The sequence below is a fragment of the Bos indicus genome, chromosome 13 (genome assembly GCF_029378745.1).
Source record: "Bos indicus isolate NIAB-ARS_2022 breed Sahiwal x Tharparkar chromosome 13, NIAB-ARS_B.indTharparkar_mat_pri_1.0, whole genome shotgun sequence".
NCBI classification, from domain to species: Eukaryota; Metazoa; Chordata; class Mammalia; order Artiodactyla; family Bovidae; genus Bos; species Bos indicus.
Genome location: NC_091772.1, coordinates 57,946,303 through 58,090,065, shown reverse-complemented (window position 1 = coordinate 58,090,065; position 143,763 = coordinate 57,946,303). Strand labels below are relative to the sequence as shown.

The 143,763-nt window shown below is 44.3% G+C and overlaps 2 protein-coding genes across 4 annotated transcripts; both read left to right on the top strand.

Annotated features, from left to right (window-relative positions):
* The first annotated feature begins 7,297 nt into the window (after positions 1-7,297).
* On the top strand, positions 7,298-60,793 carry RAB22A (RAB22A, member RAS oncogene family). Of its 2 annotated transcripts, XR_011570151.1 has the most exons (8): positions 7,298-7,618; positions 8,613-8,692; positions 39,943-40,024; positions 48,620-48,691; positions 48,784-48,890; positions 49,439-49,548; positions 50,004-50,235; positions 53,724-60,793. XR_011570151.1 is itself a non-coding variant. In XM_019972132.2 (7 exons), exons 1-7 carry the CDS (start codon positions 7,583-7,585, stop codon positions 53,819-53,821), a joined length of 585 nt encoding a protein of 194 aa, XP_019827691.1. In that variant the 5' UTR covers positions 7,302-7,582; the 3' UTR covers positions 53,822-60,793. The 2 variants fall into 2 exon arrangements, 1 of the variants encoding a protein (XP_019827691.1); XM_019972132.2 differs by lacking the exon at positions 50,004-50,235 and having other exon boundaries at positions 7,302-7,618.
* A 20,797-nt stretch (positions 60,794-81,590) lies between these two features.
* Positions 81,591-134,513, top strand: VAPB (VAMP associated protein B and C). 2 transcript variants are annotated; one of them, XM_019972131.2, is made up of 6 exons: positions 81,591-81,852; positions 106,257-106,409; positions 119,292-119,395; positions 123,173-123,253; positions 125,079-125,255; positions 127,584-134,513. In XM_019972131.2, the coding sequence occupies exons 1-6, from the start codon at positions 81,795-81,797 to the stop codon at positions 127,740-127,742; spliced, it is 732 nt and encodes a 243-aa protein (XP_019827690.1). In that variant the 5' UTR covers positions 81,591-81,794; the 3' UTR covers positions 127,743-134,513. The 2 variants fall into 2 exon arrangements, with proteins under 2 accessions (XP_019827690.1, XP_019827689.1); XM_019972130.2 differs by lacking the exon at positions 81,591-81,852 and adding an exon at positions 103,562-103,915.
* The last annotated feature ends 9,250 nt before the right edge of the window (positions 134,514-143,763 follow it).

The following is a 143,763-nucleotide window of genomic DNA, read 5'->3' as shown; positions in this document are numbered from 1 at the left end:
TCAAGTCAGTCGTGTCCGACTCTGTGAGATCCTATAGACAGAAGCCCACCAGGCTCCTCTATCCCCGGGATTCTCCAGGCAAGAACAGAGGAGTGGGTTGCCATTTCCTTCTCCAATGCATGAATGTGAGAAGTGAAAGTGAAGTCACTCAGTCGTATCCGACTTTTAGAGGCCCCATGGACTGTAGCCTACCAGGCTCCTCCAACCATGGGATTTCCCAGGCAAGAGTACTGGAGTGGGGTGCCATTGCCTTCTCTGCCCCAAAGCAGTGACCATTCCTCAAAATGCCCAAAGGCCAGCCAGCATCTGGAATACAGTGGGTGCTCAATGCAGGACCACTGAGCTACAGGACTGCAGGCAACACTGCCTCAACCCCTGCAGCCTTCCCAACTCATTCTGGCCTGGCTTCTGCTCCTTGGCTTCATAGGAGAAGTTCTCACTGAGGTCATTCGCCCATGGCCGTCCTGGGCTTGAGCCAAATCAACCGGCACCTCCCATCTGCGCCATTGCTACTCTCGCCTGTCCTCTAGGTGGGAGCAGCTCTGGGATGGGGCCCAGGGATTCTTCATCCCTCTTCCCCCAGCACCTCCCGCAGGCTGGTGCCTGGGAGGCACCGGAAGAACATCTATTACCCAGATGATTTTCCAAACAGGGAAAGTGAGCACCTGCCCTCATCTCTAATTTTTTTTTTCTCCAATCAGGTTAAGGCTAAGTGATGTTCTGAAGCTCAGAATTGCTTCCTCTTTCATTAGCTAGACTTTGTTGCAGAAATTTCTGCTTAAAAAAAAAAATCTTAATTTGTGGTGTAGAAAGCCATATAAAACTCTTTTTAAACAGAGACAATTCCAGGGAATCTCTGGTGTTCACCTGTTTCTCTCACAGGAAATGGAAAATACAGAACAACTAGAGTAAAACGCATTACGATTATCAGACAGGAAGCAAGGCTGACTCGGCTCCCACCACACTGACTCTTCTGTTCCTTGCCACCCTCATCCTGTTGGAAGGAGATAGGTACATGCTTCTAATCCCCAAACACCAACAGGAAAAGTGAGACGTGAAGTCTGAGCGGCTTTTTGAGGGCTACCCAACAGGGCAGGGCTTGTGCCAGCAGAAGTCAGCTCTTCGGACTGAGCCCCTTGGGAAAGGCAGCCTCTGGGCTGGCTCAGCTAATCGATGGACTTCGGGGCTCTGATGGGACAAAATCAAGTTTCAGAGAAAGACAAATATCATGTGATATAGCTTACAGATGGAATCTTTAAAAAATGACACAAACGAACTTATTTACAAAACAGACTCACGGACTAGAAAACAAACTTATGGTTATCAAAGGGGAAGTGGGGAAAGATAAATTAGGAGCTTGGGATTAACATATACACACTACTATATATAAAATAGGTAACCAACCAACAAGGATCTATTGTATAGCACAGAGAACTATACTCAATATCTTGCAATAGCCTATAATGGGAAAGAATCTGAAAAAGAATATACATAAAATAAATATATAATTTAAAAGATTTATATATATACATAATACATATATAACTGAATCACTTTGCTGTACACATGAACCTAACACAATGTTGTAAATTACACTTCAAATAAACCACCCCCTCAAAAAAGGGGGGTAAAAATAGAATCAAGTTTGATTTAGAACAGAAGGCCAAATCCAGCCCACTGCCTGTGTTTGTAAATAAAACTTTATTAGCAAACAACTATGTCCATTCATTTATGTATATTTGTGAGTGCTACTTGGAGAAGGAAATAGCAACCCACTCCAGTATTCTTGCCTAGAGAATCCCATGGACAGAGGATCCTGGTGGGCTGCTGTCCATAGGGTCGCACAGAGTCAGACACGTCTGAAGCAACTTAGCATGCATACATGGATTGGAGAAGGAAATGCCAACCCACTCCTGTATTCTTGCCTGGAGAATCCCAGGGACAGAGGAGCCTGGTGGGCTGCCGTCTATGGGGTCACACACAGTCAGACACGACTGAAGCAACTTAGCTGCTACAGCAGCAGCAGCAGCGAGTGCTACTAGACTACAATGGCAGACTTGACTGCTTGCATTAGGACTTCGGGCCAGCAAAGTCTAAAATGTTTACTGTCTGATCCTTTATGGGGAAAAAAAAAATTGCCCATCTCTGATTTAGAGAACAATCTAATGGCTGGATTTCATTCTATTTCCCAACTGTTAATATACTCAAGTTCCTGTTCAAACTAGTTCACTCAACAAGGAGGTTTTTACTTAATTTTTTTGACAATCTTTGATTCAAGTTTATGTAATAGTTCAGAGAAAAATTTCAGTGGTTTGGTTTAGGGATCAAATTAATATAGTTTCTCCGCTTGGTTGTGGTCCTTGAGCAGAACATTGTTACAAACCTGACCAAAGTGGGCAGGTGAAACAGAATGCTTCCTGCTCTGGAGGGTGTCTTTTATTCAAGCTTGAACATACTCCACTCCTTCTATTCTAAGAGTCTATCTGTAGTCCTCAAACTTAGCTAATCCTATTTCTAACAAAGAAACACACATCATTTGATGGCACCTAGTTTTCTTCATCAATAGGAGTATACCTTTTTCCAACTTCTTTCATAGCTACCTCTTGAAACCTGAACATTTGGAAAGAAATACACTGTCCCGCAAATACTAATACATTTTCCAAGTCTGTGTTTTGAAGCTAAATATATCTTACAATAACATGGCAGCTGAATTCAGAACTGAAATCCAGCATTAAACCCTTCATATAGACGTTTGATCATATATGAAACTTTCATCTCATTTTTAAAAACTTTTTATTAAGGAAATTTTCAAACATATGCAAAAACATAATACTATAATAAACCCCCACACCCTTAACCAGCCAGTTTCAACAAATAGTCTGCCAACTTTTCCCACTCATCTTTCTTTCCAACTTGTTGATTATTTACTGTTTGCTGCAGTATTTTAAAAGCAGACCTCACAGATCATATTGTTTCACCCACAAATGCCTATTTGCTTCTGTTAAATAAGGTCCTTCGCCTTCAAACAAAACTGTGACACCACTATCACATCTGACAAGATTAATAATAATTCTTCATATAACCTAATACCTGGGTCAAGTTTAATTTTCCCCACTGTCTCAATAATGTCTTTTTATAGCTCATTTGTTCAACTAAGGATCCACATATGACCATATATTATACTTTGTTGATAGGTCTCTTTATATCTGCAACAGAGTCCCCTCACTTTTTTCCACCCACCACTAGTACACATTTAAATTCTAATTGGTCAAGCAAGCCTTACCAGGAGTGACACCTCTTAGCCCCCACAAGCTTTAATCAACCCAGCCGCTGACAGGCCTATAAGCCCTTGAGGCAGAGATGCACCCAGCTCCACCTTCCGCGTGCCGTCTACCACCAGGACCACTGTGTCTGGCCATCTCACACTCTTTTTGCTCTCAAGAGAAGGAATTTAGGTTGCTTCAGCAGGCTAATTCACTAAAATTGTCTTTTTTGTGCTCCGATGGCCCAGAGACTGAATGATTTTGAAAAAACACGGCAACCTGTCCTGATGGCTTCTTTTTGAAGTGAGCCAATTTAATGAAGAAATCACAAAGTAAATCAGACAAGCCTCGTAATCCATCTTGGTTACCAGTAACGACATTAACTGAACACCTAGATCATGGAGGGAGGACACTAGGTTATAAAAAGGATGACCAGTGTCCCTGGCCAAGGAGACTTAGAGCCTAGATGAAATGGCTATCCCGTCATTTAGACCAAAAAAAAGTCCAAGGAAGACAACAGATGCAGAACCCACCCAAACCAACAAACTGTGCCCTCCCATTAGCTTAAGAATATTTGTGAGATTGATCTATGTGATGGAATAAAAAGAGGAAGAGTCAGAACTAGTCAAAGTAGTCTGATTGCTAGTTTTGCTAGTTCTATCATTTATGACCTATGCCGTACTGAATAAGTCACTTAACCTCTCTGATTCTGTTTCATCATTTATAAAACAGGAACAATCCCGCCTACCACACAGTAGCAACCCTTAACACAGGAACAGAAAATCTTACATGAATGCCTAGTAGTAATGATGACAGCTAAAATAATAACAGTAATAATCAATGAATGGAATAGTCTATGCCAGGCACTGGGCTAAGACGTCTTTTTTTAAATACTTTATTAATTAATTATTTATTTGCTGGGTCTTAGTTGCAGCTTTTGGGATCTTCAATCTTTGATGAGGCATGTGTGATTTTTTTAGGTGCAGCATTCAAACTCTTGGTTGGATAATGTGAGATCTAGTTCCCTGACCAAGGATCGAACCCAGGCCCCCTACTTTGGGAGTGTAAGTCTTAGCCACTGGACCACCAAGAAGTCCCTAAAACATTTTGTGTCTTCTGTTTCATCTAATCCTTGTATCAGTCCTATGAAGCATCTCCAGTTGTCAGGTCTTCCAGATGAAGAAAGTGAACAAAGGTGAGTGATCGGCTCATGCTGACTCAACTAAAGACAGGAAGTGGGTCACCGGACCTCAGGGTTTTTGCCATAATCACAGTGTAATAATGCCTCCTAAATACTACCACAGTAAAGTGTAAAGGTGGGACCCAGGGCAGCATAAGTACTGGGGGGGAAAGGCCCTCTTATTATGGCTATTAATTAGACCAATTATATTGTAATTTCATAGATACAGCATCCTGAAGACTCCACATCTGTGCAATAAGGAAGCCTTGGGAGGCTCCCCGAGTGGCCCTACCCATGGCCTGGGTGTGTTCAGAGCCATGATGCTGGTTTCCTTCCTTACCGGGACAAGTCTTCAGCAGTCTCCTAAACAGTAAGTGTCACCTAAGATATGTACAAATAGAGCCAAAATCAGAATTATTTTCCTATATAATCTCTTAATTCCTTTCTGTATACATATACAGAAAAGACAAAAGGAAGTTACCTGCCAGAAGAGATCCAATTGCCTGCCACCACCACCCTTTGAAAGTCCAAGCTAGCCAAGGGGAAGAAGCAACTGTGGAACTGAGGCCCTGATCTACAGTTCCAGCAGATTTCCTTGCCAACAGCCAGGTGAGGAAAGCCATTTTGAACCCTCCCATCTCCCCAGAGTTCCAGAGAACACATGAGGCTTCTGTATCACCCAGTCAATGCACAGAATTGTTATGCTGTTGATTTAAACCACTAAGTGTTCAGGTAGTTTGTTAGATAACTGAAAAATAGCCAAAAAACAGCTTTTCCAGACAGGCCAAATACTAAATCTATGAATGAGAGGTGCCTTAACAGCAGCTTACTGTTGCTTATCAAGAGCAATGCTACATTCCTTCCATTCAAAGACACCCATTGACTGAAACATTTTGTAAACCCACGGCCCACATTGTACCTTGCTCCACAGTATTCAATAATTATGAATAATGATCACATCAATAATAATGGCAGGTAATATTTACTGTTTCTTATGTACAAGACTTCATGCTAAACCTTTTATTTTTTATATATTTATTTGGCTGTGCCAGATCTTAGCTGCAGCACACAGGATCTCTGATCGTCATCAAGGCATGCAGGACCTTCTAACTGCAGTATGTAGGATCTTGAGTTACGGCATGCAAACTCTCAGTTATGGCATGTGAGATCTAGTTCCCCCACCAGGGATTGAACCTGGGCCCCCTGCATTAGAAGCACAGAGTCTTAGCCTCTGGACCAAAGAAGTTCCTAAACCTTTTATTAGTTAACCTCTACTAAAGCCCTCTGAGGTGGACCATTATTATGCCCATTCTACAGATGAAGCCAATGAAGCTCAGAGAGGTACAGTGACTTGGCCAGGATCACACAGCCAGTAAAGAGTGGCTCAGGACTTCACCCTCTGGCCATCTGACTCCAGAACCCACAACCACTGGCCCCTTCAAGGGTCATTTTACTTTAATAAAGTTGCCGCCTTCTGAAAGAAATAGTGTATAAATTACACATGTTTTTGAAAGAATATGTGTATTCAGCAAGAATATGTGTATTCTTTCAGAAATATGTCTATAAATAAATGTGCCTGACCTATGGTATTTTCAGTAAACCCTAGTTCTGGTTAGTAGGAAACTTGTAGATGCAGAAGGAAAGAACACAGTAAGCCCCATTGATGTTGGTTACTGTGATGGTTTGTACAGGCTTCCTTCATCAGCAAGCACCCAGGGTTTGGTAATTATCTGTTTACAAGTTGGCTCTCTTCCAGGCCTGTGAGAGCCGTCACAGTCTCAGGTTCATCTTTGTAGGTTCTGGGATCGGCACATGGCCTGGCCCAGAAACAGGAGGTCCTCAAGAAAAGTTTGCTGAATGGAAAAGAAATGCTTCATTCACCACCAGTGCGAACTTGCCTAAACAGGTACATCTTCTCCACCCATCAGTCTTTAAAGTGATTCTAAAGGAGAGGGCAGGAAGGTACAGGAGGGAGACCCATCGGAGAAAGGCAGGTACCAGTGGGCTCCTCAATGGGCTTGTGGCCAAGACACTGGAGAAGTCTGTGCGAGTCTGTGGCCGGCCACACGTAGAGCCGGACCTCCCAAACTCCCCGGCATTCTGAAAAGTCCTGGGGGACAACTGGAGACCCTGGTTGGAAGACCCCGGACCCCGGAGGGGGCCACGCCTCCTCCCGCCGGGAATCGCCAGGATGAACGAAGCACTAGCTCTCCCGGGCCACCGCAGGAGGAGGAGGAAGAGAAAGAAAGTAAGAGAAAGTCAGAAGTTTTCCAACAAAAATCCTCCCCACTGCGGGGAGGGCTCCCCGTCCTCTACCGCCCCCGCCCAGTGAGGAGGGACCGCCACAAGTGATCAAGGCAATTGGGGGTCCCCCTATTCTGGTTCCAACACGAAGAGCCCAGCCTGTAGATCCCACATCCGCCTTCTGTGCACCCCTAATTCTGCGAGAAGTTCCCAGGGAGGGGCGGGATGCCCCAACTGTTACTTACAATCGTCCAAGTCATCCTGCAAGTCCACAAAGTACAGGGACATCTCTGAAAACCAAGAGACACACAAGGAGTTACGAGGGGGCTGCGGCAGGTGGGCTCAGGGATTGTTGTGGGGGTCCTCGGGCCTCGGGGGTTGTTCCGGCTGAAGGGGAGGGGGCGCCCCAGGAGCTGGACCCCATTCACCCGCCATCTTGGGATGACCTGGAGGCGGGGCCGGCGCCTGAGGGGCGGGGCCTGAGTGATAGGGGCGGGGCATATGGCTTAGTGTTCCGCCCCCTCACTGCCAGCCCCGCCCTCGAGCCCGGGCCTCTCCGCAAGCCTCGCTGCGCCGGCCGGCCCCGCCCTCTCGGCGAAGGTGGCTGCCGAAGTGGGCGGGGAGGTCAGGTGACCCGGCCGGCGTCTCAAGATGGCGGCTGCGGTGGCCCCCGGGAACCCGCGGCACCGTCCGGGCTGCTGAGACGGACCCCGCGCGGCTGGCGACGGACGGGCCGGGCCGAGGGCCAGCGAACGGGCGGCCGCCGCCTCTGCGCGCCCCGCGGCCGGGGCTAGGCCGTGCGGCGGCGGCGGCGCCGGGGGATGCTTGTGCTGGGCCGGGCCTCTCCCTTCTTAACTTAGGGCGGCGGCGGGCCCGCGCCCCTGGCTCCCGGGCCATGGCGCTGAGGGAGCTCAAAGTGTGTCTGCTGGGGGTGAGTGGCGGCGAGCCGACCGGGAGGGCCGCGGGAGGCCGGGCGGGCCGCAGACCAGGGCGTGCCCACGTCCCCTCCGCCCCTTGCCCCAGACTGGGTGCGGGACACCGCCTACCTGTCCGGAGCCTCGCTTCTGCCCCCTGGGCCATCCCGCCCACCTGGCCGCACCCTCCTGAAGGATTTTGCTGTCGGTAGGGTTCACCCTTGCCCCTCCCTGGTGCCCAGGGACTCTTCCTGCCCCCCAAAGGGTAAAGAGTCCTCCCTGCCCTTCCATTGCTTCTGGGTTAAGAGCAGTCTTAAATAGTTTTCCTAGGTACTAGTTAGGAGTTGGCCAAGGCTTGCAAAGTAAGACTAGTAACAGGTCTTTTGTTTTACAAGCAGCATTAGTCTGCTTTCCTGTCTGCTTGGTGTTTTTGAACTTGTGGAATATCCCTGATACTTAACGCAGATTTACCTTCCTGGGGTGGGAGTGGGACATTCAAATCAAAAAGCCCCCAAAACTGGTTTGAAGCTTCAGCTGCCTAACTTGTCAAGGCAACTTTGCGATTTCAGAGCATACTTTCTGAAGTTGATGCTCTCTTACCAGAGTTGCCGCTTTAAAGACTGAGAAAGATTTCAATAACTTAGTCTTACCCCTTCCCATATTGGGTGGGGCTGGGATGTATCAGGAATTACTCAGAAGTAGTTCAAGAGTTCATTCTTAACGTAGACTTGTTAGAGATCAATTGAGTTTGTCACTTTGCACACTACGCAGAAACTTGGGGTCTTTCAGAAGATCCTCACATCTTTTGTAAACTCAGATATCCTCTCCTACAATACATTTCGAAATCTTATCATTACTCCGCTGAATTTTTATGAAAACCTCCTTTGCGTTTCTTTAAAATTCACCTATCCAGGATGATTTTTCCAAAATCCTGAACTTGGGGCACAAGGCAGTTTTTGGTATGTGCCAGCAAGTAACTTCTTCTTCTTCACCTCTCTCGTTGTATTTCAGGATACAGGTGTGGGTAAATCAAGCATTGTGTGGCGGTTCGTGGAAGACAGTTTTGATCCGAACATCAACCCAACAATAGGGTAAGAGGTTATGTTTACTGAAAATGCATCTAAAGGTGTACTGATAAGTCCTTTCAAACAAAGGTGTGTTACAAGGGTAGGCATCCCCGTTCTAAAAGCTAGTGAATTTGGAGACAGTGATTACCATCATCTCGAGAAGAACTTGAAACAGTAGAGCAAGGATTGATGTGTTTTAGGAAAATCATCTTTTAACTTGTGAGGAGTGAGAACTTGAGAGTGAAAGTATGGAATTAAAGTTTTACTTACTAGAATATACATAGAGCCTTCAATCTGTGAATAGGAACAGCAGATTTCACCTTGAAATAAGGCAGAAGAAATAGATCTTAATGCTTTTTTCCTCTGGCATGTCAACTAAAAGATACTTTAGATGGCTTTAGCTCTTCCTGAAAAATAGTTTGAAGTCTGAACCCTTCTTACACATTTCAGCACTATGGCTGCACATTCCAGTAGCTGTGATGAATTAACAGAGTAATATCAAAATGTAAGCCTTTTGGAGGTACCTGGTTCGTAGGAAAAGTGAAACTGACTGGCTATAGGTTTTTGACTCTAAATTTTTCAGGCTGTTTAAACTTCGTACTGTTAATACTTCCTCTGTAAGAAGTTGTGTTTTGTGTCTTTTAATACTCTTGTTAAGCTTATAAAACTAGGTAGCTGCTATGCAAAGCCTCACCCAATTGGTTGTTTCCACTTAAAGAAAAATTCTGTTCTGCCTAATGGGGACATAATTCACAGCGTGCACGTCCACATTTGAAGGCGTTAAGATGAAACCACCACTGACTCTCTGAAGTTCGAGTGACTTTGAATGTTCTTCAGGAAAGGACTGGGCGTGTCTGCAAGTTTGATGTGTGAACTCATCTTCCTCTAGGCCTGCCTGTCACTACCTGCGTGGGAAAGTGAAGGGACAGGAAGTGCCAGTAGGCCCTGCTGCTGCCTCAGGGAGCGACACTCCTCACACTAGTCAGCGCCTCAAGCCCCACCGCCAGCTCGGTTAGAGGTGCCGCCTCGCCAGGGAAGAGGGGGGCTGACAAGGAGGTCTGTGGCCCTGTCCTGGGCGGCCAGGCCTCCCTGTTTGGCCGCACACCCAGTCCCTAAGCCCAGCTGTCTTCCGCATTTAGTCTGGGTGAATGTCTCACAGAAAGAGCGATTTGAGGCTTTCCCGTCATCTCCTCCACCCTCCCGTTTCTCTATCCTTGGCACATGTGTTCCTCCTTCACAATCAGCCCCACACACGCCTGAGCTCGGGAGCAACCCCCGACTCCTTCCCCAGCCCTGCTCCCCTTAGACAGGGCCATTCCCCAGGCCTGCTGGGCAAACTGGGGGCTCTGGAACAAGAGCTTACTGCTTCTTCAGCCTTCTGCCAACCATCCCACCCCCCTGCTCTGCTGAAATCACCTTCCCTCAGGACCTGCTTCCGTCTCACTGACAAAGCCAAGGGCTGTTTCCTTTCATTATTGCTCATCCAGTGCCGGCTGTATGCCAGATGCTAGCCTGGGTGCTGGTGATTCGGAGCAGGGCTCAGCAGACCATGGCCTTTTGGTCCACCTCTCAATTCAAAGATAAAGCCTTACCAAAACACAGCATACCTGTTCATTTATATGTGGTCTCCACTGCTTTCCGGCTCAAGGGCAGAGTTGTATAGCTGTGACTGAGACCCCATGGCCCACAAAGCCCAGAGTATTATTTAGAGCTTTTCAGGAAAAGTTGAAAAGCCCCTCCTGCCCTCAGGTACCTTCCAAGACGGAGAGAGACATACTGTGTAACCAAAGCACAGAAAATGAGTTCTTTGGCCATTTTCTGTGCTCCGAAGGAGGAATGTGGAGGCCTGGTGAGAGCATGTAGCCAGGGCCTGACCCTGGCCCAGGGCTCTGCCAGTTCCCAAGGTACCTCACGGTGAAAATATGAGGCACTTAGAAGCCCTGACATCTCAATATTGATAAATGAGTAGATTATATTTCAGAAGATAGTCTAGAGACAAAAGTTTTTGAAGAGTGAAAGGGAGCTATTGGCGATGTTTAGGGCAGTGAGTCGCATGGGGGACAGGGCGTGTTGGACGGGTGGCCCAGAGGCTGGACAGGCTGCGGGCCCAGGCCACGGGTGTTCTTTCTCTCCCTGTGTCTTTGCATGCTCTTCAGTCTTCTGCCTGTCCCTCCTCTGCTGAGTTCACACCCATAGGTCTTCCTCATGCATCCTGCCTGACTCCTCTGTGCCTTTCCCAAATATACTGGAGCTCCGCATATCTGTGACTAAGCTCAGGAGCTCCCTGTCAGAGGCCTGGCCCTCTGCTCCTCTTTCCATGGACCTTGTGGTAGAGAAAAGGACCAACATGTCCTCAGGTACTCAAGCCAGAATCCTGGGCATCCATTCCAGATCCCCCTCCTACTGTCCCTTCTCCCTGAAGCCACCATGAGTCACTTGCTTCTGTCCAGGACTCCTGAATATCCTTTCATCCCTGCTGCTTTGTTGACATCTAGACCTTCATCTTCCCTCGTGGTGGTCCAGACATGGACACTGCCACCTGCCAGCTGGTTAACTCTGAATCTGTTTCCCCATCAGCAAAATCGTAGTAATAACTGGCACCAACTCCATATGAGATACTCCTTTTCAAATGTTCAGCTAAGTGCCAGGGACACTGGGGCTCAATACATGATAGCGTTTTTAAAATATTTAGATCTTATTAAAACCTTTCAAAATTGCTTTTACCAAAGCAATGTGTGTGTGGTTTTTTTCTGTAATAGCTAAGTATTTTTTCTTAATAGTTAAGTATTAACAGTTCCCTGGTCCACTCTGACTCACTCCCTAGAGGTTTCTACTTTTGTGATGGTTTTAGCTGTTTTTTTCTGATCTGTCCTCCAGATTTTTTCGTTAACACGCATGTACTGCTAATTCTTGATCCCTTCTCTTCTCCCCCACCCCATCCCCCAATTTGAGGCATTATCTAGTGCTTGTTTTCTTGGGAGATGGGAACTTATTAATCCCGCTTCTCTTACCTCTCCCTGCTTCATTTGCCCTCCTCCTCTGTGTTTCCATTAAAGCTCTACCACTGAGCGGCAATGTAGCGTTTAGACTGCAAGGTCTCCAGCCAGTCTAGCTGCCTTCACATCCCAGGTCTAACACGTAGTTGCTCTGTGGCCTTGAGCAAAGTATTTAACCTCTTGTGACTAAATTTGCACATTTGGGATAATTAGTTGCCTCTAATTACAGAGTTGTGAAAATCAAGTTAAAATACGTAAAAAATTACTTAGAATGGTACTTTCATATGGTAAGCATATGTTATTTCTTAGCAACTGATATTTTTTGATAAACTTCTAACACTATAGTTTTTTTAAACTGTATTTAAATGGAATTGGTAGATATTGTTTTGTATCTGCTTATTCGATTCATACTTTGTGAGGTTCATCTATGTCATTTCATGTAATGATGGTTTATTCTTTTTCATCTCTGTACAATAAGTATCCCATTGGATAAGTACACCACAGTTTATTCTACTGTTGGAATTGTGGTTGTTTCTAGTCAGGGTTTGGGAATTGGCAGGGAAATTCCTGGCTCAGAAGGAATATGTATTTTAACTCTAGTAGATGTCTTCTGAAGTATTGTGTCAGTTAATGTTCCTGCCAGCAGTGTTTGGGAGTTCTGGTTGCTTCATATCCCCTACAACATTAGATGTCATCAGTCTCAAATTTTAGCTGTGTTGGAGGATTGGTGGTACTGCCTTATTCTGGTTTTAATTCCTGTTTCCCATATGACTACAGCTACTGAACACATTTTCATATCTTTATTGGTCATCTGGATACGTTGCCTGTTTGAGAATCTTGTTCATTTTTCTATTGAGTTGTTAGTCATATTCTCATTGACTTTCAGGTGTGATGTATGTATTCTGGATATTATAGATTCTGTAGTCATTTGTTGCATCTGACTATTGCAGATACTTTCTCGCACTCTGTGACTATCCTTTTCACTCTCTGGATCTTTTAATGAAGGGTTGTTACTTTTAATATATCCATTTGATCAGTCTTTCAATGAAAGATATTATGTTAGTGCTTTTTATGTCCTTTTAATAAACTTTGATTTACCAAAGTCATGAAAATACAGTCCTGTTATCCTATAGAAATTTTGTTTTGCTTCTCAGATTTAGATTTAATTTTTACCTAGAATTAATTTCTGTATGAAAAGTAAAATTAAGTTGTGGGGGATTGTCTTTTTTTTTTAACTCCAGCAGAGATTTACATCTCACTTTTTTTTTAAGATTATCCATAATTCACTGTTGTGTACTGAGAGCTGTGATTGTCAAAAATTGATCATCTGTATTTATAGTGCACTTTTTATGGATTTTTTTTATTGTATCCCATTGATCTGTGTTTTAGTTTTTTTATAATTTTATTTGTTTATTTGTTTTCATTTCTGACTGTGCTGGATCTTCGTTGCCGCCTGGGCATTTCTCTAGTTCCAGCAGGCAAGGACTACTCTTCCAGTTGCGATGCACAGGCTCTCGTTGCAGTGGCTTCTATTGTTGTGGAGCACAGGCTCTGGGGTGTGCGGGCTTCAGTAGTTGCAGAACCTGGGCTCATGAGTTGCGGTTCCCTGGCTGTAGAGCACAGGCTCAGTAGCTGTGGTACACGGGCTTAGTTGCTGGGTGGCATGTGGGCTCTTCCCTGACCAGGGATTGAACTCTTATCTCCTGCATTGGCTCTCAGAGTCTTAGCTGCTGAGCCACCAGGTAAGACCCGATCTGTGTTTTTAATTGACTCACTAAAGTATAGTTTACATACAATAAAATGCACCCATTTTTAGTGAACATTTTGATGAATTCTGACAAATTGGGGAAGGAAATGGCAACCCAGTCCAGTATTTTTGCCTGGAGAATCCCATGGACAGAGGAGCCTGGCTGGCTCCAGTCCATGGGGTCACAGAGTTGGACACGACTGAAGCAACTTAGCACGCAGCGCACGTGTACTTGTGTGTACACATCCGTGAGCTCATCACTACAGTCCAGATGTAGAGCGCTTCCATCACTCCAGCCTGTCCCCTTTTGCCCCAACCTGTATTTATCCCAATCCCTACCACAGGCTCCAGGCAACCACTGATAAGCTTTCTGTCTCTACAGATTATATGGAATTTAAAGTTTCAGTTGTTTGTTCTTCGCGTGCAAACATAAAGTTGACCTTGTGTCATGTGACTTGGCTAAATTCAATTAGTTCAGACATCTTTCTAATAGATTCCTTGAGATTTTCTTAGGTGTACCATCATGTCATCTGTAACAGGCAGTTTTCTTTCCTTCTTTCCAATCTACATGCCTTTTATTTCTTTTACTTGGCCTGTCACGTGAGCTAAGACCTCCAGTATTTAAGATAAGTGGTAACAGTCAAAATCCTTCCCTCATTCCTAGTCTTGCTGCTGGTAAGTCGCTTCTGTAGTGTCCGACTCTGTGCAACCCCATAGACGGCAGCCTACCAGGCTCCCCCGTCCCTGGGATTCTCCAGGCAAGAACACTGGAGTGGGTTGCCATTTCCTTCTCCAATGCATGAAAGTGAAAAGTGAAAATGAAGTCGCTCAGTCGTGTCCTACTCTTCGCAGCCCCATGGACTGCACCCACCAGGCTCCTCCGTCCATGGGATTTTCCAGGCAAGAGTACTGGAGTGGGGTGCCATTGCCTTCTCCATCCTAGTCTTGAGGGGAAAGTATTTGGTCGTTTCCATTAAGCTGGATGTCTAGGCTCTTAGGTTTTTTTATAGGTGCCCACTATCAGGTTGAGAATATTCTCTTCTATCCCTAAATACATGAGAATTTTTTTTTTATCAAGGATTGTGTGAATTTTGCCAGGTGGGTTTTTTATTTTTTGAACTGTTCTTAACACTATCATTTTCAGTCTTAAAATAGTGAATTATAACAATCAATACTAAAATAACAAAGTGCTGTTTCATTCCTCAGATAAATTTCACTTGGTTATTATGTATTTTTTTAATACACTACTGAATTGGATTTACTAACATTTTTGCTAAAAGTTTTTGCCTCCATGTTCATGACCGATATTGATCTGTAGTTTTCTGTAATAATACCTTTCTCTAGTTTTGGTATCAGGACCTCATAAAATAAGTTGGGAAGTATTTTTTCATCTTCTGTTTTTTGGAAGATTCCGTGTAAAATTGGTATTATTTCTTCCTTAAAGGTTTGGTTTAATTCACGAGTGAAGCCATCTGAGCAAGGAGTTGTGTCAGCAAAATTTAGCTACCATTTCAGTTCCTTTAATAGTTATACGCCTATTCATTTCTTCCTGAGTAAGCTTTGGTATGAATAGTTTGTGTATTGCAAAGAATTTGTCCATTGTTTTGGTCTTTTAATTTATTGGCATAAAGTTGTTCATAATATTCCTCTACTATCATTTTAATGTCATTAGAATCTGTCTAGCTATTTTAATGGTCTTCTCAAAGAACCAGTTTTTTATTTTATTAATGTTTCACTGTTTTTCCCCACTTTTCTTTTTCATTGATTTTTGCTTTTATCTTCATTTTTTTCCTTCCTTTTATTTGGACTTAATTTCTTCCTTTTTAGTTTTTTAAAGTGAAAGTTTAGAATATTGACTTTTAAGGCTTTTTTACATGTATGCAATTAGGACTATAAATTTGTAAGTACTGGTTTGGGTGAAATATCAGAGATTTTGATGATTGTATTTTCATTTTCATTTAGTTCAAAGTATTTCTTTCCCTTGTGAGTTATTAGTTGTTTGGAAGTATGTTTTCTAACTTCCAATTATTTGGGGATTTTCCACAAATTTTCAACTACTATGATTTGTGGTTTAAATCCATTGGATCAAAGGATATAACTCATTGAATATTTCAGACCTTTTTACATTTAATGCTTATTTTATGGCCTAGCATGTGGTCTTCATGAATGTTCCATGTTTAGCAGAAAAGAATATGTTCTGCTGCTGTAAATGTGTTCTATAAATGTTAAACAATCAGCTTGACTAATAGCACTGTTCCTTTCTTCTGTATACTTAACTGATTTTTTCCCCCTCATTTGCAGTGAAAAGAGTGTTTGAAATCCAACCCTGATTGAAGACTTGTCTAGTTCTGTTTTTAGTTTAATCAATTTTGGTTGATATGTTTTGAAGCTCTTACTATTGAACATATCTATTAATACATTTTATTGTTTTTATTCTTGATAGCGTGACCCTTTTGCTACCATGAAATGTCCCTCTTTTTCCCTGGTAACAGTCCTGATTCTGAATTTTTCTCGCTCTTATATGAATATGTGCTCTTCAGCTCCATGTTGATTAGTGTTTGCATATCTTTTCCCATCCACTTACATTTAACCTATTTCTATCTTTATATCTAAAGTGAGTTTTTGCAGACAGACAGCATTATGGGTCTCGTGTTTTAATTGGAGTAGTTGCACCAGCTGTCTAATACAGTTGTAGGTAGCTGCATGTGGCTATCTGAACTTAAGTTAAAATTTTAACTTGAGTTCCTTGGTCACATTAGCTACCATTCAAGTTCTCCTTGTAGAAGGCTCTGTTGTACAGGACTGGTTTAGACCATTTTTATTTTTTATAGCTATCAATATTGTTTGGCTTAAATCTACCGTCTTGCTGTATTTTTCTACTCACCCCTTATATTAATGGTTCCATTTTATCTCTGCTACTGGCTTTTTAGCTGTACCTATTCTGTTGTTTTAGTGGTTGTGCTTTGATTTACAATATACTTCTTTATCATTCTTTCTTCAAATAATAGACAGTTTTACATATAGTATAAGAACCTTACAGGAGTATGCTTTCATTTCTCCTTGCTTATCCGTAGTGTTATTATTGTCATATATTTTGCTTCTGCATCTTATAAAATCCATAGTACAGTTGTTTTTTTGTTTTTTGGGGTTTTTTTGCCTTAGTCAGTGATCTTTGAAAGAAACTATTAGTCCTTTTTTTTTGGCCCTGTGCCAGTGTCACAGTTTAATTCCTCTATCTGTGTAATAAGTCTCTCTGTCCAGTGGTATGAGTACTTCTGTGTTATTCTTCAATAACTTCTTGGCTATTCTTGGCCTGTTACATTTCCATGTGAACATTAGCGTTCTCTTTTTTCATACCAAGACACTAATTCCTGTTGTGTTTTTGATTGACGTTTCATTGAATTTATAGATTGGTTTGGAGAGAAATGACATCTATATGATATTGCATCTCTAATATGTGAATATAGAAATGTATTTTTCCATTTGTTAGGCTTTTTTTTTATTTTTCCTGAGCATTTTTTCTGCTTTTCTGTTTAGTGGACTGGTACATCTTTCGTCAGATTTTATCCAGCTGGTTTGATGTTTCAATGTAGTTTTCTGCTGTTCTTGTGCTAAATGGTATTGCTTTGAAATCTTTATTTCTAATCCTTAAACTTGTTGTATCTTTTATTGAGTTGAGTAGGATCTCTAGTTCAGTTTTGAATAGAAATGATCATGCTGGATATTCTAATCTTAGCAGGAAAGCTTTCGCTATTATGCCACTAAATATGTTTGCTGTAGGGTTTTTGTACACACACCTTAGCATATTACAGAGTGTCTTTTTTTATCATATGCTGGAGTTTTTTGTTTTTGTTTAAGTGTGAAGTGTGGATGGAGATTTTTATTCGATTGCCTTGGTTGTATATTCTTTTATGCTATTAATGTGGTAAATTGTTGAATTTTCATGGAATAAATCCACTTATATTGTGATATATTATTCTTTTTGCATATCACTGGCTTTAGTTTACTCTTTTTTAGAACTTCCATGTATGTTTATGAGTAAGATTGTCATGAAGTATCCCTTTCTGTAATGTACATGTCAGGTTTGGTATGAAAGTTTTGCTTCCCAGATGAAACTATTAATAGTGGAGAAGCTCTTTTATGGAAGAGTTTTTAAAAAAAAAAAAAAAGCTGCTATGACTTTTTTAAATGATTAGCAAAATGCATGTGGGCTTTGAGTTGTCCCTGTGTGATAGGGTTTAAGAAGTCAATTTCGTTCACAGTTATAAGATTGTTCATTTTCAGGTTTTCTATTTCTTGCATTGATTTTGATAGATTGTGGTTTGTTTGTTTAAGGATTTTGATTATTTTCATATACTTCCCTCAATTTATTGGCAAAAAGATGTTAACACTTTATTCTGTTCACATTTTACACATACCCCTTTTACATTTCTGATACTGGTTTTGCCTTTGATGAACTCTGCAATCTTTCTTCTTTATTTCATTAATCCATCCATGCGCCTATTTTTTAGAGTTTCTGTCCTGTTCAACATGCTAATTTTTTCTAACTTCTTGAGATAGATAGTTATATAATTGATTTTCACTCCTTATTTTCAGTTGTATTCCTTGTTTTAAAACTTTAGTCATGGCTTTTACCAGATCAAACTAGTTTTTATAAAATATAATTTCAATCATTCATTTCAGAATATTTTCAAGTTTCTATTATGATTTCATCTTTGATCCAAACATCATTTAGATGTGTTCGTTGAATTCCAAATATAGGGAAGTTTTCTAGTTAATATTTTTAGTGATTACTGCGTAATTACATTGAAATTAGCGAACATATTTAAATCCTTTATTACTGATATAATTTGCAATTTGCCTGGCATATGTTGATTTTGGTAAGTGTTTCATATGTGTTTGAAAAGATGGCATACTTTATCTGTTTTGCAGCTGCATTAAGTACGTAACAAATCTAGAATCCTACATCTTACTGCAATACAAACCTTCTGCCATCTGAACTGTCCTCTTTAGCTCTGGCAATGCACTTTGCCTTGAGGTCTAATTGTGGCTGTTAATATAACAGCAGTATTTCCTGTGGTCAGTATTTGCGTGGCGCATTTTGTCTCTTTTTGTTTTTTAACCTTTCTGTATCTTTTACTTAAGGTGGGTTTCTTGTAAGCAGCTTATGATTTGAATTTGATAATATTATATATATTCCATGTAACTACCCCTAATCAAGATCCAGACATTTCCATCATCTCAGAAGTTTGTTTCTGTGAGTCCCACTCCCCATAAGTGGCAACTGTGCTGACTTCAGTCACTGTGGATTAATTTGCCTGTTCTTGAATTTCACGTAAATGAAATAATACAGAAAGCACTCTTTGGTGTCCTATTTCTTCCCCATAAAACAATGTTTCAGAGATTCAGCCATATTGTTGTATATATCATAATCTTTTTTTTAATTGATGACTGATACTCTTCTATGTGAACAGGTAACTGTTTGTTTACCCATTCTCCTGGTTATGGACGTCCAGGTTGTTTCCAGTTTGGGGCTATTATGAATAAAGATACTGTGATCATTCTTCTACAACTCTCTTTATAGTCATAGGTTTTCATTTCCTTTGGGTAAATAACTGGGAATAGAATTTCTAGTTCATAGGAAAGGTGCATTTATATAACTTAGTATGAATATGCCAACTTGGTTGTATCATTTTACCCTCCCACCTGCAGTGTATAGAAGTCCAGTTGCCCTGCATCCGCACCAGTACTTGTCTTTTTAACTTCAGTTTTTCTGGTGGATATAAAGTGGTCTCTCATTGTACTTTAATCTGCATTTCCCAGATGACTAGTAATATTAAGCACCTTTGCATGTGTTTCTTTGTCATTCACTATGAAGTCACTACTCAAGTCTTTTGCCCATTTTTTCTTAGTTTTTGCCTTATTTCTTACAGACGTGTAAAAATTCTTTACATGTTACAAATAGAACTCTTGTCAGATATATTTATTGCGAATATTTTCTTGCATTCCATGGCTTGTCTTCATTTTCTTAATGATGTCTTCTAATGAGGAGTTTTAATTTTAACGAAGTCCATATTGTCAGTTGGTCTTCCTGGGTTCATGCTTTTTTTGGTCCTCTAAACCAGCACTGCTCGCCGTAAGTTCTCAAAGATGTTCTCCTGTTTCATCATAGTTTTAGCTTTACTTTCAGTTCTTTGATCCATCTCAGATTAATTTTTCTGTATTCTGTGAAGTAGAGGTAAGATTCATTATTTTCTGATGTAATTATCCAGTTGTCCCAGCATCATTTGTTGAAAGCCTTTCTATCCCCATTGAGTAGCCTTGGCATCTTAATAAATCATAATATTGAGTCTTCTGATCCATGAACATGGTGTCTTTCTCCATTTACTTAGGTCTCCTTTAGTTTGTCTCTGCATCATTTTGTATTCAATGCAGGAGTCTTAAAAAAAATGTTCTTGTTGAAAAATCTTGCCTCAGTATTAATGTTTTTTAAACTACTGTAAATGGAATTGTAGTATTTTTATCTGCAGTTTTTTGTAGAAACACCATTGAATTTCACATGTTTACCTAGTATACTTTAATACTGTTAAATTCACTTTTTTCTGGTAACTGTTTTGTAGAGTCCTTACAGTTTTTTACATCCATGATTATGTTGTCTGAGAATAAAGTCAGTTTGACTTCTTTTCCTTTTAATTTTTTCAATACCATGCTGCATTGTCTAGAACCTCCTACCATGTTCAGTAAAACTAGTGAGCAATATCCTTGCCTTTTCCCAGTCTTAGTGAGAAAGCATTTGACATTATACCCTTAAGTATGATGTCCACTGTAGGGTGCTCATTGTTAAGATAAGAAAACTTTCTTCTTTTTCTGGTTTGCTGAAAGTTTGTTTGTTTGTTTTTAAATCAAGAATGGGTCTTGAATTTTGTCTTAATACTTTTCTGCATCTTTTTAGATGATATTATGGCTTCTTACCACCATTTTTCTGTGAATGTGGTGGATAACTGTGCTCATTATCAATTGCTAAGTAACTAATTATCCCAGTACTTAGATTATCCCAATACTTAGCCACTTGAAACAACAAACTTTAATCCACATTTTCTGTGGATCAGGAATCAGAGTGGCTTATCTGGCATGGTTCTGACTCAGGGCCTTTTGTGGTGTTGCAGTCAAGATGTCGCAGTCAAATCAGAGCTTCAGTCATTTGAAAGCTTGGCCTGGGGTTCAGAATCTGCTTCCAAGATGGTGCACTCACATAGCTTGTTGGCTGGAGGCCTCAGTTTCTGAGATCTTCACCATGTGGGCCTCTCCAGTGGGCTGCATGAGTGTCTTCACAGCAGGGCAGCTAACTTTCCCCAGGCAAGTGACCCAGTAGAGAGCAAAGAAGAATCTGAGGTAGTTTTATGACCCCTTGGAAGGAAGTTACTAATAAGCCCATTCCAAACTCACAGGGTATGGAATTAAGCTCCAGTCTTGAAGGAGTATCAAAAGTAAAAAAATGAACATACTTTATTATAACACCAGAATCCTATTAATTGAATTTAATTTACATTAATTTAATCATTATTACTGTATAATCATATCATGTGTAAACATTAGACAAATTCAGATTGAGAAACTGTTCTCAGAATGACAGGTGTATAATCCTCAAAAGTCTCAAAGTTTAAAAAGTCAAGGAAAGACTGAAAAGCGGACCCAGACTGAAGGAGACTCAAGAGTCATGACAACTAAATACAGCATGTGTTTTGAACCACAAAGGATATTATTAAAACAGTTGATAAAACTCAAATGGGCTCTGAGGACTAGATGGTAGTAATGTGTTGGTGTTAATTTCACAGTTTTGATTATCTTATTCTGCTTATGTTTGTAGGAAAGATAATCTTGTTTATAGGAAATGTCCACTAATGTTCAGAGGTAATGAGGCAACTTACTCTCAAATGGCTCAGGATAAGTAAATTCTGTATTTGTAACTTTTCTCTAAATTAGAGACTGTTTCAGTGTTTTTTAATGATGGCTATTTTACTGTAAATAAAGGCATTAAGAGACAACCAACTGTTATCTCTCTAGTGTCATTAAAAGACAACTGATTGCTTGGTATAAAAGAGTGTAACATTGAGCTTTTGATGCCCTCATGCTGGCTCCATGAGGCTGGGCCAACCCACCCCTTGGCCACATGTACCTCCCTGCTTGGCCCACCTAACAGTGACTCTGAGATTGAGTAATTATTCAGGGTAGGGGAAAAAAGGAAGTGCAAAACTCATTTCATTTTATTGACATACATATTACCTGTTTCCATGTCCTTTCATTCCTTTCTAGAGTTGACTTTTCATCTGATGTCATTTCCCTTCTGCCTAAAGAACTGTTTCAGCATTTCATGTTATTCTCAGGGCTACTGGTAACAGATCCCTCAGTTTTTGTTGCTCTGAAAAGATCTGTATTGCATCCTCACTTTTAAAGGATATTTTTGCTAGGTAAAGATTTCTGGAATTTTCCCCCTTTTTGTATTTTGTTTTGTACAGCATAATGATTTGATATTGGAAGGTATTGTGAAGTAGTAACATAATAACTTTAGTTAACATCCAGTCACCACATATTGTTAGAAATTTTTTTTTCCTTGGGATGAGAACATTCAAGGTTTACTCAGCAACTTCCAAATGTACAGTATGGTATTATTAGCTGTAGTCACCATGATGTATATTACATGGGTGAAGTCAGTGAAGGTGTCAGACGTACCTACTTCCAGTTATACAATAAATAAGTCCTGGAGGTGTAATGTACAGGTTTTTTTCTTCTAGCATTTTGAAAATGGTATTCTGCTGTGTTATGGCCTCCATGGTTTGTGCTGAGTGGCTTGTCATCATCCTTAGCATTGTTCCTCTGTATGTAACACATCTTTTTATTACTTGGCTGCTTTAAGATCTCTATTTTTTTAAATTAATTTTTGGTGCAGTGTAGTTGATTTATAATGTTGTGTTATTTTCTGCTTTACAGCAAAGTGAATCAGTTATACCTATGCATAGATCCACTCTTTTAGGTTCTTTCCCCATGTAGGTCATAGGAGAGCACGGGACAGAGTCCTCTGTGCTCTCCAGAGGTCTTTGTATGCTCTGGGGTCTCACTGTCTTTTGTCTTCCCACTGTTCACTGTTGTGTACTAGGTGCTTGTTATCCTCTGGGGTGACTGAGTTGCTTGGATCAGAAATACGATGGCTTGGGACATTTTCAACCATCATTTCTTTAAATATTTTGTCTACCCCATTCTCTTGCTCTGCCTGTAGGATGCCAGTTATCTGTGTGTTAAACCGTTCAGTATTATTCAAACAGGTGACTGAGGCCTAGGTTTTGTTTCACTCTGTTTCTCCATCTTTTTCTCTCTATTCTTAGGATCACATTATTTCTGTTGATCTGTCTTTAAGTTCAGTTGATCCTTCTACTGCCTTTAAGCACATCCTGTATATTTTTTTCACTTCAGATACTGTCTTTAATTCTAGAATCTTTATTTGGTGTTTTTTTTCATATTTTGTAAGCTTATCTGTTCACTCAATATGACTCCTTTTCTTTAAATCCTTTATAACAGCTTTTAAAGCATATGTCTACTAGTGCCAACATCTGGATCAGCTCATGATCTATTGGTGTTTACTCTTTTTTTTTTCTCTTGACCTTGGATCACATTTCTTTGCAATTGTAGTAGTTTTTCTTTAATTATTGTTGTATACTGACTGCTGCAAAAGATATGCTGTTGTGGGGATTTTATATTATCTTTTGCTAAGGAGTGCTAAGTATCCCCTTGAACTTGTTCAGGTTTGGTTTTACACTCTGTTAGGATGGTTCCATTGGAGTATTTAGCCTCATGGCATATCCTTATTCTGGGGGCACGGTCTTTACTTCTGAAATGTGGCCTAAGGATCAAAACTCCCAACTCTTCCTGTCCTGCAGTTGGCAGCCGCTGAAATCTCTGCTTGGCTTTTACAGTATTCCACTCTTGCTGTCCTTGCAGCCCACCCCCTCCCCCCCCCCCTTCCACCGCCATGTGTGAGTGGTTGTAAAGCGACTCTGGATTTGAGCGGATTTGATGTGTGCATCTGAGGCTCCCTTTGGAGCATCTTCCTCCCAGGGCACCCCCTCTCCCTCTCCAGCACAGTGGTAGCCCCAGACCCCGTCGTCCAGCCAGCGGTTTTCTGCTTGATCAGTTGGGGAGGGTCCTCCCCATGCAGGTACCACCACCAACTCTGGACTCCAGAGCTCTCAACTTTGACTTTTAATTTGAATATTTAATTTTGCTTTTAAGATAATTACTGGTGTATCTGTGTTTAAATACAGCAGTTTTACACTTTGCTTCTTATTTACCTGGTCCTGTGTTCTTTGGATTGAATTTTGTTTTGGTTTTAATGCCATGTTTCTGAACTGTTAGTTATCTTGGTACTTACACATTCTTGTTCAGTCTCTCAGTCATGTCTGACTCTTTGCAACCACATGGACTGCAGCACACCAGACATCCCTATCCTTCATGGTCTCCCAGAGTTTTCTCAGACTCATGTCCATTGAGTCAGTGATGCTGTTAAATGGTGATGCCATTTAGTTGTTAAAGAACAACTAAATACATTCATTAGTTGTTCTTTAACTCTTTACTCTTGCCATCATCTTATGTATCCTCGCCTTATTCCAGTCTAATGTAAGTTACTTTCACCACATTCCAACAACGCAAGAATCTCAAGTCTAATTTCTCTATCTCCTGGGTTGTATGCTCTTACCTCGTTAATTCCAGACCTCACAGGATCTTTATTATTGCTACACAGGCACCATTCCTGTCCCTTTTTTCCACGTTACTTTTCCTGTTGCTTTACATTCCTGCCTGCATTTCTGGCCTTCCATCTGGGGTTATTTACTTCATTCTGAAGAAACACCATTTCATATCTCCTTTGCTGTACTCTTCTGGTGCTGGTTTTTTTGTTGTTGTTGTTTGAAAATGTCTTTATGTCATCTTTTTTAAATTGAGCTTTTATTTACATACAATAAAATATAATTTAGCTAGTCTTTATGTTGTGTTTAAGTGCCACCAAGCTATAGGACATTTCTCTTACCCCAGAAAGCTCCCTTCCTGCTGTATCCACCCTTGCCTCGCCAACCTAACTGCCATCTGACTTCTATCATGGTAGAGTAAATATATTTAAACTTTATATAAATGGAATCTTACTATATGTACTCATTTGTGCTGCCTTCTTTTGCTCACAATACTGTTTTTGAGATTCATCCATGTTTTTGCATGTATCGGGAGTTTGTTCCTTTTTATTGCTCAGTTGTATTGTATGAATATACCACAATTTGTTTATCCAGTCTCCTGTTGATGGACATTTAAATGGAGTCCAGTTTTAAGCTCTTATAAATAAAGATGCTTTGAATAATTGTATACATTTGTGTGTGTGTGGAGTAAACTCCTGGAGTTTACTCAAACTTGTGTCCTTTCTCCTCCTACCTTCAATCTTTCCCAGCATCAGAGTCTTTTCAAATGAGTCAGTTCTTCCCATCAGGTGGCCAGAGCATTGGAGTTTCCGCTTCAGCATCAGTCCTTCCAATGAATATTCAGGACTGATTTCTTTTAGGATGGACTGATTGGATCTCCTTGCAGTCCAAGGGACTCTCAAGAGTCTTCTCCAGCACCACAGTTCAAAAGTTATCAATTCTTCAGCAATCAGCTTTCTTCACAGTCCAACTCTCACATCCATACATGACCACTGGAAAAACCATAGCTTTGACTAGATAGACCTTTGTTGGCAAAGTAATGTCTCTGCTTTTTAATATGCTGTCTAGGTTGGTCATAACTTTTCTTCCAAGGAGAAAGCTTCTTTGAATTTCATGGCTGCAGTCACCATTTGCAGTGATTTTGGAGCCCCCCAAAATAAAGTCTGTCACTGTTTCCATCTATTTGCCATGAAGTGAAGGGACCCAGATGCCATGATCTTCATTTTCTGAATGTTGAGTTGTAAGCCAACTTTTTCACTCTCCTCTTTCACTTTCTTCAAGAGGCTCTGTAGTTCTTTTTTGCTTTCTGCCATAAGGATGGTGTCATCTGCATATCTGAGGTTATTGATATTTCTCCCAGCAATCTTGATTCCAGCTTGTGCTTCATCCAGCCCAACGCTGGGCTTATGTACTCTACATATAAGTTAAATAAGCAGGGTAACAATATACAGCCTTGACGTACTCCTTTTGCTATTTGGAACCAGTCTGTTGTTCCATGTCCAGTTCTAACTGTTGCTTCCTGACCTGCATACAGGTTTCTCAAGAGACAAGTCAGGTGGTCTGGTATTCCCATCTCTTGCAGAATTTTCCACAGTTTATTGTGATCCATATAGTCAAAGCCTTTGGCATAGTCAATAAAGCAGAAATAGATGTTTTTCTGGAACTCTCTTGCTTTTTCCATGATCCAGCAGATGTTGGCAATTTGATCTCTGGTTCCTCTGCCTTTTCTAAATCCAACTTGAACATCTGGAAGTTCACAGTTCACATATTGCTGAAGCCTGCCTTGGAGAATATTGAGCATTACTTTACTAGCATGTGAGATGAGTGCAATTGTGTGGTAGTTTGAACATTCTTTGGCATTGCCTTTCTTTGGGATTTGAATGCAAACTGACCTTTTCCAGTCCTGTGGCCACTGCTGAGTTTTCCAAATTTGCTGACATATTGAGTGCAGCACTTTCACAGCATCATCTTTCAGGATTTGAAATAGCTCAACTGGAATTCCAACACCTCCACTAGCTTTATTTGTAGTGATGCTTCCTACCCACTTGACTTTGCATTCCAGGATGTCTGGCTCTAGGTGAGTGATAACACCATTGTGATTATCTTGGTCATGAAGATCTTTTTTGTACAGTTCTTCTGTGTATTCTTGCCACCTCTTCTTAATATCTTCTGCTTCTGTTAGGTCCATACCATTTCTGTCCTTTATTATGCCCATCTTTGCATGAAATGTTCCCTTGGTATCTCTGATTTTCTTGAAGAGATCTCTAGTCTTTCCCATTCTGTTGTTTTCCTCTATTTCTTTGCATTGTACACATTACTTTTGAGCATATACCTGAAGAGCATATACTTTTGAGCATATTTCTTATCATTGTATAACAGATAACCCTAAGCTTAGCAGCTTAAAACAACAATGAATTTGTACTGTCTCACAGATTTTGAAGGTTAGAAATCAGGAGCAGCTTAGCTGGCTATTCTGACTCTTGCCATACTGACCCCTCCATAGGGCTGCCTGAGTGTCCTCCCAACACTGGAGCCCGAGGTGGAAGCCACAATGTCTGTGACCTCACCTTCATTTCCGTGATATCCTCCTGGTTACAGGGGACAGCTTCACTCGCTGTGGGCGGGGACACACAAGGACATCCGCACCACGGGTACCCGTAGGGCCGTCTTGAACGCTGGCACCGCAGTAGGTTTTAAGGCATGTTTATAAGAACTTGCTGTTTTCCATAGTGCTTACATACTCTTCTCCGTTCCTACCGGCACTACATGAAAAGTCCGTTGGCTCCACATTTTCATCAGTTGTTTTTAATTTTAGCTATTTTGGCAGATTACAATCATGTTTTGAGGCCTCTTTTCATTAGATACAGAATTCTCGGTTTTCAGTTATTGCCTCGCAGGCCTTTGAATATAATGTATCCCATTTTCATATGACTTCATCTGTTTTGATTGAAGTCAGGTGTTAGTCTTGTTGCTGTCTCAATATTAACGTGTCATTTTCTTCTTGGGAGCCTTTGAGATTTCCTTTTTGGCCTTAGGTTCCAGCAGTCTATCTTTGATATGCCTAGGTGAGATTTTTGTTTTATTCATTCTGCTTGGGTTCATAGGATGTCTTGAACCTGTGGTTTGATGCCTTTCAAGTTGGAAAATTCTCAACCATTATCTCTTCAATATTGTTCCATTTTCTCTCCTCACATTCTCAGACTGCTATTACATATAGTTTAGAATTTGTGTGTGTGCCTCTTCCATTCTTTTCTATATTTTCCTTTTTTTTCCCTCCATGCCTTAGACTAGGTATTTTCTCCTGGCCCTTCATCCAGTTTATTAATCACTTTTTCAACTAATTCTAATCTCATTTTAAACCTATCTATGAAGTTCTTCATTTCAGTTATTATTTTTCTAAAGTTCTAGAATACTGTTGATTTTTTGTCAGTGTACCTTTTGTTTGTTTGTTTGTTTTGCTGAAATTACCATACTAATCACTGTTATGATACAATGTTTTGTTATCTTCATAGTAAATATTGAAAACTATAGTCATTTTTCTATTTATTTACTTACTTGTTGTCTGACCCCACCACTCCATAGTTCTATGAGAAGGGGAACCTTATCCAAAATAACCACTGGTGTATCCTCAGTGCCTAGCCCTTAATTATTTGTGCAGTAAAAAAAAATTTTCTTTAATTATAAGATTTTTATAGTTGAATACAGTCATCATCTCTCTTTACCAATCTGATTCATTTCAGATCCTCCTCTTTATCATCTTCTGCCCTGTTATTTCACTGAAACCACTGTTTCTGAGTGTAACATCAACTCATGAATGGCCATTTTATTGTATTTGTCCTCTCTAGAAATATTTGGCGTACTTTTTTCACTGCAGAGCCTCTTGTTACCTGGCATACAGTTCTGATTCTCCTCCTTCCTACCTTATGGGATGGTCCTCTTTTTTCTGTTTCTTGGCCTTGGCATCCACTCCTGAAATGTGGAAGCAGGGAGGGTTTCTGCCATGGTCCTGGGTCTTCCCAGGTGACTTCATTCACACTCACAGCTTTAAGAAGATCCCCTTTCTCCAGTGACTGTGTATCCCTGCTGTGTCACTACAGACACACTCTGGACACCACGTGTCCGCCTCTGACCTCCTCTCCCGACCCTCTCGTCCCAGAGGCCTCAGCTGCCTTGTCAGTGAGTCCACCACTGAGTGGAAATTGGTACAAGCACTCCATGCTGCAAGTAATAGTGATAATGTGTACCATATTCCATTCTTCACATGTGGTCACTTAACTCTTAAAACAGCCCTGTGCACTCACAGTTCAGATATAAGAAGTCAGAAGATTCTCGTCCAAAAAATAAAACAAGCAAAATTAATTTTTAAAAGCACACTAGACATCTGAGCTCACAAAGAAACCTAAATGAATGCAACTTCAGACAGTGACAAGCCACTCATAAGAGAGAAGGGACCCCTGGCTGCTGTCCATCTCTGCAGAGACAGGAGTTGGGGGAGCTGCTGGAGACGGGCCCGTGGGCTCTCAGCTATGGAGACTTGAGGCCACAGGCGAGCCCAGAGAAACCTCTCTGAGGGAGTCCCCATCTTCGCTGGACATTGGGTGACTGTAACCAGGGCAAAGGGTCCAGGCGGGGAACTGGAAAGCCAAGATAACTCCTCAAAATTGTGATCACATTTACTGATCCTTCCTCCACTGCATCCAGTTAGCCACTGAGCTCATCTAATAAAATTTATATTTAAAGTCAGGTCAGGAGAGGACTTCCCTGGTGGTCCATTTATAGGAAACCAAAGGCCAATCAAAAATCATCTGTGAAGTAGAGGTCAAAAATGGTTTGCCTGAGGTAGGTATAAGACTTAGCTAGAAAAGGGCATAAGGAAACTTTCTGGGCTTAGGGAAATGTTCTGTATCTTGTTTTAGACAGTAGTTACACGAGAATGTGAAACATCAAACCCTATACTGCATGTTATTGTTCATTAATATTACTTGGGTAAAATTTAAAGCGTTTTAAATTCCTGTGTTTTAGGTACTGAAGTTATTCCTAGTTTTCAAATGAGAGAACTGAGGCAAAGAGAGGTTAATTGACTTGCCCAGTTGGTGGCAAAACTAATAAGCAGAGCGGGTAGTCTGTCTAAAAAGCCCGCATGCTTAGTGAGAATGCTCTTGTCTCATATCCTTGCCCAGAAATCCTACTTCTAGGACTTTATCCTTCAGATAAACTTACTCACGTAAGTTTCAGACAACAAGGGCAGTAACTGTCCAAGGTTAGTAATTGCAGCACTTGATTAGTAGGTATCTGATTATATAATTTATAGTATAATCACTCGATAGAATGTGATACAGGGGGAAAGGCCAGCTTGAGAAAACCTCTTGTACTTACACTGGATGACCTCCTAGATTGTAGCACAGGATGAAAGAATCAAAAGTGTGTTTTATGTTCTACCATCTGTGCTAATAAAGAAGGTTGCGGGGGAAACTGCATACACATATTCTGTGTAAACCATGGGCGTATCAGAAAGGCAACCTGAGAAGCAGATGAGATAGTTTCCAGGGCGAGGAGTTGAGTGGCTGGAGAGAAGGATGTGCAGGAGAGTTCAGTCCAGCGCACCCGCTGTATGCACTGTGGGTCATGAAGCCCGTGAGCATGTTGCCTGTTCTGAAAATCAAGGCGCAGACTACGGTTTGGAAATACCTGAATCACACATCACACACACCACTGCCTGAGCCAGAAGCCTGCCTCAAACTTCTTAGAACTGTCCCTCTCAGCAGCCCACACCTGTGGCTTTAGGGTGTCAGCCTCATGGTATCCCTTCACACCCATCAAGCCAACCCCATCTTTCTGCAGGACCCTCTCATGGCCTCAGAGCTCACCTCCATTTCTGTCCGTCTTGTTCGAGCACTCAGCGATGCTCAGTTTCCCTGGGTTTTGCCTAGAATTCCATCTCCACTTCTACCCCGTAAGGTCTTTAAAAATAGACATCCATCTCACTCACCCATGGATTATTAAGGGCTTGGTATCTGGCGGAAGGTATCTGTTGCGCACTTCCAGAATTCAGCTTTCAAACAGATCTGGTGACACCATCCCTTCCTCCCCTTGGGGCTCCTCGCACTCTCAGCTGTCTCTCCCAGAACATCACCCTTCAGATGACTCCACACAGTGCACAGGTGGAAGTTTTAAATTTATACTGTGAAGTATTTCATTGTGTGTTAGAAAATACAAAACTAGTCCCTGAATCCTGTGGGATTTTAATTTTACCAGTATTAATGCTCAGACAAGTTTAAGTTAAAAAAAAAAATAGAAGAATGAATTTTTTTACACCATTCAGCAGTAAGTAAGAGCGCTGGAGCACGAATATGGCAGAAATGGTGATGGTGACACCCTGGCCTTTGGGAGATCCTGATGAACAGGAAACAGGGCCTCACAGAGCCGAGGCTTATCAGTGTGAAGGTGCAGCATCTTGTAGACCTTCACCCCCCATCTGCCCCCACCCTACCCGGAGCCTTTCATGTGGTTACCACCCCAGCCCTGCCTCACCAGGCTCGCCCTGCAGAACCACTGGCATTCTTGCACATTTTCATCATTCTCTGCTTCTCTTCCTGCCTTTTCTCTTGTAGAATGTGTCCCCACCCCCTCTCGGGTCTTGTTGCTGGGCCTCTGCTGGGCAGACACCCCCCTTAAACTTCTGGGTTCAGCTCAAACTTCAGCCCTTCTCATGAAGTCCTCCCTGGTGTAGTAGTTTCTGTTTGCTGCTGTCACAAAATATAGCAAATTTATCATCTTACAGTTCTGGAAGTCCAAAATCAGTTTCGCTGGCTAAAGCCGGGGTCTTGACAGAGCTGGTTACCCTGAGGCTGTGAGGAGGGAACTGGCTTCCTTGACCTCCAGCTTCCAGGGGCGTCCTGTCGTCCAGCCTCTGTTGGCATGGACAATGTTTATTGTCAGGTGTTAAGAGTGCAGAATAGTAACAAACCAGAAGGCTGGGGGGAGAAGCAGGGCATGGCTCTCCTCCCCCAACACCAGGGCCCTGAAACCAGGCCAGGTGGTGGGCCCCTGGTCACTTCAGGCCCAGCACCCTCTGGAGAACAAGCTCCAGTGCAAGAGAGCTCCTCACAACACAGGGGAAGGGAGCAGCACCCCGGAAGATGCCCTTCACCCATCTTCAGGGCACACAGTCCTGCTCTCTCCTTCCATGTTCCATCACCATCTCTGGCTCCAACTTCTGGTCTCCTTCTAAGGACTGTTGTGATTATGTTGGACTGTCTCATTAATCCAGGATCCTTACCCCAACATGAGATTTTTAACCTAATTGTATCTGTAAGGTGCCCCTTTTGCAGTGGGAAGTAACATATTCACAGGTTCTAGGGTTGGAATGTGGCCATCCTCTAGGGTGGGAGTGGAGGGGTGGGGTGGTCATCCAGCCTCCCACACCTGGAGTCACTGCTCCCCTAGGGACTCAGGTGTGGCTTTACCTGTGAGCCTCCTGGGGACAGGGATGAGGCTGCACTCACTCTGCCTGCCTGGGGTTCCTGCTCGCATGTGTTTGAGGGAGTCACCCCCCAGGCACACTACGGTCCTGTGGTGCTATGGTTCCAAGACCAGGCTCGAGGTCTTGCCTGACGAGGGTCCTAGCTGTGCTGCTGTCCTTCTCCGTCCCCTCCACGGCTTGTCTACAAACTGGTGCTGACAAATCAGATCTGCCCCGGAGGCTCACACGAAGGACTCAGTGGGGCCACACGTATGGTGGACGAGAAGAGCACTCACCATTATGACCACTCAGTCGGGGCAGCTCATTCCTTCCCGTGACTGTTGATTTTACTGTATGTGATGCAAACGATTTTCCTGTTGGGTTAACTTATTCTTAACAAACTTAGGAAAAGAGATGCTGAACTCTTCATTGTTAAATTTAATTATTTTTAGGTTTAGAGTAGTGTCTTCATTGAGTTTAAATATTTTCACAAACAGTCTTAGAATGACAACAGTGTAAAAGGTCCTGGAGAATTTGCTCAGGGTGACCCGTGAATGAGCCTGTGGATTCAACCATCTCGTGTGCACCCACGGCTCTGGTGCAGGTGGGTGGAGCCTCCCAGGAGGGGGCCCTCTGCAGGGTGGTACGAAATGGCACGTCAGCCCTTAGACCTCATGAGTCTGAGAAATGGTAGATCTCGTGAGTCTGAGAAATGGTAGAGTTTAAAGGTACATGAGATTCTGGAACTTGCATACAGAGCTGAGGTTATGGACACTCATTAAAAGGCACCACATACCGTTATGAGGGGGTTTCCCTGGTGGCTTAGCTGGTAAAGAATCCACCTGCAATGCAGGAGACCTGGGTTCGATCCCTGGGTTGGGAGGATCCCCTAGAGAAGGGAACGGCTGCCCACTCCAGTATTCTGGCCTGGAGAATTCCATGGGCTGTAGAGTCCATAGAGTTGCAAAGAGTGGCACACGCCTGAGCACCTTTCACTTTCACCATCATGAGGATGACAGCATCTGTGTGTCATTCCAAGAAAAGGGCTCAGGGGTACTAGACTGTGAGCCAGGTCATACCTGTGTTTTGCAGAAGCCCAGCGAGTCCACTGCAGGTAAAGGAAAGGCGTTTTTAAAACCCCTTGTAGCAAGTACTTCGATTGGGAACTCCTGCTCCCACCAAAGATTGTGGTGATGTGGAATGTCTGGAAAAAATGGAGAAGTTTATGAAAGGCAATCTAGCTTTAGGAAATAATGCTAGTAGGGATTTTAGATTAAAGAGGTAATAAGATCTGCCTAGACAGAGTGAAGAGAGATGGGTTAGTAGTGAAAAATAAGGGTGTCAGACAGGTAAATGGCAGGCTGGAAAATAAAAATGTGTCATTTGGATGGCAGGAAGCCATTGCCTGTTTTTCAGAGAGCCAGATATGAACTTATCCTACTGTCCGTGTCATTTAACTTGAGCATTAAAGGAGTGATCCTGGGATGGAGTGACGCTGGGAGGGAGAAATTGTAGTGGTCCCGCTTGAAGATGAGGGTCCAATTTTGAATTTACCTCAGGGACTAAAGTTCAAGTGTAGATTAAATATAAAATGGAGAGCCAGACAGTTCTCTCAGAGTGGATGAAAGTAACAAAGAAGAGCTGCAGACCAATGTTTCTGTGGAAGGCCGACACCACGTTCTGATTGAGAACTCAGAACTGGAGACAGACTGCTGTGAGGGTGGAGTGAAATTAAGCCCCATCTTCACTGCCTTTAGTGTGGGGACAGGGATGAAGTGTCCCGACGGTGGAGCAGAGCTGCAGTCAGTCAGATTCAGGAGAGCATGTCCTCCGCAGATGAAACCCTGAAGCGTGGGCCATGCTGGAGGCCTTCTGCCTAGTGCGCCTCTCGCCCCATGCCTACCCCGAGCCCCAGCGTCATCACTCTAGATCAGTCCAGCCGAATCCAAGTGCCGACGGGGAAGAGGTGGTCCTTACTGGTGTGACAGGCCAAGCCCTCTGGTTCTCAGAAATCCACAGAGATGCCTGTTGCAGTGAGAGGCTTCGGGGGCGCGGGGAGGAGGGGTTTGGTTGTCCCATCACCACCACTTGCGCTGGGCCCCGTCCAGCATCGCTGCTGCTTCCTTAGCAGGGTTCCGAGAACCCATCTCCGGCAAGAGGCCTGGGAGCTGGCCTAATGGCTGAGCGGGAGCAGGTCGTGAGGATGTCCCTGGGCGTGGTCAGCCCTGCTGGTGGCACCCCACCCCACCCCCTAGAGGCCACACTCCTGGCTCAAGAGCCCCCCGAGTTGCCTCTAATCTCAGCTGTCTCTGCGCTTCAAAAGTACTTCTCATTGTGTGCTCCGGGGAGCGCTTGGCTGAGACTCCCTGAAACTGTGGACATCATGGAAGGCCAGGTGGCTTATAGCAACATAGTAGATGTTTTGTCAGAATTCCAGGGTAGCCAGCAGGGAGGTGAGGAAGATGCCCCTGTTACAGAAGAAGACCTGAACCGCAAGGTCCATACTTCCTGGCATTTAACAGATAAATTTAAAAATAGACAAATAAGCCAGACAGACATTGTACAGGCCTTGTGGCAGACACGCTGAGGACAAAATGGGATGGTGTGTGTTGCAGGGTGAAGTTGAGATGTGAAGCCACCTGGCTTGGGTGGACCACACACATTTCTGTGACTGTTGGCAGTTGAGCTAAGACCTAAAGCCTGAGGAGCGTTTGGCCAGAGGGGAAAGTATTCACAGAAAAGGAACCGTCAGCATGAAGTCAGAAGCAGGAACAATTAGAAGGATTCAAGTCTGGGGGAAGGAGACCGGCTTGATGTCTGCAGTGGCCTAGGCGGGTTGTGCTGGGCTCATGGTCAGGGCCGAGGTGATAGGTGAATAAAGACAAGCAGAATCAGAAAAGTGGGGGTTACAGCTGGTGTGAATGAAATGAGTTCATTGTCAAGTGGGAGGGTTGACTGGGGACTATGTTGCAGAGCTTGGGCTTATAACCTCTGTCTTCTCTGAGAAGGAAGAAACGAGCTGCTGGCCTGGGAACAAGGGGTGGCAGGCAGTGGCTGGGGGCTGGAAAACAGTCAGTCATAGGAGTGTGGGATTGTTGCTGGGTGGAAGAAGAGGCCTGGGGTGGGCCCAGCTGACATAGGATCGTCCCCACACCAGTCCTGGCTTGGGGACTTTTCGTCCAGCGGGACAGCCACTCCACCTGTGTGCAGAATAAGCAGGGAGAGAGGCTGTCCTGGGTGGTTGAGACAGGACAGATAAGACCCTAAAGAATTGGCAGTTTGGCCAGTGACACTGGCAATACAAGGACAAGAGACCAGTAGATGTGGAGGCATGACAAGGAGTTGTGAGGGAGTTGTGTTGAGAGCATCCACGGGAGAGAAGGGATGGGTGGTCTAAGGTCACAGACCGGAAGTTGGGTTTAATCCCATAAGATCCTTACATTCATAGTAGCTGCCACTTGTCTGAGTCATGAATCTATACTCTCAGTAAAAGGGAGATGGTTGGCAGGTAGTTTGGACCTCAGTGAATTCTGATCCCAGAAGCGAAACACTTCCTTTTAACGTTGTGTGTAACTCTCTCAGCTTTTGTCTCCGTGAAGCATATTTCTCCTCTTGCCCTCTGAGCAGCTAGTTTGGGCATGCTGCATGCTCTGGCTCCGTTTATAGGCCCGGTGCCTGTTGTACCTCTGACAGCACAGCCATAATTGATGGAGGACTGAGTTGCAAGCGCTTAGGACTAATATAGCAAAGTCTAAACTAAGACATTTCCTGGTGCTGCCTTTAATAATAATAACAATAATAATACCTTGTTTAGAGACAGTACTTTATAATTTGCAGAGCATTTTCACTATATCATATCATTTCATCTTCACAATAACTAAGGCTTTTTGAAGGCTTCAGTTCAGTTCAGTTGCTCAGTCGTGTCTGACTCTTTGCAACCCCATGAATCGCAGCACACCAGGCCTCCCTGTCCATCACCAGCTCTCGGAGTTTACTCAAACTCATGTCCATTGAGTCAGTGATGCCATCTAGCCATCTCATCCTCTGTCGTCCCCTTCTCCTCGTGCCCCCAATCCCTCCCAGCATCAGAGTCTTTTCCAATGAGTCAACTCTTTGCATGAGGTGGCCAGAGTATTGGAGTTTCAGCTTTAGCATCAGTCCTTCCAAAGTACACCCAGGACTGGTCTCCTTTAGAATGGACTGGTTGGATCTCTTTGCAGTCCAAGGGACTCTCAAGAGTCTTCTCCAACACCATAGTTCAAAAGCATCAATTCTTCGGTGTTCAGCTTTCTTCACAGTCCAACTCTCACATCCATACATGACTACTGGAAAAACCATAGCCTTGACTAGATGGACCTTTGTTGGCAAAGTAATGTCTCTGTTTTTTAATATGCTATCTGCTGCTGCTGCTAAGTCGCTTCAGTCGTGTCCGACTCTGTGCGACCCCATAGACGGCAGCCCACCAGGTTCCCCTGTCCCTGGGATTCTCCAGGCAAGAACACTGGAGTGGGTTACCGTTTCCTTCTCCAAATATGCTCTCTAGGTTGGTCATAACGTTCCTTCCAAGGAATAAGTGTCTTTTAATTTCATGGCAGCAGTCACCATCTGCAGTGATTTTGGTGCCCCAAAAAATAAAGTCTGACACTGTTTCCACATCTATTTCCCATGAAGTGATGGGACCAGATGCCGTGATCTTAGTTTTCTGAATGTTGAGCTTTAAGCCAACTTTTTCAGTCTCCTCTTTCACTTTCATCAAGAGACTTTTTTCTTCACTTTCTGCCATAAGGGTGGTGTCATCTGCGTATCTGAGGTTATTGATATTTCTCCTGGCAATCTTGATTCCAGCTTGTGTTTCTTCCAGCCCTGCATTTCTCATGATGTACTCTGCATATAAGTTAAATAAGCACAGTAACAATATACAGCCTTGACGTACTCCTTTTCCTATTTGGAACCAGTCTGTTGTTCCATGTCCAGTTCTAACTGTTGCTTCCTGACCTGCATACAGGTTTCTCAAGAGGCAGATCAGGTAGTCTGGTATTCCCATCTCTTTCAGAATTTTCCACAATTGATTGTGATCCATGCAGTCAAGGGCTTTGGCATAGTCAATAAAGCAGAAATAGATGTTTTTCTGGAACTCTCTTGCTTTTTCCATGATCCAGCGGATGTTGGCAATTTGATCTCTGGTTCCTCTGCCTTTTCTAAATCCAACTTGAACATCTGGAAGTTCATGGTTCACGTATTGCTGTAGCCTGCCTTGGAAAATTTTGAGCATTACTTTACTAGCGTGTGAGATGAGTGCAGTTGTGCGGTAGTTTGAACATTCTTTGGCATTGCCTTTCTTTGGGATTGGAATGCAAACTGACCTTTTCCAGTCCTGTGGCCACTGCTGAGTTTTCCAAATTTGCTGGCATATTGAGTGCAGCATTTTCACAGCATCATCTTTCAGGATTTGAAATAATGTTCGTAGTGATGCTTTCTAAGGCCCACTTGACTTCACATTCCAGGATGTCTGGCTCTAGGTGAGTGATCATACCATCGTGATTATCTTGGTCGTGAAGATCTTTTTTGTACAGTTCTTCTGTGTATTCTTGCCACCTCTTCTTAATATCTTCTACTTCTGTTAGGTCCATACCATTTTCTGTCCTTTATTGAGCCCATCTTTGCATAAAATGTTCCCTTGGTATCTCTAATTTTCTTGAAGAGATCTCTAGTGTTTTCCATTCTGTTGTTTTCCTCTTATTTCTTTGCATTGATCCCTGAGGAAGGCTTTCCTATCTCTCCTTGCTATTCTTTGGAACTCTGCATTCAGATGCTTATATCCTTTTCTCCTTTGCTTTTGACTTCTCTTGTTTTCACAGCTATTTGTAAGGCCTCCCCAGACAGCCATTTTGCTTTTTTGCATTTCTTTTCCATGGGGATGGTCTTGATTCTTGTCTCCTGTACAATGTCACAAGTTCATCAGGCACTCTATCTATCAGATCTAGTCCCTTACATCTATTTCTCACTTCCACTGTATAATCATAAGGGATTTGATTTAGGTCATACCTGAGTGGTCTAGTGGTTTTCCTACTTTCTTCAATTTAAGTCTGAATTTGGCAATAAGGAGTTCATGATCTGAGCCACAGTCAGCTCCCGGTTTTGTTTTTGCTGACTGTATAGAGCTTCTCCATCTTTGGCTGCAAAGAATATAATCAGTCTGATTTCAGTGTTGACCATCTAGTGATTTCCATGTGTAGAGTCTTCTCTTGTGTTGTTGGAAGTGGGTGTTTGCTATGAGCAGCGCATTCTCTTGACAAAACTCTATTAGCCTTTGCCCTGCTTCATTCTGTATTCCAAGGCCATATTTGCCTGTTACTCCAGGTGTTTCTTGACTTCCTACTTTTACATTCCAGTCCCCTATAATGAAAAGGACATCTTTTTTGCGTGTTCTAAAAGGTCTTATAGGTCTTCATAGAACCGTTCAACTTCAGCTTCTTCGCCGTTACTGGGTGGGGCATCGGCTTGGATTACTGTGATATTGAATGGTTTGCCTTGGAAATGAACAGAGATCAGTCTGTCATTTTTGAGATTGCATCCAGGTACTGCATTTCAGACTCGCTTGTTGACCATGATGGCCACTCCATTTCTTCTAAGGGATTCCTGCCCATAGTAGTAGATATAATGGTCATCTGAGTTAAATTAACCATTCCAGTGCATTTTAGTTCACTGATTCCTAGAATGTCGACTTTCACTCTTGCCATGTCTTGTTTGACCACTTCCAATTTGCCTTGATTCATGGACCTGACATTCCAGGTTCCTATGCAATATTGCTCTTTACAGCATCAGACCTTGCTTCTGTTACCAGTCACATCCACAACTGGGTATTGTTTTTGCTTTGGCTCCATCCCTTCATTCTTTCTGGAGTTATTTCTCCACTGATCTCCAGTAGCATATTGGGCACCTACTGACCTGGGGAGTTTCTCTTTCAGTATCCTATCATCTTGCCTTTTCATACTGTTCATGGGATTCTCAAGGCATGAATACTGAAGTGGTTTGCCATTCCCTTCTCCAGAGGACCACATTCTGTCAGACCTCTCCACCATGACCCACCTGTCTAGGGTGGCCCCACACAGCATGGCTTAGTTTCATTGAGTCAGACAAGGCTGTGTTCCGTGTGAAGGCTTAGATCTTCCTTAAAGTGAGAAGTCCTGGTACACATCCTGATTTAACCATGGCAAGTGTAAAAAGTTTTTTAACTAAGGATTCTGATACTTAACCTAAGCTCAGTAATGCTTCAGAAAGTCATTCTATTGATTTCAGCTTGCACTTTTTTGAAAATTATGTAACTGCTACTTGAATCTCTTCAAAGATATTTCAGATTCAGAATATGTGAAAACGTCTAGCCATTGAGTTCATTGTCCTGATTAGGATGATGAGGGTGTGATTCCAAGAGCACAGCTTGACCCTCAGCCCCATAAGGTTTATTCAGTGGGAAAGAAGACATAATCATCCCTGGGTTCTTCTGCCAGACTGGGATGCCCGGAGGAGGCTGGGAGACAAAGGACTTCCCAGCAGGGAGCTTTCTGGTGGGTTGGGAGAGTAGAAGGTAGCATTGGAGCTAGCGCTGGCCTGGGACAGGCCTCTAGAATCTTCATCCAGGAGCCTCCAGAGGGTCTAGGCACGTGTTCCACAGTTCCTCACAGGTTGTCCCAAAAGCACAAGCCCCTGGCCCTGCCTTCAGAGGCCCCTGCATGGAGCAGTCCCTCGCAGAGAGCAGGAAAACCTGTACAGGAGCATTCCTTCTCCACCCAGGACTGGGGTGGCCTAGCAGGACAACCAGTGGGGGGCCGATCTGTTACTGAAACACAGAGGTGGTGATTGGGAGTCTTTGTGCTTCTTGTTGGTATTTTAGTTTTATTAACCCTAGTCTAACACTAGCTCTTCACATGATCCTTTGGTTTAGGAATGGGCTGAGGACAAAGCCAAATGACCTACTGCTCATTACTAGTACACTCATTTCCTGGACACACAGGTTTTCACAAAAGTTTTCCCATGGTGCCATCTTTCTGAAGAACAGCTTGAGTATATTACAAGGGAGGCTAATGTCTGGATTATCAAATTATCTCATGGTTCTTTTGATGTGAAGTTTAGGCAGCCACAAGCCAAAGAACCCTTCCATCTTAGAGCATGCAGCCAGCATCTGAGTGTCTCATTCATACTCCAAAGAGGACCACAGTCAGAATGTAGTGTGGAGCAGGAGTGTGAGAACTGTGGGGTCTAAACGATGTTTCCAACTCGGGCTGGTGACGTGGTTTAAATACCTGTGTTCTGATCGTTTAGGTCTCTCTTTGTAGGGCATCTTTTATGACCAAGACTGTCCAGTACCAAAATGAACTACATAAATTCCTCATCTGGGACACAGCTGGACAAGAACGAGTAAGTCACCCTTTGCATCACTATGTGTTTTCCTGAGGCCCAGGTGAAAGCACCAGTGCAATGCTGGGTCCCGTCGCTTCACGTCACTCACTGCCCTTCTCTGCACCGGAGACACACACGTTCCCATTTGCGCGGCCAGCCCTTTCCTGCTCAACTAGAACCACGAAGTCCACAGATGGAGAAAGTGCTCGTGGGCACTGAGGGCATTTATATATATTTTAGTGTCTTCAAGTAAATCCTGACTAACAGGCCTGATGAAACCCCGCTCAGAGCATGGTGTGTAATTTTGGGGCTCCATCCTTGAGCAGAGATATAAAAGAATTAGTGGTAGGAAGGGAGAGTGAAGCACATCTCATTATAGCCGCCTTTTAAGAGCTAAAGAGGGAACTTTAACAGCATATAAAGTTTGAGACTTTAAGTGAAATGGATGAGCTAACACTGTGCCATGCAATAGTGCTTATTAAACGCCTGATGATAAAGTTGTCCTGGATGGCTGTCTGCCTTGGGAGGGCCTGGGCCAGAAGTGGGGCCAGGGCCATGGTACCTCGGTGCAGAAGAGGATTTGACAAAGCCCACCCAAATGGGACGGGACAGGAAAGTGGGGAAGGGTCTGGCTGCTGCTGCCGCCCCATTCTTCCCTGTGTTGAGTTCCCTGTTGAGGTGTGTCTGGCAGCTGCCCCATTATTCAGCTCCTGTTTAATTTTGTTTTCAAACAGTGTTATCAAAACAGAACATATGATGGATGCGCTGTGCTATCTTAAAGCTCTTAAAAGTATAGCGGAAGTAATCAGGAGAAATAGTCTGTCCCCACAGTCTTATCTGAGACAGCATAGATGCTTCGAATGGTGTAAAACCCGACAAGCATCATCACAGACAAATGGAGGAGAGCACAACAAGGCGTTCCTTTTGTCCTGGTGTAGACATTGCACATTCGTACAGATTTCACATCTCAAGTTCGTTCTGTTTGGTTTCTTCTGTTCTGTGTTATTTTTTTAAACCACTGGATGTCACACCTATGTCCACTTCCTCATCGAGATGTGTCTGCTTGGTCTCCAGTCCCCACGGCTCCTGCGTTGTCTGGGCCATGTGTGCTGAGGTGGGTGGGCCTTGGCCAAGCATCACTCGCCCATCCTTCAGAAGGGCCGCCTCCCACAGAGCCTCCCTGAGTATGTCCACAGACATAGCCCTGGCATCCAGCCTATTAGCCACAAACTCATGGCTCTTCATACCAGTAATATATGTACCCTTTCAGTGAATCCCACATCTCAGTTACCCCTCCCATATATTTGATGAGACAGCAAAGCCCTCATCATAAAGCATCCTACTATAATATAGATTCCATTATGCCTTGAATCAGAGCCTGTCTTCATAGACACAGTGATGTATAACATCTCTTTTTTTTTTCAGAACGTAAAAAAAGAATAACACGAGGGTTTATGCGTCTCTCTTGCTGTTGCCATGATAGCAGAATTCTGTTAAGTTTTGTAATTAGCTGGTCTGCCTGCCTCTTGTTTCCCCACCTCTAATTGATTCTGCACCAGGAGTCATTGCTCTGAGATGCAAATGTCCCTCACCCCTACCTGGAGCTCGATCACTGAGCCAGCCAAAGGCTAGCGCTGGGAATACAGATGAGGCAGCTGGGCCCAGGAGGCCTGCCCAGCAGAGCCCTGCGCCGTGGAGACTATCAGGAGAGGGACGCTGGCCGTGCACCCCCACTCCAGCTGGTCGTTGCCAAATCATAGGGTTTAAGAAGAGCTCAACATCAACAGCGAATCAGAAATGCTGTGAAAATCCTCCAGGGCGCCTCTGTGAGCCTTTCCTGCTTGTTTGTCCCAGACACAGCCTTTTGGGCCTGGATGGTGCCAGCCTCCGCCAGACTCTCCATTGTCACCTCCTCCCACCAGTTCATCCTCCAAGACCGACCAAACCTTTCAGATCTGCCGTCACCAGGCCAGTGCCTGCCTCACACCCATGTCCCGTCATTCCCTCTGCTTGGAACACCCTCCCTCCCAGCGTTAGCCTGGAGAATGCGTGTTCAGCCTTCAAAACTCTCATCCCATGTTGCTTTGAGGGGGCTTTCCCCACCACCCCTGCCTTCCTCAGTTTGCCACAGGCCCACCTCGTTGAGGTGTGAGTCTGGAGGTGCTCTCTCCCCTTTAGCTGTCCTGACAGCTGTAGCTTCTAAGTCTACTCACTTCTCCCTGTGTCCACTATCAGTGGCCTGCCACCTCTCACTCTCACCCAAGAGTTCCTCTCTCGGTCACTGGTCTCCCTGCCTTCCCTCCTCCCAGCCCCGTCACCCTGTGTCTGTTCTCCTCACAGGACCTAGGGTTCCCTTATGAAAACCTGAATCAGACTCTGTTAACCCTCCTGCTCAGCTCCTCAGGAACTGCCGGCTGCCCCTCTCCTGGGAGCCGCACCCTGTCCAGGGGTGTGCGGAGCCCTCATGGCCTGCACCGCCTGCTCTCCAGGGCCTCCTGTCCAGCCTCCCCTCACCTTCTGAGTTCCAGCCCAGGGGCCTCTGTTCATGTCCTCAGACACACCAGAGTCGGCCTTCACACATAGCACTCCTTGCACCAGAAGACTGTCCTTTGACGCAGGGCATGGCCATCTGGCTCCTTACCAGCCTTTCCGTCCCAGGTTCAGCATCACACCCTCCTGTTTCCCCTCATCCCTCTGCACCTCAGCACCACCCCAGCTCGTTGTACATCAGTTCAGTTCAGTCGCTCAGTCGTGTCCGACTCTTTGCGACCCCATGAATCACAGCACACCAGGCCTCCCTGTCCATCACCAACCCCCGGAGTTCGCTCAGACTCATGTGCTCTATTCATTTCCCTCAGGACCCTCATTCCAAGTTGTAAGTAGCTACCTGTCCACACACCTCTCCTGACAGGCTCTCCCCACAGACGAGAAACTGAGAACCAGGCCCACGGGGTTATGGTCCCAGGGCCTAGCACAGGGCCTGACCTGGTGCTCTGGTATCAGGTAGACCAATTAGCAGGTAGACTCTTCAGTGTATTTCTTTGTATTCTGAACCATCCTTGTGATTGCCCACAACCCCCAGGTTGTACCCCGTCTCCTTGCCTGTTTATCTTCTGTTAGCTCCTTGGGGGCAGGGGCTGTCCTCACATCTATGTGCTCAACCCCTGGTGCTCAGCACTGATACCGGTGGATTTATGTCATTTAATTGCGAGCCCTACTCTGGCACAGGGAAGCAGGCCCAGATCCTCCCCCTACTTTTGTCATGTGAGCAGTGCATGCCTCAAATGAGGCATTTCTAATATCTATGTATTTGTTATTCAGTTCTCTGTAATGAGATTTATCATGGAATCAGAAGTCATCCTAAGATGTAGCCATTCATGATGAACTGACCATTCGGACATCCTTCCCATTTGACCCTCACGTCTTCACAGATGGATTATCCTTGATGGTCCAGTCACAACTGATTGCAAAGTAATTTCATTAAGTCAGTGAAAGTGATTTGGAGAATTCCACAGATGTTATACGAAGCCATTGATGGTAGGGAGCTTCTTAAATTAAGTGAAGAGAAAGCTACTGATCAAAGTGATGACATAAGTGCCTCAGAAGATAATGATGTGTGTATCAAAAGGCCTAGGGAAAACCGATGGGAGTCCTCAGATATTTTGTAAAAGTTCCCTTCCTGTGACAGGACTAGGAAGGGCAAACACGAAATGAAAAATAGATACCATGTTGTGCCAGCATGTGGTTCACGGGAGCTTGGTGTGCTCCAGTTCACAGGGTTGCAAAGAGTCGGACGTGACTTAGTGACTGAACAAGAACAACATGATCCTATCAGAAGAATCATGGTCCATTTATCAATCAACTTTGACTCAGTGTTCATTCAAGAAACTGGCTGCAATAATAAGCCAAAGTTTTTTCTAATATCAGATAAAATAAAACTTGTTTTCATAATTTTTTTCTCAAGACAGAGCCTTTTCAGACCTTTTCATCCCTAAATGAATTAATTTAAAATGATCTTTCCCCACCAATCTTCCTTCACCAACAAGGAGTCCTCCAGAAGCATAGTGACAGACCTAGCTGTTGCGCAAACGTGTACCTCACATCCATGTCAGAAGTGCTCCGTAACTGTAGCAGCAGTATTTCAAATACTTGCCATCTGCGTGTGATCATGTAAAAAAAAAAGGTTCTTAACCGAAGTCTAATAGACACTGCATCCAGTCTTGAAGATTTATGTCCCTGAATCTTAATGTGGTTTCTCCTGACGACCATTTCTAGAGGTCAGAGTGCCAGGAAGACTTGGAGTCATTTGTTGTCACAGGAGTCACATAAGGGATATACTCAAGTTTGAAATCAGGAAAACGTGTACACATCGCTTAACATCTATGACCAGGGTCCACACTGTGGCTCTCAGGCCAGATCCAGCTTACTTCCTGTTTTTTCAGAGCACAGCTGTGTTTATTTGTTAACTTGCTGTCTGTGGCTGCTCTCTTGCTTCCATGGTAGAGTTGAGGAGTTGCGGCAGAGATCACGTGATCCACAAAGCCTAACGTGTTTACCACTGGCCTTTTCCAGAAAAAGCTGTCCATCCCCCGATTTAGGGCCTGATTGGGAGCAGAACTATGCTCACATCCTTTGAGTCTCTTTGTAAGCTGCTGCCTTCTTTTTTTATACCACAAGTACGGTATATAGAAAGAGTTTCAGTGTCAGTCATGGAGGAGTAGCTTGTAACAGGCTAATCCTCACACAGATAACAGTTATGTATAAACACTGGGCAAAGCATTAAAAAACAACTCCGAAGGTCCTTTGGAGCCGCCAGATACAGTCAGGGACTGAAAGGGGAATGACATCGAATGAGACTCAAGTTTTCATGGCTTTTCCCCCAGAAGGCACACCCACGACCATGCAGCACAGGGTAGCCAGAACTCAAGTGGGGGGCTGTCTTCATAGCTCACAGTATTTGAGGGCAGAGGTCAAGGTTGCTAGAGCAGCTGGGAAAAGAGGAGGCACATCCCAGAAAAGATGAATCCCACAAGGCAGGAAGCCCTGAAAATCAGCTTATAAATCCCTTTCCTGGCTTTGCTTAACCCTCAAATTGTGAAAGCACGGGAGTGACACTAAGGGCCTCAACAGAAGCCAGCAGCTGGAGAGGCCATGACGGGACTGAGCAGAGGTCCTGCTGCTGCTCGTGAGAATAAGCAGGGTTTAGAATCCGGTCCTGCCTGTTACGTAAGGCTGAATCAATACCCTAGGATCCCCCAGAAACTGCCAAAGGGCCATGTCTTAGGAGTAGAGACCCACATAGACTCACCCTAACCACGTGTAAAACCATCTAAGGGTGATAAGCCAGTATTCTAACACTTCAGAGAAGATAACGGAAACCAGATATTTTAAATATGTAACTACAGATGGGGAGTCTCACACAAAATGGCAACTGATAAATGAAAATGCTAAAACTGAAAACTGTAAGATCTAAAATGAAAAATCCACCAGATAAGTGACAAATTAACAAATCAGAAGAACAGAGAGTAGAAATACAGGAACATGGTACCTAGAGACAAATTCAAATGATCAAACGTATGTGTGACTGGAGACCCAGAAGTTGTTAAAAAGAAAAAAAAGCGGGGGGTGGGGGGCGGGCGGGGGCGGACAGAAAAGATGTTTCGAGAAACAGTGGCTGAAATTTTTCCATATTTTGGTGGAATTAACTCACAAATCCAAAAGTTTAGCAGACTCACAGATACTAAGAAATCTGTGTCTAAGTCTATCATGGTCAAATTGCTAAAAATCAAAGTTAAAGAGGAAAATCTTGAAAGCAGCCAGAGATAATACCATAGGCACATGCAGCTTCCATAGTCAGTGGAGGCCAGAAGACAATGGAGCCGTTTCAAAGAGTCAGAATTACCCACTTACCAAATTATCTTTCAGATATGAAGTCAAAGTCATGACATGTTTAGAAGAAGAAAAGCAGAGAGGATTTAGCAGCAGTGGTCTCAGAAAGGTTCTTAGGCTAGAGGGGATGACGCCAGATAGTATTTGAGATCCAAGGAAGAAACAAGAACCACTTGGAACAGTTAATATAAAAATCTGGGGATTTTTCTTTTTATTAAAAAAAAAATTATTGGCTATTTAATGTAAAAATTATAATATTGAATTATGTGCATTATCGTATAGATTTAAAATATTTGACAGCGGCACAGAGGACAGTGGGATAAGAAATCTTGCATGGTTCTGATCTTTCACATAAGGTGGTGCATTTTAAACTCTAAGTCAGCTATGAGAGACACACATTGTAGTTACGAGAGCAGCTACCTAAAAGAGTAATACAGGGAGGCATAACTAAAAAACCAATGGACTAATTACTACATTAAAAGTAAACAGTAAAAAACAGTTAATGCAAAAGAAGGGAGGAAGGGAAGAACAGGGTTTTATTTTGTTTTAATGTAACAAAATATAAAGCAAGTAGCAAAATGGTAGTCCTAATATCAGTAAACAAATATATCAGGAAGTATATTAAGTGCTAAAATTGAAACTCCAGTACTTTGGCCACCTCATGAGAAGAGTTGACTCATTGGAAAAGACTCTGATGCTGGGAGGGATTGGGGGCAAGAGGAGAAGGGGACGACAGAGGATGAGATGGCTGGATGGCATCACTGACTCGATGGGCGTGAGTCTCAGTGAACTCCGGGAGTTGGTGATGGATAGGGAGGCCTGGCGTGCTGCGATTCATGGGGTTGCAAAGAGGCGGACACGACTGAGCGACTGATCTGATCTGATCTTAGTGTAAAGGAACTAAATATTCCACTTAAAAGGCAAAGGTTTTCAGATTGGATCAAAAGTCAAAATCAAACAATATGCTGGTTATAGAAGGGATTACCTTACACAGAAACCTAGAGATCATGTGAAAATAAGAGAATGGAAGTGGATATTCTGTGCAGACCATAAGCAAGAGAAAACTAGTTTTTATATCTATAGCAGTAAATAGACTTGAAGAGAAGGGTTACCATCAAGAATAGAGAAGGGGCTTGAAAAGAATAGCATTGGGGAACTTTTCATGTTGATAAAGACATTTTCTATCTTGGGATGGGACAGGATGAATGTATATATACACATTTGTAATTTTATCAAAATTAAGACCTTTTATCAGCCTTAAAATCTTTGCATTTCTCTAAATGAATCTTACTTTACAAATTTAAATACCACACACACACAAAATCCAACAGCCTTGTAAAGGAAGTTGCTGGAATCATGCATCAAAAGTGAAAGCTAGTACCATAGTCTTTGTGCCATCTGATTGCTTCTCTGTCATCCCGGGGAGGGCAATTCAGAGTCTTTCCCACCTAATCATCTGGTTTCCTTAGTTTCTTACAAGTTTTTTTTCTCTCTAAAACTTAACATTTTATTGGAAGTTTTCCAACTTTGACCCCAGAGGCAGGGATCTTTCTCTCTGAGACTAGTAACGCTTAACCTGTATGGTATCACCAACTCGATGGACATGGGTTTGGGTAGATTCCAGGAGTTGGTGATGGACGGGGGGCCTGGCATACTGTGGTTCATGGGCTCGCAAAGAGTCGGGTACAACTGAGCAACTGAACTGAACCTGGATGGATGTTTGAGGCTGGCACTTATTTTGACATCACCCTGCACCTAAACAGTTCTTAGGTACTCACTTCTGATAACAGTGTCCTGTGTTTTGAAGGGGAGCCACAGAACAGAGAGCAGGAGGGGAGTCCCATAGTACTTCTCACATCGCGTGTAGGGGTCAGGTTTCAAAGTCAGGGGATACAACAGAGATCAATCAAGCACAAGTCAATGTCTTGTCTCATACACTGACCTCACATTCACTGAGCGGGAGGCTTGACCAACACACACATGCCCAGAAACCAGGGTTGACTGGGGTGGGCACATCCCATTTTCCATCTGACACCTTATCAAAACAAATGGCCCGCTAAATCAGTCTCACTATTTAGATTGTCCTTCCTTCTCTTCCCTGTTGTGTTGGGGGGAGGGGGAGAGCTGGAGGAGGATTGGTGGGAAGAAACCCTGTACACAGAGTTAAATGCATGTAAATGGAATGAGATATGTACCGCTTTGGGGAATTGCCATGTATGTGGACGATATCAAAAAAGCGAGTTACAAGCTCATCCAGGCCATGAATGTAAATGTCTACTCATTTCTGTAGCACAATCAGCATTTAGATTGCAGGTTATCTTTACGACACCCAAATGCAGGCACTTCTCTGGAGAACTATTTACAGCATTATTTTTATCTCCTTGTTTGGGGAGCGAAAGTTTAAAGGACTACTGAACAAATGAATTTGGAAATTATAACATTGAGTGCAATTAGCCTTTTCAACTGAAACAATTGTTTATAGCACGTATTTAATTCCCATAAAAGTGTATTCTAAAGTACCTTCTGAGCGGCATTTCAGTGTTAGATTTGAAGTTTTTGCCTTTGGTAATTACTGGTTCATTTGCTTTAAAGCATCATGTCATCTTTCTTGGCTTAAGAGAAAGATTACCTTCTGTGTGGGAATAATGGGCTTCAAAGTCTAGTAAGAAACATATTTAACCAGTTTTCCCGATTTTGTTGTTTATTTTTCCCTCTTCTCTGCAGTTTCGTGCCTTAGCGCCAATGTACTACCGAGGCTCGGCTGCAGCTATAATTGTTTACGACATCACGAAAGAAGTAAGGCCTGACATACCATCTTCTTGAGACTATTCTGAAAACTCTGTTTAGGTCGCTTCAGTCTCCAGTTGCTTTCCTCCTTTGTGTTACAGGAGACATTTTCAACATTAAAGAATTGGGTAAAAGAGCTTCGGCAGCACGGCCCACCCAATATTGTAGTTGCCATTGCAGGAAATAAGTGTGATCTTATCGATGTAAGGTAAGTTATTAGTGCAGGCGATACCAGTGCTGATTGTGTGTTCTTCTAACAGAGCAGTATCCAGTAGAAGAACCTAGCTTCTGTTTTCTCTCTGACATTGAAAACTTCCTTTTTGTTGTTTGGTTGGGGTCCTGAAGTTTCGAACTAAAATTGAGAGTTCAGACACTCGGACCTCATTAGACTATGTATCGAGACAGGTGTGTAATTTATTTAAACGTCAGTTGCAGCACACTTGAACGTGATCTGAGATTGGTGTAGCCTCAGCTCCCATGGCACAGGGTACTCGAATGGAGAAAGGACATTTGAAGGAAAGCATGTTGATTGGCAGTTTTTCTGGACCACTTCCATGATCCTCCAAGCAAGGGCTGTAGTGGGGGAGGGGGAGGGGAGAAACCATGGTGATTCTCTGACCATTCCATTAGATGCATTGCTAGTGGTTCCAGGTTCCGTTCTGATCATCATAAATCTGGTTAATTACTGGGTTAGATGGGGATCACATTAAGCTCCTGACAGATAGAGTTTGTGATCTACAGTTTATTGTTTTCCAGAGAGGTCATGGAGAGAGATGCCAAGGACTACGCCGACTCCATCCATGCAGTCTTTGTAGAGACAAGTGCAAAGAACGCGATAAACATAAATGAACTCTTTATAGAAATTAGTGAGTATTTGTACCTCATGCATTTCTTTTGTGCGGAGCAACTTAGTACAGCTTTATCTGGCCAGGGGGAACTTCCTCCCTACACAGAGCAGTCTAGACTGGTGGTGTTCTCAGTGGAATGAGATTTGAGAATTGAAGAGTGACAGTGGGTTTTCATATCGGGCTGTAATTGCTGGAGAGCTGCTGCCTGATGACTGGCCCTTCTTTCTAGGAGGAGTGTTGCTCCTGAATCAGTAATGTGCAAGGCCTTGGGGTCCTGGAAGCTGTCATTGTCCTCTGTCTCTTTAAATGTGTTTCAGTTAGTCATCCAAAGTCATCGAATGTGAATAAGATAAATAAAGGGACATGAAATGTGTGTGTAATTCCCCCATAAGAAAGTCCTCAGAAATTAATATGAGGCTCTTGCCAGTGAGAGGTTAAGACACTCTCCCCTCCCCTCCTCTTTCCCTTTCCAGAAGTGTTACAGTGATGACACTCAATGGGAGAGTCTGCTGCATACCTCTGGGACCGTCCATGGATCGTATCTGTTCATTCATTTCATTCCAATTCATCAGAATGTTCACTGAGACCTGTTCCAGACTCGGGGGAGACAGCAGCAAGCGTGACGGGGCAGCCTCTGCGGTCCACTGGGGGAGAGACAGCACACAGGGAAGCAAGACCCTTTCTGATGATGAGCAGGAATACAAAGTATATAAGATAGACTGAAAGGAAAGAGTTTGTGCAGGTGGTCAGGGAAGGCTTCTCTGAGGATGCACTATTAGAGCCAGACCCTGACAGAGCAGATGTGCAGAGCCCTGAGGTTCATGTTAACTGAACAAGCACAAGAAGGACAGGAGAAAGCCACACTGAGATCCACCCTTTGGGGAGATCTGAAAGTAGAAGGGTGCTTGGCCAGCACGTAGAGGAAGGGCCAGCAGGGCCAGGCTGGGACGGCCCCCAGGGAAGCAGACCTAGGGGCACACCAGGACCTGGGGGCTGCAGGAAGCCCTGGTGACCCTGACAACTGGCCAGGGCAGGCCCAGCTCCAGCAAGTGGACGACAGTGGCAGGTAGGCCCCTGGCCACCTGGCTACCCCATTACTGGGGTTACTTTTGGTTTTATTTTTAATTTTTGATGTTTTTAGTTTGTTCAGAGATCTGCATTTTATGTAACATGTCACACTTTTTAAATCTGGCCACTTCCTGAAATATTTTCAGAGTACCATGCAGGCCTGCTGGGCCCATCTGCTGCCTGGAACAGCTGGTGGACACTGGTGTGTGAGCCCTAGTCCAGCCCCTTCCTTCCAGCATTAAAAAGCAATAATATTTATCGTCTTCCTAGATTGTAAATAGCAGTTACTCAGATGCATTCCTAAAAGGCAGTGTGTAAAGGTAGTCGGGAATTTTTCACAGTTTAGTTCAAGCTAAAATATCTAGGTATGTGGTATCATAATTATCACTGTTTTTATAAAGTGTTCTATAGCAGTATTAAGAATAGGAAAGTAGTGAAGCCTACCAGCAGTGAAAATCCCTATATAAAAACTAGCCTGTACATACTGATTTTAACTGTGAAGAATAAAAAAAAATATGTTCCAAAAGATTAGAAAAACTTAGAGAGATGTAAATTGAGTTTATTATTTACTGGGCATTGTAAGATCGAGTTAGCATGGGGCCTGAGTTTGCTGGCTTTTTATTGAAGTCTAATATACATGCTGCAGAGTGCTCCCATCAGAAGTATAAAGCTCCAGGGGTGTTCACAGACTGAGTAGACTCCTGGATCAGCACCCATGTCAAGACCCTGAGGCCTTGACAAGAACCTCACCCCTCCCCCTCCCACAGGGAGCCCCCATCCTGATGACCAGCTCTTCTTGTTTTACCTGTTTTTAGACTTTATGCTTTTTAAAACAAACTGGATTTGCTCACGTGTGTCTGGTGTGTTTGACTCTACATCACATCTGGTAGATAGGTCCCCATGAGCACGTGACTCATTGTCATTGCCGTGGAGTGTGTGTCAGGGCGGGCCACCTCCACGGGGCAGTTACCGCCACATGGATAGGCATCTGGTGGTTGTCCCCAGTTTCGAGCTGTGACAAGTAGAACCTCTGTGAGCGTTCTGCTTCGTGTCCAGTGTGCACGACGTGTGCACGTTTTTGTTGGGGTCTGTTTATACCCAGGAGATGATTTGCCGTGTCATCAGGTATGCGCACATTGAGTACAGGTTTGCTGCCCAGCAGCCTTCAGGGTGGTCACACCCATCAACGCGGACACCAGTGGGATCTGAGAACCCCAGTCACTCCATGTTGGGCCGGCAGGGTCGTGACCCGCCACTTTGACAGTGAATGAAGTCAAGCACCTTGCCGGCATTTGTTTACATTTTTATAATATTTAGATAGCCTCTTCTGTGTAGTTTTGCCTGTTTTCCTGTTGGATTTATCTGCCTTTGTCTTAATGTTTATAGTTTATTTTGGCTATGAGTCCATTGTTGATTATGTCTGTTGGAAAGCTCTGCTCTGCACCTTGACTTTCATTTTTGGATCAACTCCTTCCGTGAACTGGAGCTTTAAATCTTAATGTATCCACTTTGTCCTTGCTTTCCCTTGCAGTTAGCTCCTGCTTAAGAAATCCTTCCCTATTCCCAGGTCACAAAGGTGTTCTCTGCTTTCTTCTAAAAGTATTTCAGAGATGGCTCTGTAATACCAGCTGTGTTTTCAGCATCCATTTATTGAGAAATAAATGATGACAAGAGTCAGTAGAACTTATAAGTAAATTTGTGTTGTGGTCATAACAGTGCATGCAGGCATTTGAAAATGCTTGTAGGACTTACTAGGGGTGCTTCCTTGCCTCGTAGGCACCATGCTGTGTACTGCCCTCCCCCCCACCCCGCCCCCCAGTTTGCCAAACATGTGGGTGTCAGTTCGTCCCATGGTTTCAAAGTATCTCAGCACCAGGTGGTGTGTTGAATGGACACTGGAAACATAAAGCTAGAGACATGCTGCTTTCCTCCAAGAGCTTGGGGCCCCATTCAAGGGAGAGAGGAGATCGCTGCCTGAACAAGCATGTAATAATGGGCTTCTGGCTCCTGACTAATGTGAGCGTCCAAGGTGCTAGACAGAGTTAGGAACTGCTCCTGGTACTGGGAGCAGCCCTGAAGTTATCAGGGAGGGTGGGTGACTGGGTGATTTAAGGCTTCTCTCAAAATTGACACTATGCTTCACAGAGCAGTAAAGTGAAACCCATTCATTCTCATGCACTGTTGGTAGGAGAATAAAGTGGTGCAGCCTCTTCAGAGAGCAATTTGGCAGCATCTGTCAAAATTTAAATTGCACATCGTTCCTGCGTTTGTGCTGGATAGACCCTGGGAGTACAGTGTCTGTATCAGACGAACACCCATGAGTGGAACTGCGTGACCCAGCTCTTCCCAGCTGGTCCATTTGTCCTACACCAAGATAGTCTTTGCATTGTTGTTAATGACATCAGAATACTGGAAACAAGCTAACTATCTGTGAATTGGGGATCAATGGCAGGACATCCACAGACGCAGCATCACAGAGCCTGTAGATGAACTCTGCTTGGGCAGTGCCCAGGATGCATGACGTGAGAGCAGTCTGTGCTTTTGCCTGGGTTTTAAGAACAGGGACGGGTGCGTGTGTGTTCTGTGCACGTCTGCGCACACCTCTCTCTGAAAGGTGGCCTCTGCTACAAGACAGAAGGATAGAGACGTTCTGATGCAGTTTTAACATGTTAAATCTTTTTCATTTAAAAAATGTGTACTAAATGCCAGGTGATACTCTTCTTTGGACCCTGGGACCAAAAAAAAAAAATGACAGGATATTAGTGGGAAAACTGATGGCAACCCAAAGTCTGGAGTTGGGTGAATAGTGATGTTCCAGTGTCAAGTTCTTCATTTTTGCCAAGTCCCACGGTCATCCCATGAAGTCCCCAAACCGGGGGAGGCTGGGTGAGGGGACCCAGCAGTGCTGCATGTTACCTTTGCAGCTCTTCTGTATGTCTCTTCTAAACGTCTTTGCAGCATGTTACCTTTGCAGCTCTTCTAAACGTCTCCCAAAGTTAGAAGTTTATTACCTTTTCTTAATTTTAGTGAGACCTGTCAAACTGCAGGTATAGAATGGTCATGTATGAGAATGAAGCCTGAGAAAGTGAATGCTCACTGCCCTCCCTCCTGTCCTCTCGGTTTAGGTCGAAGAATTCCATCCACTGACGCTAGCCCACCTTCTGGCGGAAAGGGCTTCAAACTCCGCAGACAGCCTTCGGAGCCAAAGCGGAGCTGCTGCTGACCGGGCCTCGGCCCCCCGGGCTTCCCGATGAAGTAGGTGGTCCTGACAGGTCTCGGGAGGGCTGGGCCCCGCCTCCGGGGGTCACCTGCCAGTCTTGGATCTTCTTCGGGCAACAAGGATTCACAGGAATTGACCGGTTTCGTCTCCTCTTTGGAGACTGCAGCAATAATACGTCAGTCTGTGGACTTCCGTCCTGTAAAGAATCTCTGTGTACACAGGGACTGCATCGTTGGCTCCTGATCTTGCTGAGAAGGAATGTACAGTTGTGTGGATGGTAGGATAAGATCATTGAGTAGCTTTGTAGTCAAGATTCTATGTCACATTTGTAAAGGGAAAATTAGCACTTTTGTGGTTCTTGAGGAAAAAAAAAACAGCCTTGTGGAGACATTCCTTCCCTTGGTTTCCCGTTGCCACTGTTAGAGGGAATGGTAGCATTTAGAATGTGTGCACTTACCACCGTGGAGAGATGGCAGTTACGATCGTCTGAAGCTGACGTGGGTTGTTTCTGGGGCTGATGGAGAAGCACCCGCCCCTGCCGTCTCTGACGCACTTTCAATTGGGCGCAGCAGCCCAGGACCCTGTCGCATGCGTGTCCCCAGGCACGTCACTCGCACCTTTTTAGGTAAGCTCTGATGATTGAGATGGTGGTGGTAGAGAGGCTGCCTGGAACATGTTGAATTGCAGATTCAGTTTAAACTGACTAGCCATGTTTTCCAAAAGAAGAGAGGAAGCCCAGAAAGTGGAGTAAATGCTGTCCGTTTTTTATTTAACCGAGCTGTCTTGGTGGGGGAAACAGTTATCTGCAGCTTGCTTAGCACATGTAAAGTTGTAGTCATATATTTATGAGACCACTGCTTACAGATTATAAATTATGTAAATACATTAATAAATTCTACGTTTTGTTTACCACTCCATTCACTCTTGCACCGGCCTGGCGCGCGCACCCCGTTTCTCAGTCCGTGCACGGAAGTTCTTTGAAGCACGTTTTACGTGGTGCAGAAGCATAGAGCATGTGGCTCTGGGTTGGCAAGGGTTTCTCTGCCTTCCCTCCCACCACACCTCCCCTACAGTCCCATCTGGAAGCCACCGTGCAGACAGATGCCACTTGGAGAAGCCTGACGAGTCCCTCCTAGCCTCGGGGTACAAGACCAAGCTCCTGAGCCCATGTCATTTACCTGGTCTTGGAAATAAGCTGCTTCTAGCTTTCACAGCAGCCTCAGACCAACTGTTTGAAGAGCGCTTCTCTTGTTAACAATTCCGCGTCTCTTTCCCTTATTTTCCCCTACCTCTCTTAGTGGTTAACACTCTTTTCCCTCAGGGAGCCTAATGAGCTTTTTAATATAATCTAAAAATAAAGCACTGAAGTGAAGTTGGTGAAAATTTGTTCCTGGTCTAATCTGGCACCCTTCCAACCTGAGTATTGTAAGGGAAGGAAATTTACAAGATTAAATAGGAAATGAAACAGCTTGAATTTCAAACCAAATTGTGTTTTCAGAGCTACCCTTAAACTGAACAGTCAAAACTTTTAAAAATAATGGTTATTTCTTCATGCCCCCCACTTGATATGGTTCGATTTTAATGGGAAAATTATAACTCAGATTAAGTGAAAAACAATTCCTTTCCCCATAGTGTATATCTTGAGCATTTGGAATTGTTTATTCTCTTATTGAAATCATATAGAAGGAATGTAGGTAGTGAACATTCTCATGTTGCTTTGTTTAAAGTGTGCATGGATGCTCTCCTCCCCTGGCATCAAGCTTTCCTCCCCAGTGAGATTAGCAGAATTTGGACAGCGTGCGTGATTCCAGGGCCAGGCACTTCACACTTCAGGGTGGGTAGGCTTCACTTCATATACATCCAAATGGACTGGCCATCAGGCCACTGCCCTGGTGGGTCCCTGACATTCCCCCCACTAGGCCTCTGTCTCCATGACAGCAAAATAAAAACACTCGACTTAACCAAGAGGTGAGGCGTGTGTGGCCCTTATTTCAGCAAAAGATGACACGGATCTGATCTCTGACCTTCACAGTTTTTCCACCACAGCTGTCCATCAGCATGGCTGGTTTCATGGTGTCTGGGTGCACAGGGAAGGGTGGGCAGAGCGCTTCCATGCCTCTCTGGTGGGTGAGGCCTCCCCTCCAAACACCTCTCACCCGATTGTGACGTGGGCTGCACAGAGCCCAGCACGATCCATCCTTCCGCCCCCGCAGCCGCCTTCTCCTGATCCTCGTGGTCCTCTCCACATGCTCCCCACACAGTTTGGGGGCCTCTCTTGCCCTCATTTTCCTCAGTCTGTCTCAGAAATTAACGTGGCTCTGTACCTCACATGATGTCTTCTTAATACTCAGCAGTAACAACTGCACCTTGCTCTCAGAATCCATAATCCATACTCGATGAGAACAGGGGAAAGGATGTTTTCCGGTACCTTGTTTGCTTCTGAAGCACAAGGATGGATATTAACATCAGAAGCAGTGTTTTATTTTGAGCCCACTTTGGATTATTCACCTGAGTAAACAGGGATTTAATACATGTTTCATACATCCTTTATTCCTCTTATCATGAGAAAAAGCTGTGAAGGAATTGAGACACAGCCCATCTATAAAAATCTGCTTTCGGTTCTCTTATGACGCAGGGCCATCTTTAAAAACTTGGGGGACTGAAAAGAGAAAAGCTGTTCATTAGCTCTGAGTGTCTGTTGATTCCTCTCAGAGAAATGAAAATCAGGTCTTTGCTGGCGTCCAGTCCTAGGAACCAGTGATCTCCAGAACTCTCCTTTCACACAAGTGTTTTTCTGATTCTGTGATAACTCATTAATTACCATTTGGTGATTAAAAGAACATAAAGGGGGAGTATGATTAAGTGTCCTTCATCTTAAACTCCTTTTAAGAAGTTATTAGGGAGAAGTACCTACTGCAAGTCCTTCTGGTTCTAAATGAAACCTCCATCACCTGCTCTTCAGCCACAGTCAGGCCCAAGTGCTACACGTTGCAACAGAAATGTTTGGTTCCTTCAAAATAACTCACTTCCTTGTCACCCATGTATGATATTGTGGGAAGTGCCTGCCCCCCATTATATACACACTTCCTGGGTGCCTCCTTGCATCTGAGAGGACTGGACCCTTTGTGCCAGAGGCTCCATCTCTTCAGTGGGCCGGTGTCCTTCTTGAGGCTATCAGCTTTTGTTATTTCTAAATGTGTAGAAAGGGAAAGAAAACCACATTTACTTCCAGAACTTCTCTTTATGTTTTTGTATTTATTTCTTTTCTGCTCTCAAGAAGGAACATAGGTCTGCAAGACCTTCTAAATTAAACCCTGACAGAGCAATGAAAACATCCTCAGATGACATTCCATGGCTTTCCTGGAGACGTCAGACTCCAGGAGACGTCAGACTCCTGGAGACGTCAGACTCCAAACTTTTACGGCATCACGTTAAAATGGGCAAGTTTAATTGAGACAGCAGTACGCTAATTGGCCTGTCAGCCTCAGAGCTTGAAAAGGCATTTGTTCACTGTTAAATGCATCCTTTATGGTCTGAGAGTACGTTTCAAAAGAGGTTATATAAATTCTTACAAGCATCTTTTCACTCTTTTTTTTTTTTCCAGAACACGCTGAGAACGTGATTCATGGCCCCTTAGTGTATAAGAAATAACGTGTGCAGCATGTTATATATGTGACAGACGAGACCCCCCATAACGTTCAGATGTCTCTGCAAGAACCTGTATAAGCAGTGAGGAGACTTTTCCCCGGGAAAAGTCACTGGAATTCCTTTCACTCTCATCTATACCAGGGACCCACTGTAGAACATCTTGGGGTAATGACAGCCCACAGATTCAGGCTGCCTTTCCTCTCTCAACTCATTAGGCTGCAAACGTTCTCCCCCATCTCCGTAATGAAAGTTAAACGACAGTGATAAGCTGGAGAGTGGAAACCTGTGAAAATCCTTCCTTATTTAAATTTGTTGTAAAGGGACCAGCAGCATGACTTGTTTGTTTGCAGGAGATCGTCTCCCTCTTTAAAGTTAGTATTTTTTAAAAGAAGAAACAGGATGTACCTTCAGGGGTCGGGCAGTGACTATAGACCTGCTCTCACTTACACATGGTCCATCAAAAATGTTTCAATGATTCAGAGTAATATTTAGGAGATGTGTTCTAACTCCTATGGTACTGTGATTAAAAAACAGTCCAAGCAACAGAATTATCCAGGAGATAAACATGATGCTGTATGGTTTTAGCAGAGGGAAGTGGGAGTAGAATTTGGCTGACCTTGAACTAAAAGAAATGACCTCTGCCCATTTCTCTTGACAGCAAGGTTACTTGTCTCAACTTCCAGTAATAGAAATCCAGGCAATGTGATCATCCGATTTGCAAGAAACATTAGTGAAATTCTGGGGCATTTGTCCTGTTTTATGTGCAAATGAAAGTTCAAAAAAAAAATTAGGAAGGTGTTACATTTTTCAGGAGCCTCCACTTTTTCAGTCCAAGAGAATGATAAGTGAGTGACCTGTTATGATGAAGTTTCATAGACATAATGAAGAAAGGGAATAAATAGAACCAAGAATCTCCTTATTTCTCAGTTTGTCCTTCAGGATTCTCATAGCATATAAGGAAAATGATTTACCCTCCAAATCTAGAAGGACTTCCAGTGTCATAGATCAACTTTAATTTTTGGTCTGTACCATCAGAAATAACTAATGTCTGTGTTCTTTCCTCTTAGAGCATAATCAATTCTAGATAGGTTAGAATACGTGTGGCTTCCAAACAAAAGGATTCAGAAGTTTAATAAAAAGAAAAATCTGGAATCTTCCATCTTTTCCTTTTATTACCTTCAACATTTTAGGTAGATAGCAAGATTAGAATTTTTCATCAATAGTAGAGTTAAAACCATGGAATCTTAACAAATTTAACCGAGTTGTTTTTTTTTTTTTAATTCATTGCCAGTTGATTTTCACATCAGTGTGGATGGTCCTGGCGTCCAGTGCCTCATCAAAATGCTTCATAATGGAAACAAATAAAATTCTGGGTAGCTTTCCATGAGCGGGAATTCAATTGCCAAGAATTCAGCTAATTAATGGAAAATCCTCAGATAGTACTGATGGCTTTTTGAAAGCGCCTTCTCTAAGTTGGCAGTTTTAAAGTGTAGACCTTAATCATCTAGTTAATCCTGCAAAAGAAACAAAACACACTGGTTTGATGCAACTTCTTGATTTGGGAACTTCTTGTTTCCGGAAGCGAATGGTTTAATGCAATACTAAAGAAGAAATCCATCTTTAAAACAGCATTTCACTCACAGAGCCAGTAATTTTCACTCAGAATTGAAATTGTTCAGGAAGTGCCCACCTTTCAGGTCACAGAGACAAGCCCACCACCCCTTCTTCCACAAGGCAAGGCCAGAGCCCACACTGAGCACCCAGCTGCCATGGGGCAGGTCAGGGCTGCAGGCAACACTCCCCCTCCTACTTCAGAAATAGTCAGCACCCAGCACCCATGATTTCACATTGGAGCTTAACACTTAATTAATTAATTTTTTCATGAAATTTATACTTGAATTGTCAGTTTGACACACACACACACACACCCCCACTGGAAAAACCTTGAAAGCAGGGCTTAAATTTGTATACCTCCGCTTACTTTGCCCATGAGGTTATTACACAGTTTAGGACACTTTTTCTTAATAATGGATTATGCGCGTAATGTCAGGTCAATCCAGCATGGGGAGAGCTACCAGCATCTGGTTGGTCAGAGCCACCGATGGGTGCCTCTGTTTTTAAACCATTTGTTGTGTCTTGTAGACAGAGTTTTATGGCCCTGGGAAAGATTTCTTTCTTTCACTCTCCTCCAGCAGCTCAGTCTCTCCATCATCCCACGTTACGAGTCACTCACACAATGGTCCATCACGCCTCTGACCTTCTTAAGAGTTGGCATCTTGACTTCCTTGTGATCGAGGCCGTGATTCTTGCCTTATTTCTCCTTCGCTTTTTGCTGCGGGCTCTCCCTTAAAGACGCAGGGCACCCACCACCACCTCAGTGTGTGCGACGTGCCCTCCTGTACTGCCTTAGTTGGTCACAGCAATGAGATTTGCCCACCTCATCCCACGGCGGGGGGGAAAAAGCAAGAGGCAATGGCAATCAGTGATGTCGGACAACACACAGACTAATTTAGGGGCAAAAGTCTAGTATTTCCAGAGAGGAGATGGGCGGTACTGGTTTACAGTGGCAATATGACCGCGTCACACAATGTTTTCGACCGCTGGCAACAAGGCAGGTTAAGTGTCAGAACTATCACTTAGTTTGTACTAGAACATTTGTTAAACTTTGGAAAACCCTAAGCCTAAAGTCTTGAAAAGAGATATGGAGATAGACGAGCCTAGACATTTTAAAAAATTAAGCTAAGCCGATGTACCAGCAATTCTTATTTCTTCTAAGAATGTCATGCCTTTTCAAGACCTGATGCAAGGAGTAAGATATTTGTGCCTTTTTCTAATAGTGTCTATTATGGGAAAAAAAAAAATCAAGTTGCTTACAGTTTAGACCGCCTTGTTGCACTATAAGCAGCCCAGATTCATAGCCATGGCTCCCCTGCATGATGCGTTGCTTGACTACCTGTGATGAAATATTGTAATGATGGTTTGCCAAGCTTGTATGAATGTTTGAAGACTTTATTTTTGCAGTCATAACCTTGGGCTGGACCTAAGTCTATATATAAACCACATGGTGTCTGTATTGTTTGTAGATGCTGACGAAAGAAAACTTGATCTTTTGATTTTTGTTGTAAGATTTTTCTTTTTATGTTTAGGCTGGTAGTAGATCATTTGCAAATGGTGGTTGATTTGGCATACTTCTAAACTGTATTGTTTCAGCTTGAATATTCTATACTAAACTTTTATAGAGTATAACATGCTAAGTCACTACAAAATTTGTTGTATTGTAAGGCGAGTGTAAACATTTTGTTAATAAAGTGCTATGTTTACAGATAACATATTTGCCCTTCAACTGGTTTCTCTTTGTGATAGTCTTCATCACACATTTTTCTTTTTCCTTTTTTTTTTTTTTTTTTTTGACTGTGTCTTGGGACATGTGTGATTTTAGTTCCCCAGCCAGGGATCTCACCCACTATGGAAGCACAGAGTCTTAACCACTGAACCACCAGGGAAGTCCTTCAGTTCAGTTCAGTTCAGTTCAGTTGCTCAGTCGTGTCCGACTCTTTGCGACCCCATGAATTGCAGCATGCCAGGCCTCCCTGTCCATCACCAACTCCCGGAGTTCACTCAGACTCACGTCCATTGAGTCGGTGATGCCATCCAGCCATCTCATCCTCTGTCGTCCCCTTCTCCTCCTGCCCCCAATCCCTCCCAGCATCAGAGTCTTTTCCAGTGAGTCAACTCTTTGCATAAGATGGCCAAAGTACTGGAGTTACAGCTTTTTAGCATCATTCCAGTCCTTCATCATGTGTTTTTCTTAACTAAATCTTCTGAAGTCATTTAAAAATGATTTTTGAAAACTGAAATACCAGAACTTTGGTAGCTGTGGTGTCTGGTGAGCAGCATGGTATTTGTATCCATCAACCCAGCTCCCAGCATCTCTCCGTTAGTCACCTCCTCCTTCCTGTCCATGTCCTTCCAGGGTTCAGATGGGGGAACCTTGCTGGAGGCAGGCCCGCACAGCCTCCAGCAAGCATTTTGAGGGAACACTGTTTTCTCACTAACTCAGGTTCATGAGCAAAAAGTTTTATACCATCTTCTGATATCCGGTTGGTTTCATCAAAGATGCCAGCACTGCCATTCACAGTGGACTTCAGCCTGGATGTCCTCAGTGCCATGCCGTGCCCACAGAAGCACAGCTTCACACACTGGTTTTCTCTCTGACCTCCCTCTGAGATAGAAGCAGAGTTGGCTTCATGCTGAGTTTGTGTTGACAGCAGATGTGTTCACCTGAGGGAACCTGAGAGAGCAGAGAAGCCTGCAGACGGACAGACTGGAGTTGGTGCCTCAACTTAGCCCTTCCTGGGCTATGTGGCCTTAGACAAAGTTCCTACCCTCTCTGAGTTTTGTGGCCTGCATCCGTAAAATGAGAAGGTGAAAGGGAGCCAAGCACACTTGACTGTTGGGGGGAGATGCTCGTATAACTGGCATTCAGCACAGTGTTAACAAAGAGTACGTCCTCGCATATAATTTGTTTGAAAATTCATCTCCCTGATCGTCTTCATCTATTTCAGTTAAAATAGCTGTTTGTCATTAGTTTGGGTTTTTTCATTTCTTCCAATTTTTTGAGACAGGAAGCTCCAGTTGCTCAGCATCCTTGCCAACACTTGGTATGTTCTTTTCCACTTTAGCCATTCTGGCAGGGGAGTAGTGGTATCTTACAGTGGAATTTGCATTTTCGCATTCAGTGTGTTCTTTAGTCCACATCCTCCAGCGCTGCAGGTGATACTACACCCACAGCTAGAGCTGCATGTGTGGGGAGCCCCAGACCCAGGCTCGACTCACAGGTCCTTAGTCTGTTCAGATACACCAGAACAGACAATAGATGGAGTTGAAAGGGGAACCAGAACCTGGTGGGGGAATGCTTGCTGCATATATGAGAGAATGAATTACTATCTGTAGTGAACGAAGAGCGTCCAGGATGCAGAAAGAACCACCCTCAAAAAGGGAAATGAAAGGACCCATAACATGAGAAAACAATTCACACAAAAATACAAGTAGCAAATTAACAAGTTACAGAGTATTAAACTACACTAATGCACATCCAAGCTGGTGAACTAGTGTTTGGCCTGTTGGTGAAAAGGAAACACAGTCCAGCCTCTTAGAGGAGAATGCCCCACCCCTCAGTCCTCATCTAAAGGCACCACCCCCTGGAGATACTGCGGAAGAATTCACACAAACAATAGAATAGTCTTTGCAGCCTTATACATAGTTTCTGGAAAAGGAGCAGAAAGGAATAAACTGTCACATACAAATTAACGTGGAAAGGTGTGTATTGCTGAGTGAAAAATAGCAGGATGTATAGCGTATGACTATATAAAACAAATTACACACATGTACACGTGTATACCCTATGGTCTGTAGCCCGCCAAGCTCCTTTGTCCATGGGATTTTCCAGGCAAGAATATTGGAATGGGTTGCCATTTCCTCCTCCAGGGGATCTTCCCAATCTAGGGATCAAACCCATGTCTCATGTCTCCTGCATTAGGAGGCAGGTTCTTTACCAGTAGCACAACCTGGAAGCCCGCATATTAGGCTGTTATACCTGTCAAAATAGTGCCCTTATGCAAGCCAGTCTCATTTATAGATGCAAGAAAGAGAAAACTCCGTGCCAAAGGGGAAGCAGCAAATGAGCACCCACCCGAAACAAGGATGTTTTGAACGCATGCACAAAGCAACTGTGCTTTATTTTTCCACAAGCAACTGGCTATTGCCTTAGAACGTATAGGAACTAAATCACAGACCCAGGTTTCTAAGCAATTTTAATGTTTATTGCAGATTTTTCTTTTCCCACTAAAACTTTAGAACTACATTTCCATTAAGATGGTAAATTATAAATCTAAAATGCAAAACCTTTAAAACTTTTCAGTTGTTTGGCTTATAGTAACACTAGCCAAAAACATGATTCTCCACTGAAAATGTCAGTGTTGGTTGAAAAGTAAAGCATCACCAGGCTTCTAGAATTTACCAGGAATATTAAACAACCACTCCTTTTTATACTGTTTCTGAGAGACCACTGCTGGAGCTTGAAAGGGAGTGAAGTGAAAGTCACTCAGTCATGTCCGATTCTTTGCAACCCCATGGACTATACAGTCCGTAGAATTCTCCAGGCCGGAATACTGGAGTGGGTAGCCTTTCCCTTCTCCAGGGGATCTTCCCAACCCAGGGATCGAACCCAGGTCTCCCGCATCGCGGGCGGATTCTTTACCAGCTGAGCCACAAGGGAAGCCCAAGAATACTGGAGTGGGTAGCCTATCCCTTCTCCAGCGGATCTTCCTGACCCAGGAATCCAACCGGGGTCTCCTGCATTGCAGGCAGATTCTTTACCAACTAAGCTACCAGGGAAGCCCTTGTAAGGGAGAAGGGGAAAAAAGAAAGACTTTACAGCCAACACCTTGTCAAAATGAATCACTGTGTTAATAATTTTAATCAGACCTCTGGTCACTCAGGTTTTTTATTTTCAGTATAACCTCTCAGCATCTTCCAGGAAACAGTGTAAGAATGCAGATCATCTTTTAAGATGTGTGCGTCATGCTGACCCAACCACAGGTATCACTGTTAAAGAGGTGGGAAACAGGACAGGAGGGTCAGAATTCTCTTTATTAAGACTCAGTGTAGAATATTATTACCTTCAGGCCTCTGTTAAATAAAATATATGGAAAACATAACGGGAAAGCTACCAAGGCTCCACTCCATTAGAGAAAGGTCACTTTTAAGAAGAAAATTGTAGGGTCATGAATGAAAATGTGAGGATAATGCTTGGTATTTGGGCACAAAATCTGTGCCCACGATATACCATCATCAACATTGGAATTTCAGTCACCCACTCCAGCAACCAGGTCAGGTCACCTCTTTCTTTGCATATAAATGAGAACACATCGTAATTTTTTGGAAAAATGGAAAAGGAAAAAATAAGCAGATGTGATAGCAATGACCTGGGTGCTGTTTACCAGCAAGGCAATAGAAGGCCTGCCTGAATTACCAGCTACGAATACCTGGAGCCATAAAATCATAAAAGATGCCACTAAGAAGACTCGAGAGCTCCTGAGACAGCAAGGAGATCAAACCAGTCAATCCTAAAGGAAATCCACACTGAATATTCACTGGAAGCACTGATGCTGAAGCTGAAGGTCCAGTACTTTGGCCACCTGATGCAAAGAGCTGACTCATTGGAAAAGACCCTGATGCTGGGAAAGACTGAGGGCAGAAGGAGAAGGGGGTGACAGAGGATGAGACGGTTGCATGGCATTGCTGATTCAGTGGACATGAACTTGGGCAAACTCCAGGAGATGGTGAAGGACAGGGAGGCCTGGAGTGCTACAGCCCATGGGGTTGCAAAGAGTCAGACATGACTTGGTGGCTGAACAATGAGGGTATTTGAATTTTTTTAATTTTATTTTTATGTTTGATATTTCCACTGTGATAGCCCCATATTAAAGAAGTAGAGTCTCTGTGGGTTTTCTTTTCCCTGGTCTTAAATTACTCCTCGCCAGACAAATCTGCTTCTGAATGTAACAGGAGATGGGAACGTGGGCAGCCAAGTGGCAGTTTTTATAGATGGCCTGTTAATGACCTCAAGGTGCTGAAAGGACAGCCTCTTATGGTACGAATACGAATACGGTGACGATTGTTGTGTGTATCACATTACCCGCCCCCCCCCCCAAAAAAAAAGAAACCTCAGGCCACCTTGAAGGAAAGACAACCTGGAAAGACTCTTTGGCATTAATTGGATTAAAATGATGTGCAGGCTTCGGGATCCAGTAATCTCAAAGAGAGCATTTCAAGACATGGAATAAGATTATGTTTCCTTGAGCTGTTCTCTGAGATGAATGACTCGGGGCTCGTTTTTCGAAGGGGGTTCCAAGGCCAACCCGAAGACATTTAGTATTTTGCCAACTCAGTGACTGCTTCAACTCTGGCTACCTCCTCTGCAAGGCAGCGGTGTGATTTTATTTGCTAAATGATAGTGATGCCAACTTCATGGGGCTACTGTGAATAGCTAATGATGGCAAGAACTCAAGCTCCATAAATCAATATTATTAATTGCATCAACAATAAACATACAAATTCTATTATTAGCTCTGGCATCTGATAGCCTGTTACAAAACCACACAGGGTCAGTGCCTGCTTTTTTTCCACCATGGTCCCTTTAGGGACTCTTTGCTTGTTTCTGTATTACAGCCTAAAAAAAGTTTGTCTTTGCTTTTCATAATGCTGTAGTTTAAATAAAAATACACACCCACACATGCCTCTGAGTACACAGGCTCACACAAAATGAAGCAAAGGCAACGACTTAAATGGCAAAGTAAAATGAAAAAAAAAGAAGCGGTCTTATAGCCCCAGTCTCCGGAGAACGGCACAGAATGAGAAGGGTTTGGACCAGAGAGCTTTGAGGCTGTGAGGAGGGAGCACAGAGGAGATGGAAGTGGACAAGAACAGCTGAAATGACAAAGTGGCTGTGCCCAAAGGCACTGATGCCCACGGCCACAGCAAGATAAATGCCACTCCCTGCCCTCCCAGGTACCAGCTTTCAGAGGTTGATCCATCATCATTTGTTACTAATACCGTCCAATGTTAAAACTTTCCTGCCACTGCAAAGCCCTACATCTTGGACAGGGAGGAATAAGTAGATGAAAAATCACAAGGTTTTATGACCCCTATCACACACCATGCGTTATCACAACACAAATACATGAGGACCCCATGAGGGAATTAATCTTCTAAGAGATAAAGCTGGTTCTTTCTGATACCTTTCCCATGGGAGGAAATAACAGAAGGCATTTACTACATGCCCCCTTTTCTAATTGTTGCAAATAAAGAATAGCTTGCTTGTGTTGAATAAAAGATGGGTGGATAGGGGATGTCTTCACCAAGTTACACACTGATTGTGAAGAGCCGGTTTTTCATGCTGTTTCCTGGATATGCTGTACTTGGAGTGAGACGTATTTGCTCATTTCCTTTACAAATTACCAAAAAACAAACCCGCCCTGAAATAACTAAAATCTCCAGGAACATCACTGCTCCCAACCCCACACAGCATACAAGCCTCCCAGATGTAACACAAGAGACCAGGGGAGCTCTTTGAAATGCCACCCTCGTGGTCATAGATATACTTCATTGAGGATTTACCATGTGCCCAGCAAAGGGCACTAAGGACTTTCCTGGCACTGATTCATTGCATCCTCCCCAAACCTTAGCAAGAGAAACTGACTGTACCCCACCTTACAGATTGGCTCAGATGGTAAAGAATCCACCTGCAAAGCAGAAGGCCCTGTGTTCAAATCAACGCAGATTTGATTCCTGTGTCAGGAAGATCCCCTGGAGAAGGGAATGGCAACCCACTCCAGAATTCTTGACTGAAGAATTCCATGAACAGAGGAGCCTGGCAGGCTCATAAGAGTCAGACACGCCTGAGCAACTGATCAACTGATCATGCACACACCTTACAGATGGGGCATGGACAGGGAAGGAAAAGCCACTCATGGTGGCCAGGAACTGGCCAGGCACTCACAGTGGGTCCTGATGCTCTCTCTCTTATTGAGCAGAATTCCACAGGACACCAGCATCACACAGGCCACTCCATGACCAGAGAGAGTCCAGACAATAACAAGAATCTACTCCAGTCATCATTCTAAGCCCAGACAAGAAAACTGTCTAACCCCACCCAAATTGACCTCTCGCAGCTAACCTGAGTGGTGGGCAGGCTGCTGCTTTGCCAGTTGCTCATACTTGGAGGCTGGCTCTGGTCTGCCCCCTCTGGATCCCCACCAGATCATGGAATCACCCCTTCCTGGAAGCATTTTTTTGTTGTTCAGTCACTCAGTCGCGTCTGACTCTGCAGCCCCATGGACTGTAGCATGCCAGGTGGCATCTAACCCCGAGCGAAACCCTACTTCCTCCAGTCCTTAAGGTGTTCTGCAAGCTCCCTCCTCCCTGCCACAGAGAGTAATAACCCCACCTCATTCCTCTACAGTGGCCACCCAGGTGCCTCAGCAGTAAAGAATCTACCTTTAATGCAGGAAACACAGGAGACACAGGTTCAATCTCTGGGTCAAGAACATTCCCTGCAGGAGGAAATGGCAAGCCACTCCAGTATTCTTGCCTGGAAAATTCAATGGACAGAGGAGCATGGTGGGCTTCAGTCCATGGAGTTACAAAGGGTCAGGCATGACTGAGCACTCATGCATGCATTCCTTTACAGCTGTGTTCTCGGAGCATTGGCTGGAGGGCATTGCCCACAGCTTAGGAACCTGCCAGAGGTCACACACCTAGCACCTCTCAGAGCTGCTCAACTGGGGTCTGGCCTAGGTAACAGGCTCCACTGCCCCACATAGGATCACACCTTTCCCAGCGTGAAAGGATGGTATTTATGGCAACCATTCAGATTTCCTGAGAACACTGCATTCGCTTTACATATTGTAATCACTTGTTTTGTTTTTTTCCCCCAGATAAAAACGCAGAGTCATGACAGTCACTTGAGAATCCATGGCCCTAAGGATTCCTGGGAGCTATCGCAGGAACAAGAAAATGGAGAAGCCAAATCTCAAACACCTCCACCCCATCACCTCTGCCTCCCTCGACCCTCCCCTTGGGGCCCCTGCTCCACTGGCTTTGCCACCACGTTCTGGGGTAGGGCGGGCAGTCAGGCTGCAGGAACTCATCCTCCTCTTCTGAGCCTGGTGTCCGGGGCTGCAGCACAGTTTCTGTTCTCAGAGGGCCCTGGGGAGTGGCCAATGGTTCAGCAAGACAGTAGAGGGGGGGGACTCGAAACTGCATTCAGAGAGCAAGCAGAGTTTTTCATCAGACCAATGAAAACTGTCAAGTTTTCTATTGATGCCTTCCTTCGCTAGTTGCTTTTTTTTTCTTAATGTACTAATGTTATTTATTTGGGGTGTCTTGGGGAGAGGCCCATAGAGATGATGAGAAAGGTCTAACACCCCCAGCCCCCTGCCACCCCCTGGCAAGGACTCCGGAGGGAAAGCTGCATACACAGTGAAAAATCACTGGGGCTTAGAGACTAGCAAGCTTTGCACATTTTAAGCGCACACACACACACAGATGAACACACACATACAAGTGAATGCACCGTCTTCCCCCCGCCACAGAACCCCAGACACACTGGAAATTGTCTGTGGGGCGGCTATTGCCTCTCCCCACAAGAAGACCAGGCTTACTCCTATCCTCATCAAACATTTATCAGGTAGCTCCGCTCCTCGCACGGCCCAGGGGGAGCAGCGAGGTAAATATGCCTTCCTAACCCCTAAGGAGCTTGGAATCTAATTATCTTCTAGAAATCCTTTGGGGATCTGTTAATAAATCAATACAAATGATTTGTAATTAGAATATCAATTATTTGTATGCAAATGTGGCCTTCTGGGTGCTTGGGGACATGGCCTAAGGATGGAAAAGACTTTCTCCCCCACCTCCCTTCAAATTTTTAATTACATTATTTTATTCATTCATCAAACATGTAACGAGCACCTTTTATGTGCCAGGCACAGAGATGGGGACCATGAATCCATCTCCTCTTTGATTGCTCCCAGTTAGGAATGAGAGACCAAGGGAGTTCAGGGTGGCGGGGCGAGTTTACTTATGGGGGCAAAGGGAGAAAAACATTGGTTTCCTTCCTCTGCACCTCCCAACAACCACCCCATTCCCTGAGCAGACAACCCCTCCTGAATCCTCCTGCCTAAGCCTGGAGGGTCCACTTCTTTGGATAAGGGTTAGGCCATACAACTGCACTCCTGTTTGCAAAGATGTGGGGCAACTCTGAGTATGACCCCTACCTCCATCCAGGCCAGTTTGGAGGTACATGAGTTTTAACAAGTCCTATGTATGAGCTGGGCTTCCCTGGTGGGTCAATGGTAAAGAACCCTCCTGCCAATGCAGGAGACATGGGTTCAATCCCTGGGTCTGGAAGATCCCCTGGAGAAGGAAATGACAACTTACTCTAGTATTCTTGCATGGGAAATCCCATGGACAGAGGAACCTGGTAGGCTACAGTCCATGGGTTGCAAAAGATTTGGACATGACTTAGCAACCAAACAACAACCCTGTATGAGCTAGTTTTGAAACTTCAATGCCTGGTGACCCAGGATCTTCCTCTCTCTCTCCCTTTCACCCTGCCTTCCTCCATTCCTTCCTTCTTTCCTCCACTCATCCCTCTACGGATTGCTTCAGGCCTTTGCTAGAAGCTCAAATCAGGGATGGATCATCCATGAAACTCGTGTCTTAGTGGGGAGACTGCTGCTAAGTCACTTCAGTCGTGTCTGACTCTGTGTGACCCCATAGACGGCAGCCCACCAGGCTCCCCCATCCCTGGGATTCTCCAGGCAAGAACACTGGAGTGGGTTGCCATTTCCTTCTCCAATGCATGAAAGTGAAAAGTGAAAGTGAAGTCGCTTAGTCGTGTCCGACTCTTTGCGACCCCATGGACTGCAGCCTACCAGGTTCCTCCGTCCATGGGATTTTCCAGGCAAGAGTACTGAAGTAGGTTGCCATTGCCTTCTCCAAGTGGGGAGACAGGCCACAGATAAATAAGTGATTGCATGTCGCCAAAGTGCTGGGAAGGAAAAGCCTGACTGACAAGCTGGCGTCCCAGAAGCCTCATGGAACAGCCTTCTAGCCATGTTTTCTTCATACCACCCCCCAGAGGTTCCTTTTCACCTGTATGCACCTGTCTCCACTTGTGCCCAGGACTTAGCAAGGTGCCCAACATACAGCAGGTGATCGGGAAGTGATCGGATGACAGTGGCGATGTCAGGTAGCCCTGGGAAGACCACTGCAGGAGCAGGAACAGCCACTGCAGGGGCCTGGGGAAGGGCCACTGGTATTCTGCGGTCACCCCCAACCCTCACCACGACCCCCACTTCTGAGATGCTCCCCTCCCCCACCCCATGGTCCCTTTCATCCAGGTCTTCATCCTCCATCTCCGATTTCTCACTCCTCTTGGGTGAGTGTCTGAACTTCCCTGTGCCTTGGTTTTCTCAGCGCAAGCCGGAGGAAGTGATGTCACCTGTCATCGTTGTGAGAGCATAGAGAAACTCACGTGCTTCTCAGGATGGTGCCAGGCACGTGGCACTTGGTTCTCAGAGGCTACGGTTGTTGTTGACATCAATCTGTCCCCCAGTCAGCTTCCAGGGCATCTCTGTGGAAAGCAAACTGATTAAATGCAATGTGGTATCCTGGACTGGATCCGGGAAAAGAAAAAGGACATTTGTGGAAACACTGGTGACATCCGAAAACAGTCTGGAGTTTACAGTGATAATGTTCCAATGTTGCCACCGCAGTTGTGTAAAATGATAACACGGGGAAAACTGGGTAAGAAGTAGAAGAAACCCTCCAGACTGCTTGTGTAACTCCTCTGTAAGTCTACAATGGTTGCAAGATTAAGAGTTTATTTTAAAATAATACATTTTATTTTTTGTTTTAAACATTTTGTTTATTTTTAAGGCTTTCTGACTATTGGAATAGTCAGAAAGATTGAAAGCAGGAGGAGATGAGATGGTTGGATGGCATCACCAACTCGATGGCCGTAAGTTTGAGCAAGTTCCAGGAGCTGGTGATGGATAGGGAGGCCTGGCGTGCTGCAGTCCATGGGATCACAAAGAGTCGGACATGACTGAGGGAGTGAACTGACTGAACTGATTATTGGAATGGTTTTGTTTATTTATTTTGTTTTTTATTGAACTATAGTAGACTTACAATGTTGTGTTACTTTCAGATGTAAAGAAAAGGGATTCAGTTATATATATATAGGTGTATATATATATGTGTGTGTGTGTGTGTGTGTGTGTGTATGCTGCTGCTGCTGCTGCTAAGTCGCATCAGTCGTGTCCGATTCTGTGCGACCCCATAGACGAAAGCCCACCAGGCTCCTCTGTCCCTGGGATTCTCCAGGCAAGAACACTGGAGTGGGTTGCCATTTCCTTCTCCAATGAATGAAAGTGAAAAGTGAAAGTGAAGTCGCTCAGTCGTGTTCAACTCTTAGCAACCCCATGGACTGTAGCCTACGAGGCTCCTCTGTCCATGGGATTTCCCAGGCAAGAGTACTGGAGTGGGTTGCCATTGCCTTCTCCGATATATATGTATGTATACATAAATATATTGGAGAAGGAAATGGCAACCCACTCCAGTGTTCTTGCCTGGAGAATCCCAGGGACGGGGGAGCCTGGTGGGCTGCCGTCTATGGGGTCGCACAGAGTCAGACACGACTGAAGAGATTTAGCAGCATACATAAATATATTCTTTTTCAGATTCTTTTCCCTCATAGGTTATTATTGAGTATAGTGCCCTGTGTTATACAGTAGGTCTTTATTAGTTATCTATTTTATGTATAGTAATCAATAACCTCAGATATGCAGACGACACTACCCTTATGGCAGAAAGAGAAGAATAACTAAAGAGTCTCTTGATGAAAGTGAAAGAGGAGTGTGAAAAAGTTGGCTTAAAGCTCAACATTCAGAAAACAAAGATCATGGCATCCAGCCCCATCACTTCATGGCAAATAGATGGAGAAACAGTGGAAACAGTGGCAGACTTTATTTTGGGGGGCTCCAAAATCACTGTAGATGGTGACTGCAGCCATGAAATTAAACGACGCTTACTCCTTGGAAAAAAAGTTATGACCAACCTAAACAGCATATTAAAAAGCAGAGACATTACTTTGCCTCAAAGGTCTGTCTAGTCAAGGCTATGGTTTTTCCAGTAGTCATGTATGGGTGTGAAAATTAGGCTGTAAAGAAAGCTGAGCACTGAAGAATTGATGCCTTTGAACTGTGGTGTTGGAGAAGACTCTTGAGAGTCCCTTGGACTGCAAGGAGATCCATCCTAAAGGAAATCAGTCCTGAATATTCATTGGAAGGACTGATGTTGAAGCTGAAACTCCAATACTTTGGCCACTGATGCAAAGAGCTGACTCATTGGAAAAGACCCTGACACTGGGAAAGATTGAAGGCGGGAGGAGAAGGGGATGACAGAGGATGAGATGGTTGGATGGGATCTCCGACTCAAGGGGCATGAGTTTGAGTAAACTCCAAGAGTTGGTGATGGACAGGGAGGCCTGGTGTACTGCAGTCCATGGGGTCGCAAAGAGGCAGACACGACTAAATGACTGAACGACTGAACCGAACTGAACGTCTACATGTTGGGGTTTCCCTGGTGACTCGGTGGTAAAGAATGTGCTTGCCAGTGCAGGAGATTCAGGTTCGATCCTTGAGTCAGGAAGATCCCCTGGGGAAGGAAATAGCAACCCACTCCAGTATTCTTGCCTGGGAAATCCAATGGACAGAGGAGCCTGGCAGGCTACAGTCCATGGGGTCAGCAAAAATTGGACACAATTTAGCAACTAAACAACAACAATGTGTATATGTTAATCCCAAACTCCTAATTTATCCCTCCCCCTTGCCCCCTTGGTAACCATAAATTTGTTTTCTATGTCTGTGGATCTATTTCTGAAAAACAGTACGTTCGATATGTATAACTGAATCACTACGCTGTACACCTGAAACATTGTAAATCAACTATCCTTCAATTTAAAAATAAGCAAACACAATACATTTAAAAAAACAAAAATTAAAAAATTTAACAACGCAAACTAACAGAACACACACACACACACACACACACACACAAAGAACCACTGCGTTTGGTGATGTTACTCATCTGAATAGAATGTCCTCTAGGACAACCAAGGGCATCCAACCATGACAGCTAGACTGTATAGCACAACAGAAGGCTCATCACCCCTGGGCCATCCTGGTACACTTCTCAGAGCCTTGGTCTCCTCATCTGTAAAGTGGGGATAAATGATCCTCTTGACATGGGAGGATTAAATTAGATAACATAAACAAAGCCCTTGGTGCAGTATCTGGCCCACAGTTATACACTTGATATGATGGAATTAGAGGTTCAAGTGAGATTAAGATCGAAGATGCTATATTGCCGGCTTTGTAGATGAAGGAAGGGGCATGGAGCCAAGGTCTCTGGCCAAGCTCCAGGAGCTAGAAAAGGCAAGGAGCCTGCAGACCACAGAACGCAGATGGATTTTAGCCTCGTAAGAGCCAATTTCAGGCTTTCAACCTCCAGAACTTTTGTGGGTCATTTGTTACAGAACCATAGCAAATGAAAACATATGCTAATCTACTGCCTGACACAGAACAGGAGCTAAATAAATGTGAGAAAATATTATAAGTTTTAAAATTTTTTACTTACTTATTTTTTGGCTGTGCTGTGTGATGTTGGATCTTAGCTTCCCAACCAGGGATCGAAACTGTGCTCCTTGCTTTGGAAGCATAGCGTCTTAACCACTGGATCTCCAGAGAGATCCCCTGAGAAAGTATTATTCCTCCTTGCCTTTCCTCCAGATCAGCCCCAGTAGGCATGTGCCCTGGGGCCTTTGCATTTGCTTTCCCTCCACTTGGAGAACTCTTCCTTCTCTTTTCTGTCTGGCAAGATCTTTCTATTTTTCCAAGATTATTCTCTAATACCATATGAGCTTTTAAGTTTTCTTCCAGCCCCCAGAGTAAAGTTCATTGTCTCTTGGTAGCTTTCTTTTTTAAATATTTATTTATTTGTTTGTCCAGAGAAGGCAATGGCACCCCACTCCAGTACTCTTGCCTGGAAAATCCCATGGACGGAGGAGCCTGGTAGGCTGCAGTCCATGGGGTCGCAAAGAGTTGGACACGACTGCACGACTTCACTTTCACTTTTCAGTTTCATGCATTGGAGAAGGAAATGGCAACCCACTCCAGTGTTCTTGCCTGGAGAATCCCAGGGACGGTGGAGCCTGGTGGGCTGCTGTCTATGGGGTCGCACAGAGTCGGATACGACTGAAGCGACTTAGCAGCAGCAGCAACAGCAGCAAGCTCTTAGTTGCTGCACGTAGGATCCTAGTTCCCTGATCAGAGATTGAACCAGGGCTCTCTGCATTGGGAGTGCAGAGTCTTAGCCATTAGACCATTGGGAAAGTCTCTCTTAGTAGCTTTCTTCTCATCTATTTTAGTGTTTATCACAGATTGTAACAATTTTGGTGGGTTTTGTTGTTGTTGTTGTTGTTTTTTAACTCCCCTCACCAGACAGTAAGGTCCTTGGACCCAGGGTTAAATCCATCCACTGTGGGATGCTGACGCAGCAGGTCCTTAGGAAATGCCACTTGGATGAGCGAATGAATGAGAGAGACAATGAATGAGTGAGTGAGTGATGCCAGGGAGGATGGGTGGGATTTGGACAACCAGGAGCATTTCTGAAGCGAGAAAAGGGGTGAGACACCAATTCCACAAAGCCACCCATTTTTTCTTTTCTTTTTTTAAAATTTTAATTGTTTAACAATTTATTTTAATTGGAGGCTACTTTACAATATTGTAGTGGTTTTTGCCATACATTGACATGAATCAGCCATGGGTGTACATGTGTTCCCCATCCTGACCCTCCCTCCCCCTCCCTCCCCATCCCACCCCTCAGGGTCATCCCAGTGCACCAGCCCTTAGCACCCTGTCTTATGCATTGAACCTGGACTGGCAATCTATTTCACATATGATAATATACATGTTTCAATGCTATTCTCTCAAATCATCCCACCCTTGCCTTCTCCTACAGAGTCCAAAAGTCTGTTGTTTACATCTATGTCTCTTTTGCTGTCTCACATATAGGGTCATCATTACCATCTTTCTCAATTCCATATATATATATGCGTTAATATACTGTATTGGTGTTTTTCTTTCTGACTTACTTAGCTCTGTATAATAGGCTCCAGTTTCATCCACCTTATTAGAACTGATTCAAATGCATTCTTTTTAATAGCTGAGTAATATTCCACTGTGTATATGTACCACAGCTTTCTTATCCATTCAATGTGGTTCAGCCCCCTGCCTGCATCCTGGTTATCACAGAATTTGAATGCCAGAGAGTAATAATAACTGATTGCACTGCAGAGAATGCCAATTCAGAAGGTTGAGAATCCAATAAAAATATTTGAAATAGACTTTTAAATTTAAAATAGATTTGGAGTTACAAAAAAGTTGCAAGGAAGAGGGTGGTGATCCTCTTCGAACACTGTCACACACTGACCTTGAAGAGTGATACATCCCAACTCCACAGGGAGAGGGTGATGGGAGCTCCGTGTTTAGAATCGTCTTTCCCGTGTGCTTCTTCCCTTGTCTGGTGTGAATCTGCATCCTTTGCCTGTAATAAACCAAAACCATGAGTATAGAAATTCCATGAGTTCTGTGAGACCTCTTATTGAATTGTCACACTGGAGGGTGGTTTTAGGAGCCCCTCTTCTTATCTGAGTTCCCTGATCAGAGATTGAACCAGGGCCGTCTGCATTGGGAGAGCAGAGTCTTAGCTGTTGATGTTGGAAATGAGGGTGCCCTCGGGGGCTGGGGGCACCTAAACTCCCTGCCCGGCTCTAGCCACTCTCCTCCTGTTGCCCCGCAAGAGCCCAGGCAACCCTGATGCCCTTGAGGGAGACCGACGATGTGAATTGTTGATGTCTGAAGCACTGGACTTTGGAGTGACTAGCTAGTGGTGATAGGTGATGGCAACACCAGGCCTCAAAGAATTCCCCTAAATAGGTTGATAGATCATAAAACACACAAGGAAACAGTGCGCCCTGAGCCAGCAGGAACTGTAATTCGAAATGGCACACACTTCAGCAACTGAGTAGGCTGGAAACAGAAGTGTGCCTTCAGTGTTTAAAGAAGTCACAGAGGGTGAGGGCATTAGGAATCCGTTTCCCCTGGTCTCTACATCAACCCTCTGCTGTCTGCCCTGAGGTGCGGGGGCTGCGGCTCCCTCTACTTCTTTCTCCTCAGGTACTTTCCTCAGTTTAGGCAACTGGGGGAGACCCGAGGACTAAGAAGGGGGTCTTGCTCCTCCCGTCTGCTTTCAGTGTCGTCTGAGTAGCCACCCTTCACCTTGGCAGCAGTCTGCAGCTTTTGGAGGGGTTAGCCCAGAGGCAGCCTCACTGCATCCCCTCAGGGGCCTGGGCACTGGCCAGTCTGCACCCCTTCCTCAGAAATCTGCTCCTATCTGGGACATCTGTGGCGGTCCAGTGGCTGAGACTCTGAACTCCCAGTGCAGGGGTGAGGCCTGGGTTCGATCCCTGGTCAGGCAACTAGATCCCACACGCAGCATTTAAGATTTCACGTGCTACAACTAAGACCCAGCATGGGCCAAATAAGTAAGTATTTAAAAAGAGGAAGAAGAATTCTGCTCCTACCTGAATGAAGCCCCTCTTCTGAGCTCCTGGGTCCTAATGACCCAATATCTTGCCTGTGTCTCTTGGCGCCCCCTGCTCCCCTACCCACAAGACACCTTGGTGTCTTCAACTTCTTGCTTTTACAGTTCCCCATCACCCCATTAACCATTTCTTCATGCTAAGTTATCTTTGTACAAATAACTGGTGTAAGTTCTGCTTTCCTGGCTGGACCTGGACTGGTAGTAGCAAGAGTGGTCCCAGGAGATGGACCCTCAAAGACAGGATGCAGTCTGACCAGTCCACATCCTCACGCCTGACTGAGGTGTCCACAGGGCGTGGAATAGAGGCAGGGGTGTGTGGGCTCAGACTAGCTTGCAGGAGCCAATGGTGCACTCCTCTTTTAATTCTGTGTTCAGCAATGACCTCCAGGTCACTTAAAATTACTCATGGGGTGAGTGTTCGCACCACAGAAATCTGCAAAAACTATAGCTCAGAGTTACTTTTACCCCAGAGAGTCAGTTTAGCATTGAGCACGGGTTACAAGTAATCTCCAAGTATATGCAGTGGCTCCTACTACTTGCCTTCGCATCTGCCTCTGAGGGTGACGTAGCACCCACAACCACAAGGACCCGGGAGAATCCTGTGGCCACTGCCCTGATGTCGCAATGATGATCCCGGGACTGTGGGGTAGTAGCTGTGTCTGAGTTCCCTGGAGCTATTATGGAAAGAAAATGACAAGCTCTCTAAACATTCAGTTAAGTCCCAGTGGGAAAGCCAGAGGGATTCCATGGAGCCCTAAAATAATCCTTTCTTTCGTGCAGCTATAGGTTTTTGACCTTGCTGAAAACCATACCCCAAATTGGTTCTTCCCAGGTGGCACAAGTGTTAAAGAACCTTCCTGCCAATGCAGGAGATATAAGAGGCTCATGTTTGATCCGTGGGTTGGGAAGATCCCGTGGAGGAAGGCATGGCAACCCACTCCAGTATTCTTGGCTGGAGAATCCCATGGACAGAGGAGCCTGGCGGGCTACAGTACATGGGGTCGCAAAGAGTTGAACACAATTGAAGTGACTTAGCATGCACACTTACCCCAAACTTAATTGGTCAGGTTGCAGAATTACAACATAAAGAGAATCCATTGATTTTCCAGAATCTCGAGACGTCCATTCAGATGATTATCTGGCTGAGAGATGACCAGAAGCACAGATGTACACTGACCCGTCGGTAGTGGGCGGCTAGGAACAGATACAGCAGAATTGAATTTCGTGAGAAGGAAGTGTGGGAAGGGTTATGGGGGTGCCCCCTGGGATGGGCACAATGTGAAGGTGTTCACAGTGTCCCTTGTGAATGCCCACCTAGGCATCAGTGACTCAGTAATAGTCCAGTGGACAGGGTGACTCATTCTGGGCCCCTCAGCCATTGCTTACATGCTGAGTTTATTTTAAAGTGCCCTTGGAGGCAGGTGTAGAAGCTCTGCATGGGCCCAATAACACAGACTTACCCCCATCAAGATGACCTGGCCACTGCCTAAAGTGACAGCAGTGGAGACCAACACCAAAACCCCTCAGTGGGGTGGGGCGTGGCTGGAGCCAGTGTTAGAGACCTGCCTGTGTGATCCTTTGTTGTATAAAGGAACTGAGCAACCAGGGAAGCCCAAATAGAACGTAGAGGCTTAAAAAAATAACTGAAATGAAAAACTCCTGGAATAGGTTTATCTGCAGCCTCAGGGACAATTACAGACTGAAAGATCTGAAGACATACCCACAATATGGGATACAGAGATGAGAGATGAAGCCCTGACAGAGAGGCAAGGAGAGAGGGAGAATGGTGTGAGAAGGTCTAATGAATGGGTTTTATCTGTAACTCACTACAGTTTTATGTAGGCAATAGCACCCCACTCCAGTACTCTTGCCTGGAAAATCCCATGGACAGAGGAGCCTGGTGGGCTGCAATCTGTGGGGTTGCAAAGAGTCGGACACGACTGAGCAACTTCACTTTCACTTTTCACTTTCATGCATTGGAGAAGGAAATGGCAACCCACTCCAGTGTTCTTGCCTGGAGAATCCCAGGGACAGGGGAGCCTGGTGGGCTGCCGTCTATGGGGTCACACAGAGTTGGACACGACTGAAGTGACTTAGCAGCAGTAGCATGTTAATGAACACAATGAAACAAAATTTTCATGAAAATATATAATACACTCTGATATTTTCTGTTCATTTTCTGTTCATTTTCTCTCTCAGTGCTGGTAACAACCTACTAAATTGATTTTATAAGTCACCTTTGGGAAACAACCTACAGCTTGAAAAATCTAGTTTGAATAAACTACTAGTCAGATATCTAGGAGAAAAGAGTGAGAGGATGGAGCTAAGGTAACATTTAAAAGAGATAACTATTAGGACTTCTCTGATGATCCAGTGGCTAAGACTGCATGGGAGCAGGGGACCTGGGTTTGATCCCTGGTCAGGGAACTAGATTCCACATGTGTGCTGTAACTAAGCCCCAATGCAGCCAAATAAATAATTTTTTTTTTTTTTAAATAAAGAGAGGGTGTTATTTATTGGGTATGGAGTTGCAATATGAAGGAGTTCTGGAGATGGATAGTGGTCATGGTTGCACAACAGTGTAAGTGTATTCAATATTATTGAACTATACACTTAAAATGATTAAGATGGTAAATCATATGTGTATTTTACAACAATTTTTAAAAATTTCAAAATGCTGAGAATTTTCCAGAATGATGAAAGATTCCAGTCAACAAATTCAGAAACTCTTGAGTATTCAAACAGTATAAATGCTACAGACTGAGCATTTGTATCCTCCCCAAAATTCATATGCCAAAATCCAATTCCTGAATGACAGTATTAGGAGATGGGGTCTTTGGGAGTGATAAGGTCATGTGTGGGGAAACCTCATGAATAGGATTAGTGCCCTTATAAAAATGACTCCAGAGAGCAAGAAAACAGCTGACTATGAACCAGAAAGTGGGCTCTCGCCTGGCATAGAATGTGCTGGTGCTTCAGTCTTGAAATTTCAGGTCCCAGAATTGTGAGAAATAAATGTTGTTATCTAAGCCATCTAGTCTATATGGTATTTTGCTAAAGCAGCTTGAATGAGCTAAGACAAATAAATTAGAAGATACATTGCGATAAAACTGCAGAACCCCAGGACAATGGGAAGAAACAGAACTTTTCTGAAGGACTTATGAGGAGATTGTCATCTGAAACCTCAGCAGTAACAATGGGAGCTGGAAGTCAGTGGTGGCATCCTACAGCTCTGAGAGAAAACCATTGTCCCTCTAGTAAACCAGCCAAAATATCTTGCAAGAACAGGAGAAAAATAAAGTCAATTTTAGAAGAACAAAATCCAACAGCATTTGCTCCAACAAACTTACTGAAACAGAATTTAAAGATTCAGGCATGAGGAAAGTGATCCTGATTGTAAATTCTGAGATGCAGGAAGAAAAGATGAGCAAAGAACTGTGTGGTTGAGTCTAAATTAATATTGACTGTATAAAATAACTTAGTAATGGCTCACAGGGTGAAAAAGGAAAAGATTAAACTTAAAATATAGTATAATTAAGGCATATAATTTAGAGGATGGGCTATTAAAAGTACACTTAAGTCCTTTTATTTTCAGGGAGCAAAGTAAAGAGTAATCACTGAAACAAAATAGAGTATATAAGAGGAAGAAAAGTGGAATGAGAAAAAAATCAGCTCTAAAAATGCAAAAAGGAAAGGAAAAAGAAAAAAACAAATGTGACCAACAGAAGGCACAAAATAAGATGGTAGAAATATAGCCATATATATCATCAATATAATAAGTATAAATGGACCAAATGCTGTAGTTAAAAGACAAAGATTATCTTTAAAAAAACACATTTTTTTAAAATTACGAAAAATTTCAAATTGGGAAGTCGAAGAACAGTACAAAGAATACCTATATGTCTGTCATGTAGAGTCAATGTTAGCTATTTGCTATTTTCATTTATATATGACAAGGAAAATATTAATAACACATATTTCAGGTAGTACACACTACATAATGAAGTAAAGTTTAAATGTCAATAATGAGATAATGAGGTAGAGTGTTCACTTTAAAACCAAATGGATATAGGTTCTCAGTAATTTTTAAAAGTGTATTTGTTTGTGTGGGTGGTTATTTATTCAAAGGCTGTCTCATCTATCGCCTCTAGTGAGAAGTAGGAACCAGGTCAATTTTTCTGATCATTGTATTTCTAAATATTTGTTGCATTTAGCAGTACAGGATTCAGCACAGTGCTTGTTACATAGTAAACATTTAAAGTAGGGTAGCTTTTCTTTATTATAATTGATGCTGTTGTTATGTGAAGCGTTCAGCAGAGTGGCACAAAATAAGCAAGCAATAATTGGTAGCTTACTAAATTTATATTTATTGCTTACCACATATCACCGTGTCTAACACACATCATTCACTCACAAACATCATGTTTATAAGAATAAATCGTACTTTCATTATTATTCAAAATCTCTAAGTGCCTGGCACATTAGCAAGGAGAAGTGGAAGTTCATTTTTATTAATTATTGACTAAAGCACTTAACACAAAGTCTGCCTCCCATGCGCCCTGCCTAAATAAATAATCTTCAGGATGATGGTCCTCAATTCTGGGTGTCCCGTACCCTCCCCTCCCCGGGACTTGAGCGACGCCCCGCCCCCTGCCTCCCGGCAGCCCCGCCCCACGGCCACCGCCGCGCCTGCGCACTGCTCGGCAGGGGCTCGCGCGCTCTGCTCCCCGCCGTCCCCGAGCGCGCGCCGGGTTAAGGCGGCCGGCCTGCTGCGTGTGTGCGTGCGTGCGTCGGCGCGTCCGTGCGTGCGTGCGTGTCGTACGCTCGCTGGGCACCGCGGCCTCACCCTCGCCCTCCGCCCCTGCGCCTGCACCGCGTAGGCCGTCCCCCCCCCCCGCGCGCAACCCATAGGCGACCCCCGCCCGCGCCCCGGCAGGCCCCCCCTTTCCAAATTTAAAGGGGGCGCAGCATTCACGCGTCCCGCCCCAGGTGACCTCTTAGGGGTCTCCTTGCCCGAGCTGCCCCGCCGCCGAGGAACATGGCGAAGGTGGAGCAGGTCCTGAGCCTCGAGCCGCAGCACGAGCTCAAATTCCGAGGTAAGCCCGGAGGCCCGCCATCTTCGGCCGCGGGCCGGGCCCGCCGCCCCGCGCTCTCTCCCGCGCTCCGGAGGGCCCGGCGGCGCGGCGGTGACGTCGGCCCCCCGGCCGCGGCCCCCGCCCCGCCCCCGTCCGACGGCGAGTCCGCCTGCGCCCCTTCCCCGGCCCCGAGGGTCGGGTGCGGGAGTCCAGGGCCTGCTCCTCCACAGCCTCCCGCGCCTCGCCCTCCAGACACTCGCACAGTTACCGCTGTGACCCTTCCTGTCCAGTCTGTGGCCTCCGCCCAGAGTGTGGGCCCCGGCGACCGCCTGTCCCCGGAAGGCTCAGGTCCTAGGTCAGAGGTCGCCTCCCCGGGAGGCCCGCGCCGACCCGCCACCCCGCCCGGGACACCTGCGGCCGCCCCTGTAGCATCACTCCTGGCAGCTCGGCAACTTAGCCCTGCGTGCGAGGACCACTTTACACACTTGTGTACTGTGTCTGCTCCACATTGGGAGGGAAGCTCCATGAGGACAGGACCTGGTCACGTCTCCGCTTTATCCCCCGCACACCTTAGGGCCCTGATAAGAACCTGTGGAGTAAGTGAATGATAGGAACCTCCTCAGAAGTTCCAACGAGACGGGACCCAACTTTCCTTCTCCTGCCTTTCTTGTGCCTGTGGCTCACACCTGTGCAGCCGTGGGAGGGGCGGTGGGGGAGAGTTGTCAGATCCTCCCCCTCCCCACCCAGAAGAGCCTGGAACTGGAGTCCGAGGAAGCCCAGGGGGCCACCTATATGTTTGTGGCGAGCCCAAGCCCCTTGTAATGTGTGCGTTCATCTTTAGTTATTATTCCCTACTTTGTCCACCAAAGTACAGTGCTAGGGGACAAGAAGGTCTTCACCTGATTTGACCATTCCTTCTTTCCAAATGTACTGAGTGGCTGTGTAGCAGACATTTGATTGGCACTTGAGAGGGGTGAATGGACAAGACAGACAAGACCCTTGCTTTCTTAAAGATTAGCTTCTAGTGAAGGTTGGCAAGCCAGTACTCCAGAGTATTTCAGGAGGGACTAACACAGGCTGGCATGATGCAAGCATGGTTTCCCTTGAACGGCCAGGTCACTGCAGTGTCACCAACACTTGGCCCAGCGTAGCTCCTCAGTAGATGTTTGTGGCATTGCGATGCCTGCTGGCTACACACACCCCACTTCAAGGCAGGAGGTAGTGTGAGTAATTTACCCAGAGTCACCCAGTTGGCAAATGGCACATTGGAACCCAGATTCCAGAGCTCACGCTCTTTTAACAGTTACGCTTTCTCGATCCCTGGGCATTCTTCCACTGTGGTGGCTGTCATTTTGCCTCCCAGGTTAACAATCTCAGGTTGTCACATTTGGAAGTGATTCCAAATGTATAAACAGTGGAAGGTTTTCCAGTTCAAACAAACACAGACCACAAAACCGTGACGTGGATTATAATTTCATGGCAGTACTTTAAGGTCAGGCCTTCTAGTGGAGCCAGGCTGAGAGAGGAATCTGGTAACTCAAGTGAATGTGGAAGGTGATGGTTTCAACTTGAGTTGTCTGAAATTCTCTACCCTGGAAGCCTGGCTTAACTCCTCCCGGAAGTTGGCACGTCCATTCTTTGAGTCCACAGGCATTTACCCATTGCCTGCTCCATGTGACAGGTGACAGGAGAAGACGAGTCACATCACATAGATGCCCCCATTCTCCCTCAGGCCCCCACCCCAGAACTTAGTTCTTGGAAAGAGAGTTGACAACACAATCAGCCAGAACAGTGCCGTGATACAAGGAATCCAGATTGCTCCAAGATCAGCACCCGAAGAAGGTGTCATTTGACCTGAGTTCAAAGGTCAGATGGAAGTGGGTGACAGGGAGAAAGGAGTGAGGAGTGTGTCAGTTGGAGGAAATTGCAGGTACCGAGGCACAAAGGCTGAGACTACTGGGCTCCTTTGGGATGCCATTAGTATATCTGAATGACTAGGGCACAGAGCCTTTGTTGGAGTCACGAGGCGCTGGCTGGTTGACAAGAGTCCTGTCTTCCAAGGCCTTTGTGAACAGACACAGCCTGTGTCCAAATGCAGATTGTGTTGTGTCTCCTCAGCTAGTTCTCCCTGATTAACCCCACCTCTGCCTGCAGCCCTAACCCCACTCTTGAACATACACTCTCCTCAGTTCTTGTCCCAGTTCTTTCACTTAGTGATGTTTGAGCTTAGGCTGGCCACTTTGCTCGCCAAAACCTGGGATTACTCTCTTCTCCATGGGAGTGGTGCTCATATCTACCTTGCTTCCTGTAGAAAGTTTGGTTGAGATTATGGCTGTTCAGCTGCTTCGTAAATGTGCAGTATTGTACAGAGATTGGTTGTATTTTACACAACTGGTTTCATCATTTCAGTTTCTTTACCTGAACGGTGTGGCAAAGAGGAGTCATCTCTCAGCCTAGGGTTGGCCAGAGTAATGATGGCCAAAGTTGCTGGATATGTTTGCTGGGGAAGTGATCCAGGAAAGTCCTGGTATCAGATTGTTGAGGGCTGTTGGCTTGTGACTTCAGAAGAGGCATATGCAGTCTTCAATAAACCACTTTCATGATTTGTTTGTGGGTTTGTTTTAAACTGAGCACTAAAATCATGAAATGAGGTTCAATACCCTGTTTTGCTGTATAGAGAGCATTCATTTCAGGATGAGAACTGGCTCATTTAACTAGTATCTTCCAGATTACTTGGAATGATGATTCTGACTTCGGACAGTTCACGTAGATGAATCAGACTTGTAAGCTAACTTTACATAAGAAGATATAATTTAAATGTCTGTCATCTAGAGGAAAAAAATTAATCATCTTTTAAGTGTAGCCTAAGATGGTATACGGTTGTATATGTTGGATTATTTTTCATCTTGGACATTTTGTGTGATTATGTTGAAGTTAAGAATGTTACAGAAGAAAAGAGGACACAGCCTTACAGGACCTTGTTCAGTCTTAAAGAAAGTGCTGAGCTGCTTTGTGGTTAAGTGTCAGAAGGAGAAGGCCTCCTGGCCTCCCAAAAGAAGCGCGATGCTGTGATACTCGGCATGGTGGAATAGTAGGATCTCTTTGGATTGGAGTCACCCTTCTGAAAGAGTTAAAGGCTTTTAAAACCTGAGAAAAGTGTGCTTTGCATTGTTACTCTTTTCTGTTGTTCTTCCTTCAAGGCCAAATCCTTTACTTTCTCTCTCTGAGGTTCCAGTTGTTGCCCAACTCAGTGAGAGTTTTATGAGAGAGTCAACTTTTAGGGTATTTCGTATCTCTTTTCTTTCTCCTCTCCCTCCCCTTCCATTGATTCCATCCACAGTTAAGTAGTATGCTGTATATTTTCTCGGTCATTGCCCAGGACTCTTCCTCTTTCTTCACACCCTAGCGTCCTCCTCCATCTCATGACACTGTCACGTGAGAATGGTCTGTTAACTGTCCTCAGGAGCTGGTTAGTTAAGGTTTAAATCCACAGTGGACCCATTTACCTTTGCTTGATTCTGCGACTGAACCAGTGACCTTCAGGAAACCTCAGGTAGTCCTGTTGTTGGTCAGTATGTATCCACTGGATTGTTGTGGTTGATTACCACTTTGTGGAGGAAAGGGGAGCTTGGGTCAATGGGTTAGGGACCTCTCTTTGTCTGAGGAAAGTGCTTAGAATCTTTAGTTCACCCTATTTAGTTAACTTGTAGCTGAAGATTGTTTAGGAAGCTAAAAAATAGAAAACCTTGTGGATATAGTCTGTTCTATGCAGTAATTATCTTTCAGATGCTAATTACAGCATTAATTCTTTAGTTTTAGCATAGCCCTGATTTCCTTAACATTTCATGATCACATAGAGCAGACTGTGTTTTACAGCACAACAAAATGTCAGCAGTGTGCTTAAGATTCTTTATGGTTGTGGTTTAAATCCATCCTGAATAGATTATGTTCATTTATTTAATTATTAACCAGCTTGCTCATCAGAAGCAAGTGGCATTAAACTTACCAACCTTTAGTCAAACTTAAGTCTTCATAGATTGTGTTATTAACTCCTAAATTTTTGTTTCTGGGAGAAAAATGTGAATTAGACGTTAACTTATTTTTACTCACTTATTCTTTTCTTTACAGTTAACTCCTTGAGGAAAAAATGGATAGTTGTTGGCTGTGTGCTTGTATTTGGAAAATGGTGATAGTTCCTTGTTGTGTGTGCTTGCAGTGTGAACACGGTTATCTTGATAATTACCTGGTAGGTCTGCATGCAGGTGTGGATTTGTTAAAATAATTAGTCTGAATTGATGCTTATTAAAGAAATGAACTCTTAAACATTATTAACACTATCTTTTATTTATTAAAATTATATAGCATCTTTCCTTCCAGTGCTGAAGGCAAAATATGAGAACTTTGACCCAGCAATATTACCACCAAGTAGCTGAAAATTAGGGGAGGAATCAGGGGAATAAACTATATTGGTTATGCTCACACATGGCCCTTAGGCTTAATTTTTAGAACCTGAAACTTGAGTTTTTACATAAGGAATTATTTCCGAGACTGCTTCGTAGATCTCCCATTTGTATTTGAAGAATTTGCCATCTGAAAGATGACCATGATTTGAAACAAATGAGCACAGCTTTCAGCACAAGAAAGACAAACAAAAAGAGTGCTGAGTTCCATTAGTCAAGACAAGGTTGCCATCGAATGTTTAGTGAAATAGAAGCCTTCTGCACAGTTATTTTGCACTGGGATTGTTTTAAAAACAAAGTTGTGTTATGGTTTGTGGGCTTGTGCCCTCATTTTCTGTCATTTTAGGCTCCTCTCAGCATAGCATATCCAGGATTGCTTTGGCCCTTGCCTGCCGGATGGGCTCATTCTTTGAAGTTTTTACCTGACAGACTTAGGCTGTTGGCTTTCCAAAAACATGAGTTGTTTAAAGAGCTTCATTATGCAAGCAAAATTACTGAACTCAACAGTCAATTTAAGATTATTTTTTAAAATGCCAGTGTGTCAAAATAGTATCTCTAGAATATCTGTTTTTCAAAATGTTAAACTGTTGTTTTAACAAAAACTGTTGATGTCTAGAAACAATGCCTTAATGTGCTTTTGGATCCCCCCTCTCCCCCTGGCCCCCCTGCCCCTGGCGTGGGGGAAAAAAAAAATCCTTGAAAAAATGGCATCATCCCATGGGAAAAAATCTTGTAGTGCTTTCTTTTAATAATATTTTAGCATTGATGGCACAAAACTCTAAAGGTATAGAAATACTTTCCTAGAGGTTTCCTTCATCCTTTCAGAGGGGTTATTATTACTTTCTGACAAGTAGGTTAGCATTTATTTTCATCTGTCAAGTATTGTCTTCAGTCAGGCTTCTTCTGGTTGTGTGTGTGTGTGTGTGTGTGCGTGCCTGCGCGTTTGTGTGCAGGCCCATGTGGCCACACCTTCACACAGATAACTGATGTGCTTGAATTAGTATACAGTTGGCATTTCAATGAGGTCCTTCAGCCTTAACCTGTCTGGGAGGGGCTTGAAAAATATATGTTTTGGAGGAGAGTGAGGTTGAGGCTGCTGTGTGTTTTGGATTGTGCTTTTTGTGTGTGTGTTAGTCGCTCAGTCGTTTCTGACTCTTTGTCCGATCCCATGGACTGTAGCCCACCAGGCTCCTCCTGTCCAAGGAGTTCTCCAGGCAAGAATACTGCAGTGGGTAGCAATTCCCTTCTCCAGGGGAACTTCCTCACTCAGGGTTCGAAACCAGGTCTCCTGCATTGCAGGCAGATTCTTTGCCATCTGAACCGCTTTAAGACAGTATAATGGCCCCGTGGGCCATTTATCTAGGTTTGAATTGCTTATAACCTTTAGGAACCAAGTTCCTTGGGCTGTCTTTAAAAGATGCTCAGAGAGTGGAGAGGAGCAGAAAACTGGCTGAGCTCAGAACAGAGGGCATATTTGTAAGGGGCTAAGTGCTAGACTAACACCACCACTTCCCTGCAGTTACTTGGGTCCGAAATTTAAAGCAATGGCCGTAGTGATGCTTCCATCCGTTATGCAATATGAGAGGAAAGGGAAGGGAAGAATGAATGTTTCTAGAAGAGAAATGGTTGATTTCCAGAAGGTGGTCCACAAAGCCTGGGGACAATGGTAGAGGCTTTAGGTTCTTTATCTTGTTGTTTAATCTGTAGCACAGTTCTGTGATATGAGTTACTCAGTGGTCAGGAGGCCTGCCCCTGGATGGGGCCACTGGGTAAAAAGTGGTGCAGGGATTTAGCCCAGGTGTGTATCAGCAAAGCCCATTTCTTTCACATCATCTCTGGAAGGAACTTGTGAACAGGGTCGGGGGAGGAAGGCAGAGAATTTTTAACCATTACGGATGTCTTAGTAGCTGTCAGGATAATTTCTTAAGAATATTAGTTAATTAAGAGTTACTATTTGTGGAATTTTTAGAAGGGATTTCTTTCTTCTTTTAAAAAGTCCATACAGATGACTCCAAAGCATTCTTTGATTTACCTTGTGAATTTTCTTTTTTTCTTTTTTGTAACAGAAACCATTGGTGTTTAATGATTCTGTATGTTTAGAACACACTAACTTTCAAGTAATCTGCAAATCTGCTCTGGAGTCTTTGGAAGATAGGGTGAAACTTGTGTGAGGTAGAGATATCACAGGTTTTTGCAGATCTGTAAAGTGGGAATTTAGAGTTCAAAAGGGTGTTTATTAGGAATAGGAATGTCACTGGAGGGGGAGGTGGCAACCCACTCTGGTATTCTTGCTTGGGAAATCCCATGGATAAAGGAGCCTGGCAGGCTGCAGTCCACAGAGTTGCAAAAGAGTCGGACACAACTTAATGACTAAACAACATAAAAGATTTATGTTTTACTATAATATAATAATATATGTGATATTATGCACATAATAAAAAAAGATAAGAATGTCTGAAATGTGACCTTCATCGGTGCTACCGCAAAGCTTACAGGTGGGGCTGAGATGACTAGCGATTTCTCAAACGCTGTAAGAGACTGACTCACAGTGAATATTAGAAGGTGCTCTTCCATTCTGTAGGGGGTATGCTTTGGGAAGTCTTCCTTCCCTGAATGATGACAGCCACTCGTAGGAATCATGAGATGTGCAGGGGTATGGTGATTGTGTGCATAGTAGACGATTGTCCAGTTGGAAATGTTTGGAGTTTCTTCTTTTTCCACAGCTCAGGCTTTGAGGTGTTCCTCACTGACAGAGGAGCCCCTCTTGTCAGATGGAATATAACGTGGTTGTGATTCGGGACTGGTCTGGTTGCCACATCCCAAAAGCTTCCTGTGGGCCAGGCCCTGGGGTGGGGGCTGGAGTGGAGTCCTGGCCCTAAAATGTCCAGGCTCCTGTAAGTAAATGCTCAGTTATTCTTAAAACAGGACTAGGAAGTAAGATAGTTACAATTCTCAGGTTCGTAACCTGAATTAGACGTGGATTTGAACCAAGATCTGTCTGACTGCAGAGCCCCTGTTTATCATTCCATTGACTGTGTTGCTCCTCTTAAAAAGTGAGTGGGAGTGTGGCTCAGGAGGAAGGCCCAGGACTTTGGTATTTATTACCTTGCTAGGAAGATGAAAGGAGGACTGGAAATAGGACCCGGGGAATGGAGAAAGAGCGCTGAAAGACAAATGAAATATAAAAATGAAGGAAAAAATGCTTAATTGTCAGTGTAATCTGGTAATGGCTTCCTTGTCACTGCTTCCATGAAGCAGACTCCAGTGTTGTTCTGGAGTGTTGGAGTGACTGATTAAAAAAAAGTAATTGTACTAATTCTGTTTCCCCTAAGAACTTTTCATCCTAACTCAGTAACTTCTGATTATGTCATTTTTATACTAATGTTGAAAATTACGTGCTGATATTATCACATACCTTCCCTTCTTCCTCACTCCTCACATGCCCTCTTGCCTCAGTGCTTGTCATCACAAACAATGCAGGCTGATTGGGTACTGTTTTGCCTTTTAGTCACATTTCACTCAACATTTATAGTATAATGGGGAAAGGGGAAGGAAAGGAAGGGTACCTAGGTCAGTTTTCTGTGCTTCTCCACTCTCTGAGCACTCTCCAGCCTTTAGAGTCCTAAATGTTCCAAGCCCCATCACCAGCACTTCAGATCTAGGAAAACAGCCAGGATTATCATCCTCTGCGTTTCAGAGATGAGAGGAACTGGACTGGCACTTGGCGGAATGCAGAACTTGCTTGTGTGCTTGTATTACAAAGGGCATCTTGTGCTCCTGCCCCCGCTGTCACTCCCCAGCCAGCTTTGATTCCCTCTCCTGTTGGATGAGGAAGCTTGACCCCAAGGCCGCTTGGAGTTCCTTCCAGCTCCAGTCTTGAGAACATGCTATTAAAATTTGTTTTAGTTGAAGAAGAAAGATGGAAAGCCCCCTGAGGGCAGAAACTGGGGTTTGTATTTCTCTTAGTACCGACCAGTGCTTTGCACTAGTGGGGTGTCAGATCTTTAATTAATGAGCCGTCTTGTTCCTGTTGAAAAGCTCACTGTACTCTAGTAACTTTTCCTGAGTATTCTTGGATATTCTTATCCAGCTCCAGTGTTTTCTGCATCACCTCAAACTGTACAACCCGGGTACCCTGTGCATGTTTATGGCATCTGCTCCTTGTGCTTTATTTATGATGGCTTTGTCTTCCATGCTGTAGACTGCAGGCCCCTATAGGTTTTGTTTCTGCAGTTTTCCCCGGTGGTAACTATAGGATATGTTCTTGTCTTCTGCTATTTAATAGTAACCCCAAAGAAGGGATATAGCCCTGGACTAGGTCATCTTTTCAGTGTTTGGCTTGACCATTTGAAATGGACGCATACATAAAGAATAAAAAGAAGGATTTGCTGAAAAACCAAAGGTTTGTCCTTGTGGAGGCTTATTTGAATTCTCATTTTCTTGGTTGAATTGATTTGTTGGCATATTAATGTATCTTGATGGACTGCTCTGAAAATCCAAATTCGTGCTTTTTGACCTTTTAAAAGTCAGACACTGCTTTACTAATTGAACGAAGCAAAGTCCTGAATCACTCCTTGGAGAGTCCAGTCATTCAGAACTTCTCATGGAGTTTTGGGCGCAGGGGGGTGACAGTTTACAGTGCCTGCCTGGTTAACCTCTCGTCTTGCCCAGAGAATGACAGAAGTGGAAAAGATGGGAGAGGTCATCTGGAGCAGTCCAGAGAAAACTCAGTCAGTTTACCTGGGTCTCTTTATTTTATTCTTTAAAAAAAAAATTTTTTTTTAATGAATTATGCCTTCAGTGCCCTTCATAACAAGACTATTTTATTTTATTTTTTTTCTTTTACGTGCCTAACTCTAGGCATACATGCCCAACTTTGGCAATTAGTCCTCTTCAGTAAACATCTGAATATTTCCCTGTCCACTTTCAGACAGGAGTTAACTGTGTTCTCAGGTGGGCTTGCTCTCCTCGCTCCTTCCTTCCAGGAGGAGCGTATGTGCTAGCAAGCTTTACTCCTGAGTCGTCACCTGGGCACTTCACTGCCTCGTTACTACATCTGTTATTTTATTTTATTATTTACCTCACATGTACAGTACTCTTTGGAGCATTTGGCCTCTGTGATGGCGCGGGACTCGACGCTCTTCCCTTCACCTCCTCACGCACCACCTTTCGGCTTTCTCCCCCTCCTCTGGCCGTTTCCGCCTGCTCCTTAAGGAGCCCTGAGGATGGTGCTGAGGGGCGCAGGTTTTCCAGCCCCGGCTCTTGTTCCTCTTCTCCTCTCAGCGCCCCACCCAGTCGCCCTGTCTCTTCCGCCAGTTCCCTTGGCTTCTTCCAGCGTTTAGAGTGATCCTAGGGCTGACCCAAGCTCAGATGTGGGCTGCAGGTACTTTACGTGCCACACGCCCCAAAATGTCTTCTTCCCCACTCCCTTTTCCTTTTTCCTTTGGACCTCCTTTTCTGACACGTACCTCCCTGAGTGGTATCCACATGCACACAGTCGAGCAGCTCCCTCTGAACCCGGCATTCAGGTCTGTCCTGTCCTTCTTGTCCCCTCCGTGATGCCTCCTTTCCGTGGATGACTGTAATTGTTTCTTACCTGGTCTTCCCGTCCCAGTCCTTAGGCTTGTCTCCATACTGATGGCACTTTCAGATGGGCCAATCTTAGCTTCTCTCTTGCTTTCTTAAAAATCTTAAATTTTTGTACGCCCATTGCCAAAAGAATAAAATTTGCATTCTCTAACAACGCCTGGGAAATCGTTTGTGCCCTTGATCTCCCCGGCGCCACCTGCCTCGTGCCTGCGCTCTGGCCTTTGCTTCCTCCAGTCCCAGAGCTCCTGCGTTCACCTCTCTGCCTGTCCCACTGCTCCCTCCTCCACGTCTTTGCGGTCGTTTTCCTGACACTGTCCACATACACCATGCCTGTGCCCCTGCACAGTCAGCTGTGTTTGGTTACTTGCTTTCCTTCCCCACTAACCAGCAATGCCTTTGCCCTCTTGGACGGTTTTCTTTACCCCTGATCCCAGTGCTCAGCGTGATGCACGGCGCTTGGCACGTTCCAGGGAGTCAATGTCCAGGTCTGAGAGTGTCGAGAAGGGTAAAGAGGGGAAAAAAAAAAGACAGCTTTCTGTGGAAAGGGATGGTGGAACCCATCAACAAGGCTGCTGTGTGCAGCTGACATTCAGTATTAAGATATTCTACCTAGGGTTGGTCACTTCTTTCTCTTCTACAAACGTATGTTCCCACCATCCTCCCCTCCTGTTTCAGAGACTCAGCACCACCTCTCACGCAGTGTGCATCTCTCCATCCCTTTTTCATCCCTGTGGTGTCTCGCTCCATTAGTCAGCCTCCTCCTGGTGCCTCAGATTTCTGTTCTGCTTGATGCTTTCCCAGTGCCTACAAACATGCTTAAGTTTCTCCTTCCTGAAAAGAAACTACCTTCCTCCAGATCTTCCCCCGCTTAAGCAAATGCCCAGTCTTATATCACAACTAAATTTTTGGAAGCAGTGAATTTCAGTGAGTGGTTTACATCTAGTTTCCTTTCAGTTCTCATACCTTATGTTCCACTGAAGCCCTTCTCAATTCACCCATTTTCTCTTTGTGACTTTCACCTTTGACTTTTTTGGTGAACTCCCTAGCCTTTGATCATGGTTACTGGATGTTGACATTTCCCAAGCTTCTGTTCTCCATCTTCTCCATTTAAGCACTCTTTGTATGTTATCTCATTCACAGTCCTTTCAACTCTCACCGCTACACAGAAAACTTCCAAGTCTGTATCTCCAAGCATATCTTGGTCTCGAGGCTTTCTGCCTGCTGGACATTCCTGCCTGTTGGTTGTCATGAAAGTACATCAGGACTCGCTGTATTCCACACTGCGTTCCTGACTTACACTCTCAAATGTGCCTTCCCTGTCTTGGGACTGGCCCCTGAACCCACGCGGGTAAGCCAGGAATCCTAAACCCGTCTTCCACTGCCCCCTCTTCCCATCCCACTCGCATCTTGTCAGTCACTGTCTTCAGCAGTGTCTCCTGTACCCCTTTGCTTCCGCTTCTCCCCACTGCCATATCCTGAGTGCAGGATTATTGCCCCATGTGCCCCGTCTGGCTCTAATATACCCTCTCCTTCCCTGACCCTTCAGGCCACCCTGCGTACACTTGATAGAGTTATTTTTCTAAACTTGAAAACATTTTTTGGCTCCCTCAACCCTACAGGTTAGCAGAATTCTTAGGCCAGCATCACAGGCTTTCAAATTGGGCCATGCTTTTTTTTATTTTTAAAACAGTCTCAGCTTTTATTCTCCATTTTAAACACCTGAAATGTTCAAACACTCAGACACACACAGACTTGTGTGAGTACGTCTCCTCTTACATCTGGGTTCCCCCGGAGGCTGGCAGAGGCAGTGGATACTGTTTAGAGCCCGTGAAGAGAAGAGAAAGCCCGTTTTCCTTCATCGTACCTGCCTTCCTAGAGTCACTTTTAATTTTCTTCCTTTCATTTTCTCTTGTAGAGCTCACTGCCAGACTTGTATAGGTATGAGGTTTTATAGCTTATTTTTAAACTATAAGGTGTTAAAAAGCATAGCAGATGTGATCGCCCCTCGCCCCATTTCTCCTTTCACTCCCTCCGCTCAGACCCCTCCTGCTGTAGCCACGTGGCCTCCTTTTCCAAGGCCCCCTTGTGCTTTGATCACCCCACACCGTGCTCACACCAACACTTTTCCTTCAACTCAGAAAGTGTGTTCCTTCATCTTTTCAAACTCTGGGATTTACCCTCAGTGTTCAGCTCCCCGCCCCCGCACCCTCCTGTGTTTATACAACACTTTACATGTTAACTTCCACATGGTGTTCTGTGCAGTGAGAGGTCGAGTACCACACAGCAGTTGAGAGTGTGAATTCTTGGGCCAGACTGCCTGGATGTGACTGCTGGATCTACCACCTGAAAATCTAGGATAAAATATTCAATGTCTCCATGCCTCAAATTCTTCACTTCTGGGTATGTTGGAAGGATTAAGTGAGTTGATGCACATAAAGTGCTTAGAATAGACCTGTTAAGTGTTAACTAACGTCACTATCGTTTGATAATTTTGTTTTCAAGATAGATCATTCCAGAGCCTCAGTCCCAGAGATTCTTGTTCTTTAGTTCTGGCTGGGTCCTGGGACGGCTGTCCAAGTGTATTGACCCTGTCTCTTCAGGGTTCTGGGCAGGAGAGCAGTGTCGTCTCTGAGCTTGAGGGCCTAGCACAGTACCTGGACTGTGCCGTCATCAGTTACTCATTGAATGCCTGCACTGTGCTGAATGTTGTTCTGGATGCTTGAGAGACTGAGATGAAAGAACTGACAAGACCTTTGCCTTATGGAGCTCATCTTCTAGTGGGGGAGATGGGCACTAGATAAGAGAAGGGGAAATATGTAGACTATGCTTTGAGATAATGGTAGGTGCTAAATGGGGTTGAGAGGATGGTGGATGAAGTTTAAAGGGGTTTGGAAGTGGGTTCTGTTATAAAGAGGGCAATCGGAGAAGGCCAAGTTTCTGAGAAGGCAATACAGTATTGGAACTGAGACCTGTGTAAAATGAGTGCAAGCTGTGCACACATTTTGGGGGAAGAACATTCAAGAGAGAGGAAAGGACAAATGCAAGGCCCTAGGTGGCGATAAGCTTGGTGTGTTCAAGGAGCAGCAGAGACATTATGCCTGCAGAGGAGCGGTGGGCTCAGAGAGGAAGGTGGCACCTTCCCGGTAGACAGGCCATGGGAGGGACTTTGGATTTTGTTCTGAGCTGGAAAACCATGGAGGATTCTAAGCAAGAGTCTTTTTAAAAGACCATGGCTGGTGTGGGGAAAGTAGGCTATTTAGATGTGTGGTTGGTGTGTGTGGAAGCCATGAGGCTGCTACACTTACCCATTATCCATCCACCCATCCACCCTCCACACAGTTATCCAATAATCTGTCCACCCATACATCATCCATAAGTTGTCCCTAACCCAGGCCAACAGACTGTGGCTTGGACCAGCATGGTGACAATTAAGAGAATGGGATGAGAAGTGCTCAGATTCCAAATCTCTTTTGAAGGTAGAGCTGGCTGAAGGATTAAATGTGGAATGGGAGGGGAAGTAAGGTAACTGCTTTTGGCCCAAGCTTTTTGGTGAATGGCGGTTTCTTTTTCCTGAGATGGGAAGCAGTGTGTTTGGGTGAGGGGAATTGGGCTCTGCTGCTTGGCCATGATAAACTTAAGATGCTTATTACAGCCACAAGTGGACACCAGTGGAGAGGGTCAGGATATAAATTTGGTCATCATCAGCTTATTGTTAGAACACAGTATAGGAAGGAATAATTTTTTCCAACTGAGAGATTAGGTAAGCCTTTTCAAAAGAGAATGCATTTGAGCAAAACTTTGAAGAATGAATATGATTTCCAAAGGCAGAGAAGGAGGAAAATAGAAGATATTTTTCATCCAAGTCTCATAGCCTTTTTCCCTGGCCTCTTGTTGAATTTAAGAAGCTGCTGATCTCTTTTCACTGGTGTAGCCACTTAGATTCTCTGTTGAAAAGGAAACCAAAGCAGATTACATACTAACTGATAAACCGAATTCTGCTATTTCTCATTGTTCACAAATTGAAAACTCACGCTAGACCATAGAGGTGCAGAATGCTAAGTGTGCGTGTGCTTCTCGCCTCTGTGTGTCTGCTGTGATTTGGGATGTGTTGATTTTGGTGTGGCGGCTGTTTGTATGCTGTCTGTCGTCTCCATTAAAGATTGAACATTTTGGGGAAGTTTTTACTTCCGCTGATACTGACTCTCAGCACTTGACTTGAACTGTTAATTTATAACTCAGTCAAGTTACAGCCACAACCATGACCGTGAGAAATTGGGACCCCTTGCTCTCTAATCACGCATGTCTCTCTCATTTGGGCATAATTCTGTCTTGATTCTTCCTGCTTTGTGTGGAAAAAATGTCATGTTTTGCCCCTCATATTTAAGTAGAATTTTAATTTAGTAGAGTATTGCTTACCTTTTTGTTTATTTTCATGATCTCTCTAAATCACAAATTTTTATCTTTTAAATAGAGAAAAATTACTAGATGTTTTGTTAGTGGGACAAAAGATTCTGCATTGAAAAAAATTGAGTCTAAGATCTTTTTAGAACTGATATAAAATTCACACTAGACATGTGTGCCATCACCTTAAAATAATCTTTATTGGTGTACCATAATATGTCTTAGTGCTGTGTATTGATGAAATGTACAAAACTTCAGCTCTTACATAAACGTTCTGCCATTTTCCTGTTTAGAAAAGAGGTGTTGCATTAACAAAAATAGTCATAGAATTTATCTCTAGGTGTGTAAAGGCTTCTAGTCTTATTTCTAGGTGCGTAAAGGCTTATTATCGGAGAAGGCAATGGCACCCCACTCCAATACTCTTGCCTGGAGAATCCCATGGATGGAGGAGCCTGGTAGGCTGCAGTCCATGGGGTCACTAAGAGTTGGACACGACTGAGCGACTTAACTTTCACTTTTCACTTTCATGCATTGGAGAAGGAAATGGCAACCCACTCCAGCGTTCTTGCCTGGAGAATCCCAGGGATGGCGGAGCCTGGTGGGCTGCCGTCTGTGGGGTCGCACAGAGTCGGACATGACTGAAGTGACTTAGCAGCAGCAGCAGCAGCAGCAAAGGCTTATTATAGTCTTCAAGGTTTTTACAATAGATTTTGTAAGAATTTGGGGTTTGGGTTTTTGTCTTGAATTGAGACCACTGCTACTCTAAACATGTTTTAAATAATTACCTTGATTTTTATAAAAATAACATAAGAATGGCTATTGATGTGTATGTCTGTGTGTGTGTATATATATAGGTTTTCAAGAAACTCCACAATTCAGGATTCTAGTATTTTTATATATACAGAGAGCATTCTAGGCAAGAAGAAAATTCTCTCAGAATATTGTCTGGATCTTACATAAACTATAGCTCTTTTCATGTGGAAAAAATACAATTACAGAAAAATACAGATCATGTAATAAACATCTAAATACAAAATAACTAAATGTTTTGAAGTTTTTCTTTAATGAATAAGGTTCACCAAGAATTTGAAGACATGTCTGCCCTCCACATCTGCCCGTTCATGCTCCTCTCTTCTTTACTTTTCAGAGGAATTTAGTGTGAACTATTTCCTTTTTTTTTTTTTTTTTCTTGTTTTACCTAATGTGGTATTATGGTGTTTGTATCACTTACCATGTTTTTAAGACCAGATCTACTTCATTCTTTTCAATTGTTGTGTAGAATTCTTTCATAAGAATTTGACACATTTGTTCTTAATAAGAGTTATTTATATGTTCTGAATTCTTGCTTGTCTGTTAACATAGGCTCCAAATATCCTTCCGCTTGTTAGGCGGTTGTTCCTTGCTGCCCAGCTTTTTGTCTTTCGCAGGGAGCTTTCCTGAGCCTGTCCTTAAGCTTCCATAGTACTTTGATCCACTGAGTCCTTACACTACAGCAGGGTGCCTTATGTGGTAGTTTCCCACCCATGGAGTTGATGGGAGACTGAATTTTATTTCTTTTTGCTCCAGAGGAGCTAGGAAACTAGTGAGTTGAATAAGCAGCCTTAAATGTTGGTATAGTCTTTTTCAATCAAGCCAGTGTCTAGATCATTAGTGAATATTCTTGGGTTTTGATTTCTCTTGCTATAATAATGGGTGTGATGCTTCTCAATAGCTGGCTCTCTCCCAGGGATATCAGGTGGGTTGGTTGCTCTATTAATTTAGAACACTTTGCATTCTGAGATTTCTTTAGGAAAGTTATGTGTGTGTGTCGGGTTCTTTTTATTTGTGGTACTTTCAGAATCAGAGATATATAATAAGGCTTTCTGCTGAAGTGTTGGAATCCAGTGTCTGCCAGTAAAGGCACATTAATTGCAAAGCTTTATTTTTGTTTGTAAAACATTGAATTAATGTGTGAGCTAAGACTTAAATCAAGAAAACAGATTAAAAAAAAATCTCCCAGTGTTGTTACTCTTGAGTTCATGGTTATTTAAGAGTTTACCCTCTTTGGATATCTGTTACTATGAAATCTGTTTTTCATTTTTTAGAGGGACAACTTTAAACAAAATTATCATAGAATAATAGTGACAAAAGCCTTATTGACACAAGTGACCATTTTTATTAATAGTACCTTCAACCTGTGTATGGTCAGCCCAAATATATCATGATTGCAGAGCGAAGTTACTGATGAGGCATTCTTTTACAGGAAACGTGTCAGAATGAGTTGGGTTGCCTCTGAGGAAACCTGGTATCCATTCAGGCTGCACACACTTAGTGAGCCCATTACTATGTGTGTGGTATGCGCGGTTTTAGGCTTTGGACATCCAGTGCTGAATTGTGTGGAGGTTCACTCCAGGTGGGAAGCAGTCAGGAAAGGAACACGTGAACTGTCAAGTTGATTCTGAGTCCTGTGCAGAAGATGAAAAGGGGACTAATCCTGCAGAGGGAGCTGTAGCTAGCTCAGTATTGATTCACCCAGAGCCTGGTGGTGCCTCCAGGGGGGAGGGTTCAGGAAGAGAGAAAGCCTTGTTTAAAACAGATGGAAGTGTGGCATGGCCATTCACTCATTTTCCAGCACATTTATTGAGCATCCATGCTACGTCTGGAAATGCTCTGGAAACCTGTGATCAGGAGTGAACAAGAAAAGTCTCTCTGTTCAGGCAGTTTACATTCTGAAAGCGGAAGCCTAACCTAAACAAGAAGAATAATGAGAAGGCTGGTGCACTGCAGGTAGGTTGGGAGGGCAGGAGGCAGTAGGACACATTTAATGAAAACAGACTGTCAAAGGATCAGTTTTGAAGACATCTGTAAGATATCCAGCCAGTTTTTACTTTAGAGTGTCCATTTCCCCCATTTTAATGTATTTTCCCATACACAGAGTCTGTTGTATTAAAACCTCAAACATAATTTCATTGTCTTAACAAAATCCATCATGAGTCCTAGGCTTCTGGAGACAGATTATTACCTTCCCAGAAGGTAATCTTTTCAGAGTTGAAGTGAAATATGGTAACATGTTTTTTGGGAGGGTTGAAGAAAAGAGAGATGATGTACCTCAATTGTGTTTGCAAGAGTATAAAATAATATAGCTCTTTTTATGCAGTGTGAAAAAAACTGGTGTGGAACTAATAACTCTTAAGTTTATATTTGGAAAGCTGAGACCTGATAGATAATATATCAAATTGGTATATAACTTCCTTGGTAACACACAGTTTGAGTTTCAAAGTATCGTAGCTACATCAGGAGACATATTACATAGGAAGAATATTTATTTGCAACACCAGAATTTTTCATGAACTCCAGAAAAGGAAAAGCAAAACGCAGCATCTTTGTTCATTTATCTTTATCCAATTATATCTACATAATGTCTGTTAAAAATCAGTGATACTTAATATCTGAGATGTTGAGGGTGCTTCTTTTTTTTTTTTTTTGGCAGGGTGGAAAGCTTTATTTTTTAAGATCAGTTTTAGGTTGACAGCAAACTTAGCACAGAGTTGCGCCTGGCCCCACGCACGCACAGCTTCCTCCGCTGTCGGCATCCAGCACCAGAATGGTGCTACAGCTGATACACCTGCACTGACATGTCCTTGTCACCCAAAGTCCACGGTCTAAGTCGGGGGTCAGCCTTGGTGGTGTACATCCCGCGGGCTTTGACAAATGTGTAATAACACTCATCCACCATTGTAGTATCACACAGAATAGTTTCACTGCCCTGACCACCCTCTGTCCTTGGTCTGTTTATCCCTCCATTCCTTCATAAGCCCTGCAAACTGCTATCTCCATAGTTTTGCCTTTTCCAGAATGTTATATAATTGAAATTATGTAGGGTATAGTCTTTTCAGATTGGCTTCCTTAACTGAGTAATGTGCATTTAAGACTCATCTGGGTCTGAATTTTCGTGGTGTGATAGCTCATCTTAGTGTGAAATGATACTCCGTGGTCTGTATGTCCCACAGCTTATTTACCTGCTAAAGGACATCTTGGTGCTCTCAGGTTTTGGCAGTATAAATAAAGTTGCTGTCAACATCTGTGTGCATGTTTTTGTGTGCATGTGGGTTTTCTGCTCCCATGGGTGAATACCAAGGAGTGTGATTGCTGGATTGTGTAGTAAGAGAGTATATTGAGTTTGTGTGTGTGTGTGTGTTTTAAATACAGTCAGACTGTCTTCCAGAGGTTTGAATTTGCAGCAGTGAGGAATGAAAACTGTTGCTCTACATCCTTGCCAGCCTTTGATGCTGTAAGTGTTTTAAATTTTGGCCACTGATAAGTATGTATTGGTATCTCATGTGTTGTTTTAATTGGCAGTTTCTTAATGACATATGTTGAGCATCTTTTCATTTCTATATTTTTTTCTATCTGTAGATCTTAATTTCCTTCTGTATATCTTCTTTGCTGAGGTGTCCAGATCTTTTGCCCATTGTTTTTAAAAGTTCGGTTGTTCATTTTCTTATTGTTGAATTTTAAGAGTTCTTTATATATTTTGGGTGACAATTCTTTATTAAGTATGTCTTTTGCAGATATTTTCTCCTAGTATTTGGCTTGTTTGTCTTCTCATTCTCCTTAACAGTATCCATTGCAGAGCAAATCTTTTTAATTTTAATGAAGTCCAGCTTATTAATTACTTCTTTCATGGATTGTGCCTTCCATGTTGTATCTTTTGAAAAGTCATGTCAAACCCAAGGTACCTGGATTTTCTTATGTTATCTTCTAGAGGTTTTATAATTGTGTGTGTGTGTGTCTGTCTGTCTGTCTATCTGTCTTTATTTTCTAGTTGAATTGCTAAGTAAAAGTAGTACCCCTTAAATTATGTCCTGCGCTTTACATGTGGGGTGATATGATCTGCTTAAAGTTACAAAGATAAGTAAGGTCAAGATTGAGTTTTGAGTTCACTTGGCGTTTCCGCTGTTACCTTTAGAAAAGTCATTGGGACCTGAATGCTTAGGTCATTCTTTTATGAAAATGGTTGTTTCCTCTTTCTGAAAGGAAGAGTTTTGTTACAGTCTTTTCTTCCATGGATCTTGGAGTGAATGGTCACAGAAAGGAAGTACTTAAACCATGCATATATTGGTAAAATCTTTCAAGATTTAATGGAATATTTTTTCCACAAAGTGCTCTTGTGTTTCTTGATTGATACGTTTATCCAGCCATTTTTTAATGAAATTGCCACTACCTGAGGTCTGACGTCATGCTGTTGAGGAGTTTGCTGGCTTGTGACTGTGTTTCCTTGATCTTTAAAACCAAAGCTTTATAATTATGAGGCTCCATTTCTGTAAGGAAGACTGAAAGATTCACTGTTTCTGCTTTTAGTTTTAATGCTGTGCATATTTCTGCTGACATTCTATTATTTACTTTCTAAGACAGGACAATTCTAGATCTTCATGTCTTAAAATATACACTTTCAAATGACAATAAGCTGAACCTGAGTGAGGAAATGGTTTATACTGTGCTTAGTTTTATCTTAATACATTTTAAAGCATGTTATGGAATTTGAATTCAAGTTAGTTAATGCTATTCATGAGCATCTATCAAACTCACAAGCATTTTCACAGATGAATATGCATAATATAGGGCATAAAGAACATTATTCAAATGGCTGAAAAGAAAAAAAATTAGGACTCGAAGGAATATTCCTAATTTCTCTCAAACTCATGTTGTTTCATTTTGGGGGACCTCCTATTTCACATTTTAGATGTTCTTAAAATATCTGCATAACTGTCTGAAAGACTAGAAGATTAGAAAGAAAAATGATTAAATGAGTGTGCTGCAGTTCTAGAGATACCAAATCATTTTTTCATCTCTTAAAAGAAGAAAGTCTAGTTTGTGAATATTTCATTTGTAAAATTGACTGTACTGCATAACCAGTGTTTGAGTTCATTGGAGATAAACACCCATGTTGGTATAGTAAAATCCCATTTTTACATAATGCTTTAATGGAAATGGCAGTTTTATGAAAGGAAAATGACTAGTAAAAATCTGAATGATGCTTACGAGCTTTTACATCATTTTTATTGGGATTTTTGTATATTCTAATTCATTAATACAAGAGAAAAGGAGAACACTAACATAGTTTATTTCCTGTAGTTACTCAAATCAAATAGAATTTGTTTTCAGTAAAATTCTTGAATTGTCTGGAGGGTGGGTTGAAGGGTTGGCCTGTTTTTACAGAATGTCTTGATTTTTTCACATTAGACTTTGCTGTTTTATCAGTGACGTTGTTCACTTGCCTATATTTTTAGTATTGTTTCCTCTAGATTTTTTTTAAAAAAAGGCCTACATAAGCCCAAGAAGTCTCTAATACTTTTGTTGAGGGAGAAATCTGAGATATTTATTTATTCTGCTTATTTATTGCAAATAATGTTTGTTTTTTAATAGTTTAGACTATCTTTTAAATGAATCATATAGGTTAAAATATTATTTAGATTGCTGTGTAATAGGTTAACCAGTGGAGTTTCCAGAAGCAGATTAGTGTCCACAGTTAAATTTGCTTAATTTTTGTGGACTACCTAGAAGAAAAGGTCACTGCAAAGGATAAATGCACTTAAATTTATCCCTGACTCTGATTTATGAGGCAGCAGGAGGAGGAAGGGACAGGAGAAACTGAGTTGGAAACGAGTATTCTTAATTTCATCACAGTGAAATCTCACCAAATCCCTGTTTTCTGCTTAGTATACTTCAAACCACCTTAGAAAAAGCTGTTTTTTTGGCAGGGTGGGGTGGTGGATGTGGATTTGTGGGCTCTTATGAATTCTTGGCATTCTGATCTGAAGATGCTTCCATGTTCTTGAGGCAGAATTTTGTTGAAATGAACAGATTTCAGCTTGTATCTAGAAAGCTTTAAGGCCTGGTGGATTATGAATCACATTCAAATTGTCAATGAGAGTACTGTTCCCCCGTAGGCTTTGTATTTGGAAGCTCACCTTTTTTCAGATGTCTACATTTTTTCAATCTGTTTTCTCCTCCTTTCCCCCCAAGCAGTGTGGGGCCATTAGAGCTGGAGCTATGCTTATGTGGAGTTCTTGTAGTGGGCCCTTTTTATGTGAGGGCCAAAGAATGTATGTACATGGTGATCGTGCCCGTGTAGGTCTGAGCTGTGTTTGTGTGCTTGTTTAATAGCTTTGACTCCAGGAAACCAGAGTTGTGTTTGGTTTGGTTTTTGTTTTGTTTTTTTTTTTTTTACCATTGCTGAAGTGATACCATTTCAAGCAGAGACTTACTGGGAGAAAACTTCCTCCATCTTCATTCTGAGCCAGACTGCGTGTGTTGGGGATTAGAAAAGGGTGGAGCCCTGGATAATCCCGCATAAAGGTGCTGCCTTCAGCACCAAGTGTCCTGTTTCTCCCTGGAGGCCAACAACTTGATCCAAGGATGAAGCATGGTCAGCACCTGGCTTTCCCTCACTGTAGCTGCAAATCCCCTGGAGCCACAGGGTGCCCACCCTCAGTAAGGGGGTGACGTAGCTTGTAGGGAGAGGCTTTGTGTGGTGGAGTCAGTAGGGGAGACGGAACGCCCCACGTCTGGCCACAATTGGACCTGGAGAATGCCCCCCTCTCGTGGCTTCCAGTTTGGCTGCCGGAGGGTCAAAGGCAAGGCTTATGGGAAAGGTAAGCAAATGGAGAAATTGTTATTAGGCATTTCATTTTTTATTTTTTTACTCGCCACGTGGCTTGTAGGGTCTTAGTTCCCCAACCAGGGATTGAACTATCACCCTCAGCAGTGAAAGTCTGGAGTCTTAACCACTGAACCACTGGGAAATTCCCTAGCCATTTCATTCTTGAAGGTGTCATTGCTCAAAGAATGGAAGTAGCTTTTAGTGTAAGTAACTACAAAACTATAGATAATCCAGTAGTATGGTAGTTCCTGCTATAACATGATATATGCATTCCTAAAAATCGCCATCCTGTACAAAATAGCACAAAAGACCATAAGACTTAAGAGGAAGGAACAAGGTTAGATGCGTAACACTCAAAAGCTTTGTTGGTCAGAGACACACATAAAGATGGGAACCTAATATAAGCAGAAGCACAGTTTAGCACACATTAAATGGCTCAGAAATAGATAAATACTGTAATAAATATGATACTTTACCATGAAAAGCTGACGTTTGCCCGTGGAAGTGGTCGCTGGAAGGGTGACAGTTTGTGAGGGCCGCGGGGTGAGCCCGCATAGCTGGTAGTGATGGAGATGTGTGCACTTGTGTGTTTTCTGTATCTCTCTGCCATTCAGTTCAGCTGGATGTTGTTTTCTGTGATCATTTAGCGTTTCTTGCAGACAAATCACACATAAGCAAATGTGAAATTCATTTTATGCTCAGATTGTCCCCCTAATATGCACATCAATCACATTGAAACAGATTCACATTTTCAAAATAAGCTTTCTAGCAGAACTGGCTGTAGTTTATTTTATTTTGGAATTGAGTCTCTTTTCCTTTCTTTCTTTTCACCGTTATTGATTTCTTAATTTATATTTGTTAAGCCCATATCAGATTGATTTTTCATACCCGGAGTACCTCCAGAGGCGAGAAAGCAGCCTGAGATTTTAATTTTGCTGGTGGTAATCCACGAGGTAGTTTCCTCCTTGGTGAAGGACTCTCAGTCAGTCAATCTCAATCTCTCAACCCCTGCCCCCATCCCTTCACTAGATGCCGGGCACTGTGTCGGAGATGTGAGAACTGGTACGGTATCATTCTTGCCCTCAGAAGCTCAGAGTCTCACTGAAAAATGTTCGAGGCACAGATGTAAATATCTGTGTTGCGGATCTTCTTACAGAGCAGATGAACCAACTATGTATTTCTTAGTTTGTGAGCACAGGGGCACATATACCTCCCTACCCCATCTCTGAATTCCCTGTGAACGTAAAGATAGGAGTAAAGAGCTTGCCTGGAAGACGCACAAAGACACCTTTGCTGTACACAGTGAAAAGATGTAAATTTGAAAAGGGGTTGAAAAGGACCTAAGAGACATTATAGTTCAACCCTCCCACCTGACTCCTTTATAAACCTTACGGGTCAGGTTTCAGAGAAGTTTCAGAGTAATGTGAGTAGTATGATCCCATTTTTGTTACCCCCCCCCACACACACTCATGTATGCATGTACAGTTTGTGTAAGCACAGATGCTGTGGATGGATCTCCCACAGTGTTAATATTAGTTACCTCAAGGGACAGGGGAAAGCTTATTAACTTCCTCTTTATACATCTTTTATTATTGTTTGGCTTGTTTTGAGAAGCATGTTTTACTTTTTTAATTAAAAAATCTAATAAAGTAGAAAATGAATAAATAATAATAAAAAATACCCTTAGGGCACCGAGCTTTGTTTCAGTCTTCCAATACCCTGGGTAGTTAAAAGCGAATGCACTGTTGTAGGTGTGGGCTGCCCCACAGGACTCTGACCTTGCTGTAGCATCACTGTATTGTGTGTGCTGGGGGTTATTGTTTGCAGACCACTAACACTTGGAAGTCTGCTGCCTTCGGCACTCTGCCTTTGATCATCATTTTGGACCCAAGTCTCGTTCTTCACCTTCTCTCTGTTAGATTTCATCTGGTCACTGTGGAAATCAGTGTTCAGCATAGGTTAAGAGCTGGCCTTGGACTCAGGCTGCCTGGTTGCAGACCCTCACTACCACTAACTACCATGAAAATTTTAGGCAAGTGGTACGTTCTCCCAAGCCTCAGCGTTCTTGTCTGGCAGTAAAGTTGTGAGGTATCAGGGAGACCCTGTCTGCTGGAATACTCACTAGGCCAGGTGCCTGGTGGTGTGACGAGACCGTGGTGGATTTTAGCTGTCACTGTTTGTGCGTCAGCCTCAGCCCATCTCGCCTGTGTGTCATGATGAAATGATCATGGGTCAGCCGCGTTCCACATCTGTCCTGACCCCGTACCATAAATCAGTCTTTCATCCGCGTGGTCCTCATGGAATCCCCAACCAGTCCCTGTCTCATTCTGCAGGTCCTTTCACCGATGTTGTCACCACCAACCTGAAGCTTGGCAACCCGACAGATCGAAATGTGTGTTTTAAAGTGAAGACCACGGCACCACGTAGGTACTGCGTGAGGCCCAACAGTGGGATCATTGATGCAGGGGCCTCGATTAACGTATCTGGTAAGTTCTGAGAATGAAGGCCTGAAGGGTGGGCTAAAAAGGCTCCCTAGAGGCAGTGGGGTCTCTGCAAGCTTGTGTTTGCAGTATAGCAAAGGAAGATGGTAGGCATCTCCCCCCAGCTCCCTACCCTCTGATTAAGAATCTCGGTGGGTCGCACTCACCTATTGTTTTTCCATAATTAATGCCTCTTTAGTTTAATGCTTACAGCCTTTGTGCCTCAATAGTTAGAGCAAAATTAAAGTGCTAACATCAGACTTTACTTGAGAATGAGTTGGGTTTTCACTCCCTTGAAATTAAATCTGCCCTTTGGCAATAAATAAAAAAAGGGCTAAACAAACTTAATTTTACTTTGTGGGAGAAAGCTAAATGGAGTTATTTTCTTATTTAAGCTAAATGATTTCTGACATTAAGCTCATGTCATTTCCAATGATTGGTAACTGCACTTTACTGATTGTGAAAAGCTAAGGGAGATGAAGGCTGAGGAAATTGGAATGTATTCAAGGGTGCAAGTTTTGTGCATGTCTGATGGGTTTTTTCCCCCCTTCTGTCTGAGAGTGCATTTATTTTCCAGAGTCCAACTTTTGAAAAGATGCTGGTAGAGTGCCCAAACTGAGAATTGGATTTCAGAATTAAGGAGATGTAAGCGATGGGTTTGAGTTTAAATGTATTTTAGAAATGGAATAAACTTTGAGCTCATTAGGACTTGTGGATCCAGCAGTGCCTTTTGTATTTGTGGAGGAGCTCTTGGGGAGTGTGTGTTAATCCTTCAAATATCAGGAGACTGTCACCAAGGGCTCTGAGGCATCATTAGAAGCTACTCCTCATTTGAAATGGGTATCTGGCTGACTTTTTTCCTGATGGATTTTGATTGTGATACATTTGGCTATTCATTTGACACCTGAAAGAAAATGACTCACCTCTTTGGAAAGATATAAGGTGTTTCATTATCTCGTGGTTTCTGTAGACTTGTTCCCTGCATCCTCTGGGTTCTCTCATTAGGGTGCGCCCACACTGGCTGTACCCCTGCGTGTTTCTCTCTGCGGCTGCAAGACCTGATTCGGACTCTCGAATCAGGTTATTATCCAGGAGGAATCAGGAGGGTGGGAGCCAACACTTGCTGAGGATCTCTTATGTGCTGGGTCTGCACACGTATTATCTCATGTGATTTCTGTTACCTGCCCAGTGTGGAATGCATTGTTACCCCGTTGTACCAGAACGACTCCGGTGGCCACAGGCTCACAAAGCTGGCCGGTGACAAAACCAAGATGTAGATCCTGCTTGTCTGGCTCTAGTCCCCAAACCTTCTGCACTGTAGCTCACTGGTCAGGGAGGGGGACCCAGGATATTGGCATTTCAGCATTCCTTGAATTCATGTGGTTTGCATTTTTCTGTTGAAATCAAGGGCAACTGATGTTTTTTATTCTCTTTTTAAAGTTGACTTCTTTTTTACCTCTTGATTTCGTTGCCCATGACATATTTAAGCACAGTTGTCAGTAGATGAGACTTACCCAGTTTTCACAGTAAATTTGGGGCAGCAACATCGTTTTCTGAATAAAATAGTCTCAACAGGAAGATGTACAGTGTAGGTGTGCCTTCTGATATTAAATATGAAAGGGTGAGCATAAGTGTATCTCTTTCAGAAAGATTTACCCCTCCCCCATCAGAGGAGGGGTTTTTAAAGTAATAACTAACCCTGGGCATTTGTTTTGATTTATGATTGTCTGCTAAGGAAGACCAAGATTTTGTGGTTGTGGCCTTCCTTTTGCAGATAAGAAGGAAAGGTTCAGGGGGTGGGGGGTGGGGTAATCATCCAGAGGCACGTGGTGATGATGGCAGAGCTGGTAGTGGAAGCCAGGTGTCTGTCCTGATCCAGTGACTCTTTGGTGACACCAACTGCCTCAGCAAGGAGGTCACACCAGTCAATCTTAAAGGAAATCAACCCTGAATATTCACTGGAAGGACTGATGCTGCAACTCCAGTACTTTGGCCGCCTGATGTGAAGAGCTGACTCATTGGAAAAGACCCTGATGCTGGGAAAGATTGAGGGCAGGAGGAGAAGGGGACGACAGAGGACGAGATGGTTGGATGGCATCAGTGGACATGAATTTGAGCAAATTCCAGGAGATGGTGAAGGACAGGGAAGCCTGGCGTGCTGCAGTCCATGGGGTTGCAGAGTCGGGTACGACGTAGTGACTGAACAAAACAACTGCCTCAGCAGTGTCAGGGGATGGCCCCGCTTACAAGTAAATATAAAACAAAATACCTTGGCTCTCAGAGTATCATTTACTTGGGAAAAAAAGCAGTTGAATAACAAAATGTCCTTGTGTTTGCAGGCCTTCCTTCTAATGAGACAAGATTATGCTCACACGTGAGAAAGGGCCCCTTTGTTTTCATTTGGTGTGTGTTGGCCTCAGTGCTGAGGTGCACCTGGGTGAAGCCTGATTCCGTTGCCTTTCCGGGACAGCTTCACCCGTTGGCACCGGAGGCCAGCCTCCGCTTGCTGGGGTTTTGTGTGCTGAGGGGCCACTGTGTTGTTTATTAGACGGCCGTGTCTGGGGGCAGAAAGCATTGTAGTTTTTCAAGGGTTCTCTTACAGTACAGCCAGGTGATGGCGTCCTGGTGAGAACGTGGAGTTCCCGGTTCCTTCAGCGGAGGGCCTCTCCTCAGGAGGAGGAGGACGCCAGCAGTGGGCAGTGCAGAGGGTTCAAGGCCAGCTTCCCTTCCGTGGGCACGCGTGGCTGAGCTGGATTGCACCCACTCTACTCAGAGATGAGGAGACCTGGGTGCAGAAACCTGAGAGGAAACCCAATCCCTGCTGTTGAGCCTGTTGGCCGGTCTTTGGCCAAAACTAACCTCTGAAGGTTCTAGTTTTCTCATTCGTAAGATGGAGGGAATGGTATTCATGTTACTAGTGCTGCAGAATTTTAACTGGAAGTGTGGTACAAGACTGGGGTTGCATTTTCTTCCACTAACTTTGACAAAGATTGGCTGGTTTCTGTTGAAGGTGGGTTGTACATATCTGAATTGCACTTTTAGAAATACATCAGTTTGATGCATTTAACTAATTTATGGAATTTTTCTAATTCTAATTCAAGAAATTTTTGTTTTTCTTCTTTATGTAATATGCATTTGTTTATAGTGAAAAGTCACTAGGGTAGGTTTTCACATATGAAAAGGAGGTCATCAGGTCAACTGAAAATAACTAGCAGTGTTGCCCTGTCTACACAGAACGTCGCAGCATACCGTCCAGGGAAGTTGTTCTTTCCCCATTTCTGAAAACCCTAATAGCTATTAGGAAAGGTTATAAATCATTCTTAGAAAAGGGGAGCAAGCAGGGAGAGAAAGAAGAGGAGGAGGATGGTATCTGGAGCTGGTCAGAGAGACTGCGGTTTTGAAGGCTTGCAGGTCGGGTTTTTATGGGGGACTGAGACGTTCTAGCTGTCTGATGTCTTTCAAGATGTACCCTGTGAACCTTTTCTCCGCCGTCAGCTTAATCTGATCCTCGGGACCTCACATTCTGCATCAAAAGTCTTGGCTCTGACCTGTTTTATTTTCTTCAGAAAGTGGCACTTTCTGTCTCGTACTGGGGTCCTTAAACGGAACAAATCCCCATGTTATAAACTCGCGTGGTGAAGTTACAATTGGAAACTGGTATGAACTGAGCTTTAAGTGCCATAGCTGGAAACTTATGGACTTCCCAGCGGGCTGTTGTGGGGTCTAGTCACCCGAGTCTCTGAGTGAGTCCTTCTCTTTGCCCTTTAGATGAGGGTGGGTCCTCCTTTCTTCTCTTTCTGATTGCCCCATCAGGGTCTTGTCTGCTGGATGAGGCAGTGCAGTGGGTGGGAGGGTGCTGGGTGCTTTGTGTTTGCATTAATTGGCCCAGAATGCCATGGTTTTGGCCCCTTGCTCCTTGACACACACCATCTACTAGAGATAGTTTTGAATTATTCAAATCTGGACCTCAGCAAAATAGGCACACTTAAATGGAGATTGGAGAAGAGGAGATTGGATTTTTTCCCCCAGAGATTTTAAATGCAAGGAAAATAGAACTTTTTGAATTAATGAATTGTTTGAAGCAGTGGGGGGTCTCTCCATTTGTTCTAGCTTTACAAAATTAAATCTGTTTTCTGAACTGTCTGGTGGGGAAATATTTTTAAGGTAGATAATTTCTGAAAGTGTCTTTGTGGTAAGCTGTTAGTGGTTGTAGGGTTTTTTTTTAATACTGTAGTTTAATAACGAGGGAGTTTTCCATTAATATTCCAAACCATGTTTGCCAGCAGATACAGCAGGTGAAGTGGTAAAATTATGGGCCATCAAAAATACTTACACTTCCTGTAATATGATATTAAGTTTAATATTTTTATCACCTTCACTGAATTCTAATTTCACTAAAGTAGCAAGCGCGCTTCCATTTGCAGTTCAATTATGCACATTGGTTGCCTATGTACCAAGCAAATTAAAAATGCAAAATATCTGTTTGGCGGGGTGGGCCTTGGAAAGAGTCGGTAAAGATACCAGTATTTAGGTACAGATACACTTTACTAAGTGTACCCTGGGAATCAAAAGTGGATTGAAGACAAACAGACACAAGTCTTCTGGTGTCTGAATCTGTATTTTAAATTCAAAGAATTCAGGAACAATGTTCATTCCTGACATATAGCCCTTTTCAGCACTTACTTCAATCACATTTAAAGCACAGAGTTCTTCCAGTAAAATCCAGAGGACAGAGAATGAATATCAGCAGCTCTTCTTGGATGGAATCACTGGTCAATTAATGTAATTGGGTAGGATCACAATTGATAATTAATCCTCCTAAGATTTTGCTGACTCAGTTTAGTGGAGCGGCCCGCTTGCCGTGGACCAGCCAACCTTGGGTGGCAGCTTTTAGGTGATTAGCACCAGAGTCTAAGCCCACTGCCCTTAGAGAAGGAAGTCAGGCATCCGTCTGTCAAGTGCTGATAGCAGGAGCTGTATTTGGGGGGTTCAGGCATCTTAACAGCATCATTGTTCGTGTGATCATCTGCTTTGGAAGTCTCTGATAAGCGAAACCTTGTTATAGATGGTTTTCATGAATCAGGGTTATTACTCTCAGATAAGAACAACTCAGAGTCGTACTTACAAGATGTCTTTAATCTTTTTCCCCAGTTGAGATTCTGGTTTTTTTAAAAAGAGGGGGGAGTAGATTACCAATAAAAATTTAGCTTAATCGTGCTTTTAATGGTTTCTTTAAAAGTTTACTATAATTTTTAAGTTTCTTAAGAAGAACCCCATGTTTCACTTTTTGTGAGTTTAACACAGTTTACTTATTCTTTCCATTTTAAAAGATGATGGTCAAGAGGGTTTATCCAAGTACATTCAGTCCACCTCACTTAGACAAAGTAATGTCAGCTCTTACAGTGTGGCCAAGGAGCAGAAACCAAGCCCAACTTGGGAGCAGCCAAAAGTCATGTTCCTGTCATTGATGGCAGCTCCCTGCACATTGATACACCTGGGCTTCTAACCTTAACTCTACTGTTTATACCCTTACTTTAGACTCTCTGTTAACCTATTCTGATGTCCAGCCCATCACAGAATGAAAGGGAAGAGCTGTGAGAGGTGGCCACAGTGAAGGCCTGGACAGGAACACTCCAGAGGACAAGTATGGGAGAGATAACAGGGGTCTGAAATTAACCCCAGCCTCAGGACAAACCTTTCTTCCTGCACAGTGGCCCTGGCATGTGGTTCAGATTAAGACAGATGTAATGTGAGTTGATAATCAGAACATCAGAGTACTCAGGAAAGGCTATGTGGGATTCCATTAGAAAGCATTAATGGAGATAGGAAAGTGCGTTGGAATTTTGAAAATAGATGTGCATTTTAAAAGATATTTATGAAAGGGAGTGAGTGAGCCATGTTCTTAGGCGTGTATATGATGCACCTCATTTCCAGCAGTATTGGGGTACATTTGTACTGTAAACACTGCACAGATAAGTTAATCAGACTCTGAAGAGTTTGTTATCTAAAATGATCTATACTGAACCGGAAGATCCTTTAGAGAACGCAAAGACAATTCCGTGTCAACTAATTTATAAGTAGATAAGATTAATTACCCACTAGACTCATAGTTCCATCCATGGGTCCCTGAATAGGCAGAAGTCCAGGAAATTAGTCTTGTTTTCAACATTTTGAGCATCCTGAAGGAAATGATAAATTTATTCCTGATAAGGGCACCTAGTCTAACTAAAATGTCTGATTCCTTTGCTTTAGGCTAGAATTCTGTCACCTCATTGCGGTAACACTGGTTATTATAAGCTGTTGACAGAGTTCTGGTTTGTCTCTGATCAGTTTCCAAAAAAGTGGAGCAGTGACTTCATTATGACGTTGTAAATGCAGTTTGGTAGACGACAGTTTGACAGAGGCATAAAAGCGAAGAGATAGTGAGAGGACAGTGGTGATAACAAGTTTAGAAACCGGGACTTCCCTGGTGGTCTAGTGGTTAAGACTCTGCCCTACCACTGCAGGGGATGTGGGTTCAATCCCTGGTCAGGGAACTAAGATCCCGCATCCTGAGGCCAAAAATAAAAAAAAAAAACAGCAAATTGTGGCCTCCAAAAAAAAAAAAAAGTTTAGAAACCATTGTCTTAAACCAGGAGATGAAGAGTGAGTGTGGGAAAGGGGAGCCTGTGGGAGAGCTCTGTATGGGTGGTGTCCGCTGACAGTAAGTCCAGTAAGGACGAGAGGGTGAGACGGCCTTCAGGGGTGCTTTCAGCCCACCTTCTCCGGGCGTGGGTCCTGGACCACCAGCAGCAGCAGCTGGGAACCCGTCACCCCACCCCAGACCTGTGCAATCAGAAGCTGGAGGTGGGACCCTGCCACCTGTGTTCTAACACACACTCCAGGTAGGTCTGCTGCAAGCTGAAGTTGGAGACCCCCTCGTGACAGTCAGACTAGTAGAAGGTTCAGAGTCAGAGAAAGCCCAAGAAGGTATGGCATACTGAGATGCGAGTAGGGCAGGTGGACCACGAGGGATGTGCCAGCCGACTAAGGCCAACGGGGTCAGAGGCGCCGTGGAGAACACCTGGGGGTGTGGGCGTGGCCGGCGCCCTGTGCACACCTGTTGGACCAGCAGCGTGAACAATTGTTGGATCATATCAGGAAACTGAGAGAACGAGACTGTGGACATGGATTGATTGTCTTTTACTTGGGAAATAGTTTTTTTTCGTTTGAGGACTATCAAGCTGGTGAGCCGGGTACTTGGGGGAGATGGAATATGTGGGTTACAGGGGCTCTGAGAGAAACTGGGAGGAGGTGGGAGATCTGGGAGGAGAAACCTGGATGTTGGAGGAGGCCTGCACTGAGATGGTGGTCATGTAAACAGGAGAGAGGCATGTTAAAGATAAAATTCTGAGATTAAAAAATAATAATAAAGCAGTTGCCAGGGTGCCTTGTTAAGCTTTTGTTCATGTGCTCTGTTGCCGTTATAATGCAGATGAAAGTGATCTGTGACTTGCCCCGGTTCTCATAAGCTTTTATGCAGCATTTAATGAAGTCATTTCTCCGAGGTGTGTGCGCTTGTGTGTGTTAAGTAGTGTATATTCTGCATGTCTTCTGAAGAAAGTCCGATCTTATTGATCCAGTGTTTTATGACTGTGAAGGCCCTTTCCTAACAGGATCCCACTTTTGCAACCTGCATTCAGCTGACAGTGTATCACAAAGCATTAATGCTGGTGAGTGGTGACCTGGTCTCCAGGCCGTCTCCTGGTAACGGGCCTCTTTTTAATGTAGTATCAGCGATACATTTTAAAAAGTAGGATAGATGGTTCATTTAAGAGGGTTTTATCATCAGTGTCTCTGGAATTCAAGTGAAATAAATTAAGTTAATGGGAAGCTCTTTTATAGCCTGTCATGGAAAAAAGTACATAATTTCTGTCACAATTTGCATGTATGGAGCTGCGAGAACAAACGATTAACGTTTATTCTGTCATGTTCTCGTAAAGTCCCAGCTAGTAGGGTCTAGCAAATTGAACTTGACATGAGATGATAGCGGCTGAGAAATACAGGCTTTTGGGCATGAGTTGGGGGCAGCACGATGCAGATGCTGAAGCCCAGGAGCCTTCATGAAGTTTCAGGAAGTCTGGGTGCCACCTGACCTCCTCACTCTTGATCGCTGATTGGGGAGCCCACAGAAAAGGAGAGCTGGTGGGTGGCAAACATCTTGTTTTCCACCTGCTGCTCTAGGCGGAGGGAGCGTCGCTGCAGAGAGGGAGGGGCCAAGCACCCATCTCACACCCTGAGCTTCCTGAAATTCACCGGTGGTCATCGTTTTCACTCAGTTGGAAGTTTTCTCCTCGCCAGCCTTAGGGTGAGCTGGGCGTCTGTGCTTCCATGTTTTGAGTCCGTGCCTTTTACAGAGGGTATGTGACCGCCCCCTCTGCTGTCTCCAGTGCTCCTGTAAGGTGGGCTAGTTGCCACCAGTACCCACTTCTTTGTGTGCTTGTGTTCTCATGAGCTCGGAGGTCTTTGTGTAAGTTCTGTCTTCGTGAGGTCCTTCTAACTCTGCACATGGCAACTTGGCGGGCAATGCACTCTAGGCCTGGAGGTGGGCTGATGACATCTGTGAGTTCTGAGGGTGGCAGGGGTATCAGACGGCGACACCTGCAGAGGGGAGCACGCTGCAGCAAGGTGGTTTGGTTAGCCGAGCATGGGACGCCCCAGTCTCCTCCTCTCAGGGACAGGTGTGTGTGCAGCCGTGTGCACGTGGGGCGGAAACTTGGTTTGTGTGAACTGCTTTCTCTTTTAAATGGCACATTCTCCCAAGAGGGGACTGTAGGAAGCCACCAGTGCCTTCACTTGAATTAGCAACCAGATAATTTCCCTCCTGGAGGGGCCTGCAAGGCACCCTGATGTAGAGTAATGGTACTCAGACCTTTTGGTCTCAGGGCCCCTTTTGTATATGCTTAGAAATTAAAGACCAAAAAAGCTTTTTTTTTTTTTTTTCGGTTTGTGGGTTGTATCAATATTTGTTGTATTGCAAATTAAACTGAGAAATTTAAAAAGTATTAATTCTTTCATAACAATTTTAATAAATACAATTCACACATTTTTTAGTGAAAGATAACTTTTCAAAAAATTATGGCATTATTTGATAGGTTTTGCATATTTCCTTAATTTCTGGATTCTCTCAGTTGCTTTTGCATTTCGTTCTGTTACAGGGTGTTTCGGTGAATGTATATGAAGTAAAATACCTACAATTACAGTACAATTGTACAATACAATACAATACAATTACAAATACAATTACAATGTATATGAAGTAAAATACCTACAATTACAATACATATCAGTGGTAATACGATGTGTATTGGATCTTCACCTTTACCACGATATGTATTGTAATTGTAGGTGTTCTTCTTTGATGCTGTGCCAGAACTTGTCGAGCAGCACTTTTCTTCACGTTCGTCAGCACAGTGTAGACTCTGACCCCGTCCCAGTAAACCGTTTGAACTTTGTTTCACCAAGATGCTTTGGTTTCCCTTGCACTTGGTGGCTTTGGTAGTATTATGCCAGCTGAGCTACACAGACCTTCCAGCTGTCGACAGATTTCATTATCCAGCATCAAAAACGTACATTTGTTACTCTCCTTTCTGATCTCCTTGGGGAAACTGAAGCTCTTGGTGGCCAAGAGAGGTTTCCCAAGATTCTAAGGTTTTTTGAAAGCCTGGATTTTATCACCAACAAGAGCTACAAGTTGTTTTCCCTACAGTGACCGGTTCACTTCATTCATTTTTAGGAAAATATCTGCCATATACCCGGTGTGAATGCCCATAGTTTTCTGTCAGTGGTTCCATGCGAAAGTGTCCAGTTTAGCTCATAACCCGGGGTGGTTACACAAGTGCTTTGCCCAGGGCAGCAGAGATGCTTGATGTGTGTTTTCATAGAGCAGAGTGCCAAGATGCGCGGTCCAAGGTTGGGATTTAGTGAAGTGAGTGATGTTTATTGCTTCATCGAGGATATTCTTAAGTGAGATGGCCTTTTAAACACACTGCACATGAGTGGCAGTGCCTGCCGTCTGGTGTCCACACTTAGGCACCAGCAGATTCCCCCACTGTTGCTTTTGTGCCCACCGTTACTGGGGGTAGCAGTGCAGTGGAAAAGACATGTAATGTCTTGGTATCATCAGGACCAGCTTTGACTTTATGGACCACCTGACGTGGGGGTGGAGATGTCTCAGGGTCTGCGAGTAATGCTTTGAGAACCTGTGCCGTGGAAGTCAGACTGTGGACACAGAACCAGTGTGGAGTTCTGGTCCATCAGTTGATACTGGCCATGTGGCCCAAGCAAGACTGCTTAGCCCTTCTAAGCCTTGTCTTCTCACCTAGAAAAGGAAGACATGACCATCTTTATGGTTGTTGTGAAGACTGATGGGAGAACTAAGGAAAATATGCCTTCTTTGGTGCCTGGTCCATACTAGGTGCCAGTAACAGTTATTTTCCTTTTGCTCTTGGGACATTGTGAAGGCACTGGGGACAGGAGCATGGTGCAAGATGGAGAGATGGAAAGGAAGGGTCAGTGTACCGTAGGATGGGCCTGCAGCCCACATGCCCTTCTTTCTGGCTTGCACCTCCTGGAGGAAAGGGGAAAAGAGTGGGAGGAAACAGCTCTTAGGGTCTCTGGATGCTGCTGTTCTTTGTGTGTGACCCAGTGTTGTTGAAGCTAAAGAGCCAACTTCTCTGAGAATTAGCAGTGTCTTCTGATGGCTCTCATCTTCTGGGCATCTTTACAGATAATCCTGGCTCAGCCTTAGAGGCCTCCATAGTGGAGGACTGGAAGCCATTCACAGCTGGGAAAGCAGAGTCTCAAGGATGAGACAGTGTTTCTGCTAGACCTGTGCCCTACTGAAATCTAAATGCAGTCTAAGACTAAGTTCTTTCCCATTCTAAAGAAATTCTAGAGCATGATTTTGTCACAGCTAGGTGAGATCTGAAATTCTCAAAACCTAATTCACTTCAATTTTTTTAAATGAACATTAATCTGATAGTAGTTGGAAGACCGTGACCCAACTCCAGTAAAGCTGACATTCCCTGTCCAGGCAGGATCACAGTGCATGTGAAGATAGTGGCTTCTTTATCACATACATCTTTACTGCAATCTTAGAGGTGGAAAAAATGCAGTGGAAATTCAGCTTTCAGAATAAAAGTCTGTGGTGTTGACCTCCTATTCCGGCCATTTGTCCCTGGGGTTAAATGTCAAGCCCCAGTGTGTAGCGATGCTCTGGGAGAGCTCCTGCTAGCTCAGTGATGCAAGCAGCAGACTTGTCTCCATTCCAGGTCCCAGGCCACCAGCAAGGACTGCTTCTCCAGGATAGAGCCATGCCTTTACATCTGCAAGAATAAAATTTCAAGTGGAGTGGCCCTGTGCCTGTTTTAAATGACCTTTTGTTCTCTCTGCTGATGGTTTCACTTTGAATATCAGATCCTCAGATTGAATGTATTTTATTGATAAACTTTCTCTGTCCCCAAGAGAGAAAGGACCCATGCACCTCCAAGACAGAGAGGGATGTTTGTGTTCCTCCTCCTCGTCACGTGTAAGATCCGTGATGGGGGATCTGGGGATGTGACCCCACCTGTGTCAGAGAATCCAGTGTGGCAAAAGGGTTGCTGAACAGCATGTTTTGCTGCTTCCCAGAGTGGTGACCTTGAGCAGGTCCCTCACTTTGTCGGGTCCCAAATTCCTTTATAAGCCAGGCTTAGGGCAGGGCTGGTTGTTTGCTGCAGGGGTGGATGACTGTGAGGCTTTAAGAACCCAGGAAGTTCTCAGTGAGTTCAAAGGCAGGAAAACACTGGTGAGTGGCCAGCACAGAGATCCAGCCCTCTTGTGGCCCTGAACGTTGGCCCTCCAGTCAGACCGCTCCATCATGGTATTGGGCTAATCTTTCTGTGCTTCAGTTTTTCCATCTGCAAGTAAGCATCACAATACCTTCTGCAACACTCCCTGCCTCTGAAGGATTAACTGAAGTGATGGTAAAGCTGAAGGGCAGAGCCCAGCTTCTGGCCCCAGGGGGACGCTCGGTCCTGGGGAGCTCGTCACTCATCAGGGCTACAGCAGGCTTTCCCTGCGTGTGAGCAAGTTAGGTTTCAGGGAGCTCAACTAGATGTGTGGTTTCTCAAAGCCTTGTAGGAAACCTCATGTTGTAAAGCAGCCGTCATTCAGTGGGGTAGGGTGGCAGGTCCTGGGGAGGCTGGCCAGAATAGGACAGCCCCTCAGTCTGTGGATGTGCTCGGTCCAGGGAGCCTGCAAGGGAGAGTCCTCTAGGTTCTTGGGAGAAAGGTTGTGAAAGCTGATGGGGTCTTCTCCATGCTGTGAGGGTGTGGGTTGTAAAAATTATCTAACATCCTTGGCAAAATTGTATCTGAAGTGTGACCATGACGATCTTGACATGGAGAATAGCACAGAGAGATGCCTGAACTGCTCCTCAGATGTGGACCGTCCTTAGTTCTTGAGGAGATCGTTGGCGGGTGCTTTCCTGAGCAGAACAGGTACAGATGTCTGTATCTGGTTGACCTGGATGCAAGGCCTGTGGCAGTTGTTGGGTCAGGTGTGCCATGGTGGCAGATCAGGGGCTGCGAGTCTGAAGACCTGGGTCCTAAGCCCCGGTCCCGGCTCTGCCACTGCCTGCTGTTTGACCTCGGGCAGGTCCCTTCATGTCCCTGACCTGAGGTCTGAGACCCGAAGGGTGGGGAAGAGGCTGCTCATCTCGAAGTGCTCACTTCACCAGGGGCTTCATGAGGCTCAGAGAAGAACGTCCTGGTGAACTGCTTTACCACCAAAGTGCAAGTATTAATGTAACAAATGGTTGCCGGTAACCAAGCTCTGACCCTCCTAATGAAATATTTTCTTTCTCAGTGATGTTACAGCCTTTCGATTATGATCCCAATGAGAAAAGTAAACACAAGTTTATGGTTCAGTCTATGTTTGCTCCAACTGACACTTCTGATATGGAAGCAGTAGTAAGTACTGAATGCTTTTTTTTTTTCTCCAGTAATTAAAAAAAAAAAAATAGGTGCAGAATTGTGGGTGCATGCATTTCAAAATATGTCAAAATTGTTTTTAAAGGGGAATGGTGCTTTTCAGGAGGTTTGTACTTTGACTGCCTTTATGGGTTTCTAGAACTTTGATTTTAACATTTTATGTAACTTTTAGAACACTCTTCTGACTTTTCTGGTATCTGACTCTTCTGGTTTCCTTCAGCAGTTCCTTGTTCTGGTGGGTTGTGTCTTGAATGGTCTAAGGGTTCTCTACCTTCACCCCCTTCCCTCCCCCTACAGATAAGGGCAATTTTTATTCTAGAAAACGCTTTCTGCCTCTTCCTCCCGATCCCCCAGAATCTAGAGGGATGCGGGAGAGTTGAATACTAAATATCCTTCAATCCTTTAGGCTTTTTTCGCCCTGCTTGGTTCTAGTAAGTGCCATTCTTTGTGTTTTTATTGTTGTATCCCTGCCCCCCCCCCCGGCCCCGCCCCCAGATTCCTTCAATTTTTCCACCCTCCTCCCCTTAAATATGTGTTCAACTCCATCTTTTCATTTTGGTAAAAATAAGTTGACTTCATTTTCATAAAATAAGTAGTTGATACCTTATAGTTGGGCCTCCATTGCTCTGGGTTCTGCTCTGTGGGTGTGAAGTGCTGGCAGCGGCAGCATCTTCTATGAAGGACTTGAGCGTCCACGGACTTTGGTCGCCATGGGGACAGAGCCCCACAGCCAGTCCCCTGTATTGATTTTTCTAGAAGATGATTATAATGGCAGTTCTACCCCCAGCTTTTTACACGCGTGAATCAATCAGCAGGCATCCTGGTGCTGTGAGAGTCTCAGTATACTGATAGACCCCTAATATCCACAGCCCAGGGAGGGCAGACTGTCTAGTCCTCACAGTTTGGAAAAGAAGGGCAGGACTGCCTCAACATTTTCACCACTTTCCAGATCATCAAGTGAAACTTAGAGACTGGTGTTGTCCAAGGAATGCCTACAAATTCGAGTTAGCTAGGATTCACACTATGTTATTTTTTTTCTTTCAAAGTTTTATTTGAAGTACTGTTTCATGCACATCCTACCTTCAGGCCCCTGTGTGACCACACAGCCATTTCTTTCAGTTTTATAAAAGCATAGCTGACCACCTTCATGCTTAACTCCGTGTAACTCCTGGGCAGGAAGTGAGGGATAAATGAGACATTTGAGGTTTCACAGAGACCAGCGATCATAGGCTTTGTGTTAACATTCCTTCTCATAGAAATAATTATGGATACATTCACTGCTTTCACTTCCTGGAACATGGTGTGTCACTTCAAGTTACCTTGTGTGATCAAAAAAATGTATGGCAAATGCACCACGTGGACTCTCCAAGAATATGTTCTGTTTGGCTTCGCTGCATGGCTTGGTGAAAGAGCATGGCCTTGGGTGTCTTGAGTGTGAAGCTGACTCTGCCTTTTACTAACATTGTGGCCTTGGGCAGTTTTCATTAACTTTCTTGAGGGTTTGGTCATGTGTAAAATGGGGGAAAAAACCTAGTTCCCAGGGCTGTCGTGGGACTAAATGTGCTGTATGTAGAGCGCGAGGCAGTGTCTGGCAGCTGTCTTACCTGAGTGCTGCTACAGGCCAGGCCTCAGTGTACAGTAAAAGTGAATTTTACTTTCTTTCGTGATAATGTTCATAACAATTAAAAAATGAGATGTACTTTGTTGGAAATCTGGGATACATACAAACAAGCAAAAATAAAACTATGTGACCTGTAGTTTGTTCATACTAGACCCAACCACCGTTAGTGAGAGCCTGGTGCTTTTTCTTTACTTTAAAATATTATTCTTCATATTTTTGATGTACTGAAAGTTGAAAAAACAGTAGTGCCTATTCTTCTAACCTTTACTAAGATCACCTTTTAACAATTTGCCACGTTTGCTTCTTCTCTGTCCTAAACTTTGTTTTTTGCTGAGTTTCCTAACTGTAAGATGCACTGTTCATGAAACTTCACCATCCCTGAATGCATTGTAACAAGGGCAGGCTCTTTCATAGACTCAGTTCTGTTGAGTAGCCTGTCACTCGTGGCTAAGAGGCTTAACATTAATTCAATAATGTGTTTAAGAGAGAAGCCCATATTAGCATTTCCCAGTTCAAGAGATGGCCTTTCGTTGGTGTTCTACTAGTGCACACTCATCCTGTTTACAGTCCAGACCAAGTGCCTTGTAGAATGTCCCACATTCTGGATTTATCAAATGATTCCCTCATGACTAAATTCAGGTTCGGTATTTTTGGTTTTTTGCAAGGCAGTGTCCTTTGTGCATCATGTCCCTCCTTTGGTGACACCAGGTCTGATTATGTGGTTAGGGTGGTGACTGCCACCTCTGTCCAGTGCAGAGCACGTCTGCCCCGGTGGGTAAGGGGTGGTCTGTGATACGCAGAGCAGTCAGACCCTCGAAGATCACTGGACTGCCTGCCTGCCAGCAGGCTTTCACGCGGCGACTTCCAGCACACTGAGATGACCCTTGCCTGAAGGTCTTACGGTACACGCACACACGCGCATGTATCTGTACGCACGTGTGTGTGCGTGCAGAGGAGCGGTCTTACGGTACGTGCACACACGCGCATGTATCTGTGCGCACGTGTGTGTGTGCATGCAGAGGAGCGGTCTTACGGTACGCACACACATGCGCATGTATCTGTGCACACGTGTGTGCGCGCGCGCAGAGGAGCGGTCTTACCGTATGCACACACACGCGCATGTATCTGTGCACACGTGTGTGTGCGCGTGTGCAGAGAAGCGGTCTTACCACACGCACACACACACGCATGTATCTGTGCGCACGTGTGTGCGCGCGCAGAGGAGCAGACTTAAAACCTTGCGGTTTCTTCATTTATATCCTGTGAATTTTCCCCATGTAATTAAACACTCTTCGGTATCCCTTGAATGGCATGCTGTTCCATGACTGTGCCCACCATGGCTTACTTTGGCGTTCCTGTTTTGCTTGACACAGAGATTATTTCCCATTTTTGACTTTTGGTACCTGTTGCTCTCTCTGCCTCCTGCATGGTTCTGGGGTCAGGGTGGGGGAATTCGTTCCTTTTGCTGTATCACCTTCTTGCTATGTTGGTTTACTCTATAATTCTCAGGACATCTGGGATTCCTGTTCTCCTCTGCCAAAACGAGGAGCAGTAAGCCAGGAGTGCCTCCTCCCAGAACATGGATTTAATCAGGAACATGTTCCTACCAGCAGGCTGAGGGAGTGGTGGTCAGCCCAGACAGTAGGGGTCACAGAGAGTGTGGCCTTCCCATTCCCATGCCCTGCTGGTAGTTGGCAGTGTTCTAAAAGCACCTCCAAGTAGTATGGGCTTCCGCTTAGAAAGACATGCCCTGCAAAGTAAGTTGTATTTTCTTAAGGAGAGCCCAGATGTCCTTAGGCCATCCAGATGCAGGCTAGAAGATTCCTCTGGGTCCAGTGGTGGTCTTCTCTGTCCTGTGTGCTTTTCACAGCCTGGCGACAAGGAGCGTTGGTGGACACAGAGGAGTCAGGCAGCATTACTGGGGCTGGTGAAGAATAATCAATATTCAGGGGAGCTGGTGTATTTAATCTTGTCACGTTAAAAATATTGAAATCTCAGCAGACTTAAGTTCTTTATTTGATGTACATCAGGGCTTTCTCATTAAGCGTATTTTTCTGAAATTGTCAGTTATAAGAAGAAAATCATTCTTCTAGCAGCTTTATAATATCCTGATTATTGAATTTAAATTGTTTTAGTGGAAGGAGGCAAAACCGGAAGACCTTATGGATTCAAAACTTAGATGTGTGTTTGAATTGCCAGCAGAAAATGATAAACCAGTAAGTATGTTTATAGTTAACAATAATTGAATGTTGCAAGCTGATACTTATTTGCATACCATCTCCTGCAAAACCAAGATTTAAGTTGGCAAATTATTTTCCTTCTTCTGATGTATGAAGAGAAAAATAAGCTGAAGTCAACAAATAAGTGGGCCTTTGTGAAATCTGCCTTTGGAAGATTCACAGAAAGAACTCATTGAAACATTTTTTTGCCTTTGAAAAGCAGAACCTGTTGAAATGTCATAAAGTCCGAAGAGCTTCTTTGACTTGGGCAAAGCTCTAGGTTGCTGTAATATTTAACAGTGGGAAAGACAAAAACGGAATAATTTGCCATTTATCCTGGTGCTTGATGGACAGGTGGTGGTGAGCGCGCAGCTCCTCCTGTTCAGTGCTGTCTGCAGGCTTCCCGGTCTGCACTGAGCACCAACTGTCTACCTCTTGAACCCCAGATTCTCTTCAGTCAAAATGTGCTTTTAGATGAGGGTTTCTCACCCTCAGCCCTGCCGGCTTTCGGGCCAGGAGCCCTTCGCTGTGGGACTGTCCTGTGCCTTGCAGGGTGTGCTGCGGCACCCTTGACCTCACCCCAGTAGCGTCCCTGGTCGTGGCAACCTGAAGCGTCTCTGCATGTCGCCTGGTACGCCCTTCCTGAGGCAGAGTCAGTTCTCGTTGAGAATCACCCCCTATGCTGCCTGAGCACTGAGGGTAAGAAGTGACTCCCTCCCAGCTGCCGGCTCACTTTTCTTTGTGTGAAACCAAAGCATGAGCCTGGTTGGCATGGACCTCCCTTCACCCTAGTCAGAAAACTTAAACTGTGTTAACACAGTTTAAAACCCATGCAGAATATTAAACCACCCTGGCTGTTAATAGCTGGTGGTGGGAATAGAAATGTTCAAGCTCTCAACGTTATCCATAACGATCTCCAGGAATGCTGATGCTTTGTGTCAAAACTACTTAGCATTTTTTTCTGGCTCACTAATTGACCACCATCACTATCCCATTTCTTTGAAAGAGTGGTGGTCGTCTTTCCTTTTTCCCTTCCCTCTTGCCACAGCGTGTTCTGCCAGTTATGTATAGTTGAGGACTGTATTCTGGCCCCAGCTGTGCACTTGGAGGTTAGCTCTGTGTGTTGAGGTCTTGCCTGCCAGGGCCTCACTCCTCTCCCCTGGGAGACTAAGGGTAGAGCTCGCTGTTCTCCGTTTGCCGCATGGACCCCCGAGGGCTTCCGTGCTTCCCCTGCCCCCACGTACTCACTCATCCCCAGTGGGTCTCCAGAGGGGGTCACAGCACAGTCGTGGCTGGGTAAGTGAGGAACACATTGCCTCCCCAGGTTGAAATACCGTAGACACTGAATTTGTTGCACTTTCATCCCATCTCTGCAGTTGTCTAAGTTCAGGAGACAGATCACCCTCTGGGTCACGTCCCCTCTGGCCTTCTGCTCCCGCCCAGCCAGTCTGGGGGATGTTTGTGTCTTTGTAGTGACGGTAATTTGTGGTTGATGATTCCTGAGCTTGCACAGCTATGCTCTGCTGATTTTTCATGGCAGGAATTTGATAGTGCAGTGCGCACGGGCCCTTTTCTCTTTCTTTGAAGTATTAGTCTCAGCCAGACTTCAATATTTGCCCTCATCTATAATTTCTGGAGCCCAGTTTTAGATTATGAAGATACTACGTGATAAAGTGATCCGTTTTAAAAGTAAATGTGACATTGTACAGTTTGGATGAAACGCTGCCTTGGGTGGTGTCTGCTGAGAACTACTTTACTTTGCATGAAGAAGTCCTTTAATACGTGGTTGGTGACACTTGGGCTTTCATTTATTTCTGAACAGCATGATGTAGAAATAAATAAAATTATACCCACAACTGCATCAAAGACAGAAACACCAACGGTGTCTAAAGCTCTGAGTTCCTCCTTGGATGACACTGAAGTTAAGAAGGTGATGGAAGAGTGTAAGAGGCTGCAGAGCGAAGTCCAGAGGCTTCGGGAGGAGAACAAGCAGTTCAAGGTAATGGCAGTTTATTTCCTGATCATCTCCAGGGAATGGGGGCTTGCTACTGTGGTCTTGGGTGAGGAGGTTGAACACCGAATTTGTGGAGTTGTCTTGTATTTGCATGTTTTTCCTCCAGGCTGAAGTTTCTGTACCTTTCCTAAGGTTCTCAAAACAATCCTTGGACACACGCCCACATGCATCCCAAATTAAGAACCATTGTCCCTGGAGCAGTAGTTTTTCAACTATTTAAACTCTTGTCCCCTCATAAAAAGACAGCAGACAAACAAGAAATCCATTAGTGTAAAGTGAAATTAAAAAAACAACAATGGTTATCTTGAATTCACATTTTCAAGCCCCTGTTCCATCCCCATTGGATGAGAATCTTTTCGAAGAGTGTAAAGACTGATCTGTATTCTGTTTCAAGGCAATCATCATTCTGATTTTTTAGTATCCTAAATAGATCAGCAGTAGGGTCTCATCCTCTATCAGTATGGTCAGGAGACTGGAGCTGGGGTGCTGTCACATCCATGGGGGAGATTACAGAGAACCAGGGGCTCCAGCTTGTGGCCCTAGACCTGGCGAGTGGCCCTGGCTTTGCAGGGTGGCCCTGGCGTTGGGGGGTGAGGTTGCACTGGTGCTGGAGCGAGGCAGGTGTGCTACTCTTGGCTTTGGAGGCCTGCGGTAGTGTGGAAGTGGCCAGCCAGACTTGGACACTCTGTGTAACGTAGTCCGTCACAGCGGCTTCTGGCCTGTGTTTGCAAAACCCTGTTAAGGCCCCTTCCAGTGTTGAAAGTATGCCTTTCATACACAGGATTAAAGAGAGCGTTTCTGAACATCTGATTGTAGGATCTTTTGTTGCAGCTTAAGTCTTGAGGCCGATCTGTTCTTTTCATCTTGATCATGTCCCCAGCTACCATAGATTGTCACTCTGACTGCATAGCACCAGGTACACACCATAAATTCACTGCAGGTGACTCTTCCTTCTCTTACTCTGATGAGGGAGGAGACACAGCGGGGCCAGCAGGGTTTAGGAAGTGGCATCCTCGTCTTTCTCTGCAGTAATCATGATTTGCCTCATTCAGTGACTGCTGTTAGTATGGAGTAAATTATGAAGCTGACACTCTACTTTTGGCTAAAAGTCTAAGATACGCCTAAAGCTTCTTCTTGAATGTATTTCTCTTCTGTGCCATTTAAAGTGATAAATAGGTGGAAATAGCTTCTATATAAACCCAATAAAATAAATGCTGTATTTTGCTGTGCCCCCCCCTTTTTTTTAAGTTAATCGAATAGCACCAGTCATTTATCAGCACACAGCAATATTGGCCATACCCCACGAGCAAAGTGTCTTTAAAATATTATCAGACCAGTCTTGACATTAGAAGATTCTTCATCTTGCAAAACAAGGATTTCTTGTTTTGTGTTCTTTCATACTTTGATTTGGCCATACATTTCCTAAGACCCTCCTGTGTGCCCAGCACTGTGGGATACAGACATGGGTGGTCCCTGCCCTTAAGATAAGCCCCAGAGTAGCCAGGAAGACACAGCCACAGATACTGATAATCCCACAGACGTGGCCTTGAGTGTCATGGGAGGTGGGCTCAAGGGGCTGGCTGTCTCTTGTCGTCAGATCTATCAGACACTTGATGAGTGTGAACGAACTGAAGGAGAAGAAAAGAAAGTGCAGCTGTTGTGGAGGGTGTCAGGGATGGATTGAGGGTAATTAGAACAGGAAGGCCTTGATGTGTGCCCTATTTGGGATTGTGAAGAAAGGAAAAGTGTCAATTCTCACAGGTCTGTGTAGGTGGGGAAAATGTGGCCAAGTTATCTTCATATGTAGGAAAAAGATTGTTTCTTCTTTGGTAGAAATTCCATGCATTAAATAGAAAATATTTGAGATGTGTTATGCAGTTCAGTTATACTTTGATATTACAGACATCCCATTTTCAGTCCAGCAGTCTCCATGTAACTCACCAAGTATCAACCATGGAGCTCTACATTTAAAAGCATCCAGGTCCCCTACTTGGTCATTTCTTGGGATTCTTTTCTGTGAAGAACTTTTTTCTATAAATCTCAGAGAACCACATTAGTGCCCTGCCTTAGACAAAGGGACCAGCAGACTGTGGTGGATGCATGGAGGAAGAGGGACCTCAAGCCAGTCTCTTCTCTGTAGGCTGTTTCTCCATTTGCAAAATGAGGAGGTGGGGACCATATCGTGTGATGGAGTCTGGGCGTAACTCCCTGCCCACCCCCTCCCCAGCCCCCACCAAACCTCTGCTAAGCTGTACAGCTGCCTTCCGCTTCTGGTGCCTTGGACTGTCTTTGAAATGTGTCTTTGCTCCGCAGGAGGAAGACGGCCTTCGGATGAGGAAGACAGCACAGAGCAACAGCCCCGCTCCCGCGTCAGCCATGGCTGGGAAGGAGGAGGGCCTGAGCACCCGGCTGCTGGCGCTTGTCGTCCTCTTCTTCATCGTTGGCGTGATCATAGGGAAGATCGCCTTGTAGAGGCAGCATGCGAGCCGGGGATTGGATTGATGGGTCCGCCATAGTGTGGGATTTAAATTTATCATAACCATGTGTAAAGAGAAATTAATGTATGATGACATCTCACAGGTCTTGCCTTTAAATTACCCCTCCCCGCTTGTGTGCGCCCGCGTGCACACATGCACACACACACACAAATAGAACATAATATAACAATCTTTTAGAAAGTTTAAAATGCATAGTAAATGATTGGGGCAAAGAGTGAACCTTATTAATGACAAGGGAAACCATGATTAAATGGTAATGGCATGTTGTAAATGTCATTTTAAGCGTCCATAGCCTTGGTCCACGTTGCTGGATTTCCTCTCTGCAAACATGACACTCTTCCCTGTCTGTTGGTGCTGGCCTCTGGGAAGCTGGAGCCCACCCTGTCGATGTCCTTCCCCGTGCCACTCACTCACTGTGGGCAGCCTCTCCATGCCCACCCCGGCCATCAGTTCCTGGGGACTGATGAACAGGGCCTGAAGGCACCAAGAACGGCGCTGTGGCAGCATCGGCTGTGCTCATCAGCAGTGGGGAGTGTGTGTTGCTGATTGACCCGACGCTCTGGAAGTCAAAGTCATTGAATGCTGTTCTCTTCAAGGGACCAAGCTAGCTAACTATTGGTTCATGTAGTGAGATTGAATTATTATTCAGAGATGTTTAATGCATATTTAACTTATATAATGTATTTCATCTCATGTCTTCTGTCACAAGATTATAATTAATTCTGTGGCCTAAAACCCACCTGTGCTACCTAACACCATGGAGTGAAGCTGGCGTTGCTGCCGAAGGTTCAGGGCTGTGTGCGCGCATGTGCACGCATGCACGCGTGCGCACACACACAGAGGTGTGCTTGTGGGAACGTTGGAGAACAACTGCCAGGAAATGTTTTCTGTGTAGATAAGTAATAGGCACCGTGGGGAGAGGACTCTCAGTAGCGGCAGTCAGCTCGAGGTCACTGTCTAGGGGAAAGGGTAGCCGGTCCCTGTGCTGTCTTTCTCTGCTTCTCACCACCACCCACACTTCAGCACCCATGCCCCAGTGTGGTCCTGACCTTCCCAGGCAGCCCTGACTTGGAATCAGGGCGAGAGAGGCAGGCAGCAGAGGGGCCGGGGAGAGGGAGCCAGCTAGGCGGGGCCGGGGCGTGGGGGGTGGTGCGGGAGGGGCTTCGAGAGGAACTTTGGATGAGCCGTCAAGTAGTGATGGAGAGCTTGACTGTGAATTAATTTTATGCCGTAAAAGACCAATCCAATTCTGTTTGACTATGTAGCATCTTAAAAAGAAAAAAAAAAAATAAAGCCCCCAAATTAAGAGATCTTTTGTCATTTTGTCACTTTTGCTAAGTGGGTTGGGGGTACTATTTTTATCATTATTATTTTGTCATTGGAAGGTTGATTTAAAAATGACCCCTATCTAAAAAGAAAAATGACCCTATGGATGAGAAATACGTATGTTTACATGCTGAGCACTCTTGGTAAACATTGAACAGACCTAGTTCCCAACCACAGACCCATTGCATGAAGCTGTGGAATCCCTGCCAGCAGTTATAAGTTAGTCTCCAGTGTCCATTCCGTGTGGATCCAGATACTTAAGAAAAGGGGTGAGAAGACTGAGCAGGGAAGTGTGTGCGTTCTGCCAGCTTCTGTTAAGTGTAGCAGTTGCAGCAGGTTAATCTTTGTGTGATAAATCTGCTGCAACTCCTGGCCTTGAAAGGGCAGTGCTTCGGAGGGCCTCACATCATGCCTGGGACTTCCCAGGTGTCTCAGCGGTAAAGAGCCTGCCTGCCAGTGCAGGAGCCGCCAGAGATGCAGGTTCAGTCCTTGGGTCAGGGAGATCCCCTGCAGGAGGAAATGGCTACCCACTCCAGTTTCTTGCCTGGAGAATCCCATGGACAGAGGAGCCTGGCTGGCTACAGTCCATGGGGTCTCAAAGAGTTGGATGTGCCTGAGCACGCACAAATAGTGCCTGTGGCTGTAGTGCAGTCCCATTTCCTTCGGTCAGGAGTCGGAAGACTTTTCCTTCAAGGAGGTTGCCGTGTGTGCCAATAAAACTTTATTCACAAGAACAGCTGCTGGGATCTGGCCCATGAGACAAATTTGCTGGTGCCTGTATCAAGTGTCTTAAGTTCTCAAAAAGAGTGTTTGGGGCACCTGTGTTTCAGGTATTTGAAAATGACTTAGTATTTTGTGTACATCTAGAAAAAGGAAATCCGCGTCTCAGAGGATGTGGGCTATTTGTGTGTGTGTGACCTAAAATCAAAATTTAAAATCCAAGGTTGTCTCTTCTAACTAGTCATCTTATTAAACCTCTTGGCCGTTTTAGGGGTTAGGACTTGGTGAACACCTGTTAGTTTGTTGAACTTTCTGATTGAGTGGAAGAAGGGAACCCCCACCAGGGAGAGAAGGTAGTGATGGGAAGACCAGACCTCATGTCAGTGACCCTGGTCAGCTACCGCTCTGGTTCATTATTTTAAGAGCCAGGGACACTCAAGATCTTGAGCCTGGAAGAGTGTGCAGATTTTGGGTGTCTTTCCTGGAAATTGAGAGTGAGGCAGGTAGATGGTGGTCCTGCCCGTAGACTATTCTGTCCTGAGCTGGTGAGAGTCAAGTCATTGGAATAAACTGGCTTGGAACAAGCTAGGTTGAAGCTGGTTGGAGTGTCGGCTGGGAAGGGAGGCTGGGCGGGCATGGTCAGGCTGCTCCAGTGCCTGCAGCCCTAGTTACTGCTTATAGCACCTGTGAGGGCAGTGCCCTCCCTGGTTTAGAAATACCCACCCCCGAGCTCACAGATAACAAAAGATTATAAGCAGTAACAGAGTCCTATAAATTTTTATTGATTGATAATTGATAATTTAGGCTCCCTTGGCACCATAGGGAATACCTCTTAAAGATCAGCAGGCTGTGTTGTTTGTAGGCATGAGGACCTGGCTTTAATTTTTTTTTTTCTCCTCCTAGTTTGCATGTTTTCCTTCTCTCTAGTCTTCTAAACTGCTGGCACCAGCGGTAATAAATACTGATAAAATCAAAATTGATTTTTACCAGTGGACAGTTTATGCCTAGAGAGACAGCTTATACCTATATAACACAGAAGGGGGAAAAAATGAAGAACCTCCAGTGATCCGTGAAAACCTAAATGCTTTCAAACGAATCCCAGGAAAAGAATTGCTATTGGAAAGTATCGCTATTGGACTTGCAGGCTGTGTTGAGTCAGATATAACTGAATGCAGTGATAGCTCACAGCTAAATAGCCTTTCAAATTAATTTGCAAACAGGCTGTGTGTGTGTAGCATATATACCATATGTAAGTAGCTTAACATTTTTCAAATGGTGTCTGTTTTTTTTTGCACACAAAAATATATTTGCAAACTCAGGATCCACGCCAATATAGAATGCCGTTTATCATTTTCAGTTCCTTTTCTAAAGAACTGGCTCATTTACAAGTTTTTGTTTACAGTTTGTTTGTGAAATTGTTGGTAAAAAAATACTGAGAGAGGTGGATGTGGACTTGAAAGTCACCTTGAACACTTGAGTAACATCCGCATTGGCAGGTGGAGAGGCCACTGCACCCCCTGTGGGTGATGGCAGTTCACTGACATGCGTCTCGCTGGGGCCTGGGGCGGGAGCAGCTTGTCTCATGGCCCCTTCCTGTTGAGGCTGTGGGGCTGGAGCAGGAGGAGCCCTAAGTAATTCATTCACTCACCAGAGTTCCCTCTCTGGAGACCTTGCACAGTGAACCTTGGGTGGCAGTCGCTGGTGCTGAGATGTGAGCAGGAATGGGTTGTGTTCAGGAGGTCCGCCACACTGTTGGACTGATGACTCCAGCTGGGCGCGCAGGTCCCACAAGACCAGAAAGGGCACTCGGGACCCCCTGTGCCCCATGAGAAGTGGGGTCCCTCAGAGTTCCCAGCCTAGTTGGATTTGGAGAATATTCTTGTTTTTTAAAAGCCTTCTTCAGAGCTTCTCTGATGGTAACCTTGCAAAGAAAGTCGCTGCTGTGAGGATGCCCTCGCCACCCCGCGCAGAGCATTTCCTCTCTGCTGCTTCATTGACTCAATCCTTATGATAACTGGGATACATTGGGGAGCAAGGGTTCTGTTTTGCCCAAGAGGAAGTGAAGCCTCCAGGAGGTTAAATGGAACAACTTCTTAGAACCTCTAGTTTGGAACAAAGTTAGTCTCTGGGAAGCCTCCTGCGAGGGCCTAAGTCTCTAAGACGCTGTTTCAGCTTCAAAAACCCCTCAGAGGGGCCGTAAGAAAGGCCTCGGTGAATTAGCGGGGGCCCATCTCAGCAACACGGGCCCTTCAGGCACCTTGTCTGTGTTTGCCTTCATCCCTTCTGTAGTTGGTTTTACATACAAAGCAGACGGAGTCACGACTCTCATTCAGATGCTTCTTTATTTTTCTTTTGGAAACTAAACACACTTCAGACAGTGAAGATACATGCATTTTCCATTTTCTCATTGCCTGAAGATTGCTGTGTGACGCTCCTGGGGAATGAATTTGGGGGCTTGAGAAAGAAAATGACTAGTCTGTCTCACAAGGTGATGATGAGGCTTTCCGTGGAGGCTTTACATAACTTGTAAGTGAAACGTGAAGCAAAAACCAGCATTAAAAACCAGCATCACAGAAGGGGCCTGCTGGGGATTACAGCCGCACAGCCGCTGGTCCCAGACCCCTCCGGGAAATCACCGAAGGGGGGCCGCCACAGCAGACCCCACTAAAGCGCCTCAGCTGACAGGCAGGCCAGGGAGGCTGTGGAAGTGCACCCCCAGCAAGATAAATTCACTAACCCGCTTCCTCCTGCGTCTGAATCTTCGTCAGCCGCATACCTGGTGCACATGAAACTCGGCCTCCAGGAACGTCAGGGTGCACAAGGTCCCCCACCCCCAAGTCGGCAGACCCGACCTCCCTCTGTTCACTGTAACCCCACCATGAAAAGCAAAGATTTCACTTTTATTGTCATTACAGAGGTATTTTGGAAAACTTAGAAGACATGAACACACATAAACAGTTGTGTGTAATAGTTAAAAGTGAAGCTGGTAGAGGTGGGTGAGCAGTTGTCTCAATGACTATAATGATTTTAGGTGTTCTTAATGGAAATAACTCATTAGAAAACCCAATCGGGAGGGAAGAAAGAAAGAACTAGCAACAGAAATAAAGCTATTATCATCTAACTTGCCATAAATACTTGCAATTATGATACCTGGGAATGTTGCCATGATATGGATTGCTTTGATTAAAAGATGTCAGTTGAATAAAACAGTATGGTGGGGTAATATGAATAGTCTGCTGCTGCTGAATAAATACTGATGTTTATTTTTAAACCAGAAAACATTGATCCTGTGACAATGCCCTGTTACAGTTACTCTGTCAAACTGCAGGGTGGATGTGTGTTTAATCCTCGGGCTCAGGGATGCGGGGGCAGGACAGGTGCTGGCTTCCTGTCCTGCCCACCTCTGTGTCCTGAGCCAAGGGAGCTTGGCCCTGGCTTCCGCAGGTGCGGCTGTAGCCCCTGAGGGTTTTGTTTGACTGACGCCCAACAAGTCTGGCCAGAACAGAAAAGGTTACATTATCTGTTCATTGCCCTTCAGCAACTGCCGACTAAGGGAGACAAATCAGATATCTTCACACGATTTCATTAAGGCTTAGTGCTAACAAGAATGCATAGTTTTTGTGATTTAAGATAATAAATTAGCGTGTGTGTTTCCCACATCGACTCGACATTTTTCCACGTAATACAGAAAGGTCTGGTTCTTTTTATGAACTGGGTGCCTGCATTGCCATCTTTCCTTTGTATTTTAGAAGTAAACTAAATTCATCTGTGAGCCTCTAGTGCAGCATTCATTTAAAAATATCTCTTTTTTTCCATTGATAATTTTCTTTGGATTCAAAGGTCAGAGTTTATTGTCTGTCCCACTGACACCATGTGCACAAGAACCGCCGCTTGCTCTTCACCAGCCCTCACTCAGCAAACATCGGTCAGTTTACCTTCTCAGTGTCAGAGCCTGAGTGAGATGCTGAGAAACTACTCAACAGGGATGATTGTCGTTTTGTGTTTTTCATTCGTAAGCAGCCTCAGTGAACTGACTCACTCTTCTACGTAGAGAGAAACACGCAAAATGCATTTGGTTCTCATTTCTCTTACTAGCGTTTCCTTATAAAAACACAATTTATAAGCTCCTGCCATTTGGAACTTCTTATAAGAAACTCAAAATGATCTATTTTTATTTAAATGTTCTCTTCACCTCCTCTCTCTTTGTGAAAATAAGTAGTTTCAGTAACACATGCTGTTCTTTCCATAGCTTACATCTCCCTGTCTTGAAAAAAAAGATCTCTGCAGTTTGTGATGAGGGTTTTTATCCTGACTTCGATATATGTTAACATTTTGGGGATTGAGTATTCTAAGACATGTCTTAGAATGCTTTCATTTTCATCGTTCTTATGTATTTTAAGTTGTATGACCCGTTTTGACGTGGAATGCATTTAAAAAGTTGGTGTAGGAGAGGACTCTTTACCATGGTATGTGTTGGTTATCTGATATGTAATAAATGCATGGTTTCGTGGCTGATTTTCCACCTCCCAAAGGGAAGGGGGTGGGTTTCCTTAGTGTCCAGATCAAAGGAGCCATTCATAGCATGTTCTCACATGTTCCATGTCAGCCTGATGAAACCTGCCCTGCCGAGGCGTGAACTTTCCGTACTAGCCGTCTCCGTGTTATGTTCAATAAATTCTGTGCTCTGAATGTATTTGAAGGATGCTTCAGTGTAAAATTATTTGGAATGGATGGCCTAAGAGCATTTAGACCAGATACTAGAGCCCATCACTAGCTTTCTTACTGTTCCTTGGGAACACAAAATTGGTTTAAATGAACAATCAGATATTTTGTGCCCGAAAACAGCCTTACAGAACAACTTAGGTCAAACTTATCATTTTGCTGCTGAGGAAACTTTTTGCCCAGAGAGCTTCAGCATGGTGACCAGGCCTGCAGCCCTGTGTTTCCCTGTCAGGGGAGGAGTTTGTTGTTGACTTATTGATTACTCACCGGTGTAAACTTCCTCCAAGCCTGCACACTGGGGTGGCGTTGGTCTTTTAAGTGGTGGCAGATAGTCTCCATCTTCCAGTGTTTTCATGTTAAAACATTAATGAGAACATTTGACCTCTGGAGGAAGTTACACATGCAAAGTTTCAAAAGTACTGAAACTCCAGTACTTTGGCCACCTCATGTGAAGAGTTGACTCACTGGAAAAGACTGATGCTGGGAGGGATTGGGGGCAGGAGGAAAAGGGGACGACAGAGGATGAGATGGCTGGATGGCATCACCAACTCGATGGACGTGGGTTTGCGTGAACTCCAGAGTTGGTGATGGACAGGGAGGCCTGGCGTGCTGTGATTCATGGGGTCACAAAGAGTCGGACACGACTGAGCAACTGAACTGAACTGAACACATGCAAACGGTAAGGCTTCATGCAAGAGCGAAGAGTAGACAGCTCCTCTTCAGTGTCCTCCAGTCCAAAACCCGCTTCCCTTCTCCACAGGCTCCCCACACCCCATTTCCTGTTCAGCTCTCCCCAGAGAGGCCCTCTGTGTGCTCCTGTGTGTGCAGAGCCCTTGTGTTTTCTTACAAGCAGCAGCACACACTCCCCTCCCTGTCCTGAGCGCTACTTTATAGAGCGTCTTAGAGATCATTTCGTGGCCACACACATCTGAATGGCTCCATGGGTCTCCCCTGCGTGATTTTTCTCAACCAGCCCTCTGAGAGGTGCACCTAAGTCATTTCTAGTCTCACTGCTGCAAACAGAGCTGCAGCAAATGCCCCTGTAAGTGAGCTGGAATATCAGGAGAGAGTTCCTGAAAGAGACCTGGGAAAGGGCGTTGTGTGCGTGCGTAGTCACTTAGTTGTATCCGACTCTGTGACGCTATGGACTGTAGCCTGCCAGGCTCCTCTGTCCATGGGATTCTCCAGGGCAGAATACTGGAGTAGGTTGCCATTTCCTCCTCCAGGGAATCTTCCTGACCCAGGGATAGAACCCGCGTCTCCAGCATCTCATGCATTGGCAGGCAGATTCTTTTACCTCTGTGCCACTTGGGAAGCCCCACGGGAAAGGACGCCTGCGTGTAAAATTTGACCCCGTGACTCTACATCTTACGGAGGACATGGGGGCATGTCGCCCCAGAACTACCTCCTTTCCTCCTGTTCCTTCACCAGCATCTTACCTCACCCACCTTTTTGATCTTTGCTCATCAGAAGCATGCACTTGGTTTCCGAGTTTTAATTTGGGGTTTCTGTGTGTGAGGTTGAGCAGCTTTTCATGGGGTAAAGGATCAGCAGTGACATTGAAAGGCACACCCCACAAGGGGCTGATGACAGAATGACAAAAATGAAGATGCTGAGGACACATTTATGAATGTGCAAATACGAATCTACGTGATTTCACTAATAGGAAAATCACTGCAAAGAGTACAGAAGTGGACTGGGTGGGAGAGGAAATCACCCTGTGTGGCCAACAAACGGAGCTTGGACTGTTGACCCGAATCAGCAGCCCCACTACTGCACTGGTCTGAACATCACACATCACATTCCTGGGGTTCTTTGACTATGGCGTTCTAAGAGGATGCGTTTCAGCCTCCTAGTCCGGGGCGAAGCTTCCTCATATAAACGGTACTGAAAATGGTGGTAATCCATACAGGGTTAAAATCCCAGCTGTGAAATGGAAGCTTTTTTTTTTTTTTTTCCAAGCTTTTCATTTTGTATTGGAGTGCAGCCAATTAACAATGTGGTGATAGCTTCAGGTGCACAGTAAAGTGACCCGGGCATGCATATACATCTATCCATTCTCCCCTAAACTCCACTCCCATCCAGCCTGTCACAACACGGAGCAGAGTTCCCTGGGCTGTACCGTAGGTCCTTGTTGGTTATCCACTTTAAATATAGCAGAGAATACACGTGCATCCCAAATTCCCTAACTATCCCTTCCCCCCTGGCAACTATAGGTTCCTTCTCTCAGTCTGTGAGTCTCTTTCTGTTTTGTAAATAAGTTCATTTGTATCATTTCTTTTGAGATTCCACATATAAGGGCTGTCATATTTCTCCTCTGAGTGACTTCACCTCAGTATGACAATCTCTAGGTGAGGCCTTTTTAAACAAGAGAAGGTGCTGTGCTGAAAAAGTAACCACACCAATTTGCCATTAACTTTCATCACTGCTTAGAAGACAAATCTGCTCCCTAAGAACCTGCCGGGTCCTAAATGGGATGCACTGCATCAGACACGGAATGCCCTCAGAAATCGTACCCAGAGTCTTGACTTCCTTTTTTTTTTTTTTTCAAGTTGAACTTATGTTTTCTTAGCAATATTTGACCACTAAGGTCACTTCAAAGACCTGTGGCGGATTCACTCTGATATTTGGCAAAACTAATACAATTCTGTAAAGTTTAAAAATAAAATAAAATTGTAGTTGGGAAAAAAAAAAAAAAAAGAAGCAAAGAAATAGCAAAACTTTGGAGAAACACAAAATGAGTGTTATGGACTTCTGGAAAAATGTACCTTTATGCTTCTTCAAAAATGTTAGGAAAATGTGTATGGGGGCAGGACTCTTTAAAATCAAGCCAAGGCCCACTGTCGTATTTTAAGCCTCTCTTTGCAGTCACATCGCCAGTTCTAAACGTGACTCCAAACTCCGTTAGGAATGATAAAGTCATCAAAGGATAGCCATCCAGTCCCCGTGTCCCTGTCATGTGTGTGATAAGTTGTTTCAGTCATGTCTGACTCTTTGCAACCCTGTGGACTGTAGCCCACCAGGCTCCTCTGTCCACAGGATTCTCTAGGCAAAAACACTGGAGTCGGTTGCCACGCCCTTCTCCAGGGGATCTTTCTGACCCAGGGATCAAACTGCATCTCTTACGTCTCCTGCATTGGCAGGTGGGTTCTTTACCACTAGTGCCACCTGGGAAGCCTGTGGCCCCATCATACCCTCAGTATTTCTCCTAAGTCTCAGACATTGAGGACAAGCCAGGTTTACAGACATTGGCTGAGACTGCCGGCTCTAAGGCACCTTCCCAAGCCCACCACCGCTGTCCCCAGTTCTCTGTCCCTTTATTGGATTAAAAGCAATTTGAAGGGACATTCTAGGTTCTGTCATTGGATTTGGCCTTGTGGTATTTTTAATTTTGTTTTTTAACCCGAGCATTTCATTTAATAGTATTAACAGCCAAATAGTTCTAACAGGCTCATAATGAAAACCAGCAGACCCTCATCACTCCTGGCTTCCATTGCCTAGAGGCAGCTGTTTTTAGCACTAATTTCTTCTGGTAATTAACCTCTATATTTCTGAATAGTGTGCATGTGCTGCTTTTTTCTTGATTTTTCATGTCTAGATACTATTTCTTGATTTCCTTCTAAGGAAGATAAGGGTTTAGCTCCAATAACCTTTCTCCCCACCCCTGTCTACAGCACAGTCTCCTCTCCTGTCCCTCTCTGCGTGTCATGCCATCATACTGGCTATGTAAGTACCCTTATGCATGGTTGTTGTTCAGTTGCTAAGTTGTGACCCCATGGACTGCAGCACACCAGGCTTCCCTGTCCTTCACTATCTCCCAGAGTGTGCTCAAACTCATGTTCATTGGGTTAACAATGCCATCTAACCATCTTATCCTCTGTTGCCCCCTTCTCCTCTTGCCCTCAATCTTTCCCAGCATCAGGGTCTTTTTTAATGAGTCAGCTCTTTGCATCAGGTGGCCAAAGTATTGGAGCTTCAGCTTCAGCATCAGTCCTTCCAGGGAATATTCAGGGTTGATTTCCTTTAGGATTGACTAGTTTGATCTCCTTGCTGTCCAAGGGATTCTCAAGAGTCTCCTCCAGTAACACAATTTGAAAGCATCGATTCTTTGGTGCTCAGCCTTCTTTATGGTTCAGCTCTCACATCTGTACATGACTACTGGTGAAACTATGGCTTTGATTAGATGGACCTTTGTTGGCAAAGTGATGTCTCTGCTTTTTAATATGCTGTCTAGGTTTGTCATAGCTTCCCTTCCAAGGAAAACATCCTTCACAGCTCTGCCTTGTATGTTTTATGAGTGTATGTATCCAGGACCTTTCCCCCCTCCCCCAGAATAACTGCATCTTAGTGTTTTGTTTGCTTAGTCTATGTATCTCTAATGAATTCAGCCTCCAACTCTGACAGAAGTATAACTCTCTTTAGTACTTTCGCATATTGGGTAGCCTGTGATTTTTATGTGTGTGTGTTTTCTTAGAAAGCTCCCTCCTAGGACCTCTGCATCCCTTGCTATTCTGTGGACTGATATCTTTAGGCCTGCTGCCCAGCTCTCATCCCAGGAGAGCCCTTTCTTCCCTTTCATCTTGGGAGCTTCCTTTGTTCTTTTCTGGGTGGGTTTCTTGTTTTCTGGGTCTCTTGCTTTCTCCTTCTTGTTTTACTACCTGCTGAAGAACGTGGCAGCATGTATCCTTTAGCAGATTTCTAATGGAGAAGTAAGGGTGAGATCATTTTTCTGAGAATTTCACATTTCTGGAAGTGCTCTATTCTGCCCTCCTACTTGGTTGATAGTTGTAGTGGGTATAGTAATCAAGGTTGGGAATCATTTAGAGGATTTTGAAGCATCGTTCACTGATTGCCAGTTTCCAGTGTTGCCCATAAGAAGTCAGAGGCCGTTTTAATGTGTGATCCTTTTTCTATTTCTGCAGAAATTCTTCAATCTCCAATGTTCTTTTGATTTTTTCTTTCTGTTAATGTATTTATCATTTTCAAGACTTCTTTCTTTTCCAGTTATTCTTATTTGTTTATGGCCAGCTGCTGTTGCTAGATGTATATGCTGCTTTCTTTTCATTGAGGATATTATAGTTCTTTTGCTGTTGTTCTAGAAGCTTCTGTTCTGTTGTTCTATAAGAGAGACTAAAAAATGGTGGTGGTCTTTAAAAAGTTAACGTGCTTTTCACTGAGGAAAGTATCGTCTTTGTTGTGGGTCTATCCCCTGCATTATCTACTACCTACTACTTGCTTTGGGCTAGGTTTGTGTCTCTACCACTTTGGAGGTTTTCTCAAATGCCTGGTGATTCTTGACATCCTTAGGTATTTATTTTTTGTTGTTTAGTTGCTAAGTCACGTCTGACTCTTTTGTGACCCCATGGACTGTAGCCCACCAGACTCCTCTGTCCATGGGATTTCCCAGGCAAGAATACCAAAGTGAGTTGTCGTTTCCTTCTTCAGGGGATCTTCCCTACCAAGGGATCAAACCCGTGTCTCCTGAATTGGCAGGTGGATTCTTTACCACTGAGCCACCAGGGAAGCAGGTATTTTTAGTGAAGCCCTAAAAAGCTGATGGGAAGGTGCATGGGGGAAGGTGGGATTTGTTGAACCGTGGGTTTCAATGAAAGCTAACTCATTAGGGACCTAACAGATACCTTGTTGAGCAATTTCTAGCTGTCAGTACCTGTAGTTGGTTTAGCTGGGGCTCATTTCTCTAAAGAGGAATCTTACAGTCTCCTGCCTGGCAGCAGAAGTCTGGCCATCATCCCTTAACAAGGAAGAGAATGTACAGCTTCACTGTTTCATGTTTCACTTCATTTTTAGCTTATACCTTGTCCTGGCCCTAAATAGTTTCCACGGCCAAAGATACTCTGATTAAACTGCTGGTTGTTAGAGGGGTTAGGGACAGGATCTGGGGGGCAAAACTCCTTTTATAGACTTGCAAATGGTCCTCCGGTTTTCAGCCCTACTGCTGTCCTGCTTCTGAGTTGCCTTGGCCCACCAATTCCTTAGCCTTCAGGGCACAGTGGACGCACCTCTGAGCTCCACCTCTCAGCCAACCCGCCAGCTCTATTCTTTGACTTTCTCGTAGCCTACTACAGAAAGGGGCCCATCCGTGTTCCAGATCCCAGAATTTTCCTCTTGTTGGCTGTTGTCTCTTTTCCTTTTTTATCTGTGTGATTTTGCGGTGTTTTATTCTTTTCCTGACATTTACTGGGATTTCAGAAGAAAGTAGAGGGAAAAGCATGTGTTCTACCTGGCCACTTTAGCCAGAAGCTTGGCAGACCTTCATGGTGGATGCTAAGTCAATATTTATAGGTCTTATTAAGCAGACATGGCTGATTTTAACACAAGCAATAAACCACCTAAGTTTTTTGTTAATTTATTTTCTCCTAAGGTATTAAAAAAATACCAGATGTAGGAGGAAGAGTAGTACATTATTAATGAATTGCCTTTAGGAAATAAATGTGACATCACTGAGAAAAGACCCAACCTCACCAAGTTTCCTAGTTTAAAGCCATTCCTCTTAGACTATGTTGTTGATTCCTCTTGAATCACTTGCCAGTTATGGTCTTTCCTGTTGCAGATGGGTGGCTCCAGGAATTATTATCAGGTTTCAGCTCATTTTGCTCATGGGGGAACCGGAGCAGCAAGAACATGGAGTCTAAGGTGCATGTGTGAGGCTGAGGGTGTCCTCAGGCTCCATGACCTCTGTTAAGTATGAAAAACCTGAGGTGGGTTCTCAGGGGATCCTGTGTTGGGTGCTGTGACCCCCTCTCCTGGAACAGCAGTTGTACCTAATGTCCTTCCTAGAGAGAGTCTGGCTAGTACAAAATAGGTATCTTCAAGTTCACAGAGTTCTGCTTTGTCCATCTTATTAAAAAAAACAAAATTCCAAGCTGGTATTTAAGGAATGTAGTTATCATCTTGATGCTTGAATGCAGAGCACTTCCAGGCAGTTCTCAGAGCATTTCTTCATTTAACCAGTGTTTATTGAGCCCCTACTCTGTGCCAGGCTCTGTTTCACACCCAGGGGGACAGTGGGGAACCAGACAGACAAGGGTCGGCTGTCAAGGAACTCATCCTCTAGAGGAGAGAGTAGTAGTGTCAGTCAATCAGCTGTGTCCAACTCTTTGCGACCCCGTGGACTGTAGCCCACCAGGTTCCTCTGTCCATGGAATTCTCCAGGCAAGAAGACTGGAGTGGGTTGCCATTTCCCTTCTCCAGGGGCTCTTCCCAACCCAGGGATTGAACCTGGGTCTCCTGCATTGCAGGCGGATTCCTTACCATCTGAGCCACCAGGGAAGCCCCTAGAGGAGAGAGGCTGACAAGAAAGAAGGAAACCAACAAATAGGGTATTTGAGATCCTGAAAATTGCTGTGGTGGGATAAAAAGGATGCCCTGGTGGGCAGTGACACAGTGGGGTGAAGTGAGCAGAATGCTCCAGGCAGAGGGGGGATCAGAGGCAAAGAACCTGAGAGGGACCACATTCAGGACAGCAGGGGGGCGGCTGGCTGGGGCTGATGGAGGATGGAGGTGGCCAAAGGGGTCTCAGGGGAATCCGGGGGTCATAGGAGGGCCGGCCTCGAATATGAAAAGTTGAGTCCTAGGGAATATTGGCAGGTAATTGACTCCTGGGCTCACGTCCGTGTGATGGTGGTTATGTATGACAAGGCAAAGGCTGTCTGTCACTTAAGGCCTTAAGGAACAGACTGGGGGTCTCACACTGCTGCCCAGGTGACCCTCTCTGAGCAGAGCAGCCCTCCCCAGCCGGCTCCACTAATGGCTGGGAGGGGGTCCAGGCCGGGCTGGCACTGATGTTAGTCCCTCCCTGCGGCCGGAGGCTCTGCCCCTCCCCGCTCCCGGCTGCGTCACGGGCCCCAGGGACCAGAGCCACTGCGTCACCTTGAGCTGCGTGGCTCAGGCCAGCTGCACCGCTGGGAGACTGAGCACATTCGTTTAGAGAAAGCAAAGAAATAACTTCTGTTGATAATCAGCATCTGTTAGTTAATAGGCCTCTGAGAGCTGTAGACAATTTAAACTTTTTATTAAAAAAGAAAAAAGCTCATTTACCCTCCTGGGAGCCTGTGCTATGAAATTATAAACTGCACAGGTTTTTTTTTTAAAACGTGACTGAACATACAATGGAGAACATTAATTTTGTTTTGTTTTGAATGAGAACTGTTGGCTTTACTTTCCCCTCTTCTGATTAAAGCTATCTTGAGTTCTCTGTGGAAGGTCCAGACATAATGATAAGGTGGGTCCCCAGCCCTGGAAGAGTCCCCTCAGTCCTCTGGGTAGAAACCCACCCCTCACTGGAGCCCAGAGTCTGGGAAGCTTGGCTTCTTGCCCTGGAGAAAAGAGCCTGGAACTTTCTGTCAGCAATGAGTGGGCTTTCCCAGGTGATGCTAATGGTAAAGAACCCATCTGCCAACGCAGGAGATGTAGATTCGATCCCTGGGTCAGGAAGATCCCCTGGAGGAGAGCATAGCAACTCACTCCAGTATTCTTGCCTGGAGAATCCCATGGACAGAGGAGCCTGATGGGGCTATGGTCCCTAGGGTCGCAAAGTGTCAGACACGACTGAAGCAACTTAGCACACACACATCGAATGTTCCAGAACCAGGAAGCCCAGGATGGGAGGGTGCTTCCATCTCGTCCCTGGGGCCAGGAACCTTCTCTCTTCCTCAGCATAGGCTTCCTAATTAGGGGAGGCTCAGTCATGTCCTCCAAAGCAGCCCTGAACTGCTTTCTTCAAACACAGTCATGACTCCCACCCCTGCCAGGAACCGGTGCCCCAGTAGGACGCCACGAGTCAGAAGCTCTGCACTCAGGCTCTTGGGGCTCAGCTGTGGGGGCCTGGGGCTGATCCCTCTCTCCTCCAAGCCTGGGTTCTCTCTGCTAGTTGCAGAGTCCCACTCTACACTGTGGGGTGCCCCCCTCATGGGATGCCTCACCAGGCACGTGGCAGTGCCTTCTTTGCTGGTGAAGGTTAACTGCGATCACTAGCCTTGGTTCACCCAACCATATGCATCCCGGTGCTACTGAGCACCAGGTATGGCTGTACCAGTTGGAAAAGATCCCGGTGACTGATTCAGTCCTTCCCTCGAGGCAGAGAATAAACATGGATAAATCTGACAGTGATCAGCAAGCATTATAAGGAACATAAAGCAGAGTGATGGGGTGGATAGAGAGGAGAGCAGGAAACGGAGGCTGCCTTGGGGGTGGGGGGTGGAATATTC

What these genes read in the sequence shown, in the direction of transcription:
- RAB22A (XM_019972132.2), top strand. Translation starts at nt 7,583, where the DNA reads ATGGCGCTGAGGGAGCTCAAAGTGTGTCTGCTGGGG. An exon ending in TGTGATCTTATCGATGTAAG is followed by an intron (nt 48,891 to 49,438) that starts GTAAGTTATTAG and finishes ATTGTTTTCCAG; the next exon opens with AGAGGTCATGGAGAGAGATG. An exon ending in TGAACTCTTTATAGAAATTA is followed by an intron (nt 49,549 to 53,723) that starts GTGAGTATTTGT and finishes CTCTCGGTTTAG; the next exon opens with GTCGAAGAATTCCATCCACT.
- VAPB (XM_019972130.2), top strand. Translation starts at nt 103,852, where the DNA reads ATGCCCCCCTCTCGTGGCTTCCAGTTTGGCTGCCGGAGGGTCAAAGGC. An exon ending in GGCCTCGATTAACGTATCTG is followed by an intron (nt 106,410 to 119,291) that starts GTAAGTTCTGAG and finishes TTTCTTTCTCAG; the next exon opens with TGATGTTACAGCCTTTCGAT. An exon ending in CTTCTGATATGGAAGCAGTA is followed by an intron (nt 119,396 to 123,172) that starts GTAAGTACTGAA and finishes AAATTGTTTTAG; the next exon opens with TGGAAGGAGGCAAAACCGGA.